The following is a 143,420-nucleotide window of genomic DNA, read 5'->3' as shown; positions in this document are numbered from 1 at the left end:
GGGCTGGACAAGGCTGGGTATCATAATCAAGCTACAGTTACTCTTGGAATAATCTTAAATCAATGACAGCTTCCATCTCTTGGTGTTCACATCACACTCATGTTTATACTCACAACTGTCCCCCAGAAACAGCATTAGGAAATAAAATTAACCTGAGGCAATGGCACTATGAACGGGAAAGTTAAATGTTACATATTTACAATAATGTCAATAGAATTCTAAGCTATGATAAAATAACTATTGAAGGAACTTTTATCTAACCTCGTAGTTCAAAATGGTAATGTTAATAAAATGTATATATATTTTTTTATTCTGACAGTATATAATATACCACGTTGCGTTTTATATCTGAACAATGCAATTGAGTGTGTAATCAAGGTAAAACAAGAAAGGAGAAGTAATTTATGTTACAAAAGCCAATATTACATAACAGTCAATATACACAAATCAAAATCATTGCTTTTGTCTCCTTTAAAGTAGCTTATTCAGGTGTTCAAATTTAATAGTGTAAACACATGAATATATTCAGCATTAGTAGACATGGTTTTCATACACAGTGTTCTCTCTGTATAGAACTTTTGATTTTTATGCATGTTTGAGTCCTTCGTCTTTGCTGACTTTTCTCTAAGGATGACCTGCCAGTTAGAAACTGTCAATGCAGCTTAGTCATCAGAAATTCAATATAGAAGACAGAACTGTGCACTCATACAGCATACACTATTTTGCCCCTTCATAAATAACTGGAACACAGTGACTGAGGATCACTGAGAGTCCATTTTGCAGCTATTTTGAGCTTAATTAATGAGAGGCAGCATTTGGCTCTGATTATGTGAACTGCTTTACCAAATGGACATTTGTAATTCATATTTCAATAGGTGATTTAAAAGCTTGAGAGGGCGGGACAAGGTAACAATAGTCTAAAAATCTGGTATTTGGATAATAGATGTATTGATAATTAAAAATATATTCTCAATATCTGTACTACTTTCTGAAATGGTTAATAGGCTTGTTTGTACTGAATAGAAATGACTTTCTTTTTGTGTATACAGCAGCTTTGTTTATTATGTCCCCATAAACAGGTGAGATTTATTATGGCAATAAAGAACAAGACTATTGTCTCCTATGAATTAAATTCATACACAACCTATCTGCTTTAGCAATATACTCTCAGTAGAAGTGTAATTGCAGGAAGTGATGTGACAGTGAGGCACAAAGTGAGGGAGCAGAGGTCTGCATTACATTCTTTTTTCAATGACCTTGTACAGACATATATACAGTGTAAGACAATAAAAGATTCAAATCCCCACATTAGCTGGAACCAGTTAATGTCTGGCATTTTGCATGAAAATTGACAACATTAACATAAAATGGCCAATAAAACAGATTTTCTTTAAAAAAAAAAAAAAAATTGAAAATGTGATTGCACCTCTTAATTTTAGTGTTGAACCATGAACATTTTTTTCCTAATGTTACCTAAATGGATTTAGTTGCTTAATGATATAGATGAACTCCACAGTTTTTACAACCCCTGTTTAGAGGTCTTGAAGAAAAGTTTGTGGAAAAAGTTAAGTCTCAGTTAGAGCTTGAAGTGAAGTGAAGAGTTGAAACAATATCTGGCAGTGTGCAAAGAGAAGGGTCTGAAAGGAGATGGCACACTTTAGAGTCATTTCTTGTATCTGCGTTGCAGTGGTTTTGCCACAGCTGCACGTAGAGAAGAAACAGGTTTCAAGTCCATTCATTCCAATCGGAGAAGTTAACGTGAGCTCGGATTATAACCAATTCTTTTGTCCCATAGTCATTGAGGTAAATATTGGACCTAGTTTTCGCAAGGCACATGTTATAAACATTTCTGTACGACATAAAAATGCCATTTTTCTGATGGACAAATCAGGTGGAAACTGCACTAACACACTTAGGAGACAGGAAGTGTATACCTTTTCATACCACTGGTGGAACTTTTGTATCATCTTTTGAAATAGAGAATCTACAACAGGTTCCCATGACAGATTTGTGCAAAACTTAAGCAATATTTTCAAAATTTCGATAAAGCCAGAAGAGAAGTTAGAGTCTTCTTAGTCACTACTAACAAAACCAAATAATCCAAATGAAATGTCAACAGTTGAGTTGAATTGCTGTCCTTGTGCTGCTGTGACAACTGAATTTCTCCTCTGGGGATCAATAAAAGTTTATCTTACCTTATCTTATCATTGTGACCGATGGAGGTGCCAGGTTTTTGCAAAGTAAAAAAAATGCATGGAATAAAAGAGTTTGATCCTTTTTCATCAAGCTGTTCATTATAAGTGTGACATTGTTATACAAGTGCTGAATCAATGGAGTGCTCTTTTAATGAATACCTTAAATACACTTTGTGTCTACACATGGACTCTAAAGCTATATCAGTTGTAAGATGTTAAAAGTGAATGTTATCTGTATGTTCAATCTGATATATAAAGAATTATAGAAGTAGATAGAAATATGTGACTCCGGCAGCCTGTTTCCTAACGTGTATTTGTGTTTGTGTGTATGTGTGTGCATGTGTGTAACTTTTTGTGTTTGTGTGCCTATCTGTGATGGCTCACTAGTATCTGTGTTGATCTAACAGAAGAGATCCCTCGGCTTATAGCACTGAGCTGCCCAGCCTGCATTAATCTGCTTAATAGGGTCAAAATTCTGGTCCAAAAATACCAGCTCTATCAACCAATGCCCTCACACAGCCAGAGACCCCTCACCACATCACAGGGACATAACAAAAGGTCCAACGCACAAGGTCAACCTCATTGTATTTACTTTACATTGAAGTGAGAATGCTTCCCATGGTTCATCTTTACACAGAGTGAAAAGTTCACCCTGATGCCTTTACACTTGTGCAAGCGCACTTAACAGAATCACCAACTGTGCTCAGCTGAAAACATCTGGCACACTGCAGATTTATTCTTGTGATAATGAATATTATTCAGTATAGTGTGTTGGAATTTGGACTTTGGTCTGTGATGAGGAAAATGAATGCTCTTATCAAGGAAATCATTTTAGGTTAGTTTGTTATTTATTCAGCAGGAGGCATAATGCAACTTTATCAGTGGAAGCTTTAAGACATTTTGCATTATAGTTACATGATATGTAGTTTATACAGTATATAGTTTAGCTTAATATTAGTATAGTGCAGTGTCGTACATCAGTATATAATAATGTACAGAGATCAGACCGGATAAAAAAACAGGGATTAATTCATAACAGTAGAAAATTGAAGAACTAAAGCTGGAGAAATTAAGGCAACCTTCTACCCATGTTTCCAGGTGACAGATGGCTGATGTAAAAAAACAGAAATGCAGTTCATTTAGATTAAAATGTAGGATATTTACCAGAATCAGCAGCAAGCAAATGATCACTTTAAACTTAAAAGGGGACCTGTTGTGTTATTATTTTTAGGTTCATGCTTGTATTCAAGCTTTCTGCTATATCATGTTTGTATGCTTTAATCGTCAGAAAATGCTTTATCTTCCTCATACTGTTCCCCTTCTGTCTGAAATGCTCCGTTTTATTGCCTGTTTCTTGAACCCCCCCTCCTGAATAAGCCCAGTGTGATCTGATAGGTCAGTGTTTCCAGATTTTCCACATCTCAGCACCACGCAGCCTTGCTTTTAGTTTTTTTTTTTCCAGTAGTAATGCAGTGAAAAAGCATTTTCCCCATTGACCACCACTGTAAAATATGTGTCCACAAAACTGTGGACAACTTCAACTGCACACAAGGTCAATAATGACTCTTTTTATGATTAATTTTTAAGCCATGGTGGTTTTTTATCTGTAAAACCTTTCTTTAACCAAGAAAAGCACTTTAAAAATCTGTGATGTTATCGCAACGTGAAGTCAGTGAACCGAGCGGGAACTCGCAAGTGGGGTCAGCGCTAGAAACACTACTGTGCCTATTCAGTGGACCACATACTGCAGAAGTAAACTCGGAAGCTAGAAATTTTTGGGTGAATGTGCCAGCCAACTAGCTCCAATGAAATGAATAAGCACCATGTAGGCGTTCAGGATCTAGTCAGTATTATACATTTATGGCATTGCTACACCATCATTGCAGCTGGGGAATGACTGTGTAACAAATAATGGCACTACAATTAAAAATGACCAATCACAAAACTTTCAGAAGAATGCCTGGAGTAGATGACCACAAGAAATATTTTATGATGGGAGATCTATCTATGACAGAAAATTTCAAAAAAAGCATAATAGGTCCCCTTCAATGAGGCCTCAAACCAGAGTGAAATTACTTTGGACAAGCATATACATATGCACAAAGACAAAAACACACATGAAAACCCACAAAAGGCCAGCTAATGTCGGAGCTAAAGTTCTGGGAGTCATAATGTGTATCGGGCTTGACCTCTGTGGCTCTTAAACCTTTTATGCTTTAAAAGGTCTGAAGTCAGCAGTCTCATTGCTCTTCAGTCAACAAAAAGCTTTAAAGTCAACAAACAAAATGGACATGGCATAAATGTAAATGAGCTCAGTTAGAGAGATGCAGTGTGTGTGCGTGTGTGTGTCTGTCAGTGTTTTTGTTTGCATAGTTATATGTTTTTTTACTTTTGTCCCCTCACTACCATCCTGAATGTCAATTACTTGTAACACTTGAAACAGTGACAGTGTTACAGTTGTTTAGATAGCAAATCCCTTGTTGGGTTAAAATGTTTATTTTAAGTAAACTATATAAAGTATTCTAATCTGTAAGGTTAATATTGTACATGTATACATGCATCCCTTGCCACCAGCCATAGCAAGGGATTGTAGTTAAGCTAGATCTGCCAGAACATCTGTTCATGTTTACACACATGTGGTAAAGTCACAGCGGTCAGCTTACTAAATGTACAGTAGCTCAGCTCAGTGCAGCATGCAGCAACATATTTCTGATCCTATTCCCATATTGTCTCACATGTAGGTTTTTTTTTTCCCCAGCCATGTGCAATACATGCATGTATTTGTGTGTGCATGTAGCAAGAGTTGTTATCTCGTGGATCACTCCCACTATGACTCTCTGTGTATTAATAGCAGGGCAAGAATAGTCAGACCGCCATGGGTTGGCGTGGGCCCCATATGACACCTCTTTTTTACGCTGTCCTAACACAAGTCAAGGTCACGCAGTCTCCTCAGAAGCATTTTGTCTTCGATGCTACTGAGCACAGCTGCTAGTGACTGGCAGTCTTCTTCCATGCATATGTGAATGTATGATAGGATATGAATTAAATATCTGTTCATTATTTATACTTTTTTATCATTATTATTTTGAATTGTAAGTCCTATTAATCAATTCCTTGCCCACCTCAGAGAGCCTTCTCTTTATTTTGTTTTAATGTTGAATAACCTTAAAGGAACAGTTCACCCCAAAATCAAAAGTACTTTTCCTCTTACCTGTTGTGCTATTCATCAGTCTAGATTGTTTGGTGCGAGATGCCAAGTGTTAGATATTAGTGTGAGATATTGGTTGTAGAGATATTTACCTTGTCTCCAATATAATGGATCTGGATGGCACTTAACATGTGGTGCTCAAAGTGCCAAAAAAAAACCATTTTTAAAAAAAGTCAACAGCAGTGTCACTTTCTAGAAATCATGGCCCAGTCACTCTGATAATTCACAGACCTTGTTGTGAGTAATTTCATGTAGGAACTTTTTTCTTTCTGTCCAAACTACACTCATCGACTGGAGAACATGCAGGAGGCGTACATCCACCAATGTAAACATTAATAGCGTCCTTCTCGGTTGAGCTTTAACATTAGCTAGCTCAGAGGTGCTACGTGAGCTAGCAGTAGATGCACACTTCGTTCTGCATTGTGATATGGATGGCAAGTGTAATTTGGTAGAAAGAAAATAGTTCCTACATTACACTGCTCACAACAAGATCTGTAGATTATATTAAGTAACCGGGTCATGATTTCTGAAAAGAGACGTTGATTTGTTGTTGTTGTTGTTGTTGTTGTTGTTGTTGTTGTTGTTGTTGTTGTTGTTGTTGTTGTTGTTTTGACATTTGAGCACCAAAATATGCAGTACAAGTCATTGGTTCTAGTCATTGGTTAGCTTATCATGTGTTTTCTATTGATGCACTACATCTGAATTTATTTTATATTGAACCCACATTGATTACATAGTGTTTTCTTTTGTGTGCTTGAAGATCTGCAGATGTGTGATATGAAAATGCATGATCGATGGTCCACAGAAGAGAACAATTGAAAATCCTAATATAACTCAGTAATTATAAAGACAATATAACAGGAATACTGCTTATAAAGTTCTTCAGAAAGAGGTCAGGAAATAACACGTTTGACTGTGTTATTCATCTAGTGGAGTAGGTGTTCATGGCAGGTTCTCATTATTGCACCGAGGCTGAAAATCATAAAAAGCCTTAATTTGTATCCTTTCATGAGTACTTCTAAGTCATAAATCTCACATCAAACTGAAGTGCATAAAACAGGATTTAATTATTCTCACAGTTACACAAATGCTAATGGGAATCGAACAAGACATGTTGATTAAACACCGCTGACAAGACTCTCCATAGTTGTTCACACATGCTCCAGAAATTACCAGAGTTGAGTGGCAGTTTCCTGACATGCCTGTGTGTACAAATATGTTTTACAGCGTGAGGACTGGAAGGAATGGAGTGTGTCTAAGTGTCGCTCCATGGAATTTCCCATAAGACCATTTATGTCTGTTGCGGCTGTCAAAAAATACCTATGGGTTGAAGCGAAGGTGGGGGGAGGGGAGGGGGGCGGGGGGGGGTAGCCTTAAGAGATTTAATTCTTCCTTTTTTCCTTGCTCTAAGAATAGTAGATATTACACTGAACTTCATTAAAAATGTATGTTCACAAGGTGTACAGCTTAGAAGCTTATTGTTAAAGACAGAGGGTGATTGAAGGCGGTGATAATATTGGAGCTCTGATTGATGAGTTGAAAGTGAAAGGTGAAGAGCTGTGTGAGGTGAAGAAGGGAGCTTTGATCCTCCTGCCCAGGTCACTCTCTCATCATTCTTTCTTCGCAGCCGTGTTGGACATCTTAATGGAGTTGTTAAACATCAATTATTTATTGTGAAACTGTGAATTAGTCAGATATGGATACGGCCTGTGTGTGTGTGTGTGTAGGGTGAGTAAGTCAAGCATAAAGAGATCTGAGGATCTAATTGCACCGTTCCAGTCTAAAAGGCTTTGAGCACATCACCCAGATCACTGAGAGATGGCTTATGGCCAGCCAGTGTGTTTTCACTCCTGACTCGTCAAATACTGCCACTTTGTCAGTTATGTTGGCGTCAGACACAGATGCAAAGAGGCACCTTTTGCAGAGGTATAATAAACACTAGGCATGTCAGTTGTAGAGGCAGTGGGCAACAACCCAACCCGTCAAATAACGCAGCATTGTCTCTTTCATATAGGACGCATTGGGTCGTGGCAGTTTGTAACACCATTGGCAACTACTAAAATATAAAGAGCTAGACGGTCGTAATAGGGAAGACTGAATGGGTACAACAAAGCCCAGACTTTAACCCCGGATACCGGTGTTCGCGTCCTGTGTGAATGTTTAGCCAAATCATGACCTAACCACATGCTTTTGTTGTCTAAACCTAAAAAATAAACATAAAAACATATTGTTTTACCGTGTTTGTGAGTGTATTTTGAAAAGGACTATGTGCAAGAAACGATCAAAAAATGTAAAAAAAAAAAAATAAATTGTAACCTTAGTTACCTTTTGTTGCCTAAACCACAGACAGGAGTCTGGATGCAAAACCGGGACTCTGATGTCACTGTCTTGCACTCTGTGTGTCTGCCCCCCACCCTAACCAGTAGATCTGGTACACAAATGTAGTGTTTCATTCACTCAAATATTGTCTCTGAACATACTCCAGGCAGCGATGACGTTGCCACTACAATGAAATTATGAATGCAATTAGTTAATGTACAAACTTAATTTCTTGGAGACAGAGTTCCTTATGGCAAAAATAGCCATGGCTGCACACAAACACTTATATGCACTGTGTGTGTGTGTGTGTGTGTGTGTGTGTGTGTGTTCGTGTGTGTGTGGCCTTTACCACAGCTCTAGTTTCTACTCCAGCATAAGGTTACCCAGTGTAGTCTGTGATGAATTACTCATTCTAAAGTCAATTGAGGAGGTAGCATAAAGCTGCAGCAGTGGCAGAACTTGTGAAAGACCCTTTTTCTCCCTGCCTTGTTTTTTTTTTTTTTTTTTTTTTTTTGCTTTTTACAGCAAAGTATACACACCTGGTCTGTAGGCTTCATGCTAAGGTAAGGTGTCTGTATGCTTTTCTGTCTATGAGCTTGTCTTGGCAGTTCATTCTGAAGTTACCATTTTGTTTCTTCCTTTAATAAGATTTTAATCAGATTTTTCATTGCAGCTTTTGAAATTAAATTCCGACCCAGAGATCACATTTCACGTCTTTAGTCAGATTTTACTCTGTTTTAAGGGGAACTGTAACCTTGGCATGCTACTCTCAACACACCTCTGACACTACTGTAATTAAAGTTAAATGGTGGAATCAGTGCGACCGTATTGATCTGTTTTGGAAAACATTTGTCTTTTTGGAGAGTCAGAGCAGTCATTTCTTCCTATTACTCTCGGAGACAGATGTTAAAGGGTTGGCAGTTTTTTCTTGTCCATTAAGCTAAATTAAACATTGATGGCATATTGAATTATTGGAAAATCATTAGAAATTGGTCAGCACAGCAATATTGCTAATTTCCAGGTATTGATCCGAAAGTGAGTGCCTTCGTCTGTTTTAGGATTGTAAGAAAGTAGTGGTAGCTCTAAGGGGTAAATTAAATTTTTCTGATCAGAAGAATGGAATGATTTCATTTAGATTTTTTCTTTTTGAATGCAGGGGTGCAGTACAAAAATTTCCGATGCACCTTTTGAATTTTTATTTGACACAGTCAGTTTGCTTTTTTCTGATGCTCTCTTTCTGTCTTTTGTCTTTGGAACCTCAATTCCCCTTTGTTGGTGAAAGACATGACAGTGATCATCCAGAAGCATCAGCAGTCATTTATTCAGATTAAGCAGCATTTAGAGGCAAATCCCACTACAGGGGCGGACTAAACTGTTTTGCACTTTTAAGGGGTGAGAGGAGGCTCACAGAGCTACTACTACTTTTTTCCCAAAGTTTAGTCTTTCAGTCAATAATTATTATAGTAAGCACCAATATAGTTATGGCGCTTATCGCTCAAAAACATGAAAAAAGTCCTCACACTGTAGCTCCCTTATGTGCAATGTATTAAGACATCCACAAGTGATGTTTTGAGCTCACGTTCTTCTTCAGACTTAGTTTGATATAAAAAGGCACCATCTTTAAATACCAATGCTGGATTGAGTGATAGTCATGTAGTGTGACAGGTGACAAAAAATATAATAAAGTCCCCTCAAATACGTCACATAACATGTATACAATATCTTACAAATACATGTTTAATGTTACATGTTTGTTTAAAGAAGTGCATGTCGAGAAAAATATGCACATATAAGTATACACCAGGAAGTTATACCCAGATGTATATAGAGATGTGTGTGTGTTTCAAAAAATTCTTAGAAGAAATACCTGAACACATAAGAAATGACATCAGTATCTTTGATGTGTCTTGATCTATGTAGATCTACGACTCTAGGCTATATTAAGTATTAAAAAATAGGATGTCACTAATCACTTATTACTTATAAGTAAAAAATTGTAAACAAAACCAAATATTTAATGCCAGGCCTTTCAAGGCCCCCCCTCCCATTGGGCATTCAGTCCTACTTTTCCCACCGCTAAGACACCCCCATTTGTATGGCTTTGATCATATCGTGTTATCATATTTGCAAGTGTTGCAATACTCTCCAACTGATTCTGTTTCCAACATCTTCTCATTGGACCTCTTTGCCAGTTTTGGATTAACCATCTTCAAGTGTGCACAATCCATTACAGTTTTTGTGTCTTTTCCTCTACATCGTCATCTGTTTCCTCTGCTCCCCTCAACAGACCACCCCTCTTTCCTTGTCAGGGCTGCTCTCTCATCATCCTGTCTATCTATCCACCCACCTATCAACTCCCATTCTCTCTCATTGTCACTTTCCTTTCCCTCTCTAGCGTTCTGTCTTCATCCCACCCAGTCCTCCCACCCACATCCGTCTTCCCGACAATTTTCATGTCATCTCCTTATTCACTCAGCCAGCCTATCCCTCTCTCCCTCTTGCACTCTCTCTCTGTCTGTCTCTGTTTCTTTCTCTTCTCTCCCTCTCCCAGCAGGATTGCTATCACTGGCACTGGTTTTAGATAGTGACTCATCTCTGGAGTCTTTAATTAAACATCTGCATCAGGCGTCAGCACTCGGTCACACACATACACACATGATCAGTACAAGCACAATGCAGACACACATTCAGACAAAAGCATTCGCACTAAATGATGCACACCTCAAAAAGCAGCTTACTATTAAATGTCATCTGTATGCTGTTGAGAAGTCACACTAGTAAATATGAATGCAGATGGCACAATAGCAGCAGAGTAGATTTTTAGAGGAAGTAATGTCGCGCGCTGCACTTTAAATGTGAACCCTAGTGTGTGGAGGAAGCTTGGCCCCTGCTATCACTGTACAGCCAGTTAATTATGCACTAATGTATGCACAGCCCCAGTTACTGTGTTCTGTCCTGCTACAGCCGGCACTGGGGTCATTACAGGATGCTGCACCTTATTTCCCTTTCCCCTGAGCAGGTGTTTGATCATGTGTGGGGAAAAAGGAATAATGTGAGTGTGCATGCTTGCCTGTGACTCTGTAAGCAAGTTAATAAGAGACGTGTGCAGTAGTGTGGAAAAGACCTTGTTGCATCAGTTTGGCGGAAAACTTCACAAGTTTATGCCAAAAATTTGTTGACGGGATATTTTAATATGTAACAAATAAATCATCCATTGTTACTGTTTAGTTTAATGTTTGTTGTTTTCCTTTTTCACAGTTACATGACTCACCACAGTGCCTCCACAATAACAGTACGGCCTTTCCATAACAGTGGAATGAAGTATCACAGAGTTTGTCTTTATGTTAAAAAAAAAAAAATGTACATACAGTATATATATATATATATTTATTTATTTATTTATTTTTTATAAGCTCCTCTTCCTTCCATCCATCCTTCATTCCTTCCTTCCTTTCTCAATTTTTCCCCCTTTCTTTATGTCTGACTGTCTGTCTTTCTTTCTTCCCATCTGTCTCTTCCTATATTCCTTCCTTTCTGTCTGTCAGTCAGTCAGTCTTTCTTTCTTTCTTGCTTTCTTCCATCCCTTTCTTTCTCTCCACGTTCAAGCAGCCTCACCCTCTTCCTACTCTTTCTTCACTCTTATTTTTCTGTCTCCCTCTCTCTCATCTTTCTCTCTCTGCTGGTTTCCAGAGTGATGGGTATCTAAGAAACAAGGAGTCATGATAGAACACGTGCTTTCCAACGTCATATTCTTTTTACGTGATCACAATTAACACTGAACAAACCCTTAACCACTGACACAAACACACTGACTCTTTTACTCTGTCTCTGTCTCTGTCTCACTCTACAGGTGTTGGATGGAACAAAGAACAGAGGGTGCTTTCAGTTTTTCCTGTGACTTTAAGTGCTGAAGATTGGATGATCTGGCACTCTGCTGCTGATTCTGGTGACTGAGCCTCCCATCTGTCTGTTTGTGTGTCTGTGTATGTGATTGTCTTATCCTGGGGTCACGAGGCTTTGTACTGGCTGAATCGCAGCCATGGAGGTGGCCCTGGTAGACTTTGAAAGCCTGGATGAGCTTGACGGGGATCTGGATGAGGTGGACACCTACGCTGATGAGACCACAGCTCTCACGGTGGACATGCCCCCAGAGCACAGCAGCCCATGCAGCAACTACCTAATGCGAGCCTCTCAGCTTCCCTCTACGCCCGTGCCCTCCTGCATTTGGGAATCCACCTCATCCTCACCCATTCCACACATGCAGACACAGACACTAGGAGTACCCCAGTCCCCAACCATGCAATCTCCAAGTAGACAGGGGCGCAGCAGCTGCACCAGTATGATCTCCAACTGGAAACTGCTGCTTAACAGTGAGGGCACGAAGGAGAGTGAGACCATCTTCAGCAGGCTTGCTAAGGAGTGCTGCGAGGATCTGTTTGTAGATAAACGAGGGCTGGATGATGGAGACCAGAAAGTCATCATCAACATTGCCGGCCTTCGTTTTGAAACGCAACTCAAAACTTTGGACCAGTTTCCTGACACACTGCTAGGAGATCCTTTTAAGAGGATGGACTACTTTGATCCAATGAGGAACGAGTACTTCTTTGATCGGAACCGGCCCAGCTTTGACGGAATCTTGTATTACTACCAATCAGGGGGGAAGATCAGACGTCCGGCTAACGTTCCCCTGGATGTGTTTGCAGATGAAATTGTGTTCTATGAACTCGGAAATGAGGCCATGGAGCAGTTCAGAGAAGACGAAGGATTCATAAAGGATGTTGATATCCCTCTACCTAATAATGATATTTACAGGCAATTCTGGCTGCTATTTGAGTACCCAGAGAGCTCAAACGCAGCCCGAGGTGTAGCACTGGTGTCTGTTTTTGTTATTGTCATATCCATCATCATTTTCTGTATGGAAACGCTGCCAGAATTCAGAGATGACACCGACCCAATTGTGCCCACAGCAATAAGGCCTTTCAACCAGTCTGCATTTTATAGTTCTGTGGCTCCATCTGCTGCAAAGCCCACAACTTTCTCTGATCCCTTCTTCTTCATCGAGACTGCCTGCATTGCTTGGTTCTTCTTTGAGCTGTGTGTGAGATTTTTGGTCTGTCCGAGCAAAAGGGAGTTTTTCCACAACCTCATGAACATCATTGATGTTATATCCATCATCCCCTATTTTGTCACCGTGATTACAGAACTGGTCACAACGCCACAAGAGAGCTCAGGACAGAACATGTCTTTGGCCATTCTGCGTATCATCCGTCTGGTCAGAGTGTTTCGTATATTCAAACTCTCTCGTCACTCCAAGGGACTGCAGATTCTGGGTCAGACTCTGAAGGCCAGCATGCGGGAGCTCGGCTTACTCATTTTCTTCCTCTTCATTGGGGTCATCCTCTTCTCCAGTGCGATCTACTTTGCAGAGGTAGACGAACCTAACACACAGTTTGTCAGCATACCTGATGGCTTCTGGTGGGCTGTGGTCACCATGACCACTGTAGGCTACGGGGACATGTGTCCCATCACCATGGGGGGTAAAATGGTCGGCACATTGTGTGCCATTGCCGGTGTGCTGACGATTGCTTTGCCTGTTCCCGTTATTGTCTCAAACTTCAACTACTTCTACCACAGAGAGACGGAGGCAGAGGACAAGTTGCCCTTAGCCGATGCTCTTGAGCAAGCCATGAAGACTGAGACAGACACCAAAGAGGGCAGCAACACCTCACTTAATAAAGCCAACGGCATCTGGCAGACTGACAAAGGGAAATAACTTTACAAGGACACAATTCAGGAGGAGAGCCTTTGCCACAAAGCAGAAAAGAAATGGGACAGATGGAAGAAATTCACTGTTATGATTTCCCTCAAAAAATGATCTAAAGGGATCAATGAGTTTGCACCTAGTAAAAAAATATGTTTTATAAGGATATACAGGATGTGCTGTAATTACCTCTTTTGTATCTAATATGAAGGACACAGACAAGCTGAAGAATTCACCTTTGTTCATGTTCAGGATTGTATTGCAACATATTTCAAGTTTAGCACTTTTAGTTGCATAGAAACACAAGACATCCTTCACTGTCATAATTCAGCAGTATATATGTTTGAAGTTTTATTTTATAATTTTGGTCTAATTTTCATTGTCTGCTAATCCTATTGCTTGTAACATTTTGCACAGTATATCCTCACTGTTTATATTTCTGGCCACACAACTTTAAAACAACGTCTTCTGGGGCCATAAAACACGGGTTTTATGCTGCGTTCACATGGAATCAGGTATATGGTAAACCAGATATGTTAGTCAACGAGACCAGTACAGCAATGTAAGGTGATGCCGGCAGAGAATAATAGCAATGGTTATGGTAGACAGCATTGCCATTCAAAATTAAAATATTAGTTTTTGCCATCCTCTGCGACAGAGATTACATCCTCCACACAAGGCGAAAACATGGGCAATCTGGACGATTAGTGGACATTGCAACATGTTCTTGTCCCAAGTTGTCACATATTGATGCTTGCAGTGACTTCAGTGTCTACATATTATACTCTAGGTATCCTTCTGCATTTGCCATAAATGTTGCAGGATGCTGCTACCTTGATCTCAACACAAGTACATGGTGGAATTCGGCAGCAAAAGCACATGGCAACTGAAAAAACATCACAATCACACAGGAAGTGAACACTGGACTCCTGCATGTACAGGGTTTGTTGGACCCATCCACCATACCTCCCACCCACCCTGTAGGCGCCTCATACTCCTTTTATAATCTTGTTACCGGCTTCGTTTCAACTTGACGCAATTATGTGGTGTATCATGCAGACGCAAAAAGTGGCTTTCAGCGTTAGGATCATACGCCAAAAGCACTGACAAATCGGCAGTATTTGACAACTACGGAATGAGAATGTGCTGGACATTACTAGTAAAAATAATAAAATAAAATCAGCACAGAATAATTCTGCTTAATATATTTTATTCTATTCCTTGTTAACAATACAGCATCATCAACGTAACATATCATCATGCATGTTTCATTTTGTCATTCTGCCATTCAATTGCACTGTTTGTTTTTCCATGCTGTGCAGAAGGTTTTTCCCATCTTCCATCTGCCTGATTCAATGTGAACACAGCATTAGACAGAGAGAAAGGCTAAATGTCAAAACTCAAAATGTTCACATAATTAAGGCTGTTAACTGTTTCTGAAGAGCTACTTCCACGTTGAGCTTGTAGAAATCACCATTCTGTTGCTTGAATTCCTGGCTGTTAGCTGATTCATAGGTTAAGAGTGTAACAGATATTAAGAACGACCAATTTGGTTAATGAATTTTTTCATCTTCAAATCTACATTCTGCTGCAGTTTGGAGATCAATGCAAAATCATAACTGATCCGACTGACAGCCAATCCTACAAATAAGACCAATGTAAAAAATAGCAAAAACCCTAATCCTAACCCCACAATTTTCCTGTAAGTGTCTTGAATGAGTAACTTGTGTATTGTTTCTAGATTGTATCCTTGATGTATTTATTTATTTTAAAATGTTATCACAGTTCTGTTATATTTATTCTTTGATGAGTAGCATGGGTGAGAAACCTCCACTATTGTTAGCAGTTGAACAGACTTCGCACTATGTATTATGATGGAGTGCCTTATATTATGTTATAGCATTGGGACACAGTTGAATTCGCCATACATATTCTTACTGTAATACCTGTTTATCATGCATATATGCTCAGTATTTTTTTTTTTTACTTCAGCTTGGTCGAAAACATTGTAACCTCTCTCCATTCTTGCATTTGTTTGTATTTTCCAAAATGCTGTGCAACAAAGAAATGCATTCTCACCTGAAATACAATCTAACATATCCAATGCATAGTAATCCCATCTATTTATGAGTAAGTTACTATTACCAAACATCATCGTTTTCCGTCAGTTAGTACATATCTTAAGGAAGTATACCTTTTTATACCCTTTTTCCACCAACATGAAAAGGTTTCTGTTCCACTTCTAGCACAAAATTTTGAAGCGTTTTGACCAAAAAATACATTAGTTCAGAACCTGAAAAGGTGTTTCTCAGCTGGAAGAAAAAAATAGCAGGTTCTCCTTGACCTAAAGTGCAAACCATGACGACATCATTGGGTATGTTATATTCTAAAGGTTCGAAAGAGAGGATTGAGTCTTGCACACAATAGTCTTTGCATCATTGAAAGTTATTCCATGCTTGTTTTTTTTGGATAAGAAGTTTGCAGGTAATCAGTGTGGTCTGCCATCTTGCTACTACTGTTTACTTCTGTTGTGCAACGCCCTTTGTGGATGACCCATCTTTAAAACAGTGTTTGTTTGCTTGTTTATTGAGATTCCTATTAGCTTCTGTATTAAACAGTGGGAAATACAATGTTTCCACTCACATGTGAAACTCACACGTGCTGGTTTGCTAGAAAGCACCAAGATTCCAAGAATCCTGAACAGAACTGGATCAAAAACCAAAGCTAATCTGATAGAAAGGGGTATTACTGACACCATGATCCAAAACACTGCAAGTGAAAGAGACAAGGAGGAAGCCAAAGATAACTGTTAGATTAAGGGAAGAAAGGGAACTGTTATGAGGCCAAGGGACATTACAAGCCAAAATGTCCCATGATGCGTCTTACTTTAAAAGAGTTATTGTCAGTTATGCCGTATCAGTGTAACTTTCTAGTGGTCGGGTTTTTTTTTTTTTTCAGTTTTTCTTTAATGTCTTGTTTTTCGATTATAAGAGAAATCTAAGAGAAAAAAAAAGTCACATGTAATTCGGAGCCAGGGGTTTCTCAAAATAGCTTTAGACTCATGTTATTTCTAAATGTTTGGTTCAATCGATCATCAAAGATTACAAATAGGTGTTTTCTGTGTGTTTGACAATGATGTTGATAACAATTATGGTGATTATGATACATTTTTATGACATAGTCAGTCCCTCATCTGTAAAGTCAATGTTGTACAAGTTCATAAGGCCTGAGGTAATTACCTGCGTACTCATGGCTTCAAGTTTATTACACTAATAAGACCATTACACTGTATTTATATTTGTATCTATGTATATACATTTCAGTATACAATTTACTGTAATGTATGCAATATATTCTGGGATTTTAAATAATGTCTTCTCATGTTTTATTTGTTTTGATGTGTCTTTTTGTGAGAGACAGACAGAGGTAGAGGGAGAGATGGAGTTGGCGTTCTTGTATTTTCTTCTTATCTCCATCGGTGTTCCCCTTCAAGGAAGATTGCGTCATTGCTCCAGGTAACCTGTCTCTGCTTTCACTGTAATGTTAGTGCACACACACATACAGAAAGATAGAGGTCACATCAACAAGGATTGTGTGGCAGTGTGACAACCGTACCATTGGAAGTCATCCAAACAACAATAGGATGCCAGTCTCCTGTTGACATGGACTTGTCCTCTAGCTATTAATGCCAGTTAGCTCCATCCGATATCCTTCTCTCTGGACTCTCCTCAACACCTCGTCTCAGGCCAAAAAAGGCTCCTAAATGTATGGACAGGAACGTGTACATGTAGTTGATAAAGCTGCCAGGGCAGCAGCCCATTTGTCCTCTTTGGCTGAGCTACCCTTCTGACAAATAAATAAATACTTGTTTAACTTTTGCTATTATGAAGATAAATATGAGTGTCTCAAAACCATTTAAGTTCAACCAAATTGTAAAAAAAAAAAAAAAGTGACCAAACATGATGCAAAGTGATTCCTTATAACCCTTCTTATGTAACATTGTGACTTTTAATAGTTATAGTGAAATATGCGATGGAAAGGCCAGAAAATATGTTCATTGAATCTGTGTGTGTGACATTTTGTAATTGCTGTGTATTCTATTACATATTTTTACACACAAAACTAGATATAGCTGACTCCAGTTTAATTCCTGGAGCTGCCGAGCTGCTGTAAAGTAAGACAAGTACATTTCTGCATAATTTGAATTAGATTCAGAATTGATTCAGATGTGAATATTTGACAGAGCATGTAAAGAAAAAGCCCTGCTTTTTTGAAATTTGAAATTTTGTTCATCTTTGAAATTGAAAACATTTTACAAATTTAAATTTGATATATGGTAAGTTAAATGACCACATTTTACACCATTTATGCACACACGGCCCTTTTTTAGATAAGAATAACAGCCCCTCAAAATGTCTGTGCATGTGGCTGCATATGAATTGTGTAACTTACTACTAATACTTTACATAATAAGATATAAACATGATACATGCGACTTTTTTTCAATAGATACATTTTAGGAAGAATTCTTTTACATCAATGTGTATGAAACTCTTTATATTTTCAAAGCCAAGGGATCAGGTGTGGAAACAGTTAATAATTTTAAAGAAAGATCTGCGCATGTATAAAAGATTAGTGGCTGTTTTTAACTCATATAATAAATATTAATATATTTAGACATAAATAAACCCAAAAATATTCCCGAGATATCAGACATGAGGGTTTGTCTTTCCATGTTTCTGCAAATAATTAAAATTTAATAGTAGATTAGATTTACAGCATGTTTGGCATAAAATAAAACTACCATAACAACTTTTGATTTGCAAGAAATGTCTTATTAGCAATGCAGATTAAGATGTATTCACAGGAAACTTTAGAGCTGAATTTTATTCTGTGTCACATCACAACTGTTGTGTTATTATGCAGGGTTGTGAACAACAACGCAAACAGTGTTTCCAACATTTCAGACCCTCTGTGTGCTGCTGAGAGCAGATGAGTTTTGTTTGGCAATTCTTGCTCCCAGAAGTTGGTTTTTAACTGCTGTTGTAAAATTGGTTTAATTTCCTTCAGGAAAATCTAATAATGCTGTAAACTATGAATGGATTTATGACCCAGATTATTACTATAAAGCCGTAGGATATGGGGGACATCCAAGGACAAAGAGTGAAAACAGAGCTGGCAATGGAAAGAGAGAAAGGGGGGATAAATGACACTTGTGAGGAGGCGAGAGCCGAGTTCACACGCTACCTGTTCTCTGGTAATGGACCGTTGGCCACACAGATAGGTTACAAGCAAGTGTGGAAACAGGTTTCAATTGAAATAGATCTATGGCACACACATGCGTAAATCTGTACATTCACACACTCACACAACACACACACACACACACACACACACACACACACACACACACACACACACAAAGACTTGTTTCTGTTCCAAGTCCTCCCCTGGAAGAATAAACATTTTCAAAAGCTTTTTCTCTGAAAGAAAGGATCTCCACCAGGCTTAATCCTCGAGGGTGAACTACTGGACCAATCCGCCTAATGTTTTATGCACATTTGTGACTATATGCGCAAGGACCTCTCATAGTTGCAAGACAATTGGTAAAAAACAATTTTCTTGACTGGCCTGTGCCGTCATAGACTGCTGACTCCTCACTCTTCTTAACCAGCAAGGAGGGGCCAAGTTTTCTAGAAATCGGCAATAAACAACAAGCCGTACTGTCTGCTACAGGAAACATTTCAGCCTTGCTGTGGCTCAAAAACTGACATCCATTGAAAGGGTTGATCTCATTTTAAATCAGAACATCAGTAGAATAATTCCATACCTGGTATTTTATGATCCATGACAGTCAGGTGAGGTAGATACAAGGTAAATAAGTCTTTATTTGTTATTCTCATCACCATTTTGACTGTAAGGGTGCTGAGAGGGAGAATTTCTCTGAGCGAAGCTGTCCTTGGTCCAGAGCAAGTCACGCACTTCGCGAGCCATGAGCCGTGAGCTGTGAGCCGCTTTTAATCTGTCCTCTATGTAGTCATACCTAACCTGGAGCACAGAGCATTTTGCCTGCCCGATTGTATAGACTTGCAGATTTTGTTGATTTTTCTTTGACATTTGCGCTTCTACCATAAGTGAGAAGGCTTAATTATTTGTTTTGTCTGTGTCTTTTTTTAATTGTTATTTCCTACTTTTTGTGCCAGTTAAAAGTCTTTTGAAATGTGCTGCAGGTCGTCTGATGGAATAAGCCTGCAAGATATGTCGAGGGCAGCCGCTATCAGCTCAGGCAGTCAGACTGTGGCCACTTTGCAGAGATCTGCATCCGACTGAGTGCACTTTCTTGTTTAATGAACCTAGAAGAGTCTGGCACATTGTTCACGTAACACTTAAAACGTAGTTTTTTTGTTAGTGATAGTAGAGAGTTATGTGAGGGTGTCACATCATTTTATACACTCCCCCTCCAGCAGACAACATGCTGCAGAAACAAAGTGTGTCCATGAAAATGTTAGAAGCCAGCCTGCACTGTGTGTGTGTGTGTGTGTGTGTGTGTGTGTGTGTGTGTGTGCACTGAGTGTGTGTGCACTGAGTGTGTGTGTGTTAAAGATACTCTAACATGTCATGCTGTCAAAGGTTAGTGGTACGTTTTGTAATTTTGTTTTGACACAGTGAACACCATCAAAAATTGTGTCGGCTAACACTCTAACTTGATGCTTCCCAAACAGATATTCTGGCATGTCACACACAGGTGTAACTAATAACCTCACCAGCATGATAATGGCTGCATTGCACTGCAATAATCACTGGAACAGAGTTATCATTAATGTTATTAGTTCCACCTGTGCTTCTCCTGCTGTGACAGTTCACAATGTCTGCTGTGAAGACGATCTGTGAATCTGATTTCACTGGGAAGAAGCAAGTGGTGTGATGCTATATTTAAAGTAAAACTGACAGTTTTGACCGGGAAGAGAAGAAAAATTTGGTATGCTCCTTAAACAAGCAGCTCTTTCTCCTTTTCCAAGATAGGGTCTTTTCTGTGATGATCGTCTAGGTTTCTAAGCCTGCAATACCATTTTTATTTTGACTAATAATACAGTTAAACCTCATCAGTTCCACGGATTTAAACTCAAATTTGAAAAGGACATCCCCAGGCTGAAATGTTAAATCCAGATATCACATCATATCACAGACGACTAAAACAGCTTTTGATGATAATCCCAGTGTCTCTTTCTGCTGATTTACCAGGATGTGTCCCATATCCTCACTGTGGGGTTTTAACCACAGCCAGTCAATCCGACTGCATCCTTGGCAAGGCTGGCTAGGTCACTAAAATTGTATTCCATTACAGTCACTAGACACCTCTTTAAAATTGTAATTGGTAATATAATCCAAGGGATTACCCCAAACTCTAGATACTAGATACTTCCAGATTACTTTCGGTATTTGTTGCTTAACTAAATAAGGTATAATATATGTATATCTGAAATTGAAAATTCAGAAAAATCTTTTTAAATTGCTAATGTATCGGGTATGTTATATTTTATAAAGCTGCAAAGGTCTCCACCATTTTTATGGATTTTTGAGTTTCTCATCTTAAAAATGTTCCCCAAAGTAACCCCTGTAATCTATAAATCCATAATCTGTAATTATTTTGGAAATGGTTAATCAGTGTTTCATCTTCTTTTAGTAGTTTGTTTTGTTTTAGGCAGCATAAACTATGTAAAATTGATTTTTGGGGGGGACTGAAGGTTTGTGTGTGTGTCATTAGATTTAATTGGACCACAGATCATGACATACACATATACCCTATATCCTCTGCTTTGCTTTATATGCAGACAGCACTCCCACGCATATATATAAAAACAGGAATCCCTGAAATTCAAACACATAATGAGATTGACTGCAACAGCCAGTAAAAGTGAGGTGAAGGTTCAAAAAATCTTGTGTGACTGGTTCAGGAAGATTTTAGGCTTTTCTTCCCCCCAAACACTCATGATCCTGTTTGTGTTGGTGACAGCAGGAGTGCTATCTTGTGCATGCAGACAGTGTTTGAAGTTAATCTGCTGGGACGACATACGATTAAACTGTTTGGGCTTCCAAAGGCCCCCGCACACAAAAACTGACAAAATATACACTTTCACACACATTACATAAACACAGATTTGGGCCAAAACAGGATTCCTCTGTTGGTCCTCATAGTGCCTACCTATCAGTTTAGTTGAAGTCCATTTTCTTTATTGCACTTTTATTATTCACACTCTGAATTGTTGGCTTTTTCCAAAACATCTGTGTGAGTTTGTGTGATCAACCTGCACAGTGGAAGATCCCTTCCACGTGCTTAAAGATGCATGAGAGTGCTCCATCATTAACGAGATGCTTTGATGGAAAGTTCCATGCCAGAGTGAGAGATGGGGAATGAGTGACGAGATGGGGGGATGAGGAGTGAGTGAGAAGACAGACAGAGAGAGTTTGTGTGACACGGAGGAAAGAGGTGGCACACGGTTTATTTCTATTTAAGCCGGGGTGTCCCTCCTCTGAGCTTCACTCTGCTTGTGAGTCCTCATCTATAATTAACTGCGTCTGGTGATAATAGCCCGCTGTCAGAGCGTGCACACAAACAACAGGAAAGACCTAGATTTTAATGGACCCATGAACAAAAAACACAAACTTGAATTTGTTTTTTTAAAAGGTTTTTGTTTGGGGTTTTATATGAAACTGCATTTTTCATTCTTAACACTTTGGTTACATAGATCAAACAGGATGTTTCCTGTTATATCAGAGACGCTTCCATTTCCATATAGCTGTGTGTATAGAAGTGAGTCAACCAGCAGTCCATTCATTCCTATGAGAACCTTTGTAATCTACACCTTCCTTTATTTGTCTTTCGGGCAGGTCACGAGTTTTCGAGTTTTCTGTGTTGTTGTGTTCTGTGTTGTGTGTGTGTGTGTGTGTGTGTGTGTGTGTGTGTGTGTGTGTGTGTGTGTGTGTTTATTCAGATTAATCTTTTTTTGTTTGTCTCAAATCTTGTTTGAAAAGATCAAGGTGTGTACAGTGAATATTGGGGCAGAAATTGGGATTATTCATGTTTAAAATTAATATTATTTTTAATTGAAAAAAAGGGGGTGGAATATGATAAGTATTAATTTCCTCCCACTCCTTTTCAGACATTAAATACTTACATTTGTTTATTGAATGTTTGATGGGCATTCTGGTGTTTTTTTTCATGCTTATATTTTATTTTGTTCTCCCATTTTATTTAGCATGTTCGAAATAAAGATATAACTAAATAAATAAATAACTAATTCATTCCCATGCATGCACACAGCAATCCCAGTCCACAGCTCTTTGGCCATCAGCACGGGGTTTGTCTCCGTCTCTCCTCTTGTTCCGTGCGGTAGGTGTTGGACAGAAAGGAGGAGAAAAGACGCTGCTCGCCGTTGGAGTTCAGTTACAGTGAGTTTCCATAGTTCTGCTGAGGCTCTTGCTCTCTGGATTGGAAGTACGAGAGAGGTGCTCTGGTGCCATTCAGATGTTTTGTTTATCAATATGCAAATGCCCATGTGACATTTAATAGCCTATCTGGTGACTTTTAGCAACTGTTAGAGCTTGCGTTTGTTACTTTCATTGGAAAAGAGTTGATAACATTTGAACTCGCTCTCTCCCTCACCATCGCAGACATCCACCCTGCATCGTTGCCTTTTGGTTTTGCACATCTGACACACATCCAAGCATGGCTTTCATTACTAACTATTGATTTTTCTACACACTCCATTGTTCATTTGAATTCATCTTAGTTTGAGAAATTATGTTTATTTTATCTACATCTCTTGCGTTCGTTCTCTGTCACATTCCCTGAGCCAGTTTGTGACACATTGGTCACCATGACCAATGTTGGATGAGCAAGTGATACAGTTAATGATGACAAACAAATTAAATTAAGTAATGATAAATGCAGTGTTAACACATTTAGTCAAGCTGAGTCATACAGTATTTAAAACAGAGAGCAAGTCTGAGCATAAGTAATATGTTTGACTGAATTAAACGAGAGTAAAGCCAAATGTCTACCAAACAAAATATAAAATGAATGATCTCTTGTTGTGTGTGATTCAAAATTATTGAGATTCTAAAGAATAAAAATAAAAGCCTGGTCATTAGAAGTATATTAAAAAGAAGGTTAGCAAAAGGATGTTGTCTCCCCTTGTGTGTCACACACAGTACAGGTGGTTGTTGTCAAAGTTTTTAAATAGAAGGTCTTGTGACTAAAAGGTCGCAAGGTCAACTTCTGCACCAGCAGGTCAAATCTGTGTGAGTTAACTGAGAGAGTGGTGCTTTCCCCCACTGAGGTGTTCTGGAGGCTCTTAACCCATAAATATATAAGGCTGTCTGAGTCAGTGTCTTTATTTAAGTCTCATACTTAAAAAAGCATATCCTGATTTTATCTGAGCTGCCTGTGTATTTTATTGATTTCAATTCTCGTTTAATATATATAGATTTTAGTTTTTGCCTTCTTTCATTTTATCTTTCACTTTGATGACATTTTATGACATTTTAGTTCATTTCATTCTTGTGTTTTAAATGTGTTTAGTTTTATAGTAAAACACTTTATAACTGAGTTTTGAAAGGAGCTATTTAGATAACGTGTATTATTATTTATACAAATGCTCCACTGAAGCATTTGAGGACAAAATATTAGGTCATACTCAGTACGGATGCCTGAAATTGCCTATGTAAGTAATTTTGTTAGCAGGGTGTTCTGGATAAAGAGGACATTGCTCTTACTGAATGTACTCTATAGGTTTAAAAAAAAGTATGGATTTAATTGTGTCAGCTGTGCATTGGAACAGGTTTTCACCCTGTGCTCTTATATTTATCCGTTAGTCATGTAAAAAAAAACACAAACTGTCTTCTTATTAGACCAGCTTCAAACAAAACTGCATCTCATTGCTGTGAGATACATTAATGTAGGCTACATTAAGGGTAGAGATGACTCATCCTTGACATTCTAATTTATATAACCACTCTTGCAATTTTCTACAACTTCTTTAAATACATTAATAGATATGATCAGGAATTTATCACAAATGGCATGCTGAAATAATCTATTATTTATCGCATAATTTAATATCCACACAAAAAAACATGCAATTTTTTTTACAAAAAAACGGTAAAAAAAAAAAAAAAAAAAAGATCTGCATATATGATATAGATGGCATTTAATCCTGAACCTATGGGCATTACACTGTGGCACATTATTCACCATGAAACACCTTCTTAATTTAAAGGATCATTAGAAAGAGTGCAGCAGAAAGAAAGAAAAAGTGTGAAAGAAAAAGGACAGAATAGCCCTTTTCCACCTTGACAGGAAATGAAGGTAGGAAGATAAATCAGATGCACATGTGAGCTGGTATAAGGGGAAGGCTAACAAAGGCAGTGTGGAGGAGAACAGGACAATGACTGAGAATGGCTTAAGGAGGAGATAATTAAAAGTTGAATCCATTTTCTGGACATTGTGACACATGAAAACAAATAGAGAGGCAGTTGGTCCAAAAACCAGCTGAATTTCATGGACTTACCGTGGCAACAATGTGCTGCTGGAAGTGGGCTCATCCTCAGAGTGGGTTTGGGTCAATCTTGTTCAGCTACCTCTTTGACCTGCTCGGATATGGCTATGGACTTCTTTAGATTTGTTGGAGCTCCAGAAGTTAAGGTAAGTCTCCTTTTCTGCTGCTTTCCATGTTTCTCCTAATATATGTTTGTATATGTATGCATATTAATACATGGGGGAAAACAAGCAGACTTTGTGGTGGCCATTTTGTGTCTCCTTGTGGTTGTTTTGTGTCTTTTTATTGTTGTTTGGGTCTCTTTAAAGTAAGTTTGTGTCTTTTGTCATCTTTTGGGTTTCTTAGAAATATTTTTTTATAATTGAGGTAATTTTGTGTCTCTTTGAAATAACTGTGTGTCTTCCTGGTCATTTTGTGTCTTGTTGTTTTGTGTCTATTTGAGGTAGTGTGCTGCCCTTTTTAGTCATTTTGTATCTCCATGTGATTGTTTTTTGTCCGTTTGTTGGTGTTTGGGTCTCTTTGAGATCATGTTGGGTCTTCTGAGCTAATTTAGTGTGTTTTTGAGGTCATATAGTGTCTTTTTGGTCATTTCTTTCACTTAATAGTCATTTTGTGTTTCTTTGTGGTCATTTCAGTACCAAAGAGCTTAAAAAAAAAGAAAATCATGGCATCATATTGTTTCATATCATTGGGGTACAACACAAGTGCAGTAAAATCTGGTCTGCAGTGTTCCAAAGGCTCAATAGCTGGGGCACTATGATAGAGTATGGGGCTTATTAGTTTGTTTAACTTATGTGTTCGCAGTCTGCCTTGGGTCAAAATATATATAGAAAGATGTGGATAAGAATAAGACCATAAACAAACGCTTTCTATGTGCAAACCTTCATCTAGTCGACCATACCTAAAAGTTCTGTCAGACTGAGCGCACCCACAGAGGCTTAAAATATGCACACAAAGAGTACCTGAGAGTACACCATCCTTTATTTCTAGAGCTGTCTGCTTGTATACCCCATTGTTCCCATCAGGTCAAAGAGCATGTCACCACCTTCATTCAGTTGCTTTGGTCGGTACGTGTTAATTTGGCATTTGACATTTTGCAAGTGGGCAGTGGCCAAGGGTCCCCCTGACACTTTGTGCCCCTGAGCATGTGCCTAGTAGGTCCGTTCAGTAATTCATCCGTTTTTGTAGTGGTGGTAACTAGCTATAACTGGGTTTTTTATGTTTTAGGTAAATGATGGGATGTGACAGAGGAGAAGATATGTAGTCAGAATTAGTCAGAATGGAGAGCTGCCAGTCTGTTTTACAAGGAATAGGCCTCGATTTCCCTTAGTGCAGAGCATTTTCATCAAGACAGTGTGTCTACTTCTAATCAACTGGACTCTAAATTTGGAAGACGGAAGAGGGAGAGGATTAGAAACAGAAAACTGTCAATCTGTTGCTGTTTATTATTCAGTTGGATCACAGAGTCCTGTTGAGGGTCTAAGAGATCCACGGCAAACACACACACAAACACAGACACGCACAAAACACACTCATTCATTAAAACATGTGCAAGTCGTGTTCCCTAGTGAAACCTGGTAACATCTGTTAAGGTCTGTTGATTGAGTGGAAAGAAGTAATCTAAATTTATCCTTTCCAGATTTAACAGATTACCTCTTCAAGACAGACAAACAAACTCAGAGTGATAGTTTGTCACATGGGCATCTTAAGAGAAATTTTTAGAACTTGCATAATTTTTCACAATTGCAAACATGCTTACAATGAAAATGCTAACATGTTTGTGTTTAGTGGGTGTGAGGTTTCCCATTTTAACCATCCTAGTTTTGCATGTTACCTTAAATTTTGCGAACTGGTACTAGACACAAATGGTACAGCTGAGACAGATGGAAATGCCATAAGTTCTGCATGGTTTTCTACATAAAACAACAAATAGAAATTTTGGCTGGAGGTGCAAGAGAGAAACTTAAAAGATCACTGAAGTATGCAGGAATCATCCTCTGCATGCTATGAATGCCTGTACTATAGACTGTATGAGATAATGGATGTAAGCACCATGACATCACCCATTGGTTTGTGGATTTCTATTTTGAAGCCTAGAGTTTGGCATTTTGCCGTTTTCACCGTTGATTTTTAAAAGCCAGAAGTAATGAAAAGTGACCATTTTAAATGAGTGGGTGGAGCTAACCCTAACAGTGGCTAGCTTGGTTAGCATGGTGCAATCATAGCTGTGTTTTATTGTGATAATAGTAAATGTAGTACCATGCTGTGAACATGTTTTTGTCTGCTATAAAGTTGGGCATTTTAACATTAGGCTCTGTGGGGCCAAACCATAGGCTGTATATAAAGATGGACGACACGCCCCCACTTACGCCTGCTATGCTGAAGTGAGGTTAAAATATCCGGGATACGAGCATTGCCATCTTGCAAGGGTGATGTCATTGAGAATTTGTCATGGCTGTCAATCATAGTGGAAAAGCCCCCTTTTTTTAAATTCTAAAACTCACTAAAACTGAACTTATCATAAAAACAAACACTTGAACAAACATCAGGGTGACGAGAAATATCTTCAGTGGAAGAACCATCTTTGGGAAAAAATTATTTGGCATGTACTTTGAGTTTTTAGTTTGGCCTATGACCATTCCCTTAAATGGAAGGGCGGGTCTTAGGAACTGAACTGCAGTCAGACACCAGGAAGCGATCCAGATTGAATAACTTCACTTTGGGGGAGCTGTCATGTCATCCATCGTTGTATACAGTCTTTGGGCCAGACTTGCTTTTGGAGCCAGCCTCAAGTGGCCATTAGAGGAACTGCAGTTTTGGCACTTCCGCATTGGCTTCATTTTTCAGCCTCAGAGTAGGCCATTTGATCTGTACCAAATGTCATGGTATTCCATCTAAACGTTGTCAAGATATTTCAGTTTGGACCAAAAAGATGGACCAACTGAATTCAGAGAAATCCCCCTCCGAGAGACAATTGTGAGCTATCTCAAGGGGATTCCAGTGAGATTTGCAGACAAACTGTAAAGTAACTGTGGCAATACTATAAAGTTTGTGTACATATGACCTGAACAGAGAGGAAAGAAATGATTGGGTTTATGTGTGAGTTGAGAATGTAGGATTTGTAGAGTAAAAAGGTTTTCATTCAGCAGTCATACAACAGAGAAAACATACCAGGGTAACTCGCTGTGATGATTACCACACAAAAACACATATAAATACATACACTGACACACTTAAACATAGAAATGCACATATGCAAACACACACAGACTGAGCTTATACTATAAATCAGGGTTCATACAGTATGAAAGTGCCTATCTCTAATACCTTAAACCCTCTTAAGTGTAAACCAGTGGCAGTGAATTCTCTAACACCAGCTAGCATACACGCAAACATATACAACTAATGCGATCATGTCTCTCACTAATGTTGAATTCATCCCCAGTCAGACATAAATAACAGGTCTGTGATTTCTGGTCTATTGATTTATATGTGACTGTGTTTTAAATGCAAAAAAGGAGCAAGGCTAAGTCAGACAGAGAGTCTGCATGTCAGGCAGTAAAGGTCACAACCCCTCTATATCACCTCAAAGGTCATCCTCTTTTCTCCTCGTCGCTCTATCTCCATTCATCAGGAGCAGTGAGGCAATGACACTCTATCAGTATAAATTCTGTCTCTCTGCTTGCTCTCCCTTGCACAAACCTACCCACGCTTTTCTTTATCAGAATCAAAAAAGATGACAACCAAATGTCAGTCTACTCATGTGCCGTCACATTGCCCAAATATGCTCCGTTCACCCTGTTGCCTGGCGGATTAGTGAAATGGTCATGCACTTTCCGAGGTATCATCACCAGAGAGAGAGAGAGATAGGGTGTGGAGTGTGCTCTAATTTTAGCCATGTCAGTCATTTCCTGAAATCAAATTTTTATGACCCTTGATAGTCCAGGAGGAGAGGAGATGAGATTAATATTTTTTAATTTTTTTTCTGCGTATCCTGAATGTGTGAACCCTTTACAAAGTCTCTACAAAGCCAGCTGGTTTCCAGCTGACTGGCTGGATCAGGGGCTGGTGTGGGACAGATGTGTGTGTTATCCGTATGATCCATCCACACTCATTATATAAGAGGATCTCTCTGCAGGTAACAGGCCATCTGTATGAAAAGGACATGGCGCACAGATATCAAATGGTCTGTTCCGGCTTTGTGATAACACATGTTGCCATTCAGGCAGGAGTGTGAAAGGTGGATTAGCTGATCAAGTGTGTGGTGTGTGTGGTGTGGCTTAGGGATTCAGACAACAGTGCAGTGTTACAGATTGAAACCTGCCTGGAGGCCTCTTCCTAAATTTCTCAGTATTGTCTGTAAACCAGAAATGGAAATGCTGCAAAAATACTTGGAATTGTAGTCAGCAGACCAAATTTTGTCATGGCAAACAGCTGTTAAACCAAATCCCAAATCTATTTACAGTCACTCTTGTTTTTTTTAAATTAAGCCTTTAACTAATAATTTAAAACGGAGGTGGCATTTCTAGTCTTGTTGATAATCATCTCAGACTAAGTACATATACACATTGTGTACTCATCAAAGTGTACTGCAGTAAGTGGAGGCTTATGACTAATGTTGTTGTTGTTTTTTATGCTTGTTTGATGCATATGCTCCTTCCAGGGTTTGACTGACAGATCTGGAGGACCTCTTAGTATCACAGAGCAATTTGTGGTCAGCCTGGCAGTGCTGTGCTCCACCCTTGCACTCAATGCTCCATCTTGTGGCTATTCTATGTATTGACATTTCAGATGTCCAAACAGTTACCGTCAACGTTCTAAAGTCAGTTCACTTTTGCAGTTTAGACTGAAAAAGAGAATCTCACAAGAGCAAACCAGTCTTAATTATAGGGCGTTCAAAAATGATTGGAGTGGGGATTGAGGCCGAATCTTATATTTCATTCTGTAAAAAAAGCAGGGTCCCTCCTCAGTGTTATTATTGGCTTTGGACCTTTCCCTTGAATTAACAGTTTTTAAAAAGTGCAATACACTCACTTAAATATCTTGATGTATTTATTGGGAAACATCCAGACACTCCTTTTTTCTGAATAAAGAACTGATTAATGAAAAATTCATTCAGTAAGTAACCATGATACTTTTTAATTAGATCTGATGATGTCATAGTCTGATATGAAGTTGGTCAGATGTTAGTCAGAGTCAACCCTTGTTTGGGGAGCAAAGATTAGTTGTTGCAGAACAGACAGAAGATTGCCTCACAGAGCAGCATTCTGCATTTAAATGAATAACTGTTAGTAAAAGATATTAAGCTATGTGACGGCTTGAACAGATTGAGGTTTCTCAAATTAAAGCAGGAAACATAGACTTGAAGGCTGTGACTAACAGCAACATATAGCTTACAACAACAAACATACATCGTACAAGACATTTAAGAGCATGTCATAGCACAAAGTGACACCTAACATGGCGTAATTCGTCAGAATTACTCGATTTTCCCTCAGGTATTTATGAAAAGACGAGGCAGGTTTCTGTATAAATAATAAAAGGGAATCATTGAATTGTTCATCCACTTTTCATAATATCTGATGCCATATATTTTTAGTTGTAGTAAGCTTTAGTTGTTTAGTTAAATGTTGTGTTTTGGATTTTAGTATTTATGTGAAACTGTGTATGTCCTGGAACACAAGACACATTTAAGAAAATATTCTAATAATAAAGTGAAGTCAAACCAAAATTAAAATAGCCTACACAGAGGCAGCTTAGGGTGCATAATGAAGTTATCAAAAGACATAAATAAAAGCAAATAAATAACAACTATTACTATTATTGTTAATATTATCATCATCATAATAATCACCACTATAAGAAAAAGTAGAAGTATGAAAAGCCTATATTTAAAAACTGTTGCAGTTTAGGAAAATCAGTTATCTGGAAGTTTGTGGAAGGTATGATAACAATGAAGGTACGATGACCTAAGAGGTGTTGAGGATTCATAGGGAAGGAGCAGGTCGGAAATATATAGGCCTTTTGCCACTGATTGATTTTTACACAGTCAGCAGTCTGATTTAAGTCTATATTACAACTGCCTGGTAGTCAGTGTAGTGACCTGGGAATTTGCGTCATGTGTTCAGCTTTCGTCATTTTTCTAAGAACAGCAGCAGCATTTGGAATGAGCTGTTGTGATATGGCTGTTAAAATTTAGATCTGAATCCATAAACTTAAGATTCATCACTTGGTTTTTTTTTACTAAAAAGAAATAGAGTCAAGATGAGTCTCCACTTTCGATCGTTCTTATTTAGCAGCAAAGAGGAAGATCTCGGTTTTGTCCTTGTTTAATACTTGAAAAAAATTCTGGTTCATTCAGACATTTATTTGGTTAATGCAGCAGCCTATGGGAGCACAGTCAGTTGGTAAAAGTATTGTATAAAGCTGAGTGTCATTCACATAATTGTGATAATTGATGTTATAGTTCTGTATGATTCTGATTAAAAGGAGCATGAAGAGGTTAAAAAGCAGATGTCCAAGGATTGCACATTGAGCACACATTGAGCACATCATGCTAGATTGCTCAGTAGAAACAAAGTATTCCCTGTCTTGAAGATAGGACTTGAATCAATCCAGGAATGCTCCGGACAGGCCTGTGTCCTCTGTGTCCTATGTAGTGACACATTTAGGAATTTTCACTGGGTCACATTAAATGAAAGTTATTGAGAAAAAAAAATCATGTTTTTGTCCCATAAAAATATTAATATAGAATAGATTAAGCACTTAAGTCACATATGAAGACATTTAGTATTTAGTATAGTTTTAGTATTAAATCTGATTTACTTGGTCATGTCAGAAGGAAGCTAGCCTTTTTTTGAAATGGCTTCATTTTCTATTAAAATATTAATGTATTACACATTAGTAATGAAAATAAGTGTGCTACATGAGATCAGTTTCATGTATTTTTTGTTCATAATTTTCGCTAATATTATAAGTCAGAATGAAGCTATTCAATAAACATCAGTTTTGTTTTTTTTTAAAACAGTAATACATTGGTGACCTGTAAGGCAGCCTCCAGCAGTTAATCGTGAGGGCTGGTAGATGGGCTAACCGTCCTCCTACTCTCAACATCGAGTAAAAAAAAGATGCAACTGGGTCTACTGGTCTGTTTGTCAAACACATAACTTGAAAAAAGTCAGATAAGGATCAAACTGGAAACCTAGACCATTAAAGTTTTACAGGGGCATTAAAAATAACATCTATGTGTGGCCTCTAGCTCACCTGCTAGAGTGTGTGCCCCATGTGCTGAGGCCTTTGCAGCATCACAGGTTTGATCCCAGCCTATGGCCCTTTGCTGTGTGTCATTCCCCCTCTCTCTCCCACATTTCCTATCATTCTACAGCTTTCCTAGCAATAAAGAGAAAAATAATAAAAATAATCGTAAAAAAAAAAAAAAAATAGATCTATTAACCATATTATTAAAAAGTAAAATTATCATGCAACAGCCAGCCACAGAACATCGCACTGTGATTTTAAAAAAAGGAATTAAGAATGTGCTTGAGACTCAAAGGAAATGAGACTTGCCAGAGGCCACTGATGCTTTACGTCAAATCAGTGAATAGTTGTAGTGAGATAGCAAAGACTACACTCAAGGAGAGAAGGAATGAAAGAGTGCAGTGTGCAAACAGCATCACAGGACTATTTGTCACCTCTCATGGGGAAATGAAATTAGGAACACGAAAGATAAGCACCCCAGAGCTAAACTCTAAACTTGACTCAGACAGCAAGTACTATTGTCTGGCATATTCCACCAAAGCTTCAGATAACTGAATAACTCATCAAGTTACTGTAAATTTTACTAAAGACACTTATCCAAGGAATAACCAAAGTAAACTGAAAGTAGTGTACATGCACCTGCATGTACATGCACAGTCTTATTTGAAAGGTAAAACTCTGAAGTTTTTCCCCCAACAGTTAGAATCACTGTAAGTGCTTCTGTCATTGAGTCATATCACTTAGCACACTGAAACAAAATGTTGGTGGGTTTTGTGTTTGCTTGAATATTTTATTGTTAATTTTTTTAAATTATTTATTGAAAAAGCGATGCTGCAGATTACTAGAACTAGAATGTATTAGATGGGGAAAAAAACAATGGGGCCATAGTATGAAGCCTCATATAGTCCATATTGAAATTTAATGAAATTTAATAACTGTTATAAAAAAATAAAACTTCATGTGAGATTTGTCCAGGCGCTTAAAATAAGAGGGTAAAATAGATACGTTATGTGTGAATATGAGTGGAAAAACTAATCAAAAAAGACATAAATGTCTATTTAGGAACTTATATAAAAATATTTCTAGAAAACCTCAATTGATAAGAGAGACTGTTTCCCCCCTTAAAACAACTACTCAGATTGCTTATAATTCCTGTGCGTGTATAACAGTCTGTAATGTAAATAAAGGGTTAAAATCTGCAGTGGAGTTTTGAAGTTCCATTTACTACAAAACCCATTAACCTCAGCTGAGGCTGCCCGATCACCATTGCTTTTACTTCCTTGAAACCACAAAAACTTGTGCTCTTCAGCTCATGCCATGTTTGGCTATTGATTGCCTGGCAACCCCATTTGAATCTCCTATTAGCTCAGTGAGGACTCCATTGAAAACTTAAGATTATTTCTCCATCATGGCAGCTCTAATTCTGCTGTTTATGAATCACAATGAAAGATATAAAACATTAAGGTTGTAGAAACATGAATCTTTAAAACAATGTAATGGCAGTTAATGGATATCTATGGATGTAATAATGTGTTTGGACTAAATATTACACAGAATTTAGATCACCTGGACATTTGGGAGTTTATGAGCAGTGTTTGTTAGGAAAAAAATGAAAAAAATGGATCACAATAACACTTAATAGGTGAATAAAACTTTTTTATTTGTTTGTTGTTTGTCTGACAGAAGGGTTTATGGAGCCTGTTGTGTCGTTGTTGTATCTTGAAATGGTCAACATTAAAGGCACTGCAAGAAGCGTAGCTTTAGAACGATATGCAGTATGACTATACCACTAAAATAACATCGAATACCACAGGTGTTTCAGTATTAAATCAGCTCTACATTCATTCTGCTGCTGCTCGAAGTCATTTTTTTTGTTTTGGTAACAGAAATCAATGTAGGCTGTAGTGCACTTCTTTAGTTCTATAGAGATGAAGTAAAGCTCTTATTTCTGTTCATTAGAAATAACATTAACATAGTCAGATGTAAAAGATTACAATAATGAAGTTGTACAGCATAATATAAAGAAAGCAGTCATACCTCTACCAAGGATCTCATGAAACAATTGATCTTCAGAGCAAGACTGTTAATGACATTAGGCCAACTTTTCAATTTCCACAAAAGCATATGACATAACTATGACCACAAAATATTTACACATTCATGACTTTTTGCCCTATGCAGCTGTCAGACTAAACATTATGTTCATGGAGCTTTTCTGTCAAAGTGTAGTACCTGTGATTTCTGTTTGGTTCATGTACTGTAACTATTCTACCAAAAACCTAGTACAATGCTGATGGTAAAATTACTGCTACAAATGGTCTTCTTTGAAGTTCTGTACTCTACTGATGTAGTGATACTTTTAAACAGAAAGAACAGAAGCATTTTAACTGTCTTAGTTAAAATAATCCCTCTTGACAAAATACAAAACGTTACCAACTTTTCTAGACTTTTCATTGCTCTCTCCACTTGCAATATACACTCAAAAAGGCAAAACTGTACAAATATACATGTGATCAGCTATACAAAGAATACAGTGTAACCCTAGTCCCATGACACTGAGTGGTGAGTCATCTTTGTTGTATCTTGAAGTTTGACGTCTTCACAAAGGGCAGAAGGAGGAAACTTATATCAAGGCGAAGAGTGCATCTGCCCTTACCGAGCCTCGTATAGTACTGTAATCAGCCACTGCACCAGCATGATGGTGGGCATAATCCTGAAATGACATGAGTCCAGTCAAGGTTAATCCAATCAAATCCGACCAGACATGAGATGAGATGTTACAAGATATATATTAGTTTACAGTATGCAACAACTGATCTTAAAAATTCCTGTTTTGATTCCAGGAAGCAGACTTACCGGTCATTTATGTTCTTCTTGAGGGTGCCAACACATATGTTGAAAAAGAAGATTGTAAAATGTCTCAGGCCGTGCCAAGCCCAGAACATCAACTCAGGTGCCTGCCTGATCAATAACTCCAGTCTGAGGGAGAAAAACAGTACATCAAGTCAAATTACAGTGCATTTTTTATTACTAAATTTGTGACTGTCTATGCAGTAGAAGACCAACAACATGAAAAAAAAGTCCGCACACAGTAGCTCCCCAGCCCGTTTTCATTCCAAACTCGTCAAATATGTCCAGTTGGTCAGTACTTTCAGTGTATGAGTGTGATGCCAAAAGCTACATTTCATGTAATAGTGTTGCCAGTAATGACGTAATAAAAGGAGTGCTAGTGCACTTACAGTGTGGGTGGCTGGGACGGGAGGTGGATGGGTCCCATGAACATCTGACTTTTGTGCGTCAGGAGTCAGGAGTTCGCTTACTGTGTGCATGTGTGGTTTTTTTCTACACCCTACCACGTGCCCTTTTTTGCCTAAACCTAACCAGAAACAGTTGATACAGAACGATTCCTACAACGTCATAAGTAGACGCAGAAGGTTACTGACAGGGTGATACCAGATGGGATGAGAACGTGTGGATCTCCCTTATATTCACAAGCGATGTTTTGAGTTCACGCTGTTCATCCCAACTTGTCACATTTTGCCGCTGTCTTCCAGCCCTACTTATGACGTTTTAGATATCTTTCTGTGTCAGCTGTTTATGCTCCAGGATGGTGCTACTATAATGTCAACAAATGGTGCAGAACGTAGTTATGTTTAGCAAACATGATCACATTGCAGCCAACGCTGACCAAAAAACACACAATGCTGGAATGCATGGTTAGGATTAGGCAACAAAATCACAGACGTTTCGGATTAGACATAAAAGGCACATGGTGAAGTGTAACAGAAAAACATCACATTCAGACAGGAGTGGAACACCAGTCTACCACATGAAAGTCAGTGGTTTGTGTGTGATCCTTATATAACTTTATTCCTGACAGCCTTTCAACCTGACGCCTTCCTTCTGTGTTTCATGCGCACATGACCGGTACCATTCAGCCGCATTCTCAAATGACACCCTCCATGTTCGTATATTAAGGCTAGCCTGTGTTTGTCTGAAGGTGACAAAATCAACCTTTAAGCACTTCTAAATCTCATTATTTAACATTTTATATCTTATGCTAAGTTCAACTAATGGGTCCTATATTTACCAGACAAATACGGGAGATATATCAATATTTTCTTTTAACTTTCCCCTAAAATGTAAAGAAGCATATTTACCAAAAATGTCTAACTGTTCCTTTATATCTGAGAAAACAAAGTTTTTTCCTTCCTGTTGCATTTTTGTGTAGTTGTGAGTTTCTGAGCATACAGCCTTGGTATCCTTAATGGTAATGTTACTTTTTTGCCTTTCTCATGTACTGTGTGTTCAGTGCATTTATTACCTGTGCCTACTCTGGTGTAGTACGTAAAACGACAGCATGAGAGGTAGGAGCAGGTAGGATAAGACTCTGGCAGGAAGTCCAAACACGCTCAGATAGGTCACCATGTTGCCCAGCAGAACTGAAAGACAAATATCAACAAAATAAATTTGTTTTACAAAGACTTAGTGTAGCAATCTGAGAGTGTTGCTTCAGCCTCAGTTTGAAAATGTAGCTGAGTAAATGAACAGTAAAAGCTGTTCTGCAAAATGTTATGATAATTACTTTAGTGGATCAAATGAATTGCTATTGAGTGAATAAATAACTGTAGTCTGTACCTAATGGGAAGCCTGTTTATTGATCTAAAGTATTGTCAGTGTCTAAAACACACCTATTATGTATGTGCTGTTTTTAGATGCTCTGCTGGAAGTTTTTTAGTAATTTATTTGTCATTTTATTTGTGTTTTTGTGTGTGTGTGTGTGTGTTTGTGCGCGTGTGTACATACCATTCTTTACCATGTCAAAATTATGAGGAGGTTCTTTAATTGGTCGATTTCTGGTCGATTCGCACTCCTCAGAGCTTCGCGTCTGCATGCATCTATTGGCTGTAAAATACGTCAGTTCGTTGGTCTGCTCCACCTTCTTCTCCTTCTCTTCCTCTGTCGTAGTCATCAGAGTCATTGATGTTTTGGTTTGGTGACATTTAAGTGTCCCTAGGGATACTTTGTGCATCATCAAATATGGGGCAAGATCTGTGAACAAGGAAAACACAAAGTAAAAGTGTAACTAGGTCAGAATGTGTCTGTACATAACAAGAATGGACAGTATGTTTGAATCCACAGGCTTCTCCCTTTGCGGATACGGTTTACTCACCATGGCTCTGAAGAAAATGAATAGCATCTTTGTAGCCGCTGTGGAAGGCTTGTTCCAGAGTCTAGAGACAGTACTTAGTGGTCAGTTGAGTCCAAATTGTTGTAAAACACAAGTCTAATTTCTTGTTCCACAAATGTTATGTAAGGGGTCTTACCTCTAAATTCAGCGGGTAGAGAGCATTAATGATCCTGAAGCTGTTGGCCATGTTCCCCTTCAAGGTGGTGCCACTCACCACCATGTCCCACATGCAAGGTGTGTCGGCGGGACAGATGTCTATCTCTCCAGAGAACGGTGACACCGTCAAGGTTTGACTGTGGGGTAAAGATGGCACTGGCTGCATGCTGCTGAAACCCCCATCCACATAATACTGTGTAATAAGATCACATACAGTATGATAAATATCATACAATGTGCTCAAAGTGAGATTGTGAAAAGGCCATCGATTACTCACCACTCCTCTGAAGGATGGAGGCAGCATCCCGCAGTACACAGGCACAAAGCAGCTACAAAGCAACGCCTAGAAACATAAGAATGGAAGAGGTGAGAATTACAAGTCTACTATAGGTTAGATCAGAGGCAAAAAAGAAAAAAAGGCCTGTTCCATAAAGCATAAAGCAAGTAAAGTGGGGGTTAAAGTCCAAAACATGACTTACAAATTAGTCAGAGCTAGAGTGGTTCCATAAATCAAGTCAAGCAGTCAGACTTATTTGACACAAAATCAAGTAATCAAAATAATCATCAGGGTATGAATGCACGCTTTTCTTATGCAGCCCATAGATCAAGAATGCATCAAATGGATTCACCAAGACAAACACAGCTAGCAAAGATAGTGTGGTGATGTTCATAGCCTCTGAGTGGCACTTGCTTTTAGAAATTGAATGATTGTATGATTTCAAGCATTTATAACAAAGAAGAAAGTAATTCAGCCGCCATAAACAAAACCAGAGAGTATAGAGGTTGAAACATATGAAACTCCGAAACGTTTGAGCATCAACTTCATTTCCTGCATTCTGGTGAATATTTATGCACCAATGTGTGCCTTTTTGCATTCATTTATGGTGTAAATACTTTTGTCAGTTTTTTACTACTTTCATGATTTAAAATGTACACCTATGGTAGTAACCAATCCATTTTCAAAACATTGTTTTAATTTGTGAAATATAGGATATAAGCATTTAGATATATTTCTGGTCAATATAGTTTTTTGCAATTGTACAATTTACTATTTATAAAGCAATTATCATTATACTGGGATAATTTGAAATTTATTTTATGTAGCATAAGCCTAAACATTTATCATATACCATATAATTACGCATATATGTAGGTCTATATCTTGTCATTTATCATTGTTTGAATAACTGAATTTATTTATTTTTTTTATGTGCTGTATATAACTCTGGAGAGAGGTAGCTGATGTTGAATCTCATTCCGAGGTTGTCAGATAGGAACGTTTTGGGTTTGTGGTTAAGCCTGACTACCAAGAAGCAGTATACTTGGTGAGGAGTAAACATAGAGGAGACCCCGGGGAGGAGCGAGAACGTGAACAATTTTCAGTTCTCTGGAAACTGGTGGAGTTTTGGAGTGTACACAAGTCAGTGTTTAATTCAGCCTGTATCTGATCCACCAACCAGCATTTAGTTCAGCCAGAAATCTTAATTTTTTCAAAACAGTTCACCTCTCATTCTCATGATCTGCTCCCACTTACATAGCGTGGCTAACCATAAGAGGCGGGTGGCGAGTTGAGGTGACAAAATCCAGAATGTTAAGTTTGAATGTGAAAACGGTTTATCTTTATGCATTATATTGATACTGAATTAGCACTGTTGACATAAGGCACCTTTTATCTTATGTTTCTAAAGTTATTTGTTTTTGTAGACACATAAGAAATTGTAAAAATGTCATATTTCTTAAAGGGAGTTTGGCGTAATATTGTCCATCAGAAGCAGGATAGGAAGTAATCTCAAAAGAAATCTAGTGATAGTCTTGCAAACATTGATCCAGATAGATCCCTAGTCTTTGCAAAATCTTACAATGTGTGACTAAAAACTCATGTTATCTTTAGATGTGAGAAGGTGTCAGATTTTAGTCTTTAAACAGTCTTGTCAAATTCTGCTAAGTGTGTGGTAGGTAATCGTTTCACAGCACAAGTTGCAATGTAACTGCGCTTGAACTATGTTGTATTTGGAAATTAGGAAACTAATTCAACTGAACATTATTCAGTCTAACCGAAAAGAGCCTGGCTTATTTGGTAAATTTACTTTACGGACGGGCCTCAGGTTTCTTAGAAATCATTGAGGCGTGAATGTGCAGTGCCACTCACCTGCACTACATCTTCTTTGGACTCGAACTCAGTCATGATGATGTGCTTGCCGTCACTCAGGCGTGTCATAGACACAGACAGACGTCCATTGGCCAGTTGGTGTGCATTAGAAGGTAGGTGTTTGTGTAAAATACTCTCCAACCAGTGGAAAATATTGATCGAGGGGTTAAATGGGCCAAGTGTAAAACCCTTCATCTGTTTGGCAAAATTCAGCATCTCATCTCGCATAGTAACTGTAAAATAGAAGACACTGAGTCAGAAACAGTGATTACATGCAGCAGTAGTAGATTTAGGAAAAAAAGATAAAGTCGCTTACTCAGGCTCATTTCACAGACCACAGCAGCTGCGACCAGAGACCCAGCAGACGCACCCAGGACACAAGGTGCTGCACTCAGAATCCAGGGTGCATATTGTAGGAAGCACTGGGCGACACCTAACTGGTAGGTGGCCATGAATCCAGATCCAGAGAAGGAGATGGAAGGAGGAACTTCTTGGAAATGGCAACTGGACACTCCTGGAGCCATTTTCTAAATGCTATGAAATTACCAACTTAATTTTTTTAAATCATAGATGGGGAAAAGCATTAGTGCTAAGGCAAAAACTCCTTTCTGTCTTGTAAAAGTAGACCAAGTTAAAGCAGGATGCGATGAGTGCTCCAGTGGAGAGTGGAGGGAGGTTTCACAACCAGTGTTTTTAAACCAGTCTCAATTAGACGCACCGCATTGGTCATGCCCATGTGACAGAACACAACACTCTCAGTGACTTTTTGTATGTTCCAAAAATGATCACGGTTTTAATTTGATTAAGACTGGTTTCCATGTGATGGTGAAAAATCAGGTTTTTTTTGGCCATGCTGAACGAATGACAAGAACAAGTAACAAAACAGACTGTAAACAAGCCTGTTCTATTAGTATTTTTAGCAAAGACAAACATTTTTATGATTCCACAGTAACAATTTTCAAAAGGACATCTAGTTGTAAGACAGTGAGTTAGTTATTACAACACTGAAAGTCGAAGGATGGGACGAATGAATTTTTCACGTCGTATTAGTTTTACTTTACATCATGTTAAACATATAGGTCAAACTTCTTGAAGAATATTTTTGACTATATGTTTTTTCTTTTATGTTTAAAAAGAAAATATAAAAACATCAAGGAAACAAATGATAGTTCCTCCATCTGACTCTTCTGTGTCATTTTACCACTTTGTCTTTTTACTGAAAAAATTAGTACGTATTCTTTTCTATCTCAAAACAACACAGAACTTGCCATTAAAGTGTCACTGGTTTCAAATGATACACAGATGATGGAGATATTGCAAAGGTAGCACATCCCAAGTCTTCAGGTCAAAGAGGACAAAATACTAACAATTCACTTATTTATTTGGCTCACATCACTACTGCTTGACTTGAAGACTTGAGATTTGCTGCCTTTTTAATTTTTTGGAATATGCTCACTGGATTTGGGGTTTAGCACTCCACTGAGAATCCCCTTGTTGAGGTGCAACCATTTTTTAAAAATAAAGGAGATATATTTCAGTATATGTACCCAAGACTCCCCAGGAAAGCACTAATACTGAGTGTACTGTCCTGGTGAAAAGGTGAATGATTTAAGTAAACAAATTATGCAATGGCCTAATTTCTGCTGTCTAGAAGGTGAGGTTATTTATCAGCAGTTGAGCCAATGCTTACCATGCAACTACAGCACCCCCTGCAGGGACAGATGCCAGCTTTGACATTAGGTGTAGGCAAAAGGAGTACTTTGCATGATGTTGTCTCTATTTTATCCGCTTGCTAATGCTGTAAGTGATACATTTAGCCAAAAACAGTCACCCTATGTTAGTTAGCAATACTGCAGTTCTGACCTGTCTCTGTTTGGACTCTGTTTTAAGTCAGCTTGAGCTGAACTTTAGCCTCTCTTCTTCAACCAAATCCAGCTTTACAACTCAGGGGAGTTTTATGGATTTAAGAGGTGGACATAGCACAGCTTTGTAAATTGTCTACAGCCAGGAGTTTCAATCAAGTTATTCAGCTGAGAGTCTTGACTCAGCCGCAGAAGAGGAACCACTATATTTTGTCTAGAAAGGCGACAAGAAGCAGGAGGTCAAGAATCTTGGACCAAGCAATAAATACAAATAATATAAAATGACAAATATTTTTTCCTGGACGATCTCTCATTTTTGGTTTGCTAACTCACCTACCTTCAACAGTTTTACTCTGAACCCATTCACACATGGGCGGATTATGAGACAATCAGCCCCTGATCACAGATCTAGAAAAGGCCCCATCCCCTTCCCTAGGAGCAAGACACAGACTTTGTGATGGTTTTTGCCTTTTTTGTGTTGTTGTTTTTCATCTTTTCGCAGCTACTATGCATTATTTGTGGTTTTGTGTCTTTGTAGTCATTTAATTTTTGCTTGTAGTCTTTATGTGTCTCTTTTTTTTCTGCCAGATTTGGGGAGTAACAAGTAACATGTAATTAATTGTAATCAGGTACAGTTACTGAGAAAATATGCATTTAATTTGCAATTACAAGTAAAATGTTGGTGACTACAGAGGGGTTAAACCCAAATATATATTTCTGTAAAAAGTGGCATTAAAATTCGTTCTGTTGCCTTGCATCTTTTCACTGTGCAGGAATGCCATCTTTTGACATAGCTTATTTCTGTTTTTTTTTTTTTTTTAGCTGTATTGCCCAGTTTAAAATCTTTGTTAGAAAAGTAATTAAAAAGTAATAACGTGTCATTAAAATGTTACATTACCTTTATTATATATATGTGTGTGTATATATATATATATATATATATATATATATTGCAAACTGCAAGAGGGCCTTGCTATTTTTGCCCACACACTTGACTGTTAGGACTGAACACCCAACCAAGGCATACAAAATATGCAATACAAAATATTTATTTTACAAAGCAGGAAAAACACAGGCGATTAACATACAGGCTGTACCAAATATGAAACTTAAATACTTCATCTTGAGGTTTATACAGCAAAATAAACTGTACATTTTAGACTGCAACACAATACATTTTTGTATAAAAATGAAAAATCTCTATACCATGCCTAATTCTATTTCACAACAATCTGCAACAAGAATTTCAGAGTCAACCCCACCACTTAAGTCTTTTATAATGTATGAAAATAAGTTTTGCATTGCCATTAAGTTGAGCAAGCCTGAGAAATCTAAGTCATAATGATCATTTGACTTTTTGAAAATTGATGTGATTTCTTTCACAGTTTTTGTCATTCCTTAATATTAGTGTTCTGATCACAATGACATAAGCATTTATCCACAGCAAAAGAAAAAGCATTATCACAGTGAAAAAATTCCCTTAAAATACAATTAACAGTGCATTTTGTTAAACCTATACATGCCTGGGTTATTTTCTGTACACACATCTCCATTGTATTCTGTAATCACTTGTGTTGTTGTATTGTTTTTAGGATTTGTAATACAGTGTTTATGGAGGATGCTGTGGAGAAGCACGATCAGGGGAAACCTCAAAATGGTCCTCACAGAACTCATATGTAGGACTGTTGTCTGGAAAGTCCCCGTCCTGAGGTGGAGAGTGTTCTGATGTCTCGGCAGGATCAGCGTGAGGTTTCTTGATGTTTTGTGGTAGTTTCAGAAACCTGAGGGGAGGCAGAGACAAGGCAAGAACAAATAATTAGTGTGTTGTTGTGCGAAAAGAAAGCAGACAAAGTATAAAGAGAAAGGGACAGAGACCTAAAGAGAAGTTTTTGTCCTCGCTCCTTCTTTATTATGTTGAGCTTGTAGTAGTGTCTCAAAGCCCGGGACATTTTCTCGTAGGTCATATTGTCTCGGTTCTGTAAAAACAGATTGCACATCATCAAGGACCTCCAGAACAACATTTACTCTGCTCCCATGTCCCCTGTTTGTGTTATTTTGTCCCCAACTGTGTGTTAAGATGACCACACAGACATGGGTGCTCACCTTGTGGTTTCCCCAGAGACGCGCCAGTCCGTTAGGGTCAACCACCCTGAACACAAGGCTGTCCTGGTCTTCCCATCGTATGTATTCTTGATAACGATCGTCGCAAAGCAGCTGATACACATAGTCCCACAGCAGTCTGCACTCTGGACGTAATTACACCAGCAAGACACATGTTGCCAAAACTTTTACTACTGTCATTTAATACTTATATTATTAAAGCTTTGCTACGTCTTATGCATCTGCAAGGATGTCATTTCTAAAACTCATTTAAAGGGGTTATGCAAAATCCAAAGCATGTGAGTTGTCTGGACGTGGTTCTTAACTTAGAGGTGACTGAGCTGGCAGCAAGCAGCTAATGATGCTAGTTCCATAAAAAGCTGTACACAATATCAATGGTGATGAAAGAGCTAACAGCAGCCCCTTATACACTGTGTGTGCAAGGCAGGAAAATGGCGCCATAATGCCGGCTTGTTGTATTACATAAAAGGTTTGATCGTAAAGCCAGTAGCAGAGGTAGCAACAGCACTGAAACGGTGTCTGTGTAAAAGGGACAGCCGGCAGGAAAGGATCATGAGGAGTACAGGTTTGACGTGTCTTGCATGTGACTCAAACTTAGCCATTAGCAGGTAACTCAATGAATAAGAACAGCTGTCGGAAATGTCCCAGAATTGGGAAAACAATGACGTCCTGGAGCTCATTACCCTCACAGCAGAGGACGAGACAAGCCGGCATATAACAGAAGTTAAGTGATTGTTATTGCCATGTTAATGCCATTGTTGTTGTTTAGAAAGACTGCTGACGTGTATGTTGTGTCACACTAGAGGCAGACACTGTTGTGTTACATGTCACACCCATCAAGCCTCTTTTGTGTCCGCAGTGCCAGCATGCTGTCTTAAATCTCTCACTGGAGTGGCTTGATGTCATAGTTGTTTGGTCCTGTATAATGGTCCTGGTGAACGCCATATGAGCAGTGCAAAGCAGCTGCAATGAACTACTGTGGGATGTACATATGCATTAACATACACAAGCAACCAGACCGGCGTATCACAACAAATCACAGAAAAGCTCAGATTACAACATACAGAAGTTATGTGACTTCAATCTCTGCACGGGACGCCATTACTCCACTATATCTTTATGTAGCAGTTGTTTGCTGCTCAATTATTACTCTGAATGTCACCTACAGAACTTTTTAAGCAATATTTTTACTTTTACAAAAGAATAAAATGATCCTGAATTCCCAGTTTAAGGCTATTTGCAGCTCAAACTCACGTTAAATTCATTGTCTAAGGTTTTCTGGTCTTTTGCTCTTTGCTCTGCCTCACAGACAAAATCAGAGTGACTACTGAGGACAGCTGAAGTACATATGTGGCTGAAGAACAATGTTACATCAAAATGTTGGACTGAAACTTTGGCTGGCAAAGAAGAGCGCCTTATTCATGCATGTGTTGATCTGCGTATCAGACTTATGCCTAAGAGTTGTCTGCTCTCTAGTGGTCATATCACTGCACCTCTTCTCAGACAAAATACATTTGTTTTGTGTGTTTTCCAAGTGAATAATTATGTTAATAATGAAACCTACCTGGGATATGGCCATGAGCTTTGTGTAGTGGGCTCCTTGGCTTTTCTCGACTGGACAGGTTGAGCGGCTCCTGGATGACTGTCTGAGTTTGAGGAGGACACTGAACTTGGTTTTGGGGCAATGCAGAGACAGCTACTGATCCATCTGTCAGAGAGAGAAAGAAAATAGAGAACAACACAGAGAGAGGGACAGAAAATCAGACATTACAGCAAAAAATCACAGCTGCAGGGCACTGTATTTCTTATAATGTTATACGCACTGGTGTTTGTGAATGGAGCAGTGTAAGTGTAAAAGATCAAAGGCCGATCTCTGGGAGGTGACATGGGCTCTGGCTGGCTGCTTACAGTGGTTACAACAGCTGCGGACACGGCAGTGGTGAAAGCCAGGGAAACTGAGAGAGAAATATGAGGAACTGTGACAAAGAGCTAAACTGAAAGCAAAAGCAACCTTTTAACAGCTTAAACATTTTACAATCACGGGTTTACCAAAGGCGAGTGCAATGTTCAGCACAAATTTGAATGCATACAGCATGTAGAGCAAAGTGATTGTTTTGGACTCTGGAGTTGTAAGATCATTGGTTTCCAGGTAACAGCGACACACCCATTTGCACAACTAACTTCTTATAGCGGAAAGCACCTATTTTAATGGAGAGTGTATGCATGTGTATTTCTCTACTGAAGAGTAAACTGCCCCAACCTGATTTGCTAAGTATCAAAGTAAATTTGCTGAAGAAGTGTACTCATGCACAGATTTAAAGCACTAGTACTTAAGGTTTCCATTTAGTTTTATATTTATACAAAATATTGTCATTTTTGATCCCCCACATTGCAGCTGTAAATAAAGTTTTTTTACGTGCAAAACATCGTACATTATGCATTTCAGTTTGTTTGACAAACTAACAGCATATATTGGAGAGAGACTTCTCCACATCTGGACCAGCACCAACATAAAAAAGGTTGCTTACAATAGTGTAACACCCTGAAAGTGGCTGTTGTTCATTGTACTGTTTAGTTTCTCTTTCTAAATGTAGGACTACTCATTTGACATTGAGATTACTTCTTTAGCCCCTGGTCCTCACATGTATAGTAAAATGTAAATTTTAAATTAGTTAAGTGTATAGGGGAAACATGAGTTGGTCAGGGTTAAACTTAGCCGAATGGCTGTCTCCACAAATACAGTAAAACAAACGTAGAAAGAGCATGAATTCCTGCATGATGTGTTTGTACATGCTGATCAGGAAGTAATCACAGCCACAATCTAACCAGGATAAAGCAGTTTGATTGGATACACCACAAACTGGAGCACTCAACTGTGCAGGGTGGAGGCAGTCGTTGGAAGCATTCAGGGCTCAGCCAAAACCTAGAGGGCTCTAGGAGCATGCTCCTCCGATTTTTTGTCCCCATTTCCAGCAGCTATATGCAATTTCAAGCCATTTGAGATCATAGAACACCTAAAAATCTGTACCTCATTTGTGAAAAAAATATTTACCAAGAAAAATAAAACATCCTGTAGAGCCTGCATCCTATTTTGTATGTAATTGTTCTCCGACTGTCTTCGTCATTCTGAAACTATGATACAGCAAATGTTAAGGATGACTAATTTTTACTCCAGCCACCTAAAAAGAGGTAAAAGATATTGATTATTGTTACTATTTTTTAAGTTACATAACATAGGTAGGGTAGGAATTTGGTTTAAAGATCATTACTAATCTTGAAACCTATATTTATTCACAGAATAAGAATTTAGCTGACAATCTGCTACAGTTGAATCCATATTATAATAATAATATGCTCTAACTCTGATTTGCAGCTCTAACTGCAAATCATGGATCTTAACAATAACAAGTAAATGCAATGCTGTATTGGGGATGTTCCAGTCTTTAAGTTCCATTTTTAATTTATCAGGATTGGTTATTTAGAACATGCATCCCACCTAAACGCTTGCTTATGTCTGCTGTTGCACAGGTGTCGTAAAGTTTATCATAATGCTGCTACTCCAATAAGTAGGAACAGTTTTTTTACATTATTATTTGTTGAAAAAACAAATGTGACACTAAGTGACCCATGAGAGCTATTTCTATAGAAAATAAAAACTTTAAGAATCTGTTTCTATGCAGACATGTTTTCTTTAATTGTATTGCAAAGCTATTAAACTATAGAGCATATAAACTTGATTTGTTTTAATAACTTTATAGTACTTGAAGTGTGCATTGTGCAGCTGTATTATCCAGGTCTAATTTATCTGATCAGGATTTGGTATTGGCAGATACTCAACATCAAATGACTTGCATTGAATTCAAGGGCAAAAGAAAATTGATAGAGACATCCCTACTCTGAACTGAATATTAGCTCAACAGAAGAACATTTACATAAAAATATTATATTTTAGGGAATAGCCTTGTAGGATAAACAGCATAGGCATATTTTATTATCTAAATGACAAGGTTGAAGGTATTTTAAAACCTACAATATGTGTGTGTTGCACTTTCAAGCAGTCTGCATACAGCTTATCTGACCTGCATGTTGACAGTTTTTGTCCAGAGCTTTCCTGTCCATTACAGGTAAATATTAACGTTTGATTATATTTGTTTAGCTTGATTTCTTTGTTTAGCTGAATGTCTGTATCTCTATTGCCCAGTTAATTTGTTCTCTACTAAGAACCGATCCTGTATATCTTTAAAAGTGAACTCCTTGACGTTACTGACCTTTGGCGTCATTGACTGTGGGAGGCTGGCGCTCTTGGACACTCTGAGGGGGTGTCTTGCAGCTGACTGGACTCTGAATGGGTCCAGCTGCCATGGAGGGAGACAAATTTGGGTGGTTGCAGACAACACTCCTTCTCTGCTGTTTTACACACTGCAGAATCTCATACAGAACATCACCTGCAGAAAAGAAAAATATGGTGTAAAACCAGTCAGTATATTAACTTTCTGCATGCACACTCATTTCTACCTGAGCTTGGGGAGCGGCGTCTGAAGTCTTCTTTGGTGAGCAGGCACAGGGCTCGACCATTCATCTCGAAGCGTCCCTTTTCAGGCCGGCGCAGTGAGTACTCCCTCTGAGCCCACTGGAGCCAGTGGGCAACATCCTCCTTATCCCACAGAGATGGGTTTATTCCTAGAAAACAGATCATTCAAAATCACTGTCACAGGTGGTGTTTGTGCTGTAGTAGAGGCTGCATGTTGTTGATGGAGTGGTATCTTCCAGACAAGTTTGACTCACGCAGCCGTCCAGGTAGATGCCACAAGTCATCCTGAGTGGGTGGACTGGCCAAAGGAAGCTGGTTAGGGGGGGAGTGATGCACACTGAGAGGAATGTTGACTTGCCTTCCATGAATTATGGATGTAGGACTGTTTGCTGTGGTTTCTTGCTGCAAAACATTTACACGTGCCCATAAATACCTATACAGTAATTAGTGAACAATAATGCAGTTACCTTAAAGCCTTTAAACTTTAAGTACATTTTCAGTTGCTTAAGTTGGCCACAAAACAAGATTTAAATGTCCCAATCGCCAAAAAATGTAGCTGCTCCTTGTTTGCTTTTTTTTTTTTTTATAAAGACAGCATATTATTAAGGCTTGCTCCTATAACCTTAACTCACCTTCACCGGAGAAATGGTCTCCATGGCAGTATCCTTTATCAGTTCGACTGTCCGAAAAAAAAACCTGCCAATTTCCTCATAAACAGACATAAGGCTCGTCCAATAAATGAAATAAAGTACAGGTCAAACCTCCCCAAATTCCATATTCAGTGAAGATTGAATATAACTTTCGAAGAGATTAAACTTCACTATTTTCACATCCGACCCTTCCGGGAAATGAAAACGAAAGAAACACAATCCTTGCAGGGGGTGTGTGTGAAATAGGCTGATTGGAGGAAGCTGCGGCGGATGACATTTCCAACAACATTTGAGTGCGCTTGATAATGGCGCGATCCAGCAACATGTTTATGGCAGCTTTGCCTAAATGATCTCTTCCATAAATTAAGTATGTGAGGGAGAAATGATATAGTAGACTATTTTTCTCACCTCGCGCATTTGGTAGATTAAAGACCAATTCTTGAGGTGAGCAAATAAACGAAAGTGATCTAAAATACAGTGGGAGTTTGGAAAAGTGAGAGAGAGAGACGCGCGCCTACAAAGCAGAAATAGTCCTCGGGGCTCCTCCTCCTCCTCCTCCTCCTCATGCTCACTTCACAGTCCAGCGGCTGAGGAGCGCGCTGCTGAGCGACAAACTGGATCACATACAGTGGTAGAAGAAGTAAGTAAGAAGAAGTCCAAAAGCACACTTAAACAAAAGTTCCATTAACGACACCATGTAAAAAAATGGTACTTTTATAAATTACGTGTTTGTTTTGGTTTAATATGGTACATGAATGTGTGTGTGTGTGTGTGTGTGAGTGTGATTATACAGCCATTTCAAGATCATGTTATTGTTATGTAGTTTTTATATTGTTGGGTCGTTGAATCTATGACTGGTGTGGTCCATGCAGCAGTTAAGTGAAAGTTAATGTGGGTGCAGCGCCAGACTGAGCTTATTACCTTACATAACAATAATAATAATAATGATAATAATAATGCTTTCGCATTTACACCCAAATATTTTGTACAGACTCAGATAACACACACATACATCTAGCCTATATAAAAGATTCCTTGTGACAGCAAAGCTGGTAGCTGCACCACCATTAACAAAGTATAGCTTAATTGCTCATTTTAACTAATTATAAACCTTTGGGTAGTTTAATCCCTGGCATAACATTATACTCTATAAAATTATTAGCTGTTATTGATATTTCTTAGTTACAGGACACACAGGTTCTCTCTGGATTTGTTCAAACAAGTCAACATGTCATTAGCTCAGACAAAATACTTTGTGATGTTACGTTTCCCTTGTGATGTTGCCAATTTATCCAAGGGTTGTTTTTTTTTTAAAGGGTTTATTCAGTTTAAAAGGGGGAATTTATTTCTCAACTCATAAAGGAATTCATATCCAACATCACTAGAGTGAATGTTTTTCACAGGAAAGGAAGGGTGTAAAAAATTTGAATCCAAAAGTAACAAAAGTGGTTGGTCAAATTTTAAAAGTACAATCTCTGAGATGTACTGGAGAAGAATTTAAAAGTAACAAAATTTAAGTTAACAGGTAAAGCAAGTACTTTGTACTTAATTAATTTGTACTTAATAAAGTACTTGAATAAATGAAGGCCTACTGACATTTTTTTAATATATTGATCATACTGCACTTTGAAAAGAAAAATGCTCATGCTACGTGTTTTTTCTGTCATATATCTCCAGTGATGTGGACTGAAAAGTGGGAAACAGTTGGGCCACTCGACACTATCAGTGGGAGAGTGGCTGGTCAGGTTTCTCACACTGCACAACTGGATCCCTGAGGACAGTGTTGTGCATCTGTGTGGGATCTGGGTCTGAAGTCGGCAGCAAACTGCTCACAGAGCCCGCATGCCGCCTCACAGGGGTGAATTACTCCATGGACACGCATCAAGTGAAGTATAATTGCTGACAGAGTAGAATATAGTATTTAAATTCAAGTTAATCTGTTACAAAAAGAGTGTCCTAAAGAACAAAGCACAAGACACAGTAGCAAGCCTCTGTAGCCTACCTAAAACTACCAGTAGCCATATACAAAAAAGCAAGATGTACATGAGGTGTACCAAATGCAAGATATTAATCTGCATCACAAAAAAAAAACGTTTCCAGGACTTTCACCGCTGAGAATGAAACACGCCAGAGGAGAAATAAAGTGATATATCTGTTCTATTTCAGTTCTTATGTTCATCGTTCAAATAAACATGCTCAAAGGACTCAAGGGTGTTGACATGTAATTACATTGAGTACAGTTTGATTTGAAAAAATACCAAAAAGCAAGTAAAACAATCCAGAATTCTAAATCTTTTTTTATTTTTATTTTTCATGTTTTCTTTGTTCAATAGCCATAGTCTATTCAATTTTCCATCCCCTGAGTCTGACTGTCTTTTCACACTATAGTGGACCTATAGTAGAAATCACACAAAAGAAAAATGAAATCGGAATGCACTTTTTTTCCTTACAAAGCCTATCTCTGCATGGAATATTTCTCTTTTTCTTTTCTTACTGAAAGTAAGTCAGCAAATGAAGGGACGTGACAACGTTGTGGATAAAGTCTTTCATTGTAACTTACTAGATCTGGCCAGACCTCAGGAAGAAAGCCACATAAATACACCAGATAATGAAACCAAGTAACAGTAAGTAAATTTGTCATCCAAATAAACACCTGTCTTAGACTGGCTGGTGTGTTACAACTTCCTCCTAGTTTTGACTTTCTTAGTATAAACTGTCTGGCGATGCTTCGCTGCAAAAATGTAATTTATGTATTTATTTTTTTTAATCTCTTGAACCTACTCAGGGGGCCTGATGGTGACTGCACCGAGGCTGTCATACTGTATGTGGCTACTCTGGTGAGTGATGCCAGGGGAGAACTGGTGCCCACAGACCTACACGACAGCTCTGAGAGCCTCTGCCTTTAGTATGTCAGACTGACAGACAGCACAAGCACATATATGTCACTGCCTCAAAATAAGACTGAAATCAAACTGCCAGTGAGACATTGTTTGGATTCAACACACTTGTGAGGTTTTGTATGATTACATTTATTACTTTTTGAAGATGGGAATGTTGTAACTTTTGGCAATGATTAATGATGATAAACAAATAAATGATGAATTTCTAATTTCTGACAACAAATGATCCTTCTGTAAGGGAGAATCTTAGGTTTTTCATTTAAAACATCATATATCAGTTACTGAGTGTCCACATCAATTAAAGATATAATAATCCACAATAAATTAACTGGCTTTGCAACACTGTAGCTTTAATTTTGTCACACAGGCCATCTCTCATTATATTCAAATACTTCAGATTGTTATGCTATACCTTTTACTCTTTAAGCTACCACCGGTAACTCAACAAGTAGCCTACCAGAAACTAATGAGTGGAGGTAAGTCGAGTCAAAGGGCGGTGACATTTCCAAAAAAACATGACTGTGCTTGGTGAGCGCGCGACCCAGCGGCATGTTTATGGGAAAGTTGTAGGAATTATCTCTTCTATCAAAGTATGAGGAAAACTGTTGCGTTTTCACAGTTTCGCAATTAAATATCTGAATGAGGAATTCTTATGTTAAGCAAAAATAAAACTGCACGGAGTGACTGATTAAAAACAGCAGGGGTGTGAATAACTAAACAAGAGACCACAGGACACAGTAGCGCGCGCGCCTCTGGGCTCCTCCTCTAACAGGAAGAGCGACTAAACAAACCGACATTTGAGTTTTGCAGGGCACTCGGGTACTTGCAGGGCTGCACAGCTCAACGACAAACTAGGTAAGGTGTTTATCCTGGCGAGTAGCTGTAAAGATAACTTATTCAGCAGCTCAGCTGCAGTAGTGAGACATGAAGTTGGTGTTCTGTAGATCAGGGCAATGCAACAACGCTCTCAAACATAGAGCTTATACAGATAGGCTGATATACGTCTGTATCATCGACTATATGCCTATAAAGTATGTCTACTTTACAGTGTCACGGTTAAAATAATTAGGAACTTGAAATGCTTCGTGCAGGGGCAGAATAAAATGCTCCTGACTGGAGAGAAGGCGGTGTCAGGTGTACAGGTGCTTAATGCCGCATTTTCAGGCATGCAGAAGCCACACAGTGCAGGTGAGAAAAAAGCGTTGAAAATAAAAACCACAACAAGGTATATGTTATTCGTTATGCAAAATTCAACCCTTGTGTTGTCCTTCGGGTCATTCAGACTCTAACCCTTTCGCCGTCAAAATGTGTTTTTCATACTTATACGTGTGTACTTTTAACAAAGGGAAAAATGTGAGGTAATGGGTTGGACTAAAGTAAGACTAGAGATGAACAGAATTGTCTACAATTGTACAATTTCATTTAGCAGACACTTTTATCCAAAGCGGCGTACAACACAAGCAACACAAGTAAGAATTTAGACTTAAGGAAAAAACCCTTAGTAAGTGCAAAAAGTGCTTCAGGTGTGATTGGTCACAGGTATTGCCGTCTAGTGGCAGAAGAAGTGCCGCACCCACCCCACCCCCCTTTTTTTTTTTTTTTTGGAAACCAAAGTAATAATTTGCTTGTTGTTATGCTTTTATAATAGTTAAACCAGTTGAGGTCAGAATGATCAGAGGACAAAAGTTGTATGGTAATCAGGAGGACATTACGAGGGTAAATGTAATAATCATGATCATAACATACAATTTTCATCAGTCCACTTAAATTCTACAAAGAGCCCAGTGTCTCAGAAAGTAATTTTTTATTTCACTGTAAATACTTATTTACTATAGGCCACACAGAAAATTAACTATTCACCAAAAGTAAGAAATTGAGGTAAGCAAAGTCCAACTCTGAATTACACAAAAAACAGCCTAGTTTTATATTCCTATATCTCAACTTACCTGGGTCATTCTATCTGCTGATTGCTTGAAGGTTTGACAGAAAATCAACAGGTTTAAATTTGATTTTGGATTAAATAAAGACATGGGAGTACAAAATATGTATTTCTTCAGTCTAGTTATGTTTGTTTATTTGAGAGAAAGGGAGTTTGTTGTTGTCAAACAAAGTTTAGACTAATATGTCCAAACTATAAATATATCACTTGGCATTGGAGTTTAAAAGTCAAGTGTGTCAGATTAAGGGGCATCTATTGGCAGAAATGGTATTTAATACTCATAATTATGTTTTGATTAGTTTATACCAGGTATGTCTAATTTTTGGCTCAGGGGCCAGTCATGGCCCTCCCACAGATTATAAATGGCCAGTGACTTGTCTTCCAAAATATACATAAGTGGCCTGCCTGTTTTCTGCTCATGGTAGGACTATTATACCATTGTAGACATGCACAACAAAGTAGGAACTACACAGGCAGAAGCAATGTGTTTTCATAAAGAGACAATAAACAAGCAAACAAAGACAGTAGTGTGACAGCGTCAAAGCAAAGGCCACACATTTTCACATTATCTACTCTGGCCCCCATTCAAAAAAGTCTGGACACCCCTGGTTTATATCTCCTGAAAATAGGAATTGTTGTGTTTACGTCATCTTAGATTGAGCTGTTTGTGTCAGCATACGGAGCAGGCTGTCTTCCATGGAGTCCACCTTGTTGCTCTACAGTCACTCAGAACACACAAAGCAAACACTGGTTGTAGATAGGACCATTCGTGTTTTCATGTCGGCCACCCTAGTTCTTCTACATGCTTGGCACCCTAAGGATGTTTCAGTTCTGTAACCTCACCACTAGATTCCATTAAATCCTACACACTGGATCTTTATTTAATCTACTCTATATGAAGATGCCACTATTTTGATGCATTTCAATCTGTATTATCCCCTCCCAAATAGTTTTGGAGTCACCTAAAAATGTCCACGTCATTTTCCTTTAGCAATGTGGGCTGAAAAAGTGGGGAAACAGCTGGGCCACCCAACTCGATCAGTGGGAGGATGGCTGATCAGTAAGTTTCTCAAAGCGCGCAACCGGGTCCTTGAGGAGAATGCTGTGCAACTGCTCGGGATCAAACCTGAAGACACTGTGTTGGAGCTGGGTCACGGCCCGGGTCTGGGTCTGCAGACAGCAGCCAAACTGCTCACAAAGCCCACAGGCCGCCTCATAGGGGTCGATTATTCTACGTACATGCATCAGGTCAAGTATGAATACAGAGAGAGTGGAACAGTGTATTGCAATTCAGTTTTCTGTAACAGACTTCAAGACAAACATGTAATAAATAGGTTGTCTTAAAAGAACAATGCACATGACAGATTAACAAGCCTCTGCATGCCCAACCAAGCTGAACTGTGAATCTGTCTGTAAAGAACTCAACAAACAGGCAGCCAAAATCTGAGAAAACTTAAGCTACTTGTCAGCAACAACATTGTATTTGAAATGGGAACATTACTCGCTTTTGTATTAAAGGAATATTTCTCTTTTTTTTTGTTTCACAGATGGCAAGTGAGCGATTGAAGGAACTCGTGGCCAGTGGGAAAGTGACGCTGTACCACTGTGATGTAGCAGCGATGCCTCTGGAAGACAACTCTGTGGATAAAGTCTTTCATTGTAACTGTTACTACTTCTGGCCTGACCTCCAGAAGGGAGCCACAGAGATACACCGTGTAATGAAACCAGGTAATAGTAAGACAGACTTTATTTTCACTGCAAATCCAAATTAACACCTGTCTCACATGTGTGATATATTACCTTACTCCCAGTTTCGACTTTTTGAGCAACCACCCTCTTTAACCCTTTGAACGTGGAGCAAAATCACATCACTTTTAATTTAAAAATTAGAGCAAATTAGCTTGATTTATTTTGCAAACATGGAAAAAAGACAATGAGCAACTTCGCAAGAAATGTCCTGCAAATAGCAGGGAATAAGTGAAAAGTGACACGAAAAATGACCTGAAAATCGAAAAACAACGGAAAATGTTAAGAAAACTACATACATGTTTATCATAACTATTTAAAATTATGTTACAGAAATATATGTAGTATTACTTTTAGTAATTAGTGTTACTACTTTTTAGTAAAAGTAGTAACACTTTTTTATTGTACCTTTTTTACTATTTTTTGCTCATTTTGCAGGGTGATTTCTTGTAAAGATGTTAATTACCTTGTTCTTATGTTCGTGAAAAAAAATCTTTTGCTCAGGTTTCAAAGGGTTTAATGATGCTTCTCTGCACAAATGTTCTTTTTTTGTCTCTTGAACCCTCTCAGGAGGTCTAATGGTAGCCACACTGAGGCTGTCGAATGTGGCTGCTGTGGCAGCAAAACAACTGATACCAGGGGAAAACTGGCGCCCGGAGGCCTACATGACAGCTCTGACAGACTCTGGCTTCACTGACGTCAGAATGGAAGACAAACAGCTGAAATATGTTTCTTTTCAAGCTATCTATGCTACTGCCTCAAAATGAGATTGAAATCAAACTTAAGGTGAGAGGCTGCGTGAATTCTTCCCCACTTCTGGGATTGTTAACCTTTGGGAGACTTAGTTTATTTTGGGTTCTCCTTTCTTTGGCAGATTTTAAATGCCTGAATGAAAACATATCAAACACAGGAATTCAGTTTAATTCAATGTACATTTCTATTTGCCGAAATAACTGAATTGTTTTTAATTGTGACATGCATGCTTGTACATTATAAGTCAGACAAAAAAAGTTACGAATTATGTTCTAGTCTTGCCCAACGGAGGGAAGCACCAATACTAAATGCAAAGCACTGTAATGAAAAAAAGATAAAACACTTTACGAAGGGGCGATTGTCTTTTAAGTAAGGATTGTGTTAGGGCAAAACTGAATTCATTTCTTAACATTAATGTGAAGACATTTGAAATCTAAGTACAGTCACTAATAAAGAAACTGGAAGTCAAAGTGAGTCAACATGTTCTTGTTCTTTTTTTTTCCTGTATGTTCCAACCATAGATAGTTTATGGTTTAACCCTTTAATTGGTTTGATTTCTTTCAAAAACAGAGGGAGATGGTAACATCAGCTTAAAAAGATGTGGCCCAATAATTAGCTAAAAAAGTTACAAGAAATCACCTGAAAATATCCACAAAAAAAGGGGAAAAGGCCTAAAAGAGTGTTGAGGAAAAATAAATGTATTTATTTTAGATATTTATTATAACATAATCTTAAATATAAAATTATTTTAGTTTTAAATAAAGTTTTTCGGGGAGCATTTTTCCCTAAATTTTGGGCAATTTTAGAAATAATCCTCTTTTTTCTTTTTCAATAATAATATGTTTTAGGCAACTGTCTTATCACATTCTACTTAACCTATTGCATGCAACTTTTGAGACATTTCTAGCCCAGTTGGTCATTACCCTTTTCCCGATGTTTTAGAAAGAAATTAAACCAGTTTTAAAGGTCAAAAAGCTTGTGGGAAGTGTCTGAACCTAGCACAAAAAAAAATCATTATCCAGGTTTCAAAGGGGTTTGAAGTGGTACATTTAAAGACATCACCGGCTATTCAACGGTAGGCGGCGATCGTTGCCCGGTGGGGTGCAAATCACCATTAAAACAGGAGAAGAAGAAGTTGAACACGGGAGGTGACGTAGGAGAGGGAAATCCAAAACACAGCTCACGTCCTCTTCTCTCAGGCGGGTTTGTCAAGTCCAAAAGTGAAGTTGGGCTGTAAGCGGACGACAGTTGATAAAACGAGACTAAAGTAAGATTTAGTATCATGTAAACAATATCTTATTTTGTTATTGCACTCACAAAGACAGCCGGTGTCATTCAGCAAGCTAAAACGTCATCTCGGAGTTGATAACAGCACAGCTAACGTTACAAAATGAATGACGTCTGGTGTTTATGATATCAAAAGCAACATTTTTATTAACTCACCGGGCTAACTTGGCTATATTTCGGCTGGTCATAAAGAACATAAAACACGAGGGGTCCCTTCTCATTGCCAGGTGTTTTGTGATTATTCGTGATTTGTGTCAATTTACTTAATTGTAGCAAAATGCAGAGAGCTTCCCGTTTGAAGCGTGAACTTCAGATGCTGAGCACCGAGCCACCTCCTGGGATTACATGCTGGCAGACTGAGGACAGGATAGACGACCTCCGGGCACGTAAGTCTTTCATATAGCGTAAGGGACTACTTTACTTTTTGATGGTTTATGACTTTTTGTCTGTCTGTCTATATATCTATCTACAAAAAGTTTTTCTTTCTTGAGCCTTCTCGAGTGGCTGTGGGAAAATGCACAACCCTCCATTCAGTATAAATATCCACATTTCACAGTTTCTAAGTTATGCTATTTTGGAGATTTTAAAAGAAAAAAAAACCTTGTGGATTTTGGGCTTCTGAGGGTATTGAAAATGTTTTCAAAATATGACCACTTAAAGTTGAATGTCCCTCCCCTAAGCCAAAACAAAAAAACATAATTCCCTCCCCAGATATCTAAAAGATGTATATAATTCTTGTATGTAGGTGTAGATCAGTTGTCACTTTGTCATCTACAGTTCTTCTGCATCTTTTAACATGAAAAAGAAAACAAGACCACATAACGCTGGTACTGGCATCCCTCCACTGGCTTCCAGTAAGTTTTAGGATTTATTTTAAGATTGGGATTGGGAAGGTTGTTTCTTCATATCTCAGGTAGAGCACTGACGTCCACTGATCAGATGCTCCTGGATGTTCCCTGAAGTAGACATAAAAACATACAAACATCTATATAAAAACGGTTCAGAACGTAGAAACCTTTCAATCACTGCAAAAAAAACCCCACCTCTTCTTGTTGACATACGGTTGATCTGCGCATGATACCTTGATCAGTTTCATGCTCCTCTGGGCTGCAATCAGTTCTCTGTTATGTTTATTTTTATTTTTTTTTATTGTTTTCTCATTGTATTGTGTCTGTTCAGCACTTTGGTCAACTGCAGTAGTTTTAAACATGCTCTACAACTAATGTTTGACTTGACTTAAATATCCATATCGGAAGTTCCTCCCCTGTTTTGCAGCATCCTCTCCTTTGTCATAAATAACAGACACTCCCTTTCTGCATTTTTAATCAGCAGTGTTCTTAATACAGATGGCTGACAAAACTGAATAAATGAGTAAGAAAACATAACGCATGCATTTTACAAACACACTTTTTATTTGGGATTCCTTCCATTTTTAACCCTTGTGTATATGGCAAGTTAAATGCCTATTTTATCCTCGTGATCAGGCATTTTTTATCTCCTTCTCTGCTGTACAGAGATAGTGGGTGGAACAGGGACCCCATATGAAGGTGGACTCTTCTCCTTGGAGATCAAGATCCCTGAGAGGTACATGTTCTCAAAGCATAAACATTGACATTAGGGCTGGCAACTGTTTAAAAATATCCAATACCAGTACCAATACCAGTTTCCATAAAGTCATACCAATAAAGTACTTAATTTGATACTTTTTTCCTACTTCAGTTGGTAGTCATCATGTGAATGGGAGCGTTTCAGTTGCATAATATGGCTCCACCACTCTCCCCGTTTAAATGATAATTACAGAAATACATTCTGAAAGTGTTCAAATTATTAAAATATTTATCAAATAACTGTACAAACAACTCAGTCAAAAGCATCACACCTGACTTCACCACAGCAAATACTGTATGAGACAGGTTGTAGCAGCTGTGGTCATGAGCCAATCACACATGGACCCCAGTAGGATAAGCTGTGCTGCAGGGCACAGCTAATGGGGATCTGAACAAATAATCAAATAAACAAATGGTGCATTCTTTTGAAGAACTTGCTGTGACTGGCTGCCAGCAAAACCATACTAATTACTAAGTTTAATGCTAAGCTTTTTAAAAAAATATATGGGTACAAAATGATTGAATGCAGGTATTGTTTGGAAAATTGGGGTTTCAGCACTACTTATTTTAGTCAATACTTTAGGTATTGAGTACAAATACTCTGCTCTAATTGATATGTTCTCTCTCTCTCTCTCTCTCTCATTTCCACGTTATAAACACTGACTGTTATCTACTTGGACTGACCTGCTGTTTTCCTCTTTTAGGTACCCATTTGAGCCTCCCAAGATGCGATTCTTGACCCCTATCTACCACCCAAACATCGACAATTCAGGACGCATCTGCCATGATGCCCTCAAACTCCCACCAAAGGTTGTCGTAATTACCAAAAAAAAAAAAAAAGTTTTTCATCCACTTCCATTCTGGTTTTGTTTGCCTGCTGTCAAATTGTTACTGACATTTTTCTTTTAATATTTAGGGTGCCTGGAAGCCATCCTTAAACATCTCTACAGTCCTCACCTCCATTCAGCTGCTCATGGCTGAGCCCAATCCAGACGACCCACTCATGGCGGATATAGTGAGTCACACATAATTTTGCATTCAAAGATATGTTAAAGTATCATACATCTCTTACAGTAGAAAAACTTTATTGCATCATGAAATTGTGGTGTTTATTTTGCTTTTGTGAATATTATAATACAAAAAATGACAACAGAGCTTTTGCAAAACAAAAATTAGAATGAGACATTAGACATTAGAATGAGAACTAAATTACATTATACCTAAGAAGAATTTTATACTCTCTACAGTATGTATTTTTATTTCAAACCAGAGGCTTTGCGCAACAATAACATGTTAATTTATCATTATCACTCTCAAATTTTTACCTTTTCTCACAAAAAAATCCTCCTGCAGTCTTAAAATTGCAATAGAGAGCATTTGAATTGTCATGCTGGGATCAATTGTGTATCTCTGCCGTATACGCCTTTGAAGAGACGCTTACATTTTTTTAATTCAGTCATCAGAGTTCAAATACAACAAACAGCTGTTCACGGAGAAGGCCAAAAAGTGGACAGAAGAACACGCTATTCAGAAGAACTTGGTAAGTCTTTCTGATCTTAGGGTAAAGCAGTTGTAACATATTAACCTTTTGTTTATGATTGAAACAGTTTTCCTCTTTTAAATTTTTTGATTTCATTATGTACTGACTGACGTCAGGTAGTCCGCATTATTCTTAATGGGTGGCTTGATTATTGTCAATTCAGGGTTCCTGTGCAGTTTCAGAAAGTATGGAATATGATTTTGGTAATTTCCCAGTCTGGATAAATATGAAAAAAGAAAAGAGAGTATGGAAAATATTTGTGTTTCCAGACTTTTTCCCAATAATATATTTATTAAATATGTTAAGGTACCATAACATGAGTGTAAATGTTAATTGATTTATATGAGCATCAGTACCTGGCTACAATCTCCTCGCAATTATTTGGCAATATTAATATGATACATAGTCAGAATATAACATACATTTTAACAGTTGGATTTTAAAACAATTAATTTACATAATAAACATTGATCTATCTGTACTCATATGTCAAATATGAAAATCTACAGAAAAGTCCTGAAATATGAGTCTGGAAAGGTATGGACTTTGGAAAAGGAAAATGTGTAGAAGCCGTGTCAGTTGGTCCATAGTACATTACTGTGTTATTGTGTAAACTGTGTAGTGGTATATTTTTACCACAAGGTGGTGCTGTGGTCCATCGATAGAATGTTTACTAATTTAATATTCACTTGCAACAAAGTACAACCTGATTGATGTTCAAATTTGACCTCCACATTTCATACTTCTTAGTTTTGCGATGTGGTAAAGCATATATGGGCAATGCTGTCATTGTCTAAAGTTTGTATCTGTCTTTATTCAGGGAGTGGTGCAGGGCAACAAAGAAAATACTCCGGATCCGAAAGTTTCATCCCGCAAAAGAGAGGCTTTCAGCGCAATGCAGGAGGCAGAAGAGCCAGCAAAGAAAACCTGTGCCTAGTTTCCATTTCACTTGTCAGAACCGCAGGTCTCTCTTTTTCAGAGTCACCATGCCTTATACACCTGTCTTATTTTGAGGAGTTTGATTTTGATTTGAATTTTAATTCACGGCTAACACCTTCTTCCATTTACTATGTATTCATTCATCTTCCTAAACCAGAAATACCCACATATTTATATGTATAACGTTTATGTTTGTGTTTCGATATTAAATGTTATTTTACACTCTAATGCCAACATTCAGTTTATTTTATGTATTGCATAAAAATGCCTCGGCTTCTTGTGTGGTGGTGTGCTTCACAATAGCAGCATAATCAAAGTGGCTGGTGGTATATACAGTATGAAGATAATTTTATTCAAACATATGCTTACCAGTTGTATACAAAGTATGTACATCCTAAATAGCAAAGTTTTTTTTTCTTTACAAACTAAGGATTTATTTCTTAATATATAAAATTATATATTTGCTGTTTATCATATAAAAAGGGAGACAAACATCATAAGGCTGTAGTGAGTCAATACCATGCTAGTTCAGAGGTAGTTACATTTTATGTACATATTGCTAGCCTACTCTTAATGTCTGTGGAAAGATAGCTACATCCCATTCAGTCCGTGTAACTGCTTGCCTCCTGATGGGCAAATTTGCATATTTGAGAAAGTCATGTAAACCATATGAAACTGTGCGATGTGTTTCCTGTTGCATTTTGCTGCCACATAAAGAATAACATTCTCATACCAGCTATTACACCGTTGCAAAGAAATATATCTGACAATAACATTTCTGTGAATGAAAAATGTTAGCTTACTCTGGTAAAAAAAAAAATATGTCCTGGTGTGTCTGATAATAACTCCCTTTCTTTGAAACAGACTGTAGCAATAGGATAGAACTTATATATATATTTTTAAAAACAAACAAATACGATAAGTCCACTTAAAATATAACCAAACAATCTGAAACCTCTAAGCTGCATGTCTCATGATCACATTTCAGTATAAACATTTACACTTAAAATTCTACTGGTTCTACCTTTATTCCCCCTGGCTAAACCATTGATTTGTCCATTGCTTAGATTTTCCATTCAGCTTTTATTTGAGCTTTCTTTTTGTCATGTGAGTCCATGACTGATGCAGTCCACTGGGTAGTGTCTGAAATTGTCCATTATTTGAACAGACTGTTGTATTTTCTTTAATAGTCTTATCTGGGAAGGGAACTTTTAGTTGCAATCTCCATTTTCAGAGGCACTTTGTTGTGTTCTCATAGACTTCTCTAGAGCACTCTGCTGTCTCTGTGTGGACTCACTCTGGACGATTGATAGCCCACAGATGGCCTTGCTGTTGTGTCAATGATGTCCTTTAGTGTCCGTAGTGTACCAGCTATTCAGACAGCTAGCTTTGAGGCTCATGGATGAGAGGTGACAGATGGAGTAATGGTAGAGTGATACAGAGGGCAAGTGTTATGAATCACATCTTGATCCAAACTCTTCAGACATTCATCGTCGCTCAGGCTCCCTTCTCCGTCTGTCACTCTGTCTCTGTCTCTGGCTGTGGGTATCTGGCAAGGGATGAGAGGAACCGAGGAAGTAGAGGAGCAGTGGGAAAACCTGATTGGGTCCAGTCGGGGTTGATGAGAGGGCCCCCCACTGTAGAGGGCATCAGAGAGTGACACCTGTGTGGATGAGTCGGAGCAGGAGCTCTTCTCTGTTTCCACAGAAACCAGCGAGTCCAGGGTGCGGTCCCTGCGTAGCTGTGGACGCGCTTTGGGATGAGGCCAGAAGAAGAACTGAGCATGGTCTCGTGTGAAAAGGAGAAAGAGGAGGGGGTTGAGGCAGGCAGGCAAGGGCTGGAGAAGCAAGAGAACTGATTTTAACACCTCCTCCCCCAGAGAGAGGAGACCCAGGAGGGAGCAGAGCGAGAGGAAAGCTACTGGTACATAGAGCAGGCCATTGGTGAATATTAGCCAGGCAACATGTTTAATCATAGCGCAGTCCCACAGGCCCTCGCACTCTCCTCTGAGTAACTCCCAGTACAGGCGGATGTATGACCCCGTGACTATCAGTAAGCACAGAGTGTTCATCATGATGAGTGCCAACGGAAAGCCCAGGGAGGATGGCAGTCTAGAGGATGGCGGTGGCAGGGGTGAGGGAAGGCAGAAAGGTGAGGACCCGTACTCCCCAACTCCCACCAGTGGAAGAGAAGCAAGGGTGAGGGAGAGCGTGAGGCAGAAAAGTGCACATGTGCGCACACTCCCAAGGGAAGGGGACTTCCCATAGGCACGGGCACATGTCACGCTCACGCCACACTGCACAGCTGCCAGAGTCAGCAGCAACACACTAGCCTCGGACGCAAACACCCACACCCAACCTGTGGCCTGACAACCAGGACCACCCTCCCAGCGGGCACCGTGGTGACCAAACTCTCCCAGGGTTAGAGCATCCACAAGGGCCAGGGTACATGTGCACACACCGGTCAGCAGGTTGGAAGCACCCATGCAGGCCACTGTGAAGCGGAGCGGCGACAGGTAGCCGGGTGAGCCGAAGAGGGACAAGAGCAGGAGGGAGTTCCCCAGTAGAGACACCAAGGTGATGGACCACAAGCCCACACGAACCAGCCAACTGCCCAACAGTGAATCGCAGGGACGGAAAGGACCTGCAAACACACAAATCATCAGCTTTAGATAAAGTATCTGTAAACAGTGACATCACGCCTCAGATTCTTTGAACTATAATTGTGACAAAACAATTTGCAAGCTTGATCATCACCACTAAAGTTACCTGGAGTGGGTGTGCACTGGACACTGGTCTGTAGTTTGGATTCCTCTATTTCTAGTTGGAACTCCTCCAGGTCAGGGTCATCTGGAATTAAGCATTGTCAAGATTAATGTGTGTGAGGTTTTATAACAGCTGAAGGCTCATTTATACTCCCTGTACGTACGAAAATGTCCAAACTTTTTCGTGTGGGGGCCGGATTAAATAATGGAAAAATACCCGGGGGCCTGCTACTTCTCGTATCATGTGGGTTATCTGGGGAAAATATCCCGTACAAAAAAAACCAAAACAAAACAACGGTTTCATCTTACAGTGAAAAGGAATTTTCTTTCGATTTAACACTTCTTTGCTGTAGGGCTCTGTACTGGCAAGAACCTGGCAATACAATACATACCAAGACACAGCTTATGATTCCGTATTGTAATACTCAAGGCAAGGTGATATATTGTAGTATTTTTAGAATAAAACTACTTTAAAGGAAAACTGGAATAAAGATCATTTCACCATATGCATACAATTTGATAAGTTTACTTTTTTTTACTGCAATAAGAAGATTTGCACCTATATTTATCACAGCCCCTATAACACATTAGGAATATAGTGTTAGGTTGGAAAGACAGCAAAAATTACAGCACTGCTATCTAGCATACCAGGGTTTAAGATATATGAATTAAAAAGAAAAACTGTGAAAAAAAAAACATTAAATCACAATATTCAAGCACAGCAATATATTATTTTACATCCCTACTTAGCTGTAGCCATGTCTGCTACCTGGCTGGATATGTCTGCTGTTAGGTTACCGTTCGATGCTTGTTTGTTGTCTGCTATGAAAACACATTGAGTCCGCCTTAGTAGTTCTTACACGGTGCAGCTCTACAAACAATCGTTCAATAGTCCTGCCATTGTGAGGTGAATGGAAAAAATGCAAAGTGATAACATAAAACATAAAGTACATTTTGAATGACAAGCCAAGAGGCATTTAAAATAGGTCTGAGTGCCACAATGGGCCCCAGGGCAGGACTTTGGACATGAATATTTTAATGCGTCCTTTCTGTTGGCATAGACAGTCAACCGATGGCACTACTCCAACCTGTATATAGTAAAAGAGTTATTATTCTATAATTTTGTTGTACGGTTAAGTTTGTGTATTTCTGTAATTAGGTGAAACAGTTGATTTCCTGGGATGCCAGACAAATTTCAGAATTATTTATGACAAATCAAATCAAACAAGTAAGTAAAGTAAAGAGGTTCTTTTGATTGCTTATTTGTAAAAGCCTGGGAGATGTGTGTCTAGTAATGTATGGCTGTATCACTATATGGGCCTGCCTATTTAAAACTAATTGAATAAAGTCTTGGAAATCAGATAAAATGCTATTGAAAAGTTAAGGAAATTCATTGGTAAAAAAAGGGGTTGGAACCCTGTCAGAAAACTTGCTCAAATCAGACATTAGGAAACTATGGAAAGTATGGATAGAGGGCTCTGTCTGTGTCCATATGCGTATCTAAGGTTGAGCATAAATGAGCCTTTATTCTGCATGTGTACATATACACAGTATACACCGTGGCAATGGCTTCAGGGGGTTGGCACAACAAAGGACGTGATCTAACATTCTTTTGCAATGATATAAAACAAACTGTTGAAGATAATTAGCACTTGCATGAAATTTGATCATCATGTTTTTCTAACAATTAAAGGTGAATAAATTTTAATCAGCACTATGTCATGCTTTAATCATCTTTTGTTATTCTATCTATGGTGCACCCACCAGTTGTTTATTTTAAGCTTTAATGACGCAGATTTAATGGTTTTAATTTCAACTTAGGTTCAGTTTATTGGTTTTTATATTTTATACCTGCCACGGGATTGCGTGGAAGGGTCAATGCTCATGTAAGTGTGCGTCAGCTGCCAGGTAGCTGTGGTTTTAGCAAAGCTCTGACATGTTTCAAGTGGGCTTGTGTCAATAATTAGGCAATGAGCACAGACATGGGGCTCAGATTTGTGTCTATTACTTAGCCCCCTAGTCACAGGCATGCCCTGTGTTTTTTACACTACATATATGCTCGCAATGGCATAATTTCGTAATGGCGTAATTTCTTACAGTGTGTGTCAGCGTGGATAGGGTACATGGGTACAGTCCTCTTGTGTAAGTCTTCATCAGTGTTGCTCTGCTCTGTGTCCCACTGGCCGGCTGGCTTGTAGCTATCACAGGAACCATACACACAGCACTGGTAGGCATAAGGCATCTCTATTACCCTGCAACAAACAGATGGAAGAGTATTCATAATAGACCAGGGAAAACAATGCCACAACAGATGGTTTAACAAAAAGGAATAGTAACAAAACCTTCAAACTTGCATGATCATTTTAATGTGAGCTTGAGCCGTACAAGCTTAGCTCTTATATAATATTGGATAATCACATAAATGTTTCAAAGCAACTTCAAGTCTTTATGAATTAGGAATGGGCTAATTAGTACTTCGTTTTAACATCAGTATTTGTTCATTATCGCAATACAAATAAAGACAGATGTGTAGATACCTAAATTGACCTTCTTCTATACTAAAAGTTTAAATCTTTTGGACGGGACAGTGATTTAACTGCCATTTATGAATGCTTGCACAGATCCATATTGCTGAAAAGATGGATACTGTATGTGCAGCTGCACTTCAGCTGATCTAATATTACAGACAGCATAGCAACCAGGCACAAGAGTGATGTTTTGAAGTATATATATATCTACTTTTGTCCCCACCTAATTTTAGTAATCAAGTCTCTTCTGTAGTGGAATTAACATCATATTATGAATACTCTTATCGTGATGGCCCACCAGCAGATGGAGACATGAAATACAATGCTTTTCAGTGTATGTAATATTCATTCATTGTGCAAAATAAGAAAAATACTTCAACTTAGTGTTGATGTTTTGTATATGTTCACTTAATCAAAAAAATCTATTTGTGATTTTGGCAGAATACAGCATGTTGGCTGATACTGATATTTCATTTAAAAGCCATTATCTGCCGATACCGATGACATCTCAATGTTATTGTGCATCCCTAAGGAAAACATAGCTGAAGTCTGAACCAGCTGACTGTTGTGAATGGTTTTACACAAACATTTACTATACACATGCTTTTGCAATGGCTTTCTGCCAGGAGTTCTGTTTTGGACAATGTTCTACAGTAATGCTGACATTGCCGCTTGATCACATGCCATCTCCTATGTCTTTGAAACTACCTCTCTTTTTTCACTGCACCTTTCCAGGCCTCCAGGGGTCTTTGTAACAAGAATTAACTTGCTGCTGACAAATGCTTCCTCATTGTTGAAGTTCAGTTCAGGAATGACATGCAGGGATTCGGTGTGATTAGTTTATTGTCAACCTTGGCTGCTTTTGGTAAATTAAAGATGTTATTAGAAAATTGTGAGAGGAAGGATAATTGGAGGTTTTGGAAGTGATGCATTGTTCCTTATCGCCACAGGTTACACACCTGGAGTTATTATCTTAAGTACATTTTTGATGAGAAACCAAAGTACAAGGTAATACAGATTGAAGAAGTATTTCACTCATATAAAAGGGGTCTTAACATAAAACTAGGCCATCTATGTAGTAGAAACTTGCAAATACTTTTGAAATTGGTGCAATGTGATCAAAGAAAACTGAAAAAGGGCTGTTTTTGCTCGAGAGGTAAAAAAAACCTACAACCACCAGAATGCAACACGCCTTATCAGACGTTTCCGCTCGTGGGTTACGTTACCTTATGTGAAATGGTCCATGTGAAACAATGGTGGCTGGCCGGATCTCGTGTAACAGTTTAATGATAAACTAAAACATGTTTCTGAAAATAGTTGAGGCGAGAAATATGCAACTCGGTAACAGAATCTTGGTCTATTTTTGGTCAGCGCCGCGTACTTTTACTATGCGATTAAACTTGATTGTTTTTCGGCTTCCACGTTTTACTGTAGGCCTATAGGAAGCAGTGTGGTGCCCACTTCCTCTTCACGATCTCTCGCCATTACAGCAAAACAGCATTAAAGTGCGTTTTTAGGAGAATTTAAGGCACAGAAAAATGAATGAAGTAACATGAGTTTGATTTATATTCGATCAGCTCTGCCCAGTTTAACCGTTTGATTGTATCCGAGTTTGAGAGATGGAGAGAGGGGCGGTGTGTCTCTTGATATGCTCTTTACCTGAGGTGGGGAACCTCTGGTCTCCGGGCCGTGTACGGCCCACGAGACCATTTTATCAGGCCCGCCACGCAATTTTAAAAATAAATATATATATATAAAAATGTCGATAGCAATTACTTTCCTAAGATAACACTGAGACCTATGCATGTCGGGGGTCCGAGTCAGGTTCAGGGTCAGTGAACTCAACACGTGAGGTTACATGCCATCGCGCGACAACATCGGGGATTGATTCACAATTGATATGCATCATGGCCGGTGCCAAGGAAAGGAAGTTGGATGCAGAATACCGCGTTTTCCAGGAGAAATGGACAGACGATTATTTCTTTGTCGAAGTAAAAGGCAAACTTTGCCTAGTTTGCGGCGTGACGCTGGCAGTGATGAAAAAGGCCAGTCTCGAGCGTCGTTACAGCTCGAAACATGCTAAACTGGACGAGCTGAAAGGACAAATGCGTTTTGATAACATTAACACTCTTCGTCGGAGTTGGGGTGCCCAACAATCAAAAAACAAGCTTTCAAGACCACAGACTGACAGAGACAATGTCTGGAGGCCAAGTTTTGTGGTGAGTGAATTAATAGCTAAGAAGCTGAAACGTCACACAGAAAGGAGAGTTTTTGAAGGAGTTTAATTCACTTGTAGTAATCGTGAAACCGCGACAATTGTGGTTTTTCATATTATCAAAACCTATAACCGTTGCATCATATGTGTCCATAAATGTAGTGTGGCCCTTGGAAGATTTAATATAAACTGAGATGGCCCTCGGTAGGAAAAAGGTCCCCCGCCCCTGCTCTATACTCTTTGGCTGCATGGTGGCAGCAGCATGGTTGGCGAGCCGTACGAAAATGCGGAAGTACAGCTTGTAGGTCGATTAACAGCCCCAAGAGCCAGCGAAACTCCTCCAAATGATGTAAATTGCATCATGTAATTTACATCATTTGGAGGAGATTTGCGGGGTAAGGAGGGATATCTAGGCACTGTTGAGATGGAGAAAAGTTTGCCACAGTTCATCTACACGTATTGTTTTGATGCAAAGCTGGATTAAAATTGGCGAAGTATCCCTTTGAAGAAGAAAAGGATGCATGGTGGTGTGTTTGTATATTACCTCATACGGGGGAAGTAATCAGGGCTGAAGGCCTCATATAGCTCTGTGTTGCCTCTCAGCTTGAGATGGGTGAGACCCCCCAAACCTGCAACAGGTACTGAGCTGAGCCGGTTCTCAGTCAGGTCCCTGAGATAAATACAGAGGGAAATTGAGAAAGAAACAGAAGAGGGGTGGGTGTCAGATCAGGCCAAGTTGGTGTTCACAAAATGTTTTCTTTTCACATATTGCCGAAGGTCATCCTTGGTAACAAAAAGGCCTTGTCTCATAGATATTTTAAACTGTTCAGACAAGGCTCTATCAGATTCCCTCCAGATAACACTTCCTGTCAGATGTAGTGTATCTGCTTGTTTTGCTGCACATACTTCAACCAGTCTTCACACAATGAATCAGTTTGTATTGGCATGACCTGAGATGAATCTCCTGGCCACACAGAGGGGTTTTTCAAACAATAAATGGATATCAGTGTTCTTTGTAGACTCAGCCAAAGGCAACACGTTTTCCGTAGCACACAGAGTCAAGTGTGGAGTGTTTGTATACGGAGAACACTCTGACATACAGCTTAACTTTAATTAAAGATGCATATTTTGTGTGCCTTCTGGGGGTGAGAGGGACACTGCAGAAGGACCAGATTAAAGTAAGAGGAGTCTTAGTGATGGTAATGTATCTGTGTTTACTCACAGTTTGATCAAAGAGTGAAGTGAGGCAAATGCATCCAGGTGGATCCACTCGATCGTGTTCCAGCTCAGATCACTGTCAGAAAAATCGTTCAAAGTGAGGTGAAATGGACAGAAAGGAACTGAAATTACACATTGAATGTTGTGCCTTGATCACCACTAGATGTCAGTAATTTGTCATATTGCTTCCAAACCTTGTTGGCATATGACCCTCCTTAAGATGAATGTCTCCTTATGACATCTCATTAGACTATGACTGATTTTTCCCTCCACATACTGATTCATTTAGATCAGGGGTGTCAAACTCATTTTAGTTCACGGGCTACATACCACCCAATTTGATTTCAAGTGGACCACACCAATAAAACCATTGCATAATAACCTTTTTTTTTTTTTTTTTACTGTAAAGACATTCATTCTAAAAAAGTTCACCCTTTAACCAAACAGATGATGAACAGCCTGAGGTGTCTCAAGAAAAATAAGAGCAATTTCAACATTTCTCAGTTTTTCCACATTCAATCGGTCTATTACTCACTGTCATTACATGGGCATTTTCCATACATTTCCACTCCTCTGTAATAATGCAGATGTCACCTCACCAAACTAAGGAATAGGGCTAAGTTATTTCCTACCTCACAAAACGTTTACAAATCTAAGGTTTTTGACAGTACCTTAAAAATAGAGCTCGACCTATATTGTTTTAAGTCTGATTCTTTTGTAACATAGCTGCTGGCTAGCAACGTTTTGCACAATGTTTAATATTTTTAAATATGACCACAATAAGTTTTTTGATTGTTTTTTCAGAGAATTGGATTCTTGTCAGAGTGGAAAAGGCTCTGAAGCAGCATTTTACATGACGTAGGCTCCCCTCTGTTTGTGTGTGTGTGTATCTGACAACCTGGGAATGAGGCTCAGTTCTAAACTAAAAGTTGCAAAATGTTGCTCTAAACCTGACACTTCTTTGCCTTGCTGAATGCATCAATATTAGGTGTGCAAAGTCATCCAGTGGGCCAGATTGGAGCCTTAGGTGCGCTGGTTCTGGCCTACGGGTCATATGTTTTACACCCCTGATTTAGATATTTTTAGAGGTAAAGCTATCAAGTCTTTCACAAAAAAAAAGCTTGAGGGAAAATTCTGTGTAGAAGATTTTTTTCCCCCTGTTATCCTGTTAATCATCTGATGAAACCTCAGATGTATCTTGTGACCCCTTGGTGGGGTTCTGACCCCAAGGTTAAAAACCACTGATTGTGCTCCTCAACCAGGGATCTGGAGACATATTAATTTAGGGGTCCATGGCATGAAAAAGGTTGAACAGTTACAACAAAGATTGACTTACAGTGCTCTTAGAGAGGTGAGCTGCTGGAAGGTGCTTGACTCTATGCGTCTGATTTTGTTGTGCTGTAGCCCTCTGTTGGGAAAAGAAACGCACAGGCTTACATAAGGACACTGTAAAACGAGCAGGGAAACAGATACAAATGTTGATTTTAATGCAGATGAGTGTGCAGTTGTGTTGGCGGGTTGAACTCACATCTCTTGCAGTGCGGAGCAGTGGTAAAAGCTGGGCAGATCCTCGATCTGGTTGTAAGACAGCTCCCTACAACAATACACAACGCACACACACAAACACACACCAAGCACACATAAACACAGTGACCAGCTGTGGATTTATAGCGTGGGAAATTAGGGGGGTGACAGGATTATTTGAGGGAACAGTCGGCTCTGTGAGCAAGGCGATATAGCAGGACAATAATTTTTTGGGGGGTGAGTGATTGGATTCCATTGCTTAGTGATTGTACAACAAATGATTGCCCGGGGGCACAACTCTCCACAATTTTTGGTACCTCTAACCCCTCCCGTGTGTGTGTGTGTGTGTGTGTGTGTGTGTGTGTGTGTGTGTGTGTGTGTGTGTGTGTGTGTGTGTGTACTCACAGCACTCTGAGGCGAGGCAGCTGCTCACATAGATCCAGAGGGAGAGCCGAGAGACCGGCCCGAGTCAGCGTCCTATGGAGAAAAGGAGAATCCTGTGATCATTGTTGAAGTGCAAGCAAGCGAAAGGATCCCCCAGTCGTGTGAGTCTAACTTGGTCAGACAGGGAGCTGTGTAGGTTCGCCAAAACCTGTCGCTGGCTGGGATAACTAGCCCTATCCCTTTACTGAGTGTCCTGTTCTGTCTCTTTCTCTCAGAGAATCCTAAAACACACATATTCTACCCTTTTTTCTCTCCTACTTGTCCTTATCTCTCCCCAATCTTTTGTATGTGGACTCCCAGGATTGCATCGAACCTCAGTGTCTTTTTACATTCTTCTTTATGTGGTGAAGCCCGACTAGATGAAATAATATAATGCATGTGTGTGTAGGGGGATAAAGGAGGCACTCACAAAATTTCCAGGCTGGTGGTTCCTTTCAGATCGGGAAACTCTCGAATCTGGGTTGCCCCGTTAAGGGAGCTGCAGTAACAGGGAGAAAAGTGTCAGAAAACTCTTTCTCTTTCTCTCCCTTCCTCTCTCTCTCTCTCTCTCTCTCTCTCCCTGACACACACACACACACACACACACACACACACACACACACACACAGCCCTTGTCTAACAGCTCATTTCAGCCATCAAACTTTTCCTCCAACATCAACACAGGCTGTTTTGGCTGTCTCACAAGACATCATAAGTCACACCATTCAACATGTTCTTACAACACACTCTCTCTTACCACATCAGCACAGAGCACAGCAAACGCGCTAACACAACATCATTCAGTAGGCCATTACACATGTCCACTCAACTCTCACTGCTAGGGACAGAGGATGATTTAAACAGTGTTTGGGCTGACTTGCTGGGATGGTTTCTACTGACCGCAGTACTCACAGTGTGTGCAGCTTAGGTAAGAACTGGAAAGCGGATTTTCCCACAAACTGGATGGGGTTTTCATAGAAATGACTGCAAGAAAGAAAGAGAAAAATTGATTTGGACATATTCTGATTAATTTGTTTTTGGGGAATGAGTTGTGCCGTATATGATGTTGACATGAAATAGCTATTATGTGTTTATCTAATACAGTATGTGCGCATTGTCATATTAAGCTCACATGGTTTGGAGCTGAGGGTTTCCCACGAAAGCCCTCTCGGGGATGGCTTTGATATTGTTGTTATGGAAGCCCCTGCAAATATAAAAACATACCATTAGCCAGACAGTTTATCAATATGTTTCTGATTTTGTGTGTATGTGTGTGTCTGTGTGTGTCTGTGTTTGGAGGAGCAAGAGGCAAGTCATATGTCCTCATGTTGCACCTGCCATTGCACAGCTGAAAAACATTTTTGGATAAATGAGATGTAAACACGCACACATACGCTGTATCTGTGTCACATATGCGCGCGGCGGAACATCTGCTGGAGCTGAGGGAAAACATGATGTGTGTGTGTGTGTGTGCGTGCGCATGTGCGCGCATGCATCGGTGTGTACGTGCAGGCGAGTGGGTGCGTGGGTGTGGAGCCAGCACCTGCTTAGGGCGAGAGAGATTGTATCCGAGTGCCACATTAAAATCACTTAACGGGATTACTTGGGATAACGCAACCATGATAGTCATGTCGGGCAGGTGTGTTTTCGTGTGTGTGTGTGTGTGCATGTGTGTGTACACTCACAGTTCCTGAAGCTTACTCAGTGTCCTGATGGCCACAGGGAACTCCTGCAGATCATTGTAGTTTAAATCCCTGAGAGAGAGACAGTAAGATAAACAGTCATGATTGAATAATATCGAAACAGTCCAAGTCTAAAGCATGATGGAGGTTTTATTTCTCTGCAATCATAATTCAACCATATATGATATTCTGTATTTCCATGTGAGAAAGTGTGCCTGATTGCATATGTATGCGCAGTCACTTCCTCTGCACTCTGAGAGGCCGACAGCTGCAGAGTGTGAAGTTTGGTTTTGACCTTTGACCCTTGCTGCTCTGACCTGATTATTTAGGTCTGTCTCTGATTAGTTTCCAAGGAAACTCCGGATCAAAACAACCATTGCTACAGTATAGTTGATACAGCTCATATGCAGGTGGCAGGAAAAGGGTTTTTGCTGTATTTCTCGTCTGCATCTGAGAACGTACTGATGTGCTTGTGTATGTGGGAAAAGTGTGCAGTATGTAGCCCCAATTCCCCAAAAAGTTGGGACACTTTGTACACTTTAAGTAAAATCAGAATGCAGTGATTTGCAAGTCATTTTCAACCTATGGTCATTTGAATGCAGTACAAAGTAGAGTTATTTAATCTTCAAACTGATCAATTTTTTTTAATATACACTAATTTAGAATTTGATGCTTGTAACATATTCCAAAAAAGATGGGACATGGGCATTTTTACCACTGTGTTACATCACCTTTTCTTTTAACAACACTCAGTAAGATGTCACACAGTCAAGATTTGTGGCTGTCTGTGTCAAAGAATGGGCCAAAATCCCATCCGAACAGTAAGAAATTAGTTTCCTCACTCTAGAAGCGTCTTGACGCTGGCCTTATAGACAAAGGCTTCTCCAAGTATTAAATACATTTCAGTTAGTGTGTTCAATAACTTTTTTCCTGTGTCATTAATCTTGCTTGTAGGGTTGGGGAAAAACATTGATACAAAATAGTACTGCAATATATACTGATATATATATATGTATAAACATTGATACAGAATAGTACTGCAATATATAAGTATATATTGCAGTACTATTCTGTATAGAGAGAGAGAGAGAGAGATTTCTCATTGTATTAAATTAAATTTTTAAAAAAATTTTTGGGAGGGAACATAATTTACTGTTGAAAAAAATAATATACCATACTATACCACAATATGTTATCTCAATACTCTTCAAATCATAAAACGTTTACAATCGGAATAATATTGTATTCTAACTTAGCTATCGGGATAATATAATATTGAAATGTTTCTTTATCTGTGTAATTTTATTGAGTTAATAAAGTGTCTGGTCTAAAGTTTATATAATTAGCTACACTGGAAATATGTTTAATGGAAAAAAAAAATGTCATGTTGTAATGGATATTTATTTCCCCTCCTGTATTTTAAAGGATTTATAAATCATTGCTTTCTGTTTTTATGTAAGTTTTACAGAGCAAGCCAACTTTTATGGAATCAGGGTTGCACATACATATTGCCATATTAAGACATGTGTCTGGATATGCACACTATCTCTGAAGATTCGTAGCTATTCTGGTCAAAGGATATCTAAAAGTACTAAGTCAAAGTCAGCTGGGTTTGTTTTTATTCATGTATAAGACAGCAACAATGCCTTTGATGAAGTACTTTTAGATATACATGTGTGTTTTTCCCCCAAGTATCAGTAAATGTTGTGAAATGTTTGTCTGTCTGTATCTGCTCTGTCTTGTTTGCATATGCAGTTGCGTTTTCCAGCAGTCCTCTGGACGGCTCCTTGTAGTAATGATTTTATAATACACACTAGCGGTTGGGGAGAGTTGTGGTGATGCAGATGGTCTCTCGTATTTCTCATAAGCGAGGCCGCTGTGAGAGATTAACCCCTCATACCAGCACAATCCTCACGTCAATGACACCTGTCATCTTATCCCACTGAATCATCTGTCTCTCATCGTCGCTGACGGCCCAAACACTTTAACACACACTATTCTGGTCCGGAGAGCTCCAGCCCTCTTTTTCTCATTCTCTAGTTTCCCTCCATCCCCTTAAGCATGTCTCCCCTGACTTACTCCCAGTTCCCTCACATTTCCCAGCATGGGTAATGGCCTTTAAGTTGAGTGTGAAGCTGGCCATACACTCGTGAGTGCACAGGCAGAAGTACTTGCTTATTCTGCACACACACACACACGTGCCCACACACATGCTCATAAAAGGTAACGCATAATTTTTTACTCCTCAACAGGTTGTTAAGCAAACGTGCCAGAAATGGTGTTTTCATCAGACCACCATGAATTTTTGCAGGAGACACAGTTGCACAGTTGTCTTTGTTCCTCTTGCTTTAATTTCTCCACCTCTTTCATAAGACTGTGTCAGTTTCCTGCGGTTTGCAGATTGCTGTGTGGTTAGGATCTGGTTATTGAAGCTACGGCACGTACGCTCACACAACTCTCCTGCAGCCACACTGAGCCATATTTGACCTCAGCGCTGCTTAGCAATTACTTTTACAAAACACAGACAAATCTGTTGATGTTACTTCAAGGTAATCTAAGAAGAACTTTTCATCTTCACATTCCTGTCCTTCATTGGTTGGTTGTGGTTTTGAGAGACGTTCAAGCACCTGCTGAAATTACCAGGACATTAATCATTATGACTTTGTGATTTAGTTCTCTGCTTCATTATTCTTTGGCACACTTAGTACATAAGATTATTATAAAAGCACATTCATTTCAGGGGTTCCAAGTAACACCAAACACAAAGGAAACAAGGCTGGAGTCAGACGCAGAATATGAGTAAAGTTGTTATATTTCAGGGAGACTTAATATATCTTAGAGTAATGGCACTATAGTGGTGCTTTCTAACTTTATATAGCAGAGTTGGGACATCACAAATTCACAGAATTCCTGACGGCTCATTTAAAGGCACAGTTTCTGAAAACAGACTGTTTGCATTTCTCTGTAGACTATTTGGATACTTTCACAGCGCGGTGTGAAATTAACACCTGCCAATCACCAAATGTGTTTAGATTTTCTTTTGATGAGTAAGTCCCGGAAGGCCATCCGCCACATTGGCATGTAAAAGTTTGTGCCAAAGTAGTCATGTAGTAAACTATGCTGATAGTGTCTACTGCGTTTCGGTGTAATTGAAGGGTGCACTGCTCGGCTGCTGTTAATCTGCTCTTGCACCGTCTCTGTGTCACACATATACCTGTTCCAGAGCAGCAAAACCCGACCTTCTCGAGCACTTCTACTTTTGTGGCACTGTTTACCGTATCAAACATCAGCTGATCCTCTGAACTATCACTTGCTGCTGGTCTGCTGTTAGCTAGCGTTGTATGAATACTTATGAAGGTTATGAAATATAAACACGGAGGGCCCTGCAGTTAAAACAAAGATTGAAAACTCTTTATTGGCTCCCACATTGTCAGCAAAAGTGAATTAGTGCCACTTCTTTCGTTCTTAACTTTCACAAAAGCCCCAGACATTTACAAGGCATCACTGCTTACCAAAGTAAACTCATTCACAGGCTGAGCAATGAGTTTTTTTTAATATGTATGCATAATGCATCAGAATTTGCTCTGGCCTTTTGTTTAAGTTTGCATTCAAAACAATACCTTGATTAAATGTACTCAGACAGTTGAGTATGTGACATATAAAGGCAGTTTATCATTTTGGCTGGTTAAAAGTGTGTTTGGCTGGTGGATTTCTTCATCTACCAGCCACCTTGGCCGGTGAGTGAAAAAGTTAATTTTGGACACTGTTTGACAGTATTTGACATAGCAATCTGACTTTGTACAATATGGGACCTTTAAGGCAATGTGGGAACCAAACAGAATGAATGTTGATACTTGCTGATATTTTGTCATCATAAAGCCAGCATAAGTGTTTGGGAAAACAGGTGAGGTACTCATTTAAGCTTATGAAATGAGGTCACTCAGGGTGCGTGCATGTGAGTGTATGTGTAGGATTGTGAAAATTACTTGCGTGTAATTTGTAATGCTAACCTCTGTCCAAAAATCATGTGCGCATGCATGTGTGTGTCTAATTGTGTGTGTGATACTCACAGTGTCTCCAGACTGTGTAAACCTTCAAAACATCTCGCGCCCATGCTCTGGATCTGGTTGTTATGGAGATGCCTGGAAAAAGGCCACAAATAAATAGCGAATCAAAAATTGCTTTCTCAAAAACGTTTCCACACTGCAATTGTCGACGGAAATAAATAATTTCTCTTGTAAACTGAGAAACTGCGACTCAGGAGTGTTTTAAGTAAACTAATCAAGATGTCACTTACAGTACGACAAGGGCGGAGAGGTTAGTGAACGCATAATCTGGGATGTGTGTGATCTGGTTGAGGGCCAGCGTCATGGCCTGCAGGGACGGCAGAGAGTCCAACGCCATCACTGGGATCTCTGTCAGGGAGTTGTCGTCCAGCCACAGGTGTCTCAGGGTGCGAACCCCTCTGAAGGCCCCAGACGGAACCTCAGACAACAGGTTTGCATCAAGACGCCTGCAGGGTGAGAGGAACTGAGCTTAGCAAGATAATCACCAAGTCTGTCTCACCAAGTTTATGTTTGCTTATGTGCATGTGGATCCATGCTTGTGCGTGCGTTAGCGGTTGTGTGTCGTGGCAGTGAAACACTTTGGCTTACAGGAAGGTTATTATGAGAATTACACATCTTTTATACTCCTCCTTTCATCTTCGCTGCAGCGTCTTAGAGGCTCCTCATTATGATTTATTCCCATGCTAAATAAGCCATGTCTGGCTTCACCAGCACAGACATGTATGAAATGTAAGATGAGAAGTACAAACGTGTAGAAACGGTTGTGATGAACCTGTTTTATTCCACTTCATTTTATTTAGGTTGTGTAAAGCAGACTTCCTGTATTGCCTGGAACAGTGGCGATGGAAGGACGTATCCTAACTTAAGACGTATCCTCAGCTGGTCCTCTCTTCAATAGCGTCCCGCTGTCGCCCTCAGTCTTTGACGTTTCCACCAAACACGGGACACACACACTACGCTACGCGCTCCCTCATGCACTTTTATCTCTGAAATCATACCAAACTTAACAAACCTTTGTCCCAGCTTTTCCTTGGTGTCCTCAACCCACAGGAATCGAGTGTAGACTGTGACACCCCCCCACCACACACACACATAAATACACACATACACACTGTCCATAGTGATGAATGATCCCCTCAGGGCAGAGTTGACAAGCTGAGACCACTTCCTCTTGCTATTCTTCTTTCCTTGGCCCTTCACACTCATTCATTAATCTCCTTTTCCTTCCCTCTGGCCCCTCTCAGACTCACATTTTGTTTCTTACATCTTCATTGATGACCTCCCAGCCGCCACAAACCCCTTTGCGTCTCACTCCTTAACTCTTGTTCGTCTTTCAAACATCCTCCCTTATCAATCTTCCACTCTGGGTCTTTGATTTTGGCGCTACGGTTCCTCCTCGGCCTCCTCGCCCCTCGGAGGTTTCACCAAACAAACAGCATCATCAAAGTGAAATCTGAACTTGAACTCTGAACTCTGGGCTTTTCTCCCCAGGGAAATCTTCCATCAGGAGAGGCAACTGTATACACTGGCAGATGCTCACACACAGGCATACGGGGGGAAACACCCTCCAGCATGCATGTATATACACATGAATGTGTGCACGCGCAACCAGCCTCAAGAAATTTTCATCTTGCCTGCTTCCTGAGCACAAATTTTCCGCGGTGCTAAACATCATCCTTGTGCATCCTGTGCACTCCCAACTGTGGACATTGTTTGTCCCTGACCCAAATCGCAGGATGAAAGCTACGGAAGACCCTTCAACTTTCTGGCTTGTTCTCCAGGGCAAAATAATAATTGCTCCTCTGGGTGGACCTGCCAGGTCTCCACAAGGTCCAGACAGAACCAGGAATGTTCCGCAGAAGCCAATAAAGCAGCAACTATTTCCTGTCCATCACATCAAAGTCTGAGGTACTACTACGGGAAAGAGACATAGAGACAGAAAGAGAAAGTTCTCTTAAATGATCCAGGAGATCTGCCTTCTCTGGTTCAATTCTCTAGATGACCAACATTTTACACAATGAGGGACTTGAAGATTTCACTTCCACTGAGTCAAATCTATAAAAACAGGTTGATTGATGTGGCTTGTGGACCTCGTCAGTGGTGATTACATTGCTCAGCCTGTGGGTTGGGACCCAAAACACTGTCTGTCTCCTCATGATGGCACCCAAGCAAACAACAGCAGTCAACACTCTGTGGTGTAATTAGCTGGTTTCAAACGGTGAGACAAATTTTTTGCCTCAGCTTCAGTTCATTGCTAACAAAAGGATTCGTGTACAAGATTAAGACATTATTTATTTTAGATCAAAGCCTCTTTTATACATTTATACCGATTTAAAACCAATGTGCTGTCTCGCTTCTTTTTACCTGGTGTGTTTTATGTCAGTGAGAGGCGCCGACAAGCTTCACTCTCCAAAGCCTTTCCAGTAATCTCTCTCCGCTGGGCTTATCATTACTTTAATGACAAGGTGCGTCTCTATACACTGGCTGTGTGTGTGTGTGTGTGTGTGTGTGTGTGTGGGTGTGTGTGGTGACTGTGTTGAGGGAGAGCAGGCTTGCTTAATACCATACAGGGGAAACGTCTTAGGGGGTGGATAGGAGTTACATGTGCATGCCCCTCCTGTGTTATAATTCCAGCAATTTGAGTGTGTGTGCATCTGTGTGATGAAGGAAATGGCTTTATGGATATTTACAAAGAATTATTAATTTGGAAAGCTGGGACGTGGAGTACGTGTGCGCTACGATGAGGAGAGGGGTGAGGAATCACAGATGAGGTGGTCCACATGAAACCGCCCAAACATTCACACACATAAACATGTACACTGACCCCCACAGATGAGACAATTATGCCACCAAACGCTCTCATTAGCCAGGGGGGTAGCAGTGTGGGTGGTGCGAGAAGAATGGAGGAGAGGAGCGGAGAAGGAAGAGAGGGGGAATTGATGGAAAATGGGGTTGTTTCACAGCTCATTGGAGATGCTCTCCCTGGCCTGCAGTGTCTGCTGTTTCCCTCATGGCTTCCAGATGCTACCATGAACTGCACTGACACAGTCAGGCTGTGACTCCTACCGTCAGGCAGCACAGCACTGAATGCAGAACTATCGAGTCTGTAATATGTCAGTGGTACTCTATACCTGCATTGCGGTTAGAGCTGAGATGTGTGGGTGGGTGGCCAAGGGATGTTTCGTTCCCTGCTCAATGAGGTAGAGTAGCATGATTAGTGTGTGTGTGTGTGTGTGTGAGAGAGAGAGTGAGAGAGCGAGCGAGTGAGTGAGTGAGTGAGTGAGAGAGAGAGAGAGAGAAAGGGACTCACAGGGACAGTAGGTTGGGTAGGTCCCATGGAGCATCATCAGGAAGTCTCTCCAGCTGGTTGTTTTGCAGCATCCTAAAAGACACAGATCATTCAGTTATCGGTAATTAGTCTATAGAGTGTATTTGGTGTGCGTGAGTGCACATCAAGCAGAACAAATAATTCCATCGCGAGGGAAATCTGACACAAGGAAAGGGCCAGCGAAAGCTTGAAGAGAAGCAGAGAATGAAGGGTTGAAGAAAAAGAGGAAGAGAAGCTCCTTGGGTGGGCTGCTGATGTCATTCTCAGAAGAATGGAGCAAAAAAGCGAGGAGGAAGTGGGGAGCAAACAATATCCCTCTCTCTTTCCTTTCCCTCCCTCACTTTTCCTCTGTCTTTCTCTCTCTTTCTTCAAAGTTTTTTATCGCGAGCAGTGGCCTGGCGAGGCGTATAGTCTCCAGTGTGTCGCTCTCTCAACAGTGGCGTTGTGCCTTTATCGTGGCATCATGCTGCCTCAATAGTCAGTCTTTGTTCTTAGCTCACAGTTAAGTTTTTATAGTGTAACAATCCAGGATGAAATAATCTTGCCTCTACTGCCAAGTATGAAACATTTTTCTGTCTCCATTTTTATTTATTTTATTATGAGTGTGAGTGCATTCTGATTGTCTCAGAGCATATTTTGCTCTATTTATGTACATAGCTTAACATGCTTTCATCGTGTAGTGTATTTCACAATAGTCTTCTGTGTAAGGTACAATGATTGCTTCAGTGCAGAAAAACTGCTGCTCAGGTTTTGAGAGGATCAGGGGAATGTTTCCACTGGGATGATGATGCCATGATAAATACATCGAATTGAGTCTTTTCCTGTTTCAAAGAAATTCCCTACGGGGAGCTTCATTGTACTCCACTCTGGGTTCATAACCTTCTGTGTGTGCGAGTGTGTGCATGTGTGTGTGGGTTTTAAAGGGAGAGAGTGAGAAAGCGAGTCAGCAGGGACCTTGTGGTTACCCTTCACAAGGTCAGTGGTCCATTTGTGTTTGACATGGACTGACTTTAACTAATATATTGAGGAAGGAAACCAAACGCTCAGCTGCTCTGAGGTCAAACAGACCGTCCAAAGTTTGCTAGGGTGTTGTAGTGTGAAGCATGAATGCTTGCAGACGTGTATGAATTCGGGATGTGTGTGTCCTTCTCCAGTAATGACATAATAGCTCAGGATTCATGGCTGGTTCACTCATTCTGTCTCGGCAAGTTTCACAACACAAGGTAAAAGAAGATCAACTTGTGTGCCTGGTAATCCCCCAGATTCCCTCAAATTACAAACCACAATTCTCTAGCTAAGTTTATATTCTGTGGCAGGGCTTCTCAAACTGTTCTCAGTGAGGGTCCAAAAGGAATCGAGTCTGGTTGCCAAGGCTCATGAAAACCTCCTTAATACCCTTGTCTCGCACCCAGTAGAAATATGGCCGCAACTCATTAGATGCCGCGATCACAAGTCAGAAAGAGCCGTGGTTTTACTGGCTGCTTTGCACTTTTTTGGTGATTTAATACTTCACGGCAGCGCTAACAGTTGGTGGCCATGGATCATAGGGAAATGAACACAATATGAGAAATGGGGTGTTGAGAGACCAGCTTTGAATGGCGTTTTTAAGTGATTTTTTTTTTTGTCACTTGCTGTAATCTTGGTGGGTGGTGTGACTGGGAGGTCCTTGCATTACACCTGTGTGTGTGTGTGTGTGTGTGTGTGTGTGTGTGTGTGTGTGTGTGTGCATGCTTGCAACAGGGCTTGTTTGGGAATGAAGGAACCAGGCCATAAACTTTAACTACAGTTAATGATGCGTGGCCTGTGTGTTTTATTCAAGGCGGGAGCACAACTCTATCCCCCCAGAATGCAGCAGTGGAACAACCCACCTGGGGACGAGAACTGAACCACTAGAGTGCAATAGGGCGGGAGGGTGGAGGAGGTTACTTACAGAACTTTGAGGTTGTGGAGACCCTGGAGAGCGTGGCCCGAGATATACCTCAGCTGATTCCCTGAGATACGGCTAGGAGAGATCAAAAAAGGGGAAAGCAAAATATTAAAGAGAAAAAATGAAATATAAGCACATACAGCAAAGAATTTACAAGTCTCATAAGAGAATTTTTGCCGTTTGCTCTATTCTACGTTTTTGGATTGAGCTGTGATATGACTTCATCCTTGAGTTCCTGCTTTGGGGTTACAGCCGGGGCACTATGCAAATAACAATATTCGATTCCCTTCAATGTGGTTGCTATTGGCCCGAAGCACACCCTGAAACCTTAACCAATCCTGGGAGCTCTGATGAGTGAGTATACACTGAATTGAATGAGACTTAGACTGGGTCAGCAAGTGCAGCCTGAGAGTATATTTGCTTGTGCGCATGTGGGTGTGTTTATATGTGTGTATATAGTAAGGTGTATACTATATGTGTGCGTGTGTGTGTGTGTGTGTGTGTGTGTGTGTGTGTGTGTGTGTGTGAATGCGTGCGCTATTTTCCATGTCCTTGAGTTAAATTGGGCCCATTCTGAGGGGCCTTGAGGACAGCGAGGGAGAGAAACCACACACATTCACACAAGCAAACCAATCAGTTTGTTTATCAGACACAGCACCTAATGGTCATTTGTGAGTGTGTATAAGATGTCCAAATAAATAACATTCAGTCCAGCAGAGTAACTCTCAAGGTCATGAGCTGGAAGCACACTTTAAACACAGATTTGGTCTTCACAGCTCAAGACCACCCACTTTTATTAAACACACACACGTTAAAAGTTACTCATTGGCATCCTGCTGCTCACACCGTTGCTCCACAGGTGACATATTTCTGACATTTCGGTCTTATGCTAAGCAGCCTGCCTCTGGCTGAGTTGTTCCATCAGTGCTGGGATATTGAAATATTGATACAGCACTCTGGCCTGCCTTTCCAAGCCACTATCATCCAGATGGTAATGGACGAGAGCTCGCAGCAAACTCCCTCTGACATCTGATACTCATGTCAACATGTCTCAGTCTTATTACTGTGCAGTGGCAAACCACACAACCCCACCCGTGCCTGCCAAATCTCACACTCAGCCCAGTTTAGAAAGCTTGTAGAGCTCATATTTATCAACACAAGCACACACACACACACACACACACACACACACACGTAGATGCAAACCCACAACGGCATACTAGAATACAAAATGGAGTGATTGTTATCCAGGCTATTGTGGTGCCATTTAGTCATGCCTCTCAAACCACAGTCAAATATCATTCAAACAGACCTCAGCTGCCATCACAAAGTCTTGATGTAGATTTTACAGACATAGATGACACAGATGACACAGTCAGTGGCTGTCGCTCTTTGACCCCGCAAAAGATTGATTCTTATTTGAAGATACAGGAGTTCAATGTGCTCTTAGATATGGTTTTCACTCTGTATTCTGCCCATTTGTTGTCCCTCAGAGGACGATAGGTCTGCTACTTCAATACCATTTTGGTTTCCGCTTTTGCACAAGCTGGTCACCGGGGACCATTTCAATAGCTACTTTTCCAGAAGTAACTGTTTCAATAGGCCTCACTGAGGTCCTGACACCAGTAAAATAGATCTAAGCCTATTTCTGCAAAGACCCCTAAGTGCCCGTCTTTTGGTTCCTGTTCAAACGCAGTGATTAGTTACAGACGCATTGGACGGAAAAAAGATATAGGTAGCACCAAAGAAAAATAAATGTCTTTTCAGTGGGGGGATGAGGAGACGCTGTAATTTAGAATTTTAGAAAACAAACATTGTAGTTAAGGCCGTGGTATGATGTGCACGTCCTGCTGCCAACCAGCCTTTCTCTATTAGCTGCACCATTGAAGCCAAAACAGCATTAGAGTGGAATCATACTTTTTTTTTTGCCGACTTCATTTGTCAAATGGATAATTACGTCGAAAGTGAAGATGGATATTGAAAAAGGAAAGAAATGTTCAGAAATTCTTGATAGACATCAACAGTTGCCATTGACCAACTGTTTCCATGATATCAGTGTGTGTATTTATGAGTGTACGTGTGTGTGTGTGTAAATGATGGTACGTACGAGTGAATGTTCCGCACTTAGCCTCATAGTCGTTCCACATCAATCTCATTCTAATGAAAGGCGCCTTGCTCTTGTCAAACCGTGGCTCCGACTGTTTTTTCTTTTGATTTGATTTGGGGATGGTTAGGATTTTTCTTGGCCCCTGGACTGCGCTGATAAAAATTCCACCTCAGCATAATTCAGCCCTATTGACGTGATTCATAGATAAAATAACAGAGGCCAGCGTGTAGTCCAAACGTATGGGAGAGGAGTGAGAGGGGTGCTGGTAGCAAAGGTGAGACCACCCTGGTATCAGAGCTGATCAGCGAGGGCGTCACTGAAGCATACCAACTGTCGATTATCCTGTGTATCACCATGTCCTATTGCCTCAAAATAATAAACAAAAAGGCAGAATAAAAGACTTAGACGGCAAAGACAGCGTCACATTTTGGGATGCTATCTCAGGTAGTGATAGGACACCGCAGTGGCAGCATGGATGGATGATAGGAGTCGATGATGAAAGGAGAAGGCGAGGATAAACAGGTCTTATCAGAGAGCGTGTGTGTGTGTGTGCGGGTGGGTGTGTTTTTAAGTACATATGCATGTATGACCTTTTTCACCCTTGGTCCATCAATAGAAATGTTATCCCTCCTTCTGTTCGGAGGTCCAGCCTCAGGGTCAACCACTTAACCTGGCGTTAACCTCTGAAATTACTGGAGTAAAATATAGACATGTGGAAAAGTGTGTGTTTGTGTGTGTGTGTGTGTGTGTGTGTGTGTGTGTGTGTACGTGTTTGTGTGTGTGTTTGTGTGTACGTGTTTGTGAGAGAGAAAGAGACAATCAGACAAAAAGCAGTGTTGGCAACACTAAAAGGAAAAGTTTTAATTGACCCAGATAGTCCCAGCTGTGTGGTGCACCTGGAGTATCAAGACAGCCAATATTGTAAACCCTTAACCCTCACCTACATCATACTTCTGGCCTATCAGCAGACAATCTTATCACTAAGAAAAGCAGGGTAGCACTGGCCTCCACTAGACACTTCTCTCCTCTTACATTTGGATTTCATCAGTTTGATAGTTGCAGAGCACCTGAGAGCACTCTCACAGGGCTGGGTGGATATTACAGATTCTCAGTCTTTAGCAGATCACAGGAGCTAGTACACTTAAACCCACTTTCACTTTAGATGGTAATTCCCATGGTCATTTGTGGAAGCAGCTTTCTAAGGCCCATAGTAACGTTTATTGTAGGTGGTGACCTAATTATAATTTGAGCAAAGGAGGAAATCAGGTGATGTAGTATGCTTTAAAATCTGACAAGTTGATTTTACTTTAAAAAATATAGGAAGCCCATGGCCTTGCTATATGTAAGTAGATATAACTGTTATTTATGTTTACAACATATCTAATTGTTAAGTTTACTCAAGGTTTTGTCATATTTACTTTTGTCATACTACTTATGATGTTATTGAAAATCAAAATTGACAGGTTTAATTATATCAATCTGTCTAAATTTTAGCAACTTAAGTAAACCAAGTGTACTCTTAGACACGTTAATAAAACAGAACTTGCAGATCGCCTAACTTCATCATTGGCAAAATCCTCTTTATGGTGATCAAGTTAAGTCAGACTAACTTGTTTTACGGAAGTTGCTAACACTTAAAAAGAACAAGGTAATTTCAGTTGTCATTTTTAAGTTGCAACAACTTCACAAAATTAAGTAAATATAGTTGGATTTTAAGTAAATCTAACAATTAGATATAAAGTAAACATAGATTAAGATTAATAGTTTTATTTACTTTCCGTTTTCAAGGCAATCAGTTTCCAAGATTTTTTTTTTTTTTAAGGTGAGATCAAGTTGTCAGATTTTACAGTGTAAGAGCGAGAAAGTCCTTAAAGGATGGCAGTCAGAATGGGTCAAAAAACCCAAGAGACAGCTGTTTGTATCCTGTGTTAAACCACAAGACAATGTTGAGTTATTATTTAGGTTGTATGGTAAATCATTACCTACTTAAAGAATAACTAAACCCCAGAGTTTGGGGTGAAATACCTCTAGCCTGGAAATTCAAATTCAGTTGCAGTAAGTTTATAGGTTGCAAAAAAAAGTATACGGCAGTCACCATGCATATTTATAACACAAGATGTGGAATTCAAAAACTGCAGTAAAATGTCAAGATGTGGACCTGAATCCATCAGCAACACATCCTAATACTCATATACACTGGTTTCAAAGACTGTATAACTATATGAGCATAGCCACCATGACGTCACCCATTGGTTTGTGGACTGTTGTTTTGAAGCCTTGGGTTTGGCATTTTGGCCATTGCCATTTTATTTTTTTGGAGCCAGAAGGGACCATATGAAATATGTGTAACTTTGGGCCTTAATTTATTGTAATGAACTAAATGTTTTGAGCTTTAGAGACGTAAACTGTTTTTTTGTACCAGTCTGTACATTTATTTCTGCTGTGAAGTTGAGAATTTTAACAAACAACATTTAGTCACTTCATTGGTATTTATGTGAAAAACTGTGGTTTGGGAGTTAAGTTACCCTTTAACGTCAGATTTTCATGAACATCAGTTACATTAAGTAAGTAATTTGATGATGCCCAACCATGATTCTCATGAACCTAACCCAGCCAGTGAGTGTGTATAAAATGGAAGCAACAAACAACTTATGTGGTCATATTGGCTAGAGGACTTGTTGTGTGTCAAAGGAGGTGAAGACAACAGTGACAGGGTTTAAAAAAAAACAGTGAGATTGTTTTTCCTGTCCGGTCACTTTGAATAGGCTGATTTCACTTCTGATTTCGGGAGGGGAGTGATTGCTCTAGATAATGATACAATGAACACGAGAGACTTGACCTAAACAGTTGATTATGACGGGAGTCAAAAGAAAAGTCTGAGTGAAATTGGATCTCCGGAGGCATGAACAGCACAGTCTTTTATACTGATGATAGGTGGAGAGCACGGTCGCCTTCCGAAGTGGTTTTCAGAGCGGCTTTTAGGGTGACAGTTTACTTTATACCACACTCTGCTAGTTCAAAGTTGTAAATAGATCAGAATTACATCTTTGATATTAGGGCGGAACATTTGCAGCGGGGATGTCTTTGATATGTCAGGTAGATGAGTAACTCGTCTCACAGTCTGCGGGCATTGCTGCCCTCTCATTATTCCATAGACATGCAGTCTGCCTCTCAGTCGCCGCTCTTCATGCTCGATGTGACTGACAGTTGCGTGCAGGTTTGCATACTTAAATTAAGAGCAGATTCACTGATCAAAGCGCTAAATGAAGGCTTAATAAGAGGGATCTGAGATCAAGAGGAATACGTTTTAGAAACGAGGTGTTACAGGTAGAGAAAGGGCTGGAGGGAGGGACGATTACACGTCTTATTATTAATATCAGTGCCGCAATGAATCAAAGGGGGGTATGCTACCTACCGTGAATTAATTTAATCGCTTCATTTGAGGTTGAAAGGGATTATCTGTGTGCACTTTAATACTATGGAGGTGAAAACTGAGCAAGGAGATAAGAGGCAGTATAACACAGATTATGAGCGGTGCTTCAGGACTCTCTGTATGTCGCTCATAAGATTGTATCCCCTCTCCTACTCATACTGTAAAACAGGATAAAAGCTGGGTTTGTTGCCATGAGCTGATTTGTTTTAGTTTGTAAGAATGTAGTGAGGGTCAAAAAGGGAAAAAAGTAGAAAAACTATCAAAGGCTGTGACTGCAGCTTTCAATAGCCTGTAGTAAAATGGAGATGGGGGGGCTGTAGAAATGAATTGGAAAGGAGGGAGATAGAGTGAGGGAGGGCTGGCAGGGAGGTAGAGCCCAACATCAAACAATTTATCACTCCACCAGTCACAACATGCCTGGCCCTTGCCTCTCCCTGTGCTACCAACAAGTGCTGTGGACCCACATCAAATGCTCTCGCTCTCAAACCGACCGTGTTTGTATTTAGAGCCTTCGCTTTGTTTTTCTAAGCTCCATAACTTGTTGTCATGATAATGTGTTTACCATAGCCTGCTATGCTTCATCTCTCTAAACCTCTTAGATGGGAGTGGATGTCAGAAATTCTGTCTGCCTTGGAACATCATCATCGCCTCAGCATGTTTCCAGAAATGGTCAGCAGGACTATAAAAATTGGCTTTAGGGCAGGAACATCCTCCTTGGAAGAGTTACAAAGCAACAGAACGTCTCCATAAAGTGTCAGAACATGAGAGCGATGCAGAGAAAGCAAGATCAACGGGGCTGTAAAACACTGGGAGGATTGTCTCTGGACAAATACTGCAGATGGAGCCGCATCCAAGACCCCCACCCCCCTTTTTCCCCAACGCAGGCAAATGTCAGCATCGATGTTCGGCATCACTCTGCGCTGTGTGGTTCTGATTATTACGCCATCAGCAATATTTGACCTTTATTGTTTTTACGACAGCAAAAGTTCAGATCGGCAATTCGATACACAACAATAAATCAAAGCCCTGAATTTAATTTTCCGGCTTCAAGGTGTCACAAAACTTTATTGCTCAGCTTCGTTTCTGCTCTTCAGATTCAGATTGACTGCAGCTCGAAGTCAAGTGAACAGTTATCCAGCTAACTTTTTACTTTCATCATCATTAGCTCATGCCTCACAGGCTGCAGCTGCAAGAATTAGCAAAGAAAACAGCGGACTGTTCAAACACCCCATGCACACACACACACACACACACACACACACACACACACACACACACACATACACACACACTGCAGGCTTCAGAAGTAAAAGAATCAGGTGAGGGCTGACATACACACACATATTTGCACCCTTAGGGCAGATCTGTGCGCAGCTTTCGTCAAACTGAGACGATGCTGTGTTCTGCTGAGTGGTCAAGTCAAATTAGCCAGGTCGACCGAAAAAATGTTGAACTTTTTTTTGCTACAGCGTGTGTGCTTTCATCAGCCCGATGAGAGTGAAACCAATACCTTCTACTTTGTGAAGAACCGAACAAATTGTGGCTGTAATGCAGAGTTTAGAAGTCGAGGAATGTGGCACAGACTTAAATTCTCAGTCGTGTTTTTTATTTTATTTCAACATATTCAATTTGTCACCAGCCAAGAAAAGCAAAATAATCTTTTTCAGCATTTACTTCATTTAGTGTAAAATATAAAAAAAATCTCTAATGATACCCAACTATACCTTACTTGCTATATAACAAGAAAAACATAAATCTTAGCTTGTTTCATATTTCTCAAACTTGTCCTGAAGTTCTCCTATAATGTGCTGTTTGTCTTGGCACACTCTTGTGTCGACGTGTGTGCTGCTCCTGCTGAGCTGTCCAGCTGAAACAAAATCAAGGGGGGGGCAAGAAAGCAAGCGGCTTGGATGCTAACACAGAACCTGCTCTCTAAACACTTTAAGGACCATATATTCACTCTCTGAGTGAATATCAGGTTCCCCTCGCCTCCCTCTTTTGTGCAGCCATCCCAGGATCTGCTAGCATATTGCTGCAGGCAGTTTCTTGGTACGAGAGATCAGAGGCAGGCCAGAGTCATCAATCCCCATCACTGAGGTCTGCGCATATCAGCGGCTTTGGGGAAGGACTGTTTCTTGTCATGTGCGAGTCATGATGATGGAGTTTGATTAACTGAGTTGAATGATTTTGTACTCACAGTTCTGATAACAGGTGCAGTCGGTGGAAGGCTCTGGGCTGGATCTCACTGATGTTGTTCATGCTCAGATCCCTGGGGAGAGAAAGCATCAGTATCAGTCAATGTATACCTTGTCAATGTTCTGTTGAAGGTATTGGGACATGTAAAATTACAAACGATTAGAAAGCGGTTTTCACATGGCGATCAATCATCAGGAGTGGGGAGTAGTACGCAGAGAGAGGTTAGAGGGTGAGGTAGAGAGGTTGAGGGAGGAGAGGGAGATGCAGAAGAGAAATTTTCCCCAATGAATCATTGTTGGGCAGCTGTAATTTCCTCCTCGTCCCAGTGACTCTTTCTCTTTTCCAGATGTCTCACTCTACCTTCTCTCAGATCTAACCCCTCAGTCTCCCTCCATATCTATCTCTCCCTTCTTTTTTACTCCTCAGGTTTCTCAGGAGACCACCTCCTTCCCCCTTTGTTCATGGCTGTAACATAGACACACTCCATTTCTCTGCATCTCTGACACACACTGACGTGAGAGGGTGTGCTGGAGGGCGAGTGTTGACGCAGCTGCGTTGCGGTCAAAGAGGGAGAGGTGCAGGATGCTCAAATACATGCACACACACACACCTACTTTTTTAACACTTGGATGGTATGAGGACAACTTAGGTGACAGCCTCTGGTAGAAAACATACATAACCTTGTGGCCACAGTCATGTAAGGTCATCTCTTTGATAAACACAATGAAAGCAAAGAGGTGCTACGTCACCCCCTCTTTGCTTTCACAGCCCTTGGGGTCTCACATGAGTTTTCAAGAGCGAGGCTTGTATGTGCGAGTGTGTCTCTGTGTGTGTATGACACTAACCATTGCTCATAAAGCCAGACCACCGGGCTAGCAAGTGTAAACTGTGCTCTCAGAAGCCCTTTGCAGTTGGGAGTTTTGACACACTCGCTGTTTGTTTGTCAAGTCAGCCAAGCTGACGGGGGGCTGGATGGATCTCTCTGCAGGCGTGATCTATATTCAGCTTCAAGGGAGAAGTGGAAAAAACACTGCATGGCAATATTCTGGTTCAACAATTTGGGGATTTGCCTGTCATATTTAGCAGCTGTGACATGACAAATTCAGTATACCCGCAGTTTGGTCTCCTGTCAAGGATAACATTTCACACCAGGCGGTCAGGATGTGGCCTCCTGCTGTCACTTTGGGAGAGGAGGTGTGTTCTCAGCATGTGATGAGTGTGCAGTGTTAACCGTATCCTTTCACAATGCGATTTTGTAGGTCAGATAATCACGGTATGTAGCCTTTTGACAGCCTCCGCTAACATTGAATATTTTCCCTATGAAAGTACAATATTGGCATGTTAATTCCCCTGCATGAGAATTTCCTGTTATACATGTCCCCTTCAGGGAGGTCTGACTGCAGAGGGAGGGGTCCAAGGTGTTACTCGGGGACACATAGGCAGGGTGGATGCTTTGGATCAGTGATCAGGGAAAAAAGGATCTATTCTCTAATTGCTTTTGTCTGTAACAGAGCGAAGTAGTGTATTGATATTCCTCATCACAGTTGCTGCTTAGGCATATAAATCGAAAGTTTCATCACAACGCAATATTATATTAACTCTGACAGTGATACGATGTTTGCTGCTATCACAAAATCTGCTGTGACATGATTTCAATTCAGGTCACTTCACGGGCCCTCAATCATATGAGATGATATCAGTAAATATCCTCACTGTCTTTACGTGTCTGCTTTCTATTGTCTGCCTGGTGGTTTAATTAAATTAAATTTAATGTTTAGAAAAGAGGCATGCTTGGATGGAAATGGTGACACAGATGTGCCATGGGGATTTTAAAATAAAGGCGCAGGCGATCGAAAAGATCACAATATGTATCGATGTTTTTACTTTGCATCAGTGAAATCTTTGAGTGTTTTGAAGAACAGATCCCTTTATTGTTGGCATCATGTGATCTGCTAGGTCATTACAAGCACAGGAGTGGCATTATACCTTATACAGTGGATGTGAGGGTCTAAGGACAGTGGAATGTCATATGCTGTGATTTGTGGTAATGGACTTTATAAATAAAATTGAATTGAATTGAAAACGTTTATGCTGCAGAGAGTGGTAATGCATAATGACAGCTGGTGGTGGTAAAGCACTATAAAATGTAGGACTGGGCCAATTAAAGAGGAGAAGAAGAAGACAAAAGCCAGAGAAAATGACGCAGGTGTCCAAATATTCAGAAAAGTCCTTCCAAATGTTTTAGGGGTATAAGGCTTTAACCCTTAGAAACCTAAGCAAAATTAGTGATTTCTTTTAAAGAAATGAGGAGAGGCTGATGAACAGGGTAAGAAGGCATGGCCCAAAATTAGCAAGCAATTAGTTTACTTGAAAATTTTCATGGGAAAAAAAGCACAAGAAAAGAAAGTGGAAAAACAAACCCGTAAAAAGTGCTGAAAACTGGAAAGAATATATGTATGCATTTTTTTCTATAACATAAACTAAAATATTGTATTGTAATTATTATAAGTACTGTTTTTTGGACATTTTTCCCCAGTTTTCTTGTTTTTTCTTATAATCCCCTCTTCTTTTTTAAAAACAAATTTTCAGGTCATTGTCTTTTTTTTTTGGAACATTTCTCGACAAGTTGTTTCTTGCCTTTTCCCCATGTTTTTGAAAGAAATCAAGCCAATTTGCTCATGTTTCAAAATGGTTAAATATCTTTTGTTGTGTCTGAACACAGATAACATTAATTACGGGACTAATAATGTTTTGAGAGTAAATACGTTAACATTTTGCTGTGGTGGCATAGACTGTAGAAATAATTGATGTAGCTATCAAAGTGACCCATTGGTGCATGGATTCCCATTTTGAAGGCTTGAGTTAGGCATTTCACCCATCATCATCTTGTTTTTTTATTTTAATCCACTGAGGAGCCAAGGACACTATCAGCAGGCAGCCTGTTACTCAAAGCGGCCTGCCTTTAATTATGCATATCTTTAGGCCTTAATAAAATGTAAACTGGTGAGTTACACAAAAAAATCACCCTTCATACAGCTGATATGAACAGAGAAATTAGTTACACAGAACAAAACTGTTTTTTTTTTTTTTTTACCAGACTGTAAACATGTTTATTTCTGCTGTGTAGTTATGCATTTTTAGGCGGCCATTTCAGAAACCACAGTTTTTATCACTTGTGTTGGCTTCATTCTTCACCACTGGAGGTTGCCGCTTGTACAGTGGTAGTTCTTTTACAGTAATTGATTAATGGATTCCCAACCCCGTAGTTCTCGTATGATAAATATGTTGGTTGAATAAGGGTTAAAGATACACACAATGAAGTTTGGTGTGAAACACTGTAAAAAAAAAAAAAAATTAAAAAAACTCAACAGGGCACCTTTAAACATTGTCTTTATTTGCCCATATATTATTTTTATCTTCTATAGACTTTATATAAATGAATAAATCATATGTTTAAAATGTTCATATCAGCTCCTCAAAATGTAATACGGTGTAACTAATTACTTTTCCTAATAAGCAACAAGTATTAATTCAGTACATGGAAGCAAATTAACAAATAATGCATAATTTATTTCCTTTTCACCAGTACTGTTGCTGACCAACAAAGTACGAAAGTGCTGTCTTGATGATGTAATGTTAGATATAAACTTCTTGTTTGTCCCATCTTGGCACAATCTGCTCAGGCTCCAGGCGGTAATTTGGGAATGAATGCAACAAGTGTAATGCACCACTGCTTGATTAAAGTCAGAGGTAAATATAAGTGATAACAAAGTTGCCATGGAGATGACACAGCCAGCAGTAACGGCAAACCGACTGACATAATCAAGCCTGGGTGACATCACGTAAAGGCACACGATCGACTCATGGGGCCTCATGAACAATACACATACACACCTTAATCCTATTCATTGTCTGTGTACTAATATTCTTCTGAGAAAAATATTTATTGGAACATTTTGGGGGGATCATTAAGGCATAGCAACACACACACAAAGACACACACACACACACACACACACACCGCTCAGCTTCTGGGGATGCGCCCACAACTGAAGACAGCTCTCCATTATCTGGTCCTCATTAAAGAAGCCATAAACAAACGTTGTGTGAAGTCCATAACAGCGGCCTCACTCAGACAGAATAAACATGCAGCAATGGAGAGAGAAAATGTTTAAAAATAAAGACACACAGTGGTGAGTCATGGGGAAAGGTTGAATGCAGCTCAGCTCCACTGCGCTCTCCAACGAGCTCATTGGGAAGCCGGAGAGAGAGAGATTTCTGCTGTGCAGGCCAAGGCCTCCGCTGACAACTTGACGTATCGTTGGAAGGCGCTGCGCTATGGCTTGTTTTTAAAATCAAATAACAGCTGTGGCTTTTTTAAACCATGATAATTATGATTGATGACTACCACATGTGCATTGTGTCGGCTGGCGCTGTGACGTGCAGATATTTTCAGCGCAAATAAACGGCCGCAAAAGAAATGAGAAAGAGAGCGCTTAAGATTTTGCAGGCTCTGCAGCGTATGGGAGTTTCACAATTAGAATTGGGGTTTCTGTGTCCCTGTTTTATGGGCACCTCTAATATGTGTGTGTGTGTGTGTGTGTGAGAGAGAGAGAGAGAGAGAGAGCGAGGGAGACAGAGTGCAAGTATGTGTGTCAGTATCAGTGTGTGCCGTACAATATTTTTTCCATTTATAGGTGACTGCGGTGTGTGTGGTAAGATGTCTGTCGCTCATTTTCACACCCCTATTGTTTTCCAGTGAGCCTGCAGATGTTGTGGGTACAATCCCTGGTCGTGCTTTTACCACATCATACATGGACGCTGCCGGGGCATGGAAACAGATTGCTGTGTGGGTCTGTTTGTGTGTGTGTGGGACAGAATGGAAGTTCATGTGGTTTCTTTTCTTTATTTTTCATGTGAGTATTCAGTAGGGAATCGTCCTCTGCCCTATCTTGGCCATCGCGGCGTCAAGAAAGCAGCCTGATATTGCTCGCAGGACAACACATCTCTCAACCGTCATAGGCACACAGGGCCATGTCCTCCCCTCAGATCTCCGTCTGCTGCTGAATGACAAACTAAAGACTCCTTGGGAGTATTAGGAGCAGAGGATGCAGACATGGAGACCTATGCTCATCCCTCAACAAACACTCCCAAATGTGCCTCTTAACTGTTCTTTTTATCCCCCCTCCGTTCTGAACCTGCAGAATGACTGACAAAGCCCCCAGTGATCTCTTTCTGCTTCCCCGAGGAGGAATTACATTTTCATGTGCGTGCATGTAATTTTGTGTGTTTAAGCACAGTAGCGTGTGTGAAATTGCAGCCTGTTTTGCAGCAATTGAAGGTGTAAGATTTTTCCATCCCTATTCCCTCCATCGTTCCGTGATTTGCAGATACACAATGTGCTCTGATAGATCGTTTATTCTTTCCCCTCCAAAGTGTGTGTGTGTGTGTCTGCTTGTGTGCATGTGAATGTAAGAGAGGAAGGTTTGGCATGGGAAGAAAGGTAAAGCACTGGATATTTGACTGCTTTATGCTGTGATTGATAGAGTAACCAAGGCAAGGAGCTTGTCTTAAGGGGGGAAGAGAAGCATGAAGAAACAGAGGTACATTTCCATTCATCAGCCTTGGCCCTTTCTCTCCCTCTCTCTCTTATGCCACTCTATCGCTCACACTCACTCTTTTCTCTCCCCATCTCTGCTTCAAATTTCAACTGGAGCATGGGGTTACACAGTCCGGTAGTTACAATAATGTGATTCATCATATTTCCTCTTTGCCGTCAACAGAACTACTGAAGTATGTTATCGGCTGTGTGATCAAAGGCACTGTGTGTGTGCGGGTGTGAATGCGCCCCTAGCTCTGTTGTAGCCAATTGCAAACTGGAAGCATTTCTGACAAGAGTTGGTTGATTTAGCTCAAAACAACTGGCCACATCATATGAAGAAAATGCCGCTGTTTGTGTTCAGAGATGCACATTAAATCCACAGGCACTCGTACACACTCCAGGCTCCGGGTGGCTTTTGTTAGGTGGATGATGGACCACCCTGGTGGGTGAATATACCCTCAGAGCGGGACAGATGCCATCAGCAGTCAGGTGTCTGTTTTTATCATCAGTGGTGAAATGTGTCAGTCAGACAAAGCTCTGCGGGAGCCTGCTGTGGAGAGATGACTTGATACATTTCACTTTGGAGAATTCCATTGTCTCAAAAAAACATGTATGGAAAAGTTTCTGGCATGCGGCTCAAGCATGAAATTGCATGCAGGTACAGAACATAACAATGCAGCAAAAGCATGTAAACAAACAGGCTTACATTGTTGCCTTTGAGAAGGATGTTTTTCATGACTCTCTCCAAAGCCCCTTTCCCACTGAACAAAAAAGGACTTACACTCACTTACATTTGGCTTTTTTATTTTGTGGGAAAAGTTACCATTGACATTCACTCTCAGGTCAAATGACTCTGTAATCATGGCTATTTATCTGCCCTAGCACCGATCAGCTTCAATCAGCAGTGATGGAAATACAACACTCAAATTGACGTGCTAATTTTAACCACTTTGCTGTTATATTGCAATTTTGTTATTTGTAACTTATGTATCTAAGAAAGGACAGCGTACAATAATCTGTTTTCATCGTTTGTCCCTTGCAAGTTCCCTTCCTAAAATAATTCTAAAAATACAATATCAAGATACAGTCAATACAATGATTAAAGACAAACCCCACTAAGATAAAAAGGCACAGAATACAGTTGCACATATACACATTAAGAATATACAAAACAATTTGACAAAATGAGCGGATAAAATCCAAATAGCAGATGATGCAGGTACAGCTTTAACATAGTCATTTTAAAATTGACAGACCGCTACAAAATACAATCCGTCTCCGCCCAGGCAGCACTCGAACATCATTCCAAATCAGTCGGTAGCAAGTTTGAAAGAGAGACTCAATAAGTAAGATGTCCAAAAAAAGAATTAACTGCTGTAACATTTTCACTGGACTCCATGCTGCTTTCTACTGTTGACTAACCCTGTTTTCCAACCAATCGATGATTCTGGATGTGAATGTGACAACTTAAAATAAACTGCACCCATAGAAAGGCATACATGTCTGCTGCAGAGCAGTGTACACCGCTTGCAATAGGAAAGTAGTCTATTTATTGGTTTAGCGTGTTTTCCTTTGTTTAAAAACACTGTATACACATGCTAATTTTGGTGTAAAAAGGGTATTACACACACAAAATCACTTCACAACAGTCATACCCTGAGGCCTTCCCTCTCACTTCCTCCTCTGCTCGCTGTCTCTTTCTTCTTGCCTCCCTGCCAATCCCTTTCTCACTCGCTCAGGTGGAGACTCTTACCAAACAAACAGCCAATAATGGCGGTAAGCTCAGCACCTTTGAAGGCGGCTTATCTCTGAGGAACATTAGAGTAATAGATCTTTAGTGCAAATCAACAACCGGAGCCATGCCCTGAGGGCAGGAGTTCTGCATTAGCCACACCTTGGCTGTCTTTTACAGTAACTATGACAGTAATGTCTTCAGTCGGATTCAGCCAGTCTGATCCTCTCCGCTTAGTGCTTTGAAACAGTTAAGGCCACGATGAAAGAGGATCTTTTATTCCACACAATGAAACTGGTAGTCAATGCTCAGGCGCCGCCTTAAAGAGGGCATAAATGGTTGTGTGCATTAGTGTGTATTTGTCTGTGTGCATGTGTGTGTGAGAGAGCAGATTGTGTGTGTGAGGGTGAGGTCTAAGTGTGTTAGCTTTTTTCTGTCTGAATAGACTGACTGCTTTGGCATTCAGTTTCTCTCATGGTCACACATGAGCTTGCACACACACACACACACACACACACACACACACACACACACACAAAGAGTCAGGAAGGAGGGTACAATGCTGTCCTCCCCTCCTCCTTCCTCTAAAGATGTGTTTTTTTTTCTCCCTCTCTCCCAGACTTCCTGGGAGGGGTACACTGCCCTTTGTGTCCGAAGGCACTCTCTCTTTATCTTTCCCTCTCTTATTCTCTCTTTCCCTCATTCACGGGGCACAAAGAGCGAGGGAGAGGGCGAGGAGAAGTCTTTCACCTGGACAAGGAGGGCCACGGGGAGGACTCGGCTACAAAAGAGCAGGGAAACAGAGAGGGAGGGAGGAGGAGATAACGAGACAGAAAAGGGAGATGCTCGTCTGTGTTTTTGTGTTCCCATGTTTTGTGCACTTTTCCGCTCGCTGCGGTTTAGGGGAGAATGACAGGCGGATGTCTGGGTGGAGAGAGCGGCTGTTTAGTCTGAGGCCATGTCATGGGAAACATATTCATGCCCTCTGGGACTTATTCATACCCTGGTATACCGCACACACACATACATACATGCACACACACACACTCTATGTCCGTTCCCTGTCCTCCCACACACACCCTGTCATGAGACGGAGAAGGGGGGGGTGAAAGGTCAAGCACTTCAGTAATGGAACAGGAAGTGTTGGAACAGTCGGCACTACACAACATACAACTGCCTCCAACATGTGGACAGGACTGACAGGCAGCTGTTGTGGGTAGAACATAGCTTTGGAAGGCAGAAAGGCATTCATAGCCCTGCCCCAGTCCACTAATCTGTTGTTTTGGCGTGTGTACTTTGTCTGGCTTTCATTTATGTTTGTGACATGACGTGCGCCGCACAGTCTATTTTGTTTCCCCCTAAATCGGAGCTTACAGTTAATGCCACATGAAGGAAATGTTTCATGAGCGCAGGACAACCCCTTGCCACTGAAATCTGTTGAATTAATGGCAAAGGTGTGTGGAAAAGGGTTGCAAATTTCACCACTTTTCCACACATCCTGAAAAGGTATCTCTTACAGAGGTGTCCCTTCCTGCACGCTGATTCGAGGCAGATTCTCAGCAGCGGATACAACAGTAAATGAAACCCGATGAGTATTAGTGTCAGGCTCTATTATGACTTCATTTGGTTGAATGGCAGAAACAGGAGGACACTGAATCTAGTTAGAAGACTGTTCAAATCCACTCCTGGCTCACCCCTCTTTTTTACTGCTGTGCTCACAGATCTGTGATCATCTCATCTGCTCCATATATTTAACAGTACCCACGGATAGCATCGAGACATGAACTTAGATCAGCTCTTGATGAAATCTTACCCCATACCAATGAGGACATGTGGCTGCTGTTGGTTTAAAGAGATTTAGTTTGGCCTCCTGCCATGCATGTAAAAAGTCCAGATTTCCTCTTTTGCTCCTTCTCAGACATGTAATAGAGACGTGAGTGAGTCTGGCGGCAGTTGCAGAGGCTCTGCAGTGGCAGAATTCCCCCCAGCCTCTCTTCACAGCAGATGGAAAATACACCTGTGGAGTCCAGTCTTGGTGAGAATTTTGCTATTGCCTTATGCCATCATAGTGACCCGACTGCTGTTTCTGCATTCAGATCAGTAACTAAATTAAGAGTCCCGAAGAGTCATTTTTCCTTACTTCATTCATTTCTCCACCCTCGGTTTTCTACATCCTCTCTTCCACTTTGCTGGACATTCCTGTGCAGTATACCCCCATTTGGCTATGCTTCGTACTTGTGTGTGCCCTGAGGTGTGTGCACATGTGTGCGACATTTAAGTGTGTCTGTGATTGCCTCTTTGTTCCCTTTAGCTAACTCTCGTCCCAGTGGTCCTTTCTCCCGACCTAATCCCTGCTAGCATCGCTGTATCAGCACTGCTCTGTGGGATGCTTTGATGCTGCACAAGGGGATTGGATAGGGCATTAACCATCATTAAGTCAGTATGTGCATGTGAGTGTGTGTGCAAGCAAGCATGTGTGTGCATACGTCCGTGCTTGTGCAACGTCTTTCGGTGTGTGTAATGTGAACATGGGGGTCTTGTGGCTACGTGCCTGAGTGTGTATGTGTGTGTACATTGTTGGAAGGAGCATTAAGTATCATTAGCTCTTACTAGTCATCACCTGCACACTGCCAGCCCCACATGAGCCACTTTAGTCAGCAGGCCTGGCCAGCGATCACACAGATAGGCAGACAGAGACAGACAGAGCCATGTTGAGGTACAGGGGGAACTGGAGGGCTGTGTGCGACAAGCACGGCTATCAACACTCGTGTAAACATTCTCCTTCATGTCTTGAACTTTTTGTCATATTACTCTTCACTTTCTTTCATCAAAAATGTTTTCTGAGCCGTTTTTATCACAAAAGTAAATAGTTTTAAACTTATAGCACTAAAGCTCAGTGCTTTACATATTTTTAAAGTAACACTTCAACCCCAAAATGATCATGAGTATGTCATTAATATTATTAGTATCATTAGAATGATTAGTGGTTGACAAATTTAGATCAGGCTCCTGCAAAGTCTTAAAAGAGAAGCCAGTGCAACTTATTAAAGTTATTAATTTAAAATACATCTTGGAGATGCTTCACCTCCAAAATAATCCCTTTACTTGCCTGATATCAGATAGAATTGTCAACTCGTTACACTTCGTTTTCCAGCTTCAGTCTCACATGTCATCCACTCTCACCTGTTTCCACAGGGGATGGGGGTTCCATTTTTCATCACTGGTCACCAGAGACTAATCTATTTGCCTGAATTTAACATAACTTTAAGTGCACACTGATGCGTAGCCAAACCAACATACTAGTTTTGATTGGGTTTTAAGAGCAGAGTAAAGTAAAACAAACTTTGACGTTGAGAAAACATTTTAAACATTTAGAACTGTCTCAATAGCAGCATCTGTCTTGTCTATAGCAGTTGCCATCATCGTTATTACAATACTTCCGGTGCAGCAATAGACAATCGTGTTAGTTCCGCACAAGGCGCTGATAAGCTGATCGTTAGTGACCCTGCGGGACTCATTGATCGTTTTGTTTTTTTAATTTCAACCAAGAAACTGCTGTTTCATGTCACAATGCCAGATAAATCAGCCAACTCTGCAGAGCGGGCAAATGAACAAGGTCTGTGCCCAGGCAATCTCTTTACTTCAGTTCATATAAGAATTTCATTTGGGGGGTGAAGTATCCCTTTAAGATGATTTTTAATTAATATCTTGAATAACTTGCACTGATTTGGTTTCTCTAAGACTTTGTGGATGCCTGATCTGAAATCTGTCAAGTGAAAACAGGAAACTTAGACTTTAGACAGTCAGTTAGACTTAGACTTTTGGATGCATGGAGAGATCAAATCCTAAATTTGTTTTAAACAAATCTGTTCCTTTTTTACAGGTGAAAACTGATAAAAACCAAAACGGATTAGTCTCATATATGTTTTATCTACGGCTGCAACTAATTTTATTACTTATTTTCATTGTTGATTAATCTGTTGCTTATTTTCCAGATTTATTCATTAGTCATTTGGTTTAGAAAATGTCAGAGTGGTGAAAACATGTATCACTGTTTCCCAGAAACCCAAGATTAAGTCCTCACATGTCTTGTTTTGTCCACAACCCAAAGATATTTAGTTCACTGTCATAGAGGAAAAATAAACCTGAAAATATTCTGATGTAAGAAGCTGGAATACGAGAATTTTAGCTTTCTTATTTCTTAAAAAAAAATCACTCAAACCAATTAATTCATTATCAAAGTAGTTGATTATTAACTTAATTGTTGACAACTAATCAATTAATCATTGCAGCTCTAGTGTTATCTAACATGAGGCATGTACACTGACACGAATGACAGCTCACAGAGTCACAGGTCATGGATGCGCATGTGGACATGCATGTATACACAGTGGGACAGATAGGGACATTTGTCATGGCCTGGCCCAGGATTAGACAATGCCTTCTCTGTAGTGGAAAAGAGAGTGCTGGTGCACTTGCACAGATTCATGCACGCACGGACACTCACACACACACACACACACAAACATTCCCATGGATTCCCAGGGTTGGAAAGGGGCTGAATAGGAATCTGGGCCATGCAGGCATTCTGAATCCTCTCAGTCAGAAGCAGCCCTTCACCCCTCAACCACACGTCACATGGAGCACATTCCTAGCCCCCGTTTCATACTTGCGTCACGCTGCTATCACATGAAATATACAGATTTACATATTGGCGCAGGTCTAACCCCAACAAATACCACATTTGGTTGTGTTTGGTGCACATGCAGGCTCCTGTGCATATACACCAAACACATTCTCCACTCTGCTTCCCTGATCTCAACCTCCTCCACCCTAGTTCTCTTTAAGATCTTGTGTTGTGATTGCTTTCTACTTTTTTCTAAAGGACAGGATATGGAGCGGTAGAGCACACTATGGCCTCTGTGTCTTCTCTGCCTGCTGCTCCCGAGGGAATTGTCATTGTTTCCATTGTTGTCCTCGACCTGCCTACCTGCCGTCTGTCCCTGAGCGACATTTAAAAGCCTCCCAGGTTGCTCTCAGGAAACCACAAACCGCTGCACTATCCAGCACTGACTGCCTATCCCTTCTCTCCAACACCCTTCTGGCATAAATATCACTTTTGTAGGAGACTGAAGTTGCTTTTTCTGCTGGTGTTCACCGCTGGGGCTCCAGGGAATCTGGAGCAGTGGAATTAACACTTTGAGGCAAACACTTGTAGATTGCAGGAAAGAAGGCACAAGTAAGGGAAGGAATGGTAAAAGGGAATACATTGTGCATAAAATTGCTCTTTATGCAGCTTTTAAAAAAGACAGCACACCCAAAAGTCAAAAATTACATATTCACTTACCTGTTGTGCTTCTTGTCAGTCCAGCATTTATCTGTTGTTTTACTGTAATTGTTTTATCTTTGTAAATTGTCTTTGAGTGCTAAGAAAGGTGCTTATAAATAAAATGTATCATTTTTATTATTAATCTAGCGGCACAACAGCAATATTAGTTTTTACAGTGTCACAAGCCTTCTGTCCATGAGTAGATGCACACTTCCTTCTGTGCAATGACGCGGTTGGTGGGTGTAGTTCGGTAGAAGAAAAAGCACTTTGAGTGCTATCTAGTTCAGTTACATTTAAGAGAGTGCAAATGGATGATATCGCCACACTCTGCAGTTCACGACATAACAATCTATATTGATATTGACTACAGGTAAGAGGAAAAATATGTATTTTTGATTTTGGGGTGACCTGTCCCTTTAAGCAGAACAGATTAACTACAGTGACATATGTCACTGTTTTCTGCTCCTGTATAATGCCTGTAACTCTCTTCCCTAGCACTGATCACAGCTGCTAGTTAGTTGGCTTATAGCCAAAGCACCTCCTCCCCCAACCACTCTCTCTCACACACACACAACACACACACCTTGAAAACATTTACCATTTGGCTTGGGTACACACCCTTCACTCCTCATACTCCGCTGCCCTGAGGTATATGCATTCATTTAGACTTTCTAGGAGGCACATTGCACATCAGTGATCATAAATTTACACTTAGTGCTGCATGACCACCTTCAACACCTGCTTTGAAGACACGCACACACACATGCACACACACTCAAGCACGTAATGTATGGATTCTTGTTCTTTGTAAAGGAGGAAACAGGTGAGGAAAGTAGAATAGGTGGGGGAGCAAGGACAGACAGAGAGAAAGAGAGGGAAGGCAGTGTATTTGAGGCAGGGGGGCTACCATAGACGTCTGGAGCCAGGACACTGATGCTGGAGCTGATAGCTACTGTATAGAGAACCCTCCACTGAGAGTACACACACACACAAACACACACAATTTTCTTTTTTTCTGCAATTCTTGTATTTTTGTTCATTTTTCCTCTGAAATCCTCCTCCCCCTCCGTCTCTTACAATTTCTGTCTCAGACACGATGTTTACAGTGTGACCCCCGGTCGCTTGTGATAGGAATCATTCCATCAACATAATGGCTAAACGACACGCACACGACTGTTACAGTCATGGCCACCATACAGGAGCAGGATGTTGTCCCCTGCATGTGTATGTACATTATGTGTGTGCTTAAACCTACACTGCAAAATCTTCCACTACAGGTCAGAAATTTCTAATCCTCACCTTTCTCCTTGGCAGTTTTCAAGCCTTTTCTTCATCTTCCTTCTTCCCATTTTTCTTTCTGACTTCACCTCCACTTGCTAGAAAAAAATCCCTCAGCAGTCTGGGTGGTCTTCACACACACACACACACACACACACACACACACACACACACACACACACACATGTACACGCATGGGCGTGCACTCGCACACCCCTTGGTTTTCTTCTGTCTGGTAATGCACTAGCTGTGGTTTCCTGGCCTCGGCCAAAACACTGTTAGAAGTTCACCGCACTCACCGCTACCACAGAGCATCACCTAATCGCTGCTCAACTCCAGTCAGACCCACACACTCTATTCCTCTTACACACACGCATACACTGATGACCGCTGGAGGAAGTGTGAGAGGTGTGAACATAAGCACCTGACAACTTTAGAAACAGTCTATGTGCAGTGTACGGCCTCAGCAAGACCACTGAAATATAGGGCTGTCAAACAATTAATCTTTCAAATTGCGATTTATCGCAAAAATGCAATAGTTCATTGCGATCGCAAACTTTAATGGCATGTTTTCAAACCAGTTATGAAGTCTGACAAGGTAAAGCTATTACTGCCAGATTTTCTTGATTACAGCAAAAAAGCTGCATGGGACTAGTATAAAGTGGGCATGTCTGTAAAGGGGAGACTCATGGGAACCCACAGAACCCCTTTCACTCAGATATCTTGAGGTCAGAGGTCAAGGGACCCCTGTGAAATGAACATGCCGTTTTTCCATCGCCAAAATGTAGCCTAAATTGGGAGCTTTATTGGCCCTCTTGCTGAAAAGCTCCATAACATGGTTATTACCACTAGATTCCGCTGGTCTTCAAGTTTCATATGATACCCGTATCATCACCAGCTGTAAAACTCCGCCCGATTAAAAAAACTAACAAAAAAAATGCGTGTTAAGCCCTTAATCGCATTGCCATTCACGCGTCAAGGCTGACAGCCCTACTACAATATGATTTTTTTTCCCAGCATTATTATTACAGATATTTCTGTGAATATCTGTGATAGGCTTATCAGGCGAACAGCTAACTAACTAATTTTCCACCAGCTAAAATTTGTGACAGACGAGCCACTTATCATGTCACTGTGAAGCCATCTCCGATGACAAGTAACCTCGCTTGCAGCTACACTACACATAAAACAGCAACAATCCTCCATGTACATACTGTACACAGTGTTCTCAAACTCAAGACACATCAACGTACACTCGCATGCAGACACACACCCTTGGGCACAGTCTTTCCTCTCTAATCTGATATCAAAGAGAAGGTCTTTCAAAGCGTCTCACATGACAGCTCATTTCATGTGTTGCCCACGGAAATGATTATTGTCATAAATCTCTAGCCACTCTGCTCTGAGTTGCTCGGAGCACCTTTGCCTCTGAATAGTTAAATTCCTCTGCAGAGTTAACCTTTGCTCGCCCCGGTGTTGTAATACATTTTGTTGATTAGAATTTCATTATGTTATGTGCCTATACGTGGCGTCCAAATGTGCAAATAAACTCTCGAAAACAGAGGGAAATGTGCATAGCCTGGATTGCCCTCTCGGCCACTATAGCGTGAACAGTTACGCTCACTTTGAAGAGCTCTCCGATGACATGGGTGAATGATGTCATATACTTTCACAGCGTTGTGTGGATGTGGTTTGTAATGTGGACTGTTCCCAAGCAAATCCCTGTGACCTCGGCAGCCTACAGTATGTGCTAGGAGGCTAATCCAGCCTCCACAGCACAGCGGGGCGTGCTGGACAGTTCGACAGATCCTGGTGGGGATTGGACTAGCTCTCCGCTGTTGTAACCTTTTATACTCCAGGACGAAATGAGAAACTGTATCCTGCCTTGCTCGGTTCTTCTGGGTTGTGTGTGTGTGAGCGTGTGGGCAGGATTAGGAAGGGGAGGTTGTTTTGTTTGTGTTTGATTATTTTTATCAGCGAGGCAAAAAGAGAAATCTGTGATTATCATCTGTCTTAATTTGTTGCGGCATCTCTCCTGCTGTCCCACATTTTTCCTCTTCTCCCCTCTGCAGTAACGCGTGTGTGTGTGTGTGTGTGTGTGTGTGTGTGTGTGCGCGCCACTGTGTGTGTGGGCATGTGCGGTTGGTCTCGGAGTTTATTTATCTTATTCTAAATCAGCCCTCAAACTCACTAATTGGTCTAGTTCCACTGTTAGGTAACGAAGGGAAATGAGCAATTACTCTTGTGTGTGTAGGGAATGAGTGTGTTTTTGTGTGTGTGTGTGTGTGGCTGTAGAGAAGCAGTTAAAAGCAGTATAGACTTTCACAGAGGGAGTCTGAGGTTGTCACTGTTATTATTTTAGAAGAAGACTGTGAGGCTCAACACTTCACCTCAGATTCATCTCTCCTTGAATGTGAGTATATGCGCTGTCTTAGGTGTCTGACATGCACCAGTGTTGGGCCAACTGTCTGATGTTCTCGTAGGTAGAGTGATTCCTGGATGGAGTTAGAGACCATATTTCACCTCCATAAACTCTACATGTGTTTTAATTCTCAGACAGTGAAATCTGGCCGTTGCGGGCTCCCGTGACAGCTGAAGAGTCGGGCATCACTCAAGCGGTCTTTTATGTGTCTATTTTAGAGTCATTTGCTACATAAGCTGTTGATCTTTCCTCCCTCCCTCTAAATTCTGTCCCTGCACTCATGTAATACTTGTGGAGCCCCTAGTGAGCAACTGCTCTATCACACCCTGTTTCCTGGATTTGACTTGCATCAGTTCAATACCAGTTATCACAAATTCTCTCTAATCTGTCCTCAGAGGCTTATGCAGTGAAGCAATTTGAAAAGATCTGGCTTTCAGCCACAGCAGGGTGGTGTAAGACACTGCTCAGATCTGCAGTCTTCAACATGATATAAGTCTAAAATTCCTGGAGGTGAAGTGGACTTAAATCACAGAAATAGAATGAGTAGAACAGACATTAAACTATGTCCTAATTAAACTATTTGCCATGGTTCTTTGTAGGTTGTAGGTTGTAGTTTCTGTCAAATCAGATTTGTTTCTTTTTTTTCCATATACAGTCAGTGATGGATGCTGTACCTACAAGTCACACTTGAGTAAAAGTCCAGATATCCTTCCATAAAATGACTTTGGTAGTTTTTAAAGTTGCCTATTAGAATATTGGTAAAAGTTAAATCTGATATTTACTGTATTTAAGTATCAAAAGTAATTTATGATAATAGATATACTTGAGTATTAAAGTGAAAGTACAAGTTAATGGTGTTAATAAAACAAAAAATGGTCAGAATTTTAAGAATTGTTAAGTCTATTTCTTAGTAACATACACCATCTTAAAAAGGGTGCGTAAATTACACTTGAGAAAAATTAAGTCTCCTTCACAATCTAAAGGAATGACAGAACAAAATCCACTTTTCCTTTCACTAAAAGTAGACAGTAATATAAAAACTTCAGTAAAGTGCAGATACTCCAAAAATACTTAAAAAGTGTAATAAAGTATACTTTGTTACATTACACTACTGTATAGTTTTAAAGTTTGAACAGTGTTCGGCATTCACTGATGACATTCACATAATTGAGAATGTGCAACATCATTTTTTGCCGCCATAGACTGTCGAGTATTAATGTGCTGTGAACAGTAAATTCACCATTTCTAAGCAGAAGGCAGAAGATAATAATATATATCTCGGAGGCTGACGTGTATGCAGCTGCCTGTACCAAAGAGCAGTGTGACAATGAGGAGCGCTCACTCTGCAGAAAAAAGAAAGACTGCTCGACTTGAAGCAATCTCAGTCAATTTAGGGGTGTCCGACTGATGAATCCTCCAACTTTCAGGAGGCAGCTCTAGTTATTCGACTAGTACAAAAGAAAATGGCCATTATCATCAGTGGTGTGACTACACACTTTAGTGGGGCTGTAAAGTGTGTCCACTCATTAGTTTGGTAACTACGTTTTGGCCTATTCTTACTGCTATTTTCCTTACTAATCAGCCATACAATTGAATACCAATCCAGGTTTCTCTCTTTCACCGGATTAAGACTAACGTTAGCTTAATTGCCTTGTTAACTCATCATAAAGCACACTTCATTTAACTTAACAGAAGCAATATAAAACTCACCAAAATCAACTTATTTAGTCTTGCTAGTCATCTAGTTAGTTGGTCCTCTGTTCCAACAATCGCCAACCCTGGTCTGGTCTAAATTAACCTCTTAATACATAGAGAAAGATATGAAAATATGCTGATCTACACGCTGTTTATCCCCAGTGGCTCTCACTCATTCTTTAGAGGCAGCTGCAGTACGTCATGTTTCAACAAACATGCCGTTAATTGCAACAAATAAACAGGAAAATAAGTTACATTTTAAAAGTAACCGATTGCTCATATGAAGAGGCCTACATACCTCACTGCTCGTGTGATCATTGTAGCAAAACCCCACCTCAGTGAGGTCATGACTTGCTGCATGTTGGTTTGTTTATTTGTAATTTTATATGGAAGTTAGCTTGTTACAACTGTTGCAATGGCAATGGTACACATAAAAATGGCAGCTGGTTTGTCCATCCTGCTACCCTGATTAAAATAGGATTTTCCATTCTACTGTCATTCTAGTTCTATGGCTTAAATCCTGCAATTCATTATAGTAAAAGCTTTTGATGAGTAACATCAATGATCATGTTTCTAATTGTATTTACAGTATGTGCCACTTCTCGAGCCAGCCTTTCAAAAACACACTCACAAATCATATTTAATCATTCTGAGAGAAAGTTAAATCCTTCAAACAGAACATTTTGTCGAGTTATCAAACAAAAGAAAATAGAGAATTTTCTCCACATGATGATAGTTTACATCTATTTAACTGTTGAGTTTTGGTGTCAAACAACAGCGAGGTACACATTAGTGACATAAAACTGGTCATTAAACTTCACACACGTTTAGACATCTGTGTTCAAACACTTCCTCTTTCACACACAAACAAATGCTTGTGTCATGTGCTTGCGGCTTGCACACACACTTGTATGCACAAAGGCATACACATGCGCACGCATATACACACACTTGCACGCTGGGTCTCCAGTTGGCGCTCAGAAACCTGATACTGAAAGAAGTGGTCTAGTAATTTTGCCATAGTGGTCCACACACACACACACACACACACACACTCTCTCTCTCTCTCTCTCTCTATTACTCACTCACTCTCGCACACACACATTGCCTCTTGGCCCTGTCCATTTTTATGTACATTGCGGGTTATGCTCTTCTTTCCTGGTCACACATTCAAGTCACTGTTCTGCTCTTTTTTATAAGAGGAATCCCAGCTTGACTAGCTTCTTTTGATTGTAAATGGTCAAGAGAACAGACGATTAGCAGGCACGTTTTTATTTTTCTTAGGAAACAAACTGGCACTAAATCATGATGAATGAGAAGAAGTTTTGGGATCAAGGAAAATGACAGGAATGAGATACAAAGAGGGAACATGAGAGAAGGATGATTGAGGTCAAGAGAAGAGTAAGGAAAAAGTGAGAAGCCTGGAGGTGAAAAGGTTCAAGTGAAATGGGACGAGATAACACACCCAATAAGCCCCCAGCAGTTGTAATAGCAGCATGTGGTACTCACAGGTAAGTGGTGAGAGGGCTGAGGTTATTTGGCACAGACGATAGTCCCAGCTCTGAGCAGTCCACCATGACAAAGATCCCATCTTCTTCACACTGGCACAGAGACGGGCATAGCGGTGCCGTTGGCCCCTGTCTGTCCTGGATCCGTCCGTACCTCCACACTCCGGGGGCGGACCCCCAAACTCCTCCAGCCACGCAGAAAAGCAGAAGCACAGGCAGCATGTCTGACTGTCCACCTGTCTGCAACTACACCTGTAGAGATTTCTGTCTTGTCACACGTCTTCTCTGATGCTTGAAGAGGCAGCTTCGATCAAGAGGAGGCTCCAATGTTTCTGTACTTTTCCAAATTCTCCTGGCTCTGTTCAAAATTGCCTCTTTCTCCTGTGCAGGTTGTCCACACTGTAAATCTGTCCCTGTCACAAGCTCTATCTCCTCATCCCTCCTCTCTATATGTCTCAGTCACCACTTCATCCCAGGGGTTAACTTTGTTGTAACTTCTTGCGCCTCTCACTCTGCCCTCACCGTCTTTCTCCCCCCAACACACTCTCTCTCTCTTTCTCTCCCTCACACTCCTTGTATATATCTCTTGCTCTCTCTGTCTCTCTCTCCTTACCTATTGTAGAAGGAGCGCATGAGTTGTGAATGAGCCACCCTCATTGGCCCACAATTTAGGGATGGGCTGGAGCATCTCCGGAAAGTAGGAGGGGCCCGCGATTCTCAAACTCTTCCCTCTCTTTCTCCCTCTCTTCCTTTGCCCCTGTTTTGCCTAGAAGCTCAATGTGAAGAGAACGAGTGAGTGTTTAGTTTGAGGAAGGGAAATGAGGAGGGTGGGTGCAGGGGTGGCAGTGCAGCACAGTGGTGTGAGACAAGATTTCTTGTTGTGGGACCTTCTGAATGAAACTAGGAGAAAATGAGAGACAGTGTTTATAGCTGAAAGAGAGAAGGAAAAAGCAAGCTCTGTGGGGGATAAGAATGAGTGTTTGGCCGTGTGAGGGAGATGCAGAGGGTCAGAGTGTGACTGGGAGTGACTGTTTGGAGGAAATTGGAATTCTGACACTTCAGCACCCCTCAGTCCCCAGAAAGAGGCGAATCCAGTGTCTCGTAAGTCACACCTTCTCAGGTTTCTGCTGCTGGAATGTCGCGATTGCACAAACACACACACACATGCTTGCATGCACACACGCACATGGGACACCCATAGAAAATAACAGATTATGAGTGACCGGCGCAAAGGAGCTCACATATCCATTTCACATGCACACACTCCGGTCTATAGAGAGAAGAGTGTGGATTTGTGAAGAAGTGTCAGCTGCCTCAGGCTAAAGCCTGTCTGTATTTCACAGTCTGTCTGTGTGTGCTCACTTGCAGTTTTTCTTGAAAATAATCTCATCTAAACTCCCTTTCTTTTATTACAACATGTAACGCATTCTTGAGTATGTAGATTTTATATTAAACTGATAGATGTGCTTTTCCCAATGCACTCTGGATCAGGGCTGTATACAGCCTGACAAGAATGCTATAAAATTAATCTGCTTTATATGTTACACAACTAAGCTTTACATGCTGTGCACCTGTAAGCACAGGATGTTGCATAACCACCTAATGATGCATTCTGTAATTATAGCAAATGAAAGAAAGAAAAACTGGCTTGCCTTTCAAAGCAAAGCTGACTCTGTTCTGCAGGCACTAAGCGGTATAAAGCTGCAGTAAGGAGGGGAGATAATTAATTTTTTCAATAGAAGAGAGTATTACAAAAAACACTGCACCAATCAATTATTATGATACATTCAAGAATATGTATTGGATATCCTTAATGGGGTAAACATCAAAGACCATTTATAACGCAAGTTTTGGTGAGTTTCAGTCTGATTGGATTTCAGCCATTGGATTGGATCAAATCCTGATAATGGTTTTTAAAAATAGGAATAGAGCATGTTATCCAATCCAATTGATCTGGATCAAATTTTTAGTAAGTATTGTTCAAAACATTTTAGTGAGACTGGGTTAAGTTTGATGACTAAAAAATCAGGATTACCCTGATCCCTGGAGGAGGGTGGACCCAGGAACAAAATACAATCAAACTTAATAAATTGGTCAAATATGCATACATCAGTTTAAATTTTGCACTTGTTTGTTTAACTTCTACACTGATTAAGTTGATAAAGTAGACATAAGGCTACTGATTAAGTCATTCAGCAGAGTTAAGTGGGAAAAAGAGTGCAGGGAGTAAATGAAAAATGTATGTGATTGTAAACAAGAAAGGGAAAAAAAAATTGAAAAGTCATGGAAAAGTTTTTAAATTTTGTCCATGAAAATTTGTGGAAACACTCAAAATTAGACAACCACTTGGGCTCGTGAAATCATTTCATGCCCCGCTGGATTAACATTAAAATGCATGGTAGTCAACGTGGAAAACAAGACTGTTCCTGGAAAGCTGACGCTTGAGGAACTGCGGCTTTTAAATTGACAGCAGCAATATGTTACATGCACGCAAACACACATGCGAAGCCAAGAACAGAGGTGTAACATGTCAATTTATGACATGCAAAAACAGGCCTTGAAAGTTGGGTAGAAACTGGGTCAGGAGAAGTGCACACCACGCTATTTGAAAACGATACAGTTATAAATGCACCCACTTTGAGTTTGTCTACCCTTCCAGCTGGTCTGTCCATCTTTCTCCTCTGTCTTTCTTTCTCCACCATTCTCTGTAGGCTGAATAGTTTCTCATTAATTAATTAACATTCCTATGCCACTGTGTTTTCTGAGGGGCCTTTGTTATGTCCCCACAAAAACTCTTTCAGAGCTGTTCTTCACATAGTCTCTCTCTCTCATGAGCTCTCTCTGCTCTCTTTTCTCCCTCTTTGTAGTGGAATGCGCGTTGTTGCTTGCTCTGTATGTCGACGGGTCAGAAATGTTGTGTGAATTGTTTTCCAGTGATGTTTTATGGTATTTCTTTCTTTTGCCACTTTGGATTCAAATAGGACCCTTCAGAGGAACACCTTGCGTGATCCTCCAGTACACCCACGTACAGCGCACACGCACATTCCCACAGGCACACACATACAAAAACACGCACATGCTCTTCATACACCTGCAAACCCTTCCACTCCCTGGGCTCTCCACCTCTCTGCTTCTTGTGTGCAGAGCTCTGTCATCTTTTTAAATGCTATTTAATTGTCTAGCCCCGGGGGAGCCCTATAACGCACATGCTGTAAAAACCTGCATGTCTGGTCTCCTGCCCGTCTTTCTCTGCCTTTCTCTCTCTCTTATTACCCTCTCTATCTTTTTCTCATTGGTTATCCTACCTGAATCGCAAATGTGCAGAGAATCAGGCATAGCACTCCTTGGTATTAAAACGTCAGCTACGTATTTGTCTAAATTGCATCTGTTCTTTCAGTTCGTGGGAGGTTAAATGTGAGTCAGTGTAAGTGAGCAATATTACACATGAGGCTGTGCTACCATCAGAGTACAAGGGCTGTACCAGTCTCAGAGTTTTGTCAGTCAAAACGGATTTGGCCATTAAATGCAAAAATTTGACAATTCGTTTTGTTTTTTTCATATTAAGTTGTACAGTTTGACCACACTGTGTGTGACAGTGACATTCACTTAAGATGCTAAACAAGCTAACGGCGCTAACCACAGATCGCAAATGTGCAATAACATTTTTTGCTGACACTATATCAAACAAAAGCCAGAGACTGTTGTATTAAGTTGCTGTGAGCTGTAAATTCACCACTCCTAAGCAGAATAGAGAAGATACTGTCATCTTGGAGCCTTACTGTGTAAAGTTTCAATTCCTCTGTGCCACTGTACTGTGTCCACTGAAGCCTTTACCAAAGAGCACGGTCAAGAGCTTGGCTGCAAAGTCTGGGGACCAAAATGTCCCCAGAACCACACTGACTAGGGAAAAAAAAACTCGACTTGAAGCAATGTAAGTCAACTGAGGGGTCTCCGACTGATGATTCAAATCTCAGACTTTCAGGGGGCACCCCTACAAGGTACACCCTTGATGCTTAGGACCTTGGCGTACTCGCCTTGGTCCTTGGTATTAAAGCTCACCCTCAAGTGTAATATTGTGAATATAAAATGGTTGTATTTTATGACTGTTAAGCACTTTGATTAACTGTGATTGTTTTAAGTGTGCTCAACAAATCAAGTTTGACTTGACTTGATTTGATTTGATAGATCAATTTCATTGTAACTTAGATATCTGCTGAAAAACATTATTTTTCCATGAACCGATTTAGCTACTATGTCAACGAACTTCACGCGTAGGCTACTCTTGGCTGGACCACAGAATGTTGGCCAACCCTATAAATGCGACTGTCTGTCTCTCTGTGAGTGAGTGAGTCATGAAGTTACACCATTTGTCGGAGTGATTGATGACATGAGTGTTGGTGTTTCCTCCTTGGCCGTTGCTCTTTCAAAATGAATAGGCATTCATAGAAATGTGAATGATGAATGATGATGATGGGATAATGATGAAATGTTCTGCTTCAATCAATATTTGTTGGCTTTAGCCTTTGAAAAACAACATTTTCGGTGCGGCCACAAAAGTGTTGTCTGAAAAACAGCTTGGGTGGTGTGTTTTAGATCGTCTATGGATGTAAATGTACATGATGTAAAGAAGTTGACCAGGATGCATTGACTTCATTCCAAGTCTTTTCTTATTGACTGAGCTTTTCAGTTTGGCAATGTGTCATATCTCTTGTTTTTGTGTTCTTCTCATCCTGTTCCAACTATTCATCAAAACTAAGCCTTCCGTATAAATCAAAATTAAAAACTAAATGATCCATTTTTATTCAGCTCTGGAAATATTTTTAGTAATGAGGAAGGTGTGCTGTCATGCTGATTTGATCTCGTTCTAAATGTCTACTTGACTAATCAGTTTGCCTGGTCGGATTTACTTTATGTGAAACCCAGTTTTCTCCAGTTTGTGAATACCACTGCAGTACCTGGTTTCACTTCTTTTTCAAACAGAAGTGAAAATAAATTCTAAAATTACTTTATAAAGTAGTTCCTTTGGAATATAGACATGTAAGGCACAGGGTTAATACATACATTTGTATGTACTTGTGAAAATGCCTTAGTCTTAAATAAGGCTTTCAGCATTAACACATTTGTCAGAATGCAATTAATGTCCATACATAATGTGATTTTTCTGTTTTATTTTTTTTTTATCACGTTAAATGCCTGCCAACATTTGTGTCTTTAAGAGTTCGTACTGGACTGAATTGTAAAGCTAGAGTGATGATACTGGTATCATACGAAACTAGAAGACCCGGGGAATCCGTTGGTACTACTGTATGTCATGCCTCTAAGTGAGAGGACTGAATAACGCTCCAAAGTTAGGCCAAATTTTGGCAATGGAAAAACAGCATGGTCATTCACAGGGGTTCCTTGACCTCTGACCTCAAAATGTCTGAATGAAAATAGGTTCTGTGGGTACCCATGAGTCTCCCCTTTACAGACATGCCCACTTTACACTATTTCCATGCAGGTTTTTGCTGTCATTTGATTCCTTTTCAAGACAGTCTGGTAAGAATTGCTTTATCTAGTCAATATGGACTTTATGTTTTGTAATGCATAATAATAGAATTAAAAACATGATTAAAAATTGCAAGTAATCAAGACTATTGAAATTCTGCAATTAATCATGTTTTAAAAAATCCACAGCAGTGACTTGTAGTAGTCAAAATTTAACTAGTAGTAATTTAACTAAGCTAGGCTAATCTCGCATTAAGCATGCTTTCTTACTTCCCACAGAGACATAACAAAATAGCATCCACAATTTTGCATGATAGTGTGTAAGGTGAAAAAAAGTTGCCAGTAGCTATACCTGGTTGTTATGGTTCTATATTGGTACGTCTCAGCTACTCGACTGCTTCTGTCTGTAGGCACTTAAATGTGAAAGTATATCTCCATTTTACATATATTAATAAGCTCTGTTTGTCAATAATGCTTAAATCACACATTCTTTAGGTAGGGGAGTCCAGTGAAATTCTTCTTAGGGCTCCAGAAAGACCTACTCAGGCCCTGGGCTGAATGAATGGCTCCAACACTCACACGCACAGTTGTTAGCATGTGTGCAGACATTTGCACATGCCACTGAAAAAGTATGTGTGCACTCCTATTCTCCCTCTCTTTTTCCTTTTCTCACACTCGCTCCCTCGCTCACACACGCTATCAAACAGTCTGCATCAGATCAAAGCCAGAGCTCCCTCCCCTCTCCTCCCCCATCCTCCCTCTCTCCCTCTCTGGGCTGTAAACACTATCCAAGCAACGGCAGCCTTGAAGACACAAAGACAAGTAGCTACCTGACACCTGACACTAACTTGAGAGCACTCACCGTGGTCTACCTGGGAATAAAACACACACACACACACACACACACACACACACACACACACACACACACACACACACACACACACACACACACACACACACACACACACACACACACACACACAAGGCTACCTGAGCTCCTTGCAGCAAGAAGACTCCATTCAGGGAGAGAACAGAGAAAGTAGCCGTGCAATCAACCCCCCCAACACACACTCCACACCTCCTCACCGACATCCCCTGCCCCAACCCCCCCTCACAAAATCTCTTTTCCACCCCACCCCTGCTCATCCAACACCTACCAGTAACGCTTCATAAGATAGATAAAATGTCTGTGTCTATTTGTGCACACTTGCAAGCAGATGTCTGGATCGCAAACGTGTCTGTGTCTGTTTTTGTGCAGAGGCGATTGAAGGCTAACTCAGGTATACTCAGCGGAAGCAAGTGAGACGCCGTTGGTCGCCAGTGGCGGCAACCTAGGTGTGTACTCTGGCTTTTCATGTGAAACCACCTGAAAGCCAACAAAAGATCCCTCTCCTTCCCTCAATCCCTCCCCCGTCCCTCTCTTCCTCTCTGCATCTCACAGTACAAAGGAAAGAAATGAATGAAAGAAAGAGCAGCGGCGGAAGGGGGATGAGGTAAGGGGATGAGGATGCAAGGGTGGGGCAGGTGGGTGAAGGGGAGGGGGTGCTGGTGAGTGGGCAGGAGTGGAGATATTTTCCAGTGTGTTTGTGGTTTGTGTGCGACAAAAGTAAGGCCCGCGGGACCTGTTTGGTCATGGAGTTTAGCAAAGCAATCCATCACAGGGTAGTACGAGGGCTTCACCTCAGCTGGAGGGTCAGAAGTTTGTGTCTATAACTGTCGAACACCTCCAGAACTATTACTGATACAGCATTTGTATTTTAATGCTTCACAGCAGCACTTAACAAACAGAACAGGGCATATAATACACAACGTTTTTACAAAGCAATAAGAGTCTGCAGCCGAGATGTCCACATATTTTGGGGAGGCCTGATTAGATAATGTGAAAAAACCCGTAGGCTGCCTGCTTCTTGAAGTAAAAAATTTTCAACTTTCGACTGCTCCTGGAGGCAGCAGCCCTCACTGCTGACTTAATGCTTCTTTGCTGTGGCCATGTGTGTTACCTTCCTGGAAATGTCTGCTAATAGGTAACAGTTGGTTTGCTTGTTTACTGTCCGTCTATAAAAACTCATTAGTTTTGTCCATGTAGTTCCAACTTGATGCATATCTACAAACTATATAAATGTCCTGCCATCATGAGGTGAATCAAAATAAATGCAAAGTGATTATGCTTTGTTAACCAGTATTGTGTTAATAAAATAGTATACAAGGTACAAGGTAGATTTAGTTTAAATTTGGAGTTGAAGGAGGAGTTTAGGAGTCTTGCAGCCTGGGGAAAGAAGCTGCTCTGTAGTCTGGTAGTGCGGCAGCGTTTACTTCTGTACCTTTTCCCAGATGGCAGCAGGGTGAACAAACAGTGGCTGGGGTGGCTGCTGTCTTTCAGTATCCTTTGGGCTCTGTGCAGACACCTCACTTTACTGAGGTCACTGATGCTCTGTAGATGGGAATTTTAATCACCCGGTGTAGAGCCTTCCTGTCCTGGGCCGTGCACAAACCATGCCAGTTGATGATGTTTCCAGTCAGTATGCTTTCTATTGCTCCTCTGTAGAAATTAACCAGGATCTTGCTCTGGAATTTACCCTTCCTAGGTTTCTTGTAGGAGATAGATCTTTTCTGTGCTTTTTTATGCTGGATGGTGATATGTGATGACCAAGATAACTTCTCAGTGATAGTGATTCCGAGGAACCTGTAGCTGTTCACCAGCTCCACTGATGTAGACAGAGGTGTGTGTCTTTGCCTCCGTCCTTCTAGAATCAACAATCAGCTCCTTGGTTTTGCTGACATTGAGCAGTAGGTTGCTCTCATTGCACCACTCTGCAAAATTATTAATATCTTTGATGAACTCATTGTTGTTTGTAATGCGGCCGATGATAGTGGTGTCGTCTGCATACTTAACAAGAGAGTTCTCCTGATTTAGTTTATCATTATTATTATTATTATTATCAATATTTTCATATTTTATAATTGATGGGGCTCAATTGCCCTGAGTGGTTACATTACAGCCTGTTTTGCCGCTGCCGGCTATGGCAGTCTCACTCAATACAGGACCAGTTCCAAAGGTTGTTGTCTCCATTAGTCACTTAGACAGAAAAACGTGGGAAAGCAGCGTCCAGGTTGTGAAATACTGAAGTCCCCCCTCATAGTGTAGATAACTTTAAATTCACTACGCATAAATTCTTTCCCTAACATTAAGATGTCTCTGACACAAGACAAAGCTTTGTTGTGTTTTGATCTCCACTCTGCTTGTTTTCTCTGCAGTGACAGTGTGATATACGAGGGTTAATATGGTGAAATGGGCTGACTGAAGCAGACAGGTCGGCACCTGTACACTGCCAAAGAGAGAGACACTCCACTCCGTTTGATGCTATTCTGAGCGACGCCAGTGGCGCTGCAATAAGAGGGTGTGTGTTTTTGAGTGAGTTTGTAGAAGCGTGTTTGTCTGTGTGACTGTTACACCTGTAAACACTATCTATAAAAAGTTGATTGACCTAGATAAAACAGTAGTGATCTTTGGGGCAATGACTAATCATGCCTCTGTGTGTGTGTTTGTGTGCGCGTGCGCACTTGTGCATGCATGTGTGTGAGTGATGAATGTTTGTGCCATCGTACCCAGTTCGGTGTGATAGTATCAGCCATATCAGAGTCGAGGGAGACTGATGTGGAATGTTAACAGTGACTGAAAGTATTGGACTGTCTCCATAGAGTCCCATTCATGCAGAACTCAGATAGGACAAGCAGGAGACTCAACACAATGTAGTGAGAGATGAAGAGAGGAGCCTTATTATTGTAGGTTTCACACGAGACTGAGATTTCCAGTCATCTGAAAAGTACAGAGCAGCCGTTGAAAGATTACAGCTATAAAAACAGAAATTAGGCACCTGGGAAGAATGAAACTTAACATCACTAAAAGCATGATTACAGTAATCTCATTAAATCATACCATTATATTGTGTGAACGGCTCTCTGCGGGCTCCAGAGTGGACTTTAAATTATTTGATGAAATGGCGCCATCTTCCGCCAAAAGTCAGAACAGCATCACTGCACCATCACTGTTGTCACACAGTGGTGGATGAGGTGCCTGAGAGTCATACTTTAGTACAGATAACTTACCAGAAAATGTCATTGGTAGAAGTTAAAATCACCAATTAGGATATGACATGAGTAAAGTCTTAAAGTATCTGATATTTACTGTACTTAAAGTAATCTTATTGTATTGAAAGTAAAAGTACAAGTAAATGCTGGAAATAAAAAAGCAAGCAGAATCAGAGTTCTGAGAATTAGAAATAAGGCGTACATTACACTTGAAGAAAAACAAGGTCTTTTTTTAAACAATTTAAAGGATTTAAAATCCAAATTCAGGTTTTCCTTCCCTCCCATTCTGTCAATTCTCTGTCCATCCCTTCCGTATTCCCTCCCTTATTCTCTCATTTGTAGTAACTAAAATGCTTAGGGGCGATGTATTCAAGTAAAGTATACAGTTTATTTAAGAAATGTAGCAGAATGAGAGCAAAAGTTAAAAGAAATGCAAAGACTCAAATATAGATACTTTAAAAAAAAAAAAATAGTTAAGCACTATACGAAAGTATTCTTACACCATTGGTCTCACAGTCTGCCAAATCTTTTCTAAACTAAAGCTCTTGTATCATTCTTTTTTTCTGACATTTTCTTTTGGATGGCACAAGATGAGATTATCATGTTTTTTATGACTTTCTGCAAATAAATGTGTAAATAATTGAAATTAATTAAAAATTAAAAACAGAGATATTCAATAATGCATAATGTACAAAAAACATGTTTTTTTCCTTTGTAGCATTTGGACATGCAATGCGTTAACTGAAAATATTCCAAAATTTTTTGGAGTTTTTATTGGACTTTGGAAATCACTGCTTTAGATTAAACCAAAGCTCTTCCGTATGACTAAAGCCTTGTCGGCTACATTTCCATGGAAACTTCCTTCATGTAATTTGGAAAATAGCAATATGGGGTAGTGAATTTGATAAATATACTGTTTATCAGACCGTAACTGAGACAAGAATTTGCTTGCTAACATGCCCCCCAGTCCCTGCATCCACCTTACGCTGGGAGATTACCTCATCAGAGAAAGCGAGCGGCAGCTCCAGAGATTGACCCTCATCTTCAGTCAGAGCAAACCCCAGCGATGGCAACGCCAGCCGATCTCGGCCAACATCATGCCAGTAGCCTTATACACTCCAGTATGGCTGGAGATAATAATTATTCAATTAATTAGTTGATTATTGTTTTGTTTAGCTGTTTGGTCTGTGAAATTTAAAAAAATGTGAACAAGTATCCATCAGCATTCCCGAAAGCCCAAGATGACGTCCTCAGATGTCTTGTTTTGTCTACAACCCAAAGATTGTTAACTGTTGCAGAGGAGTAAAGACACCAGAAAATATTCACATTTAAGAACGCACAATTACACAATTTATACATTTTTTCATAAAAATTATTCAGACCAATTAATCAATTATCACATTAGTTGGACTTTAATTGTTGAGAACTAACGATTGCAGCTCTACGAACCACTCCTCCTTTACATGAGCCACTGTACATTGAAAACTGAGGCAACATTATTTGGTGTCCAACACGTTAACAGCTGTGAGGTTGATGACATGCCGACGCGAAAGATGATATTGAGGTATCAGAGTGGTTGTTTACTTCTTTTCTAGCGTTTACATACATACATTAAACACTACCAAATGGATTATTATAAATGTAGGGTTTCAGCTGTCCTTGAACGTAATTGAGATCAATAAGTTTGGTAATCATGTTTTGAGTTATATTTAATGTCTAATTAACATTAACTTTCTCACAATCAACAATGACAGGGTACTCTCTCTTTTGCGACTTTGTACACAATTTGAACACTGTTTCTGTCTGATAAATCTGTTGCCGTCAACCCAGTTCACACACCCACTCACTTGGAGAGGAGCCTCCCCCTGGTCTGCTGTAAATCCATGGTAAATCCACAGTAAATCATTAACCACATCAGTCTGAGGACTTCCACCCTGAAGTCCTCAGATGGACAAACAGCAACAGATGAAAATAACACCTTGGGGATCGCTCAAGAATCAGGGCCCTTTTTATTGCTAGTTGCCCAAATAAAACAACAGATCTTATACAGCGTTGATGTCACAAATTACTTTCCCTTTCCAAGCCCACTGGCTGGCCTGCAGCACATGGTAGTATTCCAGATTAAATCTACTAAGAGGCAGAAAAGGTGACCATTAACCACCCCTACAAACTGCAAGTAGAACAACACTTAAAAGCAGCTGAATTAACCTATACGTGTGATCATGTGGCAAAGTTCACCATCACAGGCAGCGGATATCTGTCAAACAGCAGGAGCTGGCTACCGATGGATTTTTTGTCTATTCCTCCAGGTTTTGACCTGGCAGTTTTTAAAGAAAGCATGCCTTTAAACTCAACTGGGGGATTCTGGGGTTAAAATACAGATTAGGAGAAATACCTTTTGTAATAATAATAATATTAATAATATGAGGGCATAGCCAGAAGATCAAACGTCAAAGACGAGTAAGGACAGTAAACATAAGAGGGATACAGCTCAAAGTGCTTTACAATAAAAAATGCAACACAAAAGAAACAATTAGATAATCAAAAGACACTTGGTGATAAATAAAATTTAAAGTGAAGGTAAAATAATACAAAGACGAGTAAGGACAGTAAACATAAGAGAACTGGTATAAAATAATAATTACATGAATTTCATTCATTAAAACACAACTAAATAAATATGTTTTCAGCTGAAAAATGTTCACAGAGCCTTCTTCTCTTATAGCTTTTAGAAGGGTATTCCATAATTTTAGAGCAATGTTCATAAAACCCGTGCTGACAATTTTTGTGTATATAATAATGTGTATTTAACAAAACAGCAGCAGAAGATCTGAGAGCTTGTGAAGGAGTATAGAACTATAGAGAGTCTGCAATGTTGGCCAGTCCCAAACTATTAAGAGCTTTAAAAACAAGGAAAAGAACCTTAAAATGTAATCTAAAAAATACTGGTAACCAGTGGAGTGTAGCTATATCTGGGGTTATAAGCTCCCTCTTATAAGTGGCACAATTCTGGATAAGTTAAAGTTTCTATATTGGCTGTTTTGGGAGACCAGTAAAAAGCATTTGCAATAATGTAATTGATTTGAAATAGGAGCATGAATGAAAGTTTCGGGGTGGTCTCTCCCTTGCATCCATCTCCTCGATCAACTGCATATTTCAGCACATCTGAGTCGACGCCTTGTTCACAAAGAATGTGCTTTCTTTCTCTTTTTCCTTTAGTCAGTGTTCATCTGTGGTTTTCCTCTGGGTAGAATCCACCCTGCTGTAGCCCTGAATCTGTTTCTGCTGAGGAGGCATTTTAATGTGCAGTGTGATCAGGGTCTTTCCTCAGGAAGGATCATAGACAGAAGTTGATATCGTCAATTGTGCAGCCGGCGAGCCCCTACTTAGTTCCAGTTTATCAGGTTACGCGGAGTTGTGAAATTGTGATGGTCAAACTTCAAGCATACTTAGCAAAAAAAAACATGCATGAAAAAAGTATTCTCTTCAACATTAAGGGGTTTTTAATCACACTCAATAATCATACATTATTTAATTTTAAATCCCATTACACCCACTGTGAGTCATTGTTGTAAAACAGTAAAACATAAAATCCACAGAGGGGGGTTAATACTTTTCATGAGCTCTGCAGTTCTAGCTTTAATACCATGACTGTTACTGCACTTTCAGCACAAAGACTCAAACCACAAGAACTCAGGCTAAAACTTAATGCGCATTATCCTGTCATTCGTGCTGCTGACCACACTTTAGCCTTTGAAGATTTCAGCAAAGCAGAAGTGACAAATATCGGATAGTCGCCCAGACAATGACGTGGTTTTCTGTAGAAAGAGGAAGCCTTTCCCCTGCCATAATACCACAAGCTCTTTAACTCAGGCTAACCATAAAGTGTGATACATGCATGCTGACACAGTTGTCCCGACTCCGCCGGACACTCCTAAAGGTGCAGAAATCACAGCAGAAAAAACCCAACTGGATGTACTTTCAATTGATTCAACGTTAATTAGATAAATCTATGAAAGGCATTGTTGTGATATGTCCTTTTTGGAATTTCTCCGTCCCTTTCTGATGACTACTCTGTGTGACAAAAGCAGAAACTAGTTGCAACTCATCTTGACTTTTATTGCAAACACTTGACTCGAGAGACTCAGTCTTAATGTTCTCTTAAAGGAATTGCAATGGACTATTAGTTAGTTTAGATGTCACTGGTAAAAGAGTAGGATGATTGTTTGGATCAGTGCCCTTGCAGCCAGGAATCAGTTAAATTCTTCCATATGTGTTTACTACTTGATTTATAGGCACAGTGGTGAAGCTATTGGGGTATTGGTCAGTTGATCAACTACTTTGGTTCAGACTTATCTCAACAGCTACTGAATGGATTTCCATAACAGTTTGTATACATTTATGGTGCCCAGATGATGAATCCTACATACTTAAATGATCCTTGACTTTTTCTCTTGCGCCACTGTGAGGACCAGGTTTGTGGGATTTGAGGGGTTTCTTTATGGACTGTAACAATGTTTGCTACATATTACGGTCCTCCTCAGGCTGAATTGTTATCTCTTTACTTTAATCTAGCACCATCATCGAGTCAACATTTTTATTTGGTCAGTACTTTCATTAATGACATTCCCATCAGCCTTAGCTGCACATTGTGTTCAGTGCTAATTAGCAAACGTTTGCAAAACATTAAAAACGTTAAAATCAAGTCTCGAGGAACAGCGCTGAGATTTGAATCCAATTTTACACAGTGGCTGAATGTTGAGGTACAAAGTCTAGGTCAGTGATGATGGCATGCAGTACAAAAAGACTTCTTACCATACACTTTCATTATCAAAGAGACGTCTGTAAATCAGGGAAGACTATGGATGTAACGATGCATTGCAGGACAGTTGAAAATCAATAAAAAAATATGTGAGATTCAAATCGATGAAATGAAAAATGAATCATGATACTCTTTTGAACAGCAGAGGACGTAATCTACATTTGTCTTCGCTTGCTCGACTTGTCACGTTGCTACGTCCTACGTCATGTCCGAGACTAGAGACATCTCGCCAATGTAAATAAGACGAAGCAAAGGCTTCAAGGCAGGCGATATTGAAAGAAAAGATGTACCCTCCAATTTAAAATCAGAAGAGTGGTGGCATTTAATCTTCCTTCAGTCTGAAAATAATAAATGTGAGAAGATAACAGAAAATACAAAACAGTCTGTAAATATTGCAAGAGGGTGTTGAAGTACATTAATAGTACAACTAACGTGATGCAGCATGAGAGCTGGCATCATTGTGAGGAGCGCCGGTCAGCCTCGCCTACGCACATTACTCCTTAATGATGACTACACGGCCAAACCACACTGACAAGAGTTTCCTATCTAGCAAAAGCATTAATTTCCACGCCAGCCACCTCTGTCCCAAGCAAAAGGGTTTTTTTAACATCAGGGGACATTGTGAATGTCCAGAAATGCATTCAGTGCATAGTTTGTGTTTTGCATTTATACCCCTAAGACAACATCATCAACAAATATCTCCTTCAAACAGCTGTATTTATGCAAGTTTCTCATCAAAAACTTAAGTTTACAGAACTACATTTGAACACATCATGACAACCTTTGGTGAATATCAGTCGATATCAGCTAACAAGAGATAAACCTGTGCACTACTTTTTTGGCTTCATGGACCGCTAAGCAACTTTAATTAGATTCTAGTATAGCTGTAGACTTTTGTTCCTCATTAAATTCAAGATCAGTCAGATTCCATGTTATGTGTACCTGCACAACACTTTTTTTTGTTCTGTCAAGGCTGTGCATGCATGAGTAAAAATTACAAGCATAGTACTAACCGCAGTATTTGTGTGATGAAAACTGACTTTGGACTTGATCAAGATGTACTTCAGGTAAACAATGTTCCTGCTTCACACAGTAGCAAAACATGGTTCTTTTTTTGTTTTTTGTTTTTTACAGTATGTTACTGCAGCAAAGGGCAGCATACAGAAAGCATTTTGTTCTATAAAGTTTACATTGTAAGAAAATAAAGCACCATCATCCTCTGAAAGATTCACCACGTAAAGCATAACACAGACAGATGTTACGTGTGAGTTTGTTGCTACTGAGGTGACGAGTTCAGATGTGGGAGGCTGATAGAAAAGAAAAGCTATTGTTTTCATCTACCCTCCCTTCATGACAACAGCTGTGGAGTGGAGGTGTGGGCCTCCTGTAGGAGAACACGCGATGATCTGGTCAAACTGTACTTGACAAATATGCATGGCTTCCCTGAGCGTGGAGTGCGTGGGCTTTCCTCTGTGCAACAGGGACTGACTTCAAAATAGCTCCCAAAGACCACCCCTTCATTGTAGTCTTTGGGAGCGAGATGCCTAAATCTCATGGAGATGTTTTATTTGATCCACAGAGCTCAGATAACATTTCACTCTCTCTCTCTGGCTCTCTCTGACTGGTGCTTATCTCGCTGTGAAAACAGATGATTTATGTACAGTCTTCGCACTCTAGTTTATGTGTTATTCCGATAAGGCTGGTGGGTCTGTGTGCGTATCTGTGTCTGTGTGGTTTATGAGTGTTTATTGAGACCACAGATTGTAGGATTGCCTACTGCAGGACACAAACAATCTTCCGTGGGAATGCAAAGTCCCACCAGTTCCCAATCCCATTCCTTATCTCCAGCATTCCCATATGAGTGATGTATATTATCCTCCTTAACCGGGACTACTTGCTGCACTTCTGGTAACCACATGCAAATGACATGTATTTATGTGCACACTGCAATCTTGTTAAGATAGTTAAATAAGCATGAAAATACTGGAAGAAAATCTGTAGAATTTAGTACACATAAAGAGGAGACACCCTAGATGAATGGGGTAAAAAAACGATTAGTTATCATGATTAAGTGATTACTTATAGCAAGTCAATTATTTTTTTAATTGCAAATTTTCTCAGATGTTTAAATATGCAAATGATGCATCATCTATTTAAATATGCACCTTTTTATCATTCCTTAAATAAGAAAATACTGCCCTAAAATCCAATTCTGCCATATGTTAAGGAATGACATGTTATATAAATCAGGCTCTGAATGATCTATGAACAAATCCCTCTGGGGAAAGAACTTAAGAATATAGACAGGAATAAAACTTGGAAGGCTGGTGTATGTAAGTGCTGCTGATGTGAAGATTTTTGGATTCTGAAAAAAAACTAATTTTGAGAAAATAGCCTTTAAATATATTTATTGTGAAATTCCATACATTTTCGAACAAAAAGTGAGACATACGGATGAAAATTTTAATTAACAGATATTACCATGAGACGTTCCCAATTGCTAATTACTTCCATTAAGGCTATTATTTTTTAATTAGAAGTTTTCTTAAATTGTATGTTTGATTATGCAAATCTAAATTGAAAATCTAATTAAATACAGTATGGCCTTTTTGCATACATTCTCAGAAGAGAAATCTAAACTAAAATGTATCTAAACACCTAAATGTGTATTTTGGATGGTTTTCTTTCCACTCGTCTGAAAGTACATGAAAAAAAAATTCTTTTCCATTGCGGTGTCCCACCTTAAAATTATAAATTGCAAATGCACAACAAATACAACACTAAGGTAACTGTATTAAAAAAATTAGAAAACTACAAATTGGAACCAGCAATATTAGAAAAATGACAAATTTTTAGTTGAGTTCAAAGACAATGGAGACAAAGGGAAAATACAGATAAAGAAAGAGAGTGTGTGTGATGGGGAGGTGGTGGAGGTGATGTCGGAGGGTCAACCTCAGGTTTTGCATACTTGCCAGTGTCTCTGACACACAATATGTATGCCAACACCACATCATGTCCAACTGCCTCCTGACTCACCTGGCGTCCACTGGGGCCCTTCCCATGGGTGTGAACATTAAACAGAATTTTTTTTAAACAGTTACTCCTCACAAAGGATTATCAGGTCTGCTGTCACTACAAATACATGCGTTAACTGGAGAAGAATGTAATAAAGAAATTACATGTGAATTTATGCCACAAAATGTAAGCAATTCAATCAAAAATGTTTGCAATATTTGCTGAATATTCAAGATATTATTCATTCAGTTATTTCACAGCATGCAGTGCTTGTTCGTGTTTGTTCATGCGGGATTACGGCTTCATCACTTATCACTTGACACACACATAAACATGTGCACACAACCCAACACACACACACCTTTTTGTCTATGGGCTGGGGGAATTCCCAGTAACCTGCATGGGTACAGGTGATTTGCGTATGTTCACTAATCTATGGGGTTTGGCCCTAACTGTAAACCCACTACACCTGGACACACACACACACACACAGATACACACGGCCCCTTACTCATCAACAACTGATGACCATGTTGATAAGCCCAATGCAAACCATGAAGTGCTTCACACACGAGTGGTCAACTGTGTTTGTGTGTGTGTGTGTGTGTGTGTGTGTGTGTGTGTGTGTGTGTGTGTGTGTGTGTGTGTGTGTCTGTGTGTGTGTGTGCGCGTTCATGTCAGTTTTCCAAATCACCTGCCATTCTGTGGCCGTTTATCATAGTGACTCAGACAGGCAATCAAATCTCTCACACCCATACTCAGCAACAAAAGAAATATGCAAATGTATGTAATGTTCAAATTGACAGTAATTAACACAGGATTAGTGGTCATTTCTGCATGGCCTAAATAATGGAATATATTGTAAGCAGTAGCTGTTATGTCACTACAATAAAAGTAGTCATGTATTGAAAAAAGTAAGTGATCTTACATCTTGGACTTTTGTTTCGCCCATATGGCTGCACATGCACAGGTTCAAAGTCTGACCCTCTCTATAGCCCTTCATAACCTTGAGTTTATTTTTAGATGCAAAATCTTATTTTTAGCTCAGACTTCCCTGTTGATTCTTTAAAAATATGACCGACAACCTGTTTAAGGCAGTTCCAGAAAAAAACAAATCAGTGTACTGTCTGCATGTTCTAATAAAGTGACACCTCTCAGGTTTCACCTGTCTCACCCTGTGTACATCTGACTGCGAGGGTCCAATGTCTCTCTGGCCTTATCACCTTGTCTGAGTCCTCCAGGTGCAAGCTGAGTTATAGGAATCCTAACCGTCACCCAATTCACTGAACGCTCAGGGTTTTTCCAAACACGTTTATCAAGTCTTTATAGAAAGCTTCAATATAAAGAGAGTGACAGCTACTGCTTTTACTGCTGCTCCTTTCACTACTGCTGTTACTGCAATGTCTATTTCCACAACTAGCACCACTACTACAATACTACCAGTTTTAATTTAACTGCTATTACTACTACTACTGGGGAATAGAGCCATGCTGCCACGTTTATTTGCTCTTTGCAATTTTATGTGAATGGCTAGTATCACAGTTTTTTCCCCTGACCTTAACTAGAAAGTTAGAAAAAATCCTCACTTGGCTTTCTTGACAAAAATTAAATAATAATTATAATACCACTCTCATGCAGGCCTATGTAAGATAAATGTGAGGCTACCATGAGCAGACATTTAGCCTAGTTTAGCACAAAGGCTGGAGTCTTGTTGTACAGTGAGGTCAAGAAACAGTCTGGCACATAACCTCGAGTAAAAACCACAATGTGTTGTCACATTTCATTCGTCAGATTAAATCACCAAGATAGAACATTTTAATTAGTGGTCTCCAGTTTTTGTGCTAAGCTAACCAGATGCTGGCTGTAGCCTTGTATTTAAGAAATGCGAGGGTGGTATCAATTTCATCATCTGAAACCCACTGAAACCCTCACCTTGCTATCTGTTATTCCTTCATACCACTGTGTTTTTAAAAAAATGTTGATGGTACTCAGGGATTAAACTGATGTTTAATGACTGTAATATATCTAACTACATCTTAATGGGATCCCATTTTGATGTAGCTGCTACTTCTTTACAACAAATTACATCTACTTTGTTGACTGCTATTGTGGTTTTTATTGTATTGGTATCGACATTTGTATAGGTATTGGTATTTGGATTAGGATTTGCATCTCTGATTGTACTGGTATGACATAGAATTAGAATAAGGACTTGAATTGGCCATTACAGCCAGTTTTTTATTTCACGGCCAGTTCAACATGTTAAATCCGCATTGTAGTCGGCGGAGTGCATTGGTGAATGAAATAACTGATTGGCAGTTCAGGGCAAAAGGAGAAATAGAGGTGAGGAAAGTAACAAATGGCCAAAGACAAAAGGGCATGAGATCAAAAAAGTTTTTTTCATGTAAAGTAAGGTGTAACTGAGCCTTTTTTACCAGAAACGGTCAGTATTGTTTATGTTGTGTTGCTAATATGCTATATTGGTTAACTAATTTGTTCTGTTGTTCTTCCGGTTTCTCTTTGTGAATGCTGAGCACAGACCAATGCCGCCTGCTGGTATGGAGGGATTTCCTCTCACATAGGTACAGAACGTATTTGCTTGTTGGCTGTTGGCTGTAGTGTTTGCAGTGTATTCAGCTCAACGTTTTGGTCGAGATACAGGCAATGTTAGGTGATGCAACTGTTGGTCTTTGTCACCACTAGATCTTTGATGATAGTTTGGTGTGTCTACTTCTTTAAAGGTATAATGTGCAGGATTGTTGCTTACCGTTTGAAAACACTCTTACCAGAAAAAAAAAAAGAAAGCATAAAAACCAACCCCAAATTCACTATTGTTTGGCATTTTAGTTTACAGATGTTTTTTTTTTTTTTGCACTGTGTCTCTTGGAAACTTGCTGCTGACAGTCTGGCACCTGGTCGCTACCTTTTTATAAAGCCCTGACTGTGGTGGCACATGCACATAATCGTCTCCAACACAGAAAATAAGAAGAAAGCAAGAAAATACAGGCAGGGGGCAGAGTCTCTGCAGATAAATACACCACAACACACTTCCATTGGGTCATAAGTGATGATTAAGAGGGATTACTTCTGTAGGAGTCTATACACTGTTTCTTTTAGGAAAATCTAGCATAGTATATCGTGAAGAATTTCAAAGTAAAAGATGTTTTGACAAGTGATGCAATAGTTTCTAAAAATGTTGCTCAGGCTTTGCAAACAGGTTAATCATGACAGCATTGGCTTGTTGTTTAATCGCACACTGTATGCATGCAAGAGTATGTCAATGGAAGTTACACCAACAACAACACAGGTTACTTGGCATGATGTCAGTTTCTTGAGAGGAAGATGTTGTGTTTGTGTCACTGACAGGGAAGGCTCATAAAAGATATTTATGAGGCATGTCGTTGGGGCAGGCGGAGGATGGTTACATCTGCCTTGATGGGCATTATATTTAAAACTTTTGCAGTGTAAGCAAATATTAGATACATTTACTGAAATCTTACCACATCATAAAGATTATGGACAGTTAGCATCCTGTTGGTTAAAAAGGGTGTATGGCACCATGAGCACGAAGTACGGGAAACGCTCCTGATATTTCACGGAAGTTACTTCTCCACCTTGTTGAACAGGTTTTCCGATTGTGTCTGACTTCACTTTTAAAACCACAGGGCACTGTGAAATCTCATAAACAAACAAACTGTGAGGCAACCAATTCATGGTCAGATTTATGAATCAAAACAGAGCCAAAATTTGTGTGCAGTATTTTGTAACTGTTTGCACCTGCACATGAGAGAACATGGACAAAGCTTTGCTATTTTAAAGCATGTGGATGTTTATTCATAATTGAATAAATGTGTGTGTGTGTGTGTGTGTGTGTGTGTGTGCGTGTGCGTGTGTGCATGCGTGCATGATTTTTTATTTTAAAAGGACCTTTATTCCAAGGTGCCTTCTGCTTACATAGTTGTCTTCTCAAGAAAAATTACAAACCAAAGAGACGTGCGTGCGTGCGTGCGTGTGTGCGTGTGAATATATGTAAAGAAGGAAATGCACAAGTTTTGAAGTCTTAGAGTCTTCCTGTCTTTTCCAAACTACCATAAGTCTGGAAACCTTTGACACATTGACCTCCCATGACCCAAAGTTGTCCCTTTGTTCACTCTGATTGGTTTACAGTGTATGTGCCTGTGGTAATATTTCACTTTGATACATTTCTACACAAAACTTGACAAGTTATAAAGTGAGTGATGCCATTCCTGTAAGCACAGTTTGAGTTTTTATCATGTTGAAATGATAGCCCAGGAATAAAACACAGGGCGTATAAATACCCACTGACGCTCTCATTACATATGTGTCATATATCATCAGCCAAGGAGGTCACAGGTGCTGCGTTTGGATTTATTATGACACTGCTTATCAGCCATAAATGCCTGTCAGGGGATTTTTTTTTACAGTATCCTTCACTGTTTTATTTCTTGATGTTAGATGTATATGTCATTTACATATTTCATCCCAGCATGCATTAGTGGAAAACACCTCAAACAGGTCACGTGTCCATCAGAGGGTAAAAAAAAATCTACTCAAAGATCCCTTTGATATTCCTGTTCACACCAGTGAACAATTAGAGTTGACCTGATTTACCTGTCTTTGGACTGTTTGAAGAAAGTCACATGAATGCAGGTTAAACAGAAGATCAGGATACAGGAAACTGGCTCTGACCAATAGTTTTTATAAATGTAATGGCATTATTATGCACTCCACTAGAGAAAAAGAGGGGATGGTTGAAAAGAGAGTAAATTCTGCCACTGACAATGTTAAGCCTCCCGGGTTTGATTTCAAATTTGTAGTTATTTCATGATGAATGACCATTCTTACCATGAGTACTAAGGCGATTAATTGATGTATAAATTTCAGAATCAGGTAACTGTCTCAGTAGTGATGGCTGTTACACATCAGTTTGTCCTCTGTTTGGACAGCAGGTTCTTGTGTTGTGCAGTTTGTTGTGTAACTGTGTGTGTGTGTGTCTCAGACCATGAAGGCTCTGGGGGAAATCCCTCAGCGACACACACCCTGAGAAAAAAGGAGCATGTTGCAGTGCCAGTGGTGTACTGGAATCTACGTCTAAAATAATTGTACACGCAACAACAACAAAAGGGAACATGCTTACTCTGAGGATGTATTAAAAGTGAACTATGAACGACTCCGTGTGTTCCCATCGTGGGTGTGATGCAACACCTGTGGCTGTTTGCTTCCTCACAATAGTTAATGAGGAACAATGTAATTTTTATGTAGCAGCCTTAGTAACCTGTAGTAACCTCAGGAGGCTAATATTTAGACCAATGTTTTTTTAATGTAATGGAAAAAGTAACTATTGGCATTCACACTCAAATGACTTTTCAGAATTTACAAGTATTTATTGGCTTAGGCTTTGATTGGCAATGATGGAAACACAACACCAAGGATAATGTGCTAAGCGTAGCCCCTTAACCAGCGAGATGCAATGACTCACCACCTTTAACCCTTTAAAACCTGAAACAACAACAACACTTGTCTTGTGCTGCTTTCAGACTCCTGTCATTAGCTTTAAACCCTGAGCAAATTGGCTTGATTTCTTTCAAAAACATGGGAAAAAGGCAATGAGGAACTTGGAAAGAAATGTTTCACAAATTGCAAGAAGTTAATAGATTTAGAAAATTATTTTAAAAAAGATGTTATATATGTTAAAAAATTATTGTAATTTTTGTGCTTTTTACTAATATCTTGCTAGTTTTTGAATTTCTCCTTTTGTTGCTCATTACCTTCTTACTATGATTTTGAAAGGTTCAGGTTCAAAAGGGTTAAATACAGCCTGTCTCCGTCCAAGCAGCGTTCAGACATTGTTCCAAATTGGTCTACACCAAATTTAAAAGAGAGACTGAATAAATGAGATATCCAAAAAGAAGTAATAACCATAAAATTTTCACAGGCCTTCATCCATTCTGCTTTCTACTGTTTACTTACCTGTTTTCCAGCCTGTCTGTGATGTTAAACATGACAAAACACACACACACACACACACACACACACACACACAGAAAGGCATACTTGTCTGCAGCAGGGCCGTGTATACAGCTTTGGTCTACTGGCATTTAGAAAGCAGTCTATAACCTATTTTTTGTTTTATCATTAAGTCACCGTCAAAGTGTTGCTCACTTGTGTTTGTTAACAAAGTTTTGTCGTCGCAGGCTTGTAAGTGTCTGCTTCTTGGATTTTGGATTCTTGTTTGTCATTCCAGTGGTATGACAAACATTTCCACCACTACCTGCTGTGTTTGGTGAAGTTCGCCAAGATGACATTTTGTAGTTCTATTTAGCCACGTTTTAGCCTTTTTTAAGACACCTTAAAGCTTCAGAGTTCACAAGTGGGGTATTTGCTGACGTCTTTTAAGCTTGTGTTAACAGACCATATTTTAGGGTGCTATGCTAGATGCTAACTAATTTCCAAGTTTTAGGACTCATTTCTGAGATTCTCTATGGAAAATGACTTGATGCTTGTTTGTTGCTGTGGCGCTCATAGTGTGAAAAAGGCATGAGCAAATGGTACTTTTAACTGTTTACGTAGTTGTTAATTCCTGTGAAGCATTCATAATGCTATTATCCATCTTACTCTTAGTAGCGCTACTGTATAAATTGTTATTGTAGTAACTCCCGGTGAGATAGCAGAAGAAGCAGTAAGCTAATCAGTGCTACCCATGGTGGGTCTTTTATAAGTAATTTACCTTCAGTTACTTTCACCTTCAAAATACTGGTCTTTATTTTTTAAGCAGTATTTACGTCAAGTTAAATTAGCATTGTCTAAAATGTGGTGCTAGGCTCCTGTCCCTATTGCACTGTACATGGCTGAAATAACTACCAGACTAAGCTAAATTTTTGGCTTGAATAGCAGTGTATAGATATTGTATGTTGTATTTCTAACATGTTGTGTCAATACTCGATACACGATTTGTCCTATATTTTTGTGAATGACATGAAAATTAAACAGAATCTAACGAGACACAGCAGACAGACAGACATTGACAGGTCTGTCATTCAAGTCAGCACATGATATCCCTGTCTGATTGCATTCTTAACCTACATTAGAAAGTTGCTTGTTATAAAATACATCCCGCAGTTGCAAACCACACTATAAAACTTAACTAGAACAGAAGAACATCAACATCTTTTCTTTCAACGGTAGCCAAAAAAACCCAGACAACCCCACCGACCTTATAACCATGGAAGTGATGAGCCTCAGAGATTTTTAGATTGTTTATCACTTCACTGTTTTTAGTAATGCAGTTAGTAAAGCTAATATGCCAAGCAGTGTACTTTATCTGAGGCCACTTTTTCAGGTCGCCCTCCCATCCCTGGATAGTAGAAGGCATAATAATTAAATATTATCCATATTATTTCTTAATTTCTCTAGGTAAGAGGATTGGCATACCCTTAAGGAAGATGTCGGTTCCAGTCTTGAATGTATAAGGGGAATTGGATTCAGTGTTGGAGGTGGAGCCCTGTCCAGTCTTATGAAAGTTGCTTAGTGGCACCTGAAGCCAAAAAGTTTGACTTCCTGGATGTAAAATTACCTGGATCTTCTGCATCATATGACCCATAGAGCAAGCGCAGTATAGACTTCACTCCTCAGCAGCCAGATACTTCCTGTTTAGTCCCTCGACTCCTCTTGATTTTTGGAATGGTATCAGACCAAATGGATCAAATCTCTATAAGGAAATTAGCCATTTTGCAGGGTTTGTAATGCTGTAAAAACATATTCTGGTTCCAGTTCGCTGACAGGATGCACCAAATATTTTGCCCATAATTCAGGCAAGATGTCACAGGGGCTACAAATAAGGTGAATAAACAAAAATTAAATGACATTATACAATAATACAGTTGTACTTTTATAAAAATGTGTCTTAATGGGAGAATTTCTAATTGTTGAAAATGCTATACATTAACAGACACTTTAAAATGTCCTTATATCTGCATATTATAATGCGGTATAAACAGTTTATTATATGTTCATATAGCGCTTATATATGATAAATATGGGGGGTTCAAGTAAATTTTTGGTCAAAGTCAAAATCGTGGACCTCATTTGGTCATGTGAACGTTTCTTTATTGAATAATGTTGAGCCAACATAAAGACATTTGTCACTAAAAATTTTTTTTTTTCAGGTGTTACACAACATTATTTTAGCTTAGAATTGAAAATAACTGTGGTCAGCTGGCTGACGTAAACATTACCCATGTGTGGATAACGCTGTGTGAGCTGCACCGCATTTAATGAGCACACAGGCCGAAACAAAAGCTGTACGCATGGGTGAAAAGGTTGTACATTACAATGGCTTGTAATGCAAATGTGTGAGCAAGTGTCTGTATATAGGAAGTTACACACATCTGCGCCATTATCTCAATATCTTCCCTCTCTGCTCTATCTTTTACTCTCCCCAGATCCACTTATATTGACATTGTGCAGTGTTTTTACAAGGTCGCAAATACAAAGCCACATCTTTATCTTCCATGCTGTGAATAAAATGATAAGAAACCACAAATACACCACAAGTTTTGAATCCATTAAATAAAACTTAAATTAAAGATGAAAATACTCACTGAAGCTCTAGCTATTGTTTAAAATCTGCCAAGGAAAAAAAAAGTTTATTTTGTAAACCACTCCCACTCCAACACTCTTGGCCAAAGGGGTTTGGCCAGAATTGTGCGAACACTATAAGAGAGAGTCAGCGCCCAGGTGGAGCATCACACAGGTGAGGCATTCTCATGCCTCCTCCCTCCACTGCCTGAGAATATTACTTCGCTTCACCAGACGCAGGAGCACACACCTCTGACTTAACAAGGTACAGATATCCTCATCCACTCATTTTGCCTTTGGCTGTCATATGACTGTCTATCAGTGTAATAAGTTAGAGAAGTGTGTTTGACTACCTCTTTCACTTCTCTGTTCATGCTCTGAGTTTGGATTCTGGTGTCTCACAAGTGTGTTTTCTCTTCTCAGATTATTCTTCAAGCCTGCTGGAAAAAATGGAGACGGTGAGTCTGATATTTTATTCTAATTATTATAATAATTAGTGTGTATGTCTTTTTTGTAAATAACCCCGGGAATAACAAAGACAAAAAAGTTTATATTATATATAAATGGATTTTTCACTAACAATGTGCTTGAAAATATTATCTCATATCTGACATGTGTTGGCTGAGGGTAAAATGTTATTTGTAAGAATGGCAGCCAAGCCACACATCACTATTACCTGACCTGTTACCTGTGCTGGTGAAAGCACAAACACTTGCATAAATTTGAAAGTCAAACTAAAATACACATGCTTACAGTGTTGTTACCTGACTCATTTCCAAGACAGCAAACACACTGACACGCAGCTCAGAGCAGGTTAAATATCTTCACTTCACTGCTGTGTGTTAATGTCAGTGTCCCTTTCATCTGGCAAAATCTTATTTATTTTTTGGTCAACCACAGAAATTGTGCCTAATATGCTACTGCTCTGCCAGCTGTCAGATCCTGGCTGAGAATGTGAATTGAGCGGCTGATTTTTCTGTGATATACTCTGTGATAAAAAAAAAATGTCAGAGAAGTACCATATTAACCATATTGTTATTACGTAATAACTTAAATATTTCCTTATATTTTTTGTTTTGGTTACTGTAGTGCCTAAATATATGTATGAATGAAATTTAAATAGCTTTTTTTTTTCTGGGGAGGACCCTCAGAGACCCCCCACTTCTCAAACCAAAGTTACGCCCCTGGTTGTTTCTGAGAGAAATCTATGACAGATGGAAAAAATTATTCATATTATAAAAATGATCACTGCTGTTTAATATGATGTAGAAATTGAATAATTCATAGATTCACAGCTCATTTAAAATTGATGAATGAGTGCATCTCTGATCTTCAGATCAAAAAACAAAAAACAATGCGTTTCATGAGAAAAACAGAGCAGGCATGCGGTCTGATAATAACAACCCCTCAGGCTACGACTGTCACGAGATAAATGCCACCCATACTGCAACGTGTTTTCTCTCTTCCAATAACAAAAATCAGAGTGTGTACGACGATCTGTCTTGCTTTTTGTCTGTCAGATGGCTTATTTGACCGAGATCAGGCTGAGCGGAGGTCGAGGGTCCTGGAGCGGAGTTGCTCCCTCATCCTGCCCTGAGGTGGACCTGGAGGTAATCGAGGAGTACCTGCAGGAGCACTCACTGGAGGTCCAGCCTGCACACACACCTGCTTCACCTCCAACCGCTGTGGGGCAACATGCACACTTCCACCAGGGCACCAGGATCATAGGTTAGTGTTTGGGATTAAAAAAGAAGGTGATAATGGGATGATTTTGTATATTTCTTTAGCTTTTTTCTGACTGTATGTTGTTTTGTAGAGAACAGCTGGTCAGGTCAGCATCCGTATGAGTGGCACTGTTGTTCTCACACTCCAAAGGAGGAGTATGAAGAGCAAGCCCTGCCTCCAGCCTGGCCTAGTCCCCATGACAACCAGTGGGTGAGTTCAATGACCGCAGTCTCTTAAATTAAACCTTTTTTCATAGCTAAATACTGCAACGCATCGCTGTTTGATTGACTCTGTTCATAATTTATCAGAATTTGTGAATTATTTATCTGTTTTTAAACGCTTTTGCTTCAGGACCACGTTGCGTATTCCTACAAGGTGCCTGCGTATATCGACTCAGACTCGCTGTCCAGTAGCTCCCAGTGCCAGGAGTACCAAGACTCCCCGTCACCATCGTCTGACAGTGGAGGCATGAGGGAAGGAGACTCCCTGCCTCTTGTCCCTCTTTTAGGTATATACGCACAGTAGTGCAAAACTTTAGAATATTTCCACACCAAATATCCATGTACTTTGCGTAAAGCTCTGTGGGGGATTCTTTTTCACACGTACACACACGTATGAGTCATCATCACCTCATATTTGTATTTACGTCCCCTTGTTGGCAGGAAAGAGGAAGGAGCGTTTGTTCCAGTTTCTGTTTGAGATGCTCCAGACTCCATCGATGCGAAGCTGCATCTGGTGGGTCCAGTCCTCCTCTGGAACATTCCAGTTCTCCTCCCAGAACAAGGAGCGTCTGGCACAGCTGTGGGGCCGGCGCAAGGGCAATCGCAAGACCATGACGTACCAGAAGATGGCACGGGCACTAAGGAACTACAACCGCACCGGTGAGATACAGAAGGTAAAGCGGAAGCTCACATACCGCTTTGATGAGAAGACGCTGAGAGGCCTACAAGGAGACTTTAATACAGTGTAGGAAGCATGATGAAGAGTGTATATAAATATTGAAATAGAATGAGCACAAGGAATATTTGGATGATTGACCCATTTGTGTCTTTTCTGCTGATTCTACTTCTATGGCATGTAGAAACAAATGAATACTGAGTATTTGTAAAGCCAGCGGATGCTACTCTGCGGGTCAGAAAAAATATGTAAACCTAAAAGGTTATCACATAATATCTACTTTATAAGTAGAACTTAAATTGTTCTTAAAGTTAAAGGTGTGGTTTTCTGTTTTTTTGTGATTCTGTATTGCAGATATTCAGTCAACGCTAGATAATTAACAAAATTAGGTTGTGTAAACATGATCTTTTTGTGTCAAAACAATTTTTTTTTAAGATGAAATAAATTAAAGTATTATCAGAATACCCGATACATTTTGTCTGTCTACCCATCAGCTAAATATCTGTGTGATCAAAGATGTACTGTGTGGTGCATATCAGCCAAGCAAACAAAGAAGTGCTTTCAAACTGAAGCAAACACACACACACACAAAATTGTATGCAAAATTAGCGTATATTAAAACAGCTGGTCCAACAACAGACCTGTTAATCAGTAACATCTACAAAGTCCCCTGACACACATGGAGAAGTTGCCAAACTAAAGCAATTTTATTTTCATAGTCAAATGGGGCCAAACACACACACACACACACACACACACACACACACACACACACACGCTGAAAACACAGTGACATGGGGGCTAATTACATAATGATCAACACACATGGGCTTTCATTCCTGACTGTGCAGAATAGCCTGTGCTACAGAGCTTTTTTTTTACGGATAATTGTCACAAACTTCTGGTGTTTAATAATGACAATGTTTTAGCTCTATTGAATTGTTGATCGTCAGCTGTTTCACCACCCTCAGTGGTAAAAGCTTGTCTACCTATTGATGTGCATTTTGTAGAAAGGTGTGTTTTCAATCTTTCAAACATTTTGAGCTGACGAAGATCCAAGTAGGATCTAAACTAAACTAAACTAAACTTGTGGTATGAAGTAAGTGTGCAGACTTTTTTCTTCAGTGTATGCTGCTTTTGATATCCTTATATTGTACCTACAGGCATATAGTTAGTCTCTCTTAACAAACTTTTGGTATTGCTTATTAACAGTAACTATGTACATTTACTCAAGTACTGCACTGAAGTCTGATTTTGAGGTACTTGTAACTTTATAAATGGATCGGTTAAATTAAGCAGTCTGGTTGTTTACGGCAATATCATCCAATTCCTTTACACAGTTCACTATCACTCCATATAGCCTCATAACCACCATAGAAACTGAAAACTGATAAACTAATTAGTTAGCTATCTAACTGGCTAGCTAACCAACTGCTACACTATGGATGCATTTAACAAAAATGTCTCCAGGGCGACCTCTAGCTCACTGGGTTGATCAAGCACCCCATGTGCCTCAGGCTTCTGCAGCAGCCCGGAGTCGAGTCCGGCTTGTGGCTCGTTGCTGCGTGTCATTCCCCCTTCTTTGTCCAACCTTCCCTGCCTATCTCAAGCTGTCTTCCCCAAAAAAAATCTTTAAAAAAAAGCAAAAAGAAAAAAACATCAACCTCTGTGGCGGCAAAAGCTAACTATGGAGGAGTGGATTGAGGAGTGTATTGCCCGGTGAAAAATCTGCTAAAACTAAAAGTCAAAATGCAGACATAACATTTATAAAAATGAGGTCAACAAACTGAAAAAGATAACAAGCTATATAGTGCCCCCGGGGTGACATTTTTATGTAAGCCAACCCCAAAGCTACAATCATCCCGTTTCCCTTGTCAAAAATGTCCAAACCAAAACCGTAAATCAGCAGTTAGTTGAGCGCTGGCACCGGACGTTAGTATGACGTCAGAAAGACGTTGGACTCTTATGGACTCTTAGGTCACATAAACATTAAATCTGGTTAAAAAATAGGGTTTATGATATTTTAAATGTCTAATGACATTCGAATTTCATGTTGTGTGGATGTTATCAATATGATGTTTTGCAGATGTTGAATCTTGTTTTCCATACCTTACAACTAAATTTCATTATTCTACATCAAGATGAGGTTGGCACAAGACGTCTGAAAGACTTTGGATTTTGGTAAGACAACGACACAACTTCAATCCTGCTGTCAGTGTTCTACATCAAATTGATGCTGGCATTAGGCGTTGTCATGACATCGAATTTTGATCACCCAACGTCACAACCTAAATTCAAGCAAATCTAACAGCGCTGGTGGCTGGCTTGCTATATTTTAATCAAACGTATTTTTTTCTTTAATTGGTTATTGATACAGTGACTTTCATTATAGTTGGCTTTAAAGTGCATTTGTGATATTCCTTATGACAATGACAAAACTTCTAAACATAATCACTTCTAGTAAACAGTAATTTTTTAAAGTATTTTGTCAGTATTTGTTGGCAAAAATGCTGCAAAATGTTGTCAGTTTTTGTTTCAGAAGTTAAATTTTTATTTTAAGACCAGGGGGCCCTAAGCAACTGCTTATATTGCTTAATGGGTAGGGCCGGCCCTGTTTGCAGATTAGATTTTTACACATAAGCATATAATTACCTTTTAAACTGTGATGCATTATGATAGATTTCACTACCCAACAGTATAGAGTAGTTCAAATCAATGAGTTAGACTTTTAAATGTTGCATCAAAATATCTATATGTTTTAAAATATGAGAATCTTAAAGACAGACTTTTTGATATTTTAAGTATATTTTGACTTGAAGTTCAATTTAATATCTCAATATTAGTACCTGTACAAAGTAAAAGTTCTGAAAATAGCCGGCAAACACACCTGAAAAAAAGTTGTCTCCTCCTCAGGCTGCAGAGGCACATTCGTCAGAGTGAGAAAAGGATTTTCTCTCACTGATGAAATACAGATGGCGTCTCCATGGAGTGCACGCCTGTTGTTGTGTGTGCACATTGAAGCGCATGCATGTTTGCGTATAAAAAGCATCTGTTCGATGCAATTGTGGCCATTTGAAGCCACGAGCTGAAGGCAGGAAGGACCATCCGAATAACAACCACAGGATTATGTTGGGTTTAACTTTGCTGTGGAATTCATCCCTCCAGTCTGCAGCCATCAAGGAAACCTGCTGTATCAAACTCGCCTCTCTGCCCCCCCTGGTCTCCATCTTCAGTGATGGCTGAGTGGAGTTGGGTGGCGTACACAGCACTAGAGGTGCTTATTGCTGTGGCCTGCTGCCTCGGTAATGTGTTGGTAGTGTGTGCAGTGTGTATCGGTATCCGGGATTCCCTCCGCGAGCCCACCTTTTGCTTCCTCGTCTCCCTGGCAGTGGCTGACTTCCTAGTGGGCGTGGCCGCTGTGCCCCTGGCTGTACTGTTGGACGGCTGGGTGAGTGTGACCCCTGACCTGTGCCTATTTCTCAGCTGTGTCGTGCTGGTGCTGACTCAGGCCTCTGTGCTGTCACTGCTTGCTATCGCTGTGGACAGATACCTCCGGTTACACACGCCGCTCAGGTGAGGTACGCATTCTGACACTGGTTTACAGGCAGGGTTCCCACGGTCATGGAAAACCTAGAAAGGTCATATAATTTCCCAATGATATTTTCCAGGCCTGGTGAAGTCATGGAAATAGTAAAATCATGAAAACATAGAAATGTGTTGTGTGTCATTTATGCACATCAAGGTGAATTTATTTTCTCTTGCTGACGACGTAACGTAGCCTTACTATGCGTTGATGTGTCACTGGAGAGAGATTATTGGTGGATTTTCAAATTAGCAACAGTCCTTGAACACATCATGTGGGATGCTGAAATTATACATAAACACATTTTGAAAAACGCCAACAAAAACACTCATAAGGGACCTGGAAAAGTCATGGAAAAGTTTTGAAATGTTGTCCATGACATTGTGTGGGAACCCTGTACTGGCTGAAAAGCTCTGTAGATACAATGATTGTTGATTTGGAGGAATAACCTTTGTGTTTCATCCCTCTCAGATACAAAGCCCTTGCCACACAGAGGCGTACATGGATGGCCGTGTCTATGTGCTGGAGTCTTTCCTGTCTGCTGGGGTTCACCC

The 143,420-nt window shown here is 39.9% G+C and overlaps 8 protein-coding genes across 9 annotated transcripts in view; 5 read left to right on the top strand and 3 right to left on the bottom strand.

Annotated features, from left to right (window-relative positions):
* Window positions 1–11,761: 11,761 nt before the first annotated feature.
* On the top strand, window positions 11,762–13,495 carry LOC121947364 (potassium voltage-gated channel subfamily A member 10). The gene has a single exon (XM_042492384.1). The coding sequence runs from the start codon at window positions 11,762–11,764 to the stop codon at window positions 13,493–13,495; it is 1,734 nt and encodes a 577-aa protein (XP_042348318.1).
* A 20,442-nt stretch (window positions 13,496–33,937) lies between these two features.
* LOC121947371 (patatin-like phospholipase domain-containing protein 2) lies at window positions 33,938–40,439 on the bottom strand. Its single transcript, XM_042492397.1, has 9 exons — window positions 40,111–40,439; window positions 39,795–40,027; window positions 37,923–37,988; window positions 37,626–37,838; window positions 37,472–37,532; window positions 37,105–37,350; window positions 36,623–36,740; window positions 35,155–35,277; window positions 33,938–35,011 (listed from the first exon to the last, which is right to left on the bottom strand). The coding sequence occupies exons 1-9, from the start codon at window positions 40,316–40,318 to the stop codon at window positions 34,951–34,953; spliced, it is 1,329 nt and encodes a 442-aa protein (XP_042348331.1). The 5' UTR covers window positions 40,319–40,439; the 3' UTR covers window positions 33,938–34,950.
* Window positions 40,440–42,709: 2,270 nt separating this feature from the next.
* Window positions 42,710–49,418, bottom strand: etv7 (ETS variant transcription factor 7). Of its 2 annotated transcripts, XM_042492398.1 has the most exons (9): window positions 48,941–49,170; window positions 48,563–48,710; window positions 48,293–48,457; window positions 48,046–48,222; window positions 45,601–45,732; window positions 45,342–45,485; window positions 43,760–43,902; window positions 43,532–43,632; window positions 42,710–43,437 (listed from the first exon to the last, which is right to left on the bottom strand). In XM_042492398.1, the coding sequence occupies exons 1-9, from the start codon at window positions 49,028–49,030 to the stop codon at window positions 43,266–43,268; spliced, it is 1,272 nt and encodes a 423-aa protein (XP_042348332.1). In that variant the 5' UTR covers window positions 49,031–49,170; the 3' UTR covers window positions 42,710–43,265. The 2 variants fall into 2 exon arrangements, with proteins under 2 accessions (XP_042348332.1, XP_042348333.1); XM_042492399.1 differs by lacking the exon at window positions 45,601–45,732 and having other exon boundaries at window positions 48,941–49,418.
* Window positions 49,419–52,637: 3,219 nt separating this feature from the next.
* Window positions 52,638–56,755, top strand: zgc:194242 (uncharacterized protein LOC100005854 homolog). The gene is made up of 4 exons (XM_042492418.1): window positions 52,638–52,713; window positions 54,789–55,045; window positions 55,345–55,525; window positions 56,114–56,755. Exons 2-4 carry the CDS (start codon window positions 54,791–54,793, stop codon window positions 56,308–56,310), a joined length of 633 nt encoding a protein of 210 aa, XP_042348352.1. The 5' UTR covers window positions 52,638–52,713; window positions 54,789–54,790; the 3' UTR covers window positions 56,311–56,755.
* A 688-nt stretch (window positions 56,756–57,443) lies between these two features.
* On the top strand, window positions 57,444–61,877 carry ube2t (ubiquitin-conjugating enzyme E2T (putative)). The gene is made up of 7 exons (XM_042492420.1): window positions 57,444–57,563; window positions 57,857–57,969; window positions 59,098–59,167; window positions 59,895–60,000; window positions 60,107–60,205; window positions 60,647–60,730; window positions 61,551–61,877. The coding sequence occupies exons 2-7, from the start codon at window positions 57,861–57,863 to the stop codon at window positions 61,665–61,667; spliced, it is 585 nt and encodes a 194-aa protein (XP_042348354.1). The 5' UTR covers window positions 57,444–57,563; window positions 57,857–57,860; the 3' UTR covers window positions 61,668–61,877.
* A 12-nt stretch (window positions 61,878–61,889) lies between these two features.
* Window positions 61,890–110,917, bottom strand: LOC121947360 (leucine-rich repeat-containing G-protein coupled receptor 6). The gene is made up of 18 exons (XM_042492377.1): window positions 110,649–110,917; window positions 91,083–91,154; window positions 83,349–83,420; window positions 81,401–81,472; window positions 78,321–78,536; window positions 78,094–78,165; window positions 74,027–74,095; window positions 73,474–73,545; window positions 73,254–73,325; window positions 72,772–72,840; window positions 72,324–72,395; window positions 71,923–71,988; window positions 71,731–71,802; window positions 70,399–70,470; window positions 69,721–69,846; window positions 66,531–66,685; window positions 64,438–64,518; window positions 61,890–64,312 (listed from the first exon to the last, which is right to left on the bottom strand). Exons 1-18 carry the CDS (start codon window positions 110,867–110,869, stop codon window positions 63,066–63,068), a joined length of 2,898 nt encoding a protein of 965 aa, XP_042348311.1. The 5' UTR covers window positions 110,870–110,917; the 3' UTR covers window positions 61,890–63,065.
* A 25,923-nt stretch (window positions 110,918–136,840) lies between these two features.
* On the top strand, window positions 136,841–140,291 carry LOC121947380 (transcription factor Spi-B). Its single transcript, XM_042492412.1, has 6 exons — window positions 136,841–136,926; window positions 137,085–137,119; window positions 138,182–138,389; window positions 138,478–138,596; window positions 138,738–138,894; window positions 139,049–140,291. The coding sequence occupies exons 2-6, from the start codon at window positions 137,111–137,113 to the stop codon at window positions 139,354–139,356; spliced, it is 801 nt and encodes a 266-aa protein (XP_042348346.1). The 5' UTR covers window positions 136,841–136,926; window positions 137,085–137,110; the 3' UTR covers window positions 139,357–140,291.
* Window positions 140,292–142,162: 1,871 nt separating this feature from the next.
* Window positions 142,163–143,420, top strand: part of LOC121947394 (adenosine receptor A3-like) — a 1,982-nt gene continuing 724 nt past the window's right edge. Inside the window, exons 1-2 of the mRNA XM_042492428.1 lie at window positions 142,163–142,856; window positions 143,338–143,420. The exon at window positions 143,338–143,420 is cut by the window's right edge and continues 372 nt beyond it. Of these exons, the coding sequence (XP_042348362.1) occupies window positions 142,519–142,856; window positions 143,338–143,420 (421 nt within the window). The 5' untranslated portion in view covers window positions 142,163–142,518. The remainder of the gene's footprint in view (window positions 142,857–143,337) is intronic.

This window comes from Plectropomus leopardus, chromosome 8 (assembly GCF_008729295.1).
Source record: "Plectropomus leopardus isolate mb chromosome 8, YSFRI_Pleo_2.0, whole genome shotgun sequence".
NCBI lineage: Eukaryota > Metazoa > Chordata > Actinopteri > Perciformes > Serranidae > Plectropomus > Plectropomus leopardus.
This window is presented reverse-complemented; position numbering and strand designations above follow the sequence as displayed.

Excerpts from the sequence above, each read along its gene's own strand:
- etv7 (XM_042492398.1), bottom strand. The coding sequence starts at position 49,030 with ATGTCTGTTTATGAGGAAATTGGCAGGTTTTTTTTTCGGACAGTCGAA. Across the intron at positions 43,903-45,341 it reads AGCTCATGGCCATATCCCAG|AGTGCAGACTGCTGTGGGAC; the intron begins GTAGGTTTCATT and ends AATTACGTCCAG. Across the intron at positions 43,633-43,759 it reads GTCTCTGGGGAAACCACAAG|AACCGAGACAATATGACCTA; the intron begins GTGAGCACCCAT and ends CTGTTTTTACAG.
- zgc:194242 (XM_042492418.1), top strand. The coding sequence starts at position 54,791 with ATGTGGGCTGAAAAAGTGGGGAAACAGCTGGGCCACCCAACTCGATCA. Across the intron at positions 55,046-55,344 it reads ATTCTACGTACATGCATCAG|ATGGCAAGTGAGCGATTGAA; the intron begins GTCAAGTATGAA and ends TTTGTTTCACAG. Across the intron at positions 55,526-56,113 it reads ACACCGTGTAATGAAACCAG|GAGGTCTAATGGTAGCCACA; the intron begins GTAATAGTAAGA and ends GAACCCTCTCAG.
- LOC121947360 (XM_042492377.1), bottom strand. The coding sequence starts at position 110,869 with ATGCTGCCTGTGCTTCTGCTTTTCTGCGTGGCTGGAGGAGTTTGGGGG. Across the intron at positions 81,473-83,348 it reads CTCCACAACCTCAAAGTTCT|GATGCTGCAAAACAACCAGC; the intron begins GTAAGTAACCTC and ends TGTGTCTTTTAG. Across the intron at positions 71,803-71,922 it reads TGCTCCGCACTGCAAGAGAT|AGGGCTACAGCACAACAAAA; the intron begins GTGAGTTCAACC and ends TTTTCCCAACAG.
- ube2t (XM_042492420.1), top strand. The coding sequence starts at position 57,861 with ATGCAGAGAGCTTCCCGTTTGAAGCGTGAACTTCAGATGCTGAGCACC. Across the intron at positions 57,970-59,097 it reads GATAGACGACCTCCGGGCAC|AGATAGTGGGTGGAACAGGG; the intron begins GTAAGTCTTTCA and ends TCTGCTGTACAG. Across the intron at positions 60,001-60,106 it reads CCCTCAAACTCCCACCAAAG|GGTGCCTGGAAGCCATCCTT; the intron begins GTTGTCGTAATT and ends TTTAATATTTAG.
- LOC121947364 (XM_042492384.1), top strand. The coding sequence starts at position 11,762 with ATGGAGGTGGCCCTGGTAGACTTTGAAAGCCTGGATGAGCTTGACGGG.
- LOC121947371 (XM_042492397.1), bottom strand. The coding sequence starts at position 40,318 with ATGGCTCCAGGAGTGTCCAGTTGCCATTTCCAAGAAGTTCCTCCTTCC. Across the intron at positions 37,989-39,794 it reads CCAAAGAAGATGTAGTGCAG|GCGTTGCTTTGTAGCTGCTT; the intron begins GTGAGTGGCACT and ends TTATGTTTCTAG. Across the intron at positions 37,533-37,625 it reads TCTACCCGCTGAATTTAGAG|ACTCTGGAACAAGCCTTCCA; the intron begins GTAAGACCCCTT and ends TACTGTCTCTAG.
- LOC121947380 (XM_042492412.1), top strand. Across the intron at positions 138,597-138,737 it reads GTCCCCATGACAACCAGTGG|GACCACGTTGCGTATTCCTA; the intron begins GTGAGTTCAATG and ends CTTTTGCTTCAG. Across the intron at positions 138,895-139,048 it reads GCCTCTTGTCCCTCTTTTAG|GAAAGAGGAAGGAGCGTTTG; the intron begins GTATATACGCAC and ends CCTTGTTGGCAG.